Raw genomic sequence first — 144,179 nt, 5'->3', positions numbered from 1 at the left:
ACTGCATCAAACTTCTCCAACAGTGTTGAGTTCTGAATCTTTTTTGTTTTTATTCATGTTATTATTTTATATGTGCTCTGATAATATACACAAAAGAAAACATTACAGTAACATACAGTAAACATTACAATACAAATGACAATTTGTTGATGAAAACTAGTAGTGGAATTAAAAAGGGCTTTTGAGGCAATTGAGTTTCTCCTGAAATTTGTTGCCTGAATAGTTGTCATTATTCCTCAGCTTTTTCAATAGGTGGCTCTCAGAGCCAGTCTGTATATTACCAATGATGGCATTTCTTTAACATTAGGTGCCATCAGTCTCCATTACTTTTTTAAAATGTCAGTTAACATCCATTCATTTTAGGTGTACAATATAATGATTCAATAATTCTATACACTATTCAGTGCCCATTACAATAAGTGTATTCTTAATCCCTTTACCTATTTCACTCTTCCTCCACCTCTCCATTGGTAACCACCAGTTTGTTCTTTATGTTTAAGTCTGTTTATCTCTTTTTTCTTTGCTCATTTGATTTGTTTCTTTGCTCATTTGATTTGTTTCTTAAATTCTACATGTAATTGAAATCATATGGCATTTATCTTTCTCTGACTTATCTTAATGAGCATTATACTTCTAGATCCATCCATGTTGTTGCAAATGGCAAGATTTCATTCTTTTTATGACTGAATAATATTCCAGTATGTGTGTGTGCATCTGTGTGTGTTTATTACAACTTCTTTATCCATTCATTTATGGAGGGGCACTGGGTTGCTTCCATTATCTGGCTTTTATGCTGCAATAACCATAGAGGTGCATATTTCTTCTTGAATTACAGTTTTCATATTCTTTGGGTAAATACCCAGTAGTGGAATTACTGGATCATATGGTAATTTTATTTTTAATTTTTTTGAGGAATGTTCATATTGTGGTCTGTTGGCCTTCTATGTGTCTTCTTTGGAGAAATGTCTTCTGCCCATTTTTAATCAGATTACTAGGTTTTTGGTGTTCAGTTGTATTAAGTACTTTATATATTTTAGAAGCTAATCTCATCATATATGTCATTTCCAAATATCTCCTTCCATTCAATAAGTTGTCTTTTTTGTTTTGTTGACTCTCTTTTGCTGTGCAGAAGCTTTTTATTTTGGTGTAGTCCCAATAGTTTAATTTGGTTTTGTTTCTCTTGCCTTAGGAAACATTTCTAGAAAAATGTTGCTATTACTGTCAGAAAATTTACTGTCAGAAAAATTACTGTCTATGCTCTCTTCTAGGTTTTTTATGGTTTTAGGTCTCACATTTAAGTCTTTAATCATTTTGAGTTTATTTTTGCATAGGATGTAAGAAAGCGCCTCAGTTTTAAACTTTTGCATGCAAAAGTTTTTCCTGCACCATTTGTTGAAGAAACTCTTTCCCATTGTTTTCCTCATTTCATTTGTCAAAGATAAATTGACCATATAAGTATGGGTTTATTTCTGGGCTCTCTTCGGCTCCATAGATTCTTGTGTCTATTTGTGTGCCAGTACCATACGATCTTGATTACTACAGCTTTGCAGTGTATATTGAAATCTGGGATTGTGATACCCCCTGTCTTGTTCTTTTACAAGATGGCTTTTGTTACTTGGGGTCTTTTGTGGTTCCATACAAATTTTAGAATTACTTGTTCTAGTTCTGTGAAAAAATGCTGTTGGTAATTTGATAGCATTTGCATTAATTCTATAGATTGGGTAGTATGGATATTTTAACAATATTTGTCCTTCCAATCCATGAATATGAACTATCTTTCCATTTGTTTGTGTCATCTTCAATTTCTTTAATCAGTGTTTTATATAGTTCTGAAATGTCTTCTAAACAAGTTGATTTAAAAAAACTTTAAACATTTTCTAGATTAAGCTCTTCATATAAAATGTGCAAAAACTCACAAAAGCCTAAATTATTAACTTAAATTGTCCATTTCCCATCACAACTGGCAAAGAACTGTACCCACATCCTCTTCCAGGTAAGAGTGGGAAGGCTAAATCTATAAATCTCAGCTACCTTGCAGGACCTGCTATAGAGCTTTCCCTCCGAAGTGTTAGACTTGAGCTCTTGTCTATCAATTCTAATTCTTTCCTAGATAATGTAATTTTAAGCATATTTTACACTGAGGCTTTCTAATAATTTCAAGGATTATCACTCAGAAACCTCTTATTTCTTGAGCGACTACTCTTTGCAAGGCAATGTGGAAGATGTTTGGAGATACAAAGATTAAATAAGCAATACATTCTAGTACAGAAGGTGAATGCATATTAATCAATGCTATGCAAGGCAGGAAGTGACCAAAGCCACAAGAAAGAAGGTGCTCAGTGTGTTATAAGGAGTTCAAAAGAATAAGACATTTTAGATAAGCTTTAAATTAGTCTACTTGGTAAAGAAATGGTTATGATTTTGAAACTGTAATTTCAACAATATGATATGGACAGAATTTGAATATGTGGAGAATAGTATTCCAGAAATAAAGGCAGTATAATAAGAAGCATGCACTTAAGAAAACACCAACTGGGAAAAAGCAATAGTGAGTTTGAACAAAGCTAAAGGAGGGAAACAGAAAATACTGCAAAGATACAGCTAGCTAGTTCTAGAACTTGGATGGGAGACTAAATCTAGACTATTCTAGATTGTTTCTATAAGCAATGAGGAGTCATTGAAAATTTTCTTTTAAAGATTTTATTTATTCACTTGAGAGAGAGACAGAGAGAGAGAATGAGCAGGGGGAGAAGCAGAGGGAGAGGAAGAAGCAGACTCCCTGCTGAGTAGGGAACATGACACGGGCCTGGATCCCAGGATCCCAGGATCCCAGGATCCCAAGACCATAACCTGAGCCTAAGGCAAACACTTAACTGACTGAGCCACCCAGGTGCCCCTCATTGACAATTTTTAAATAAAAGGTTGATGTGATCAAATCTATGCTTTTGCAAATTGGACTGGCAGGGTGTGTAAAATGGATTATAGGAGAGAACTGGCAGTGAGGACATGAGCAGAGAAGTTACTGTCATCCAAGAGCCTGAACCAGGGTGACAGGTGGGTTTTAGTGAGATAGACCTTATGGGAGTAGAGTCAAAAAGCCTTGATAACCAACTGGATATATAAGGCACAGAAGCAAGAGCTGAAGATGTTGTCAGCATTGAAAATCTAGGTGATGGAAGAAACATAAAGATAATGGGAACAGGAGAAATTATGAGAAGAAAGATGAGTTTAATCTGGACATACTAAGTTTTAGGAATCATGAAAATATTCAAATGGAGCTGTCTTAAAGGCAGTTAGAAAGCTTAGACCTAGAGCTTTGGAGAGAAGGTGAGACTGGGGATCTGAAATCATCTGCAGATTAATTATGGTTACCATTTCTTGAAATCCAAAGATGTGCTGGACACCATGCTAAGTGATTTGCAGATACTATTTAACCCTCACAACAAACATGAAGATGGACATTTTTATCCCACTGAGATGTAAAAAAGAATTGGCAGATTCTCAAGCAGTAAAAAAAAAAAAAAAAAGATCTGGGATTTTCAGTAGATTTGTCTAAATCTAAGGCAGTTCTGTGGATGTGAAAGTCTTGAATGAACCAGAGGGTAGCTGGACTTGTTCGTCTAGAATGGTGTCCAGGAGGAAGTCCCTACCTCCCTGCTGTGGAGAGGCCACAATATCCTCAACTTAATGACCCAGGCCTCTACTTCCCTTTTTTCCTTCCCATCATCTTCTTATTTCAAGTGTGGAGGAAGGAGGAACACTGCCTGGGGTGATAGTTGCAGAGTTAGGATAATAAAATTGGTTCTGCTACCTCTAAATAAGTCCTAGAAGGGGTTTATAGCCCTAATTGTTTGAAGTCTTTCTAGAATCTTTTTGGTTAATTTCTTGTCTTACATGGCCTTACATGCTCCTTTAAGTTCGGGACAACAAGAAAAGTCCCTCTCTACAATTTATTGTAAGTACTCATGAATAATACCCAGAGATTGGACCTATGGTGTGTGTTCCTGAAATCTGTTGCCATGCTTAGCTTTTTTTTTTTTTTTAAGAATTTATTTATTTATTTGACAGAGAGAGATCACAAGTAGGCAGATAGACATGCAGAGAGAGAGAGAGAGGAGAAAGCAGGCTCCCTGCCAAGCAGAGAGCCCAATGTGGGGCTCGATCCCAGGACCCTGAAATCATGACCTGAGCCAAAGGCAGAGGCTTAACCCACTGAGCCACCCAGGTGCCCCGCTATGCTTAGCTCTTAAAATGAACCATCTGAATCAAATTGCATTGCAGGTGGTAGTAGTTGATTTTAGGAGTCTGAGAATAAGCCACAGAAATCCAATTTCTTCCTGTTCCCTCAATGGATGTGGATTTAAACAAGATAAAGACAGATTTTTGAGGCAGCTAATCTTAAATCACCAACTGACGCTTAGCAAAATCATTGAAAAACCAAAGATCCCACATTAAGTGGTGTCTCGTTTGAGACAAAAGATACAAACAGAAGCTTTAAAAATTCTTCCACTTTGAGATGCAAGGATGGCTAAAAAGTCCATGTAATGAACTGTTCTGAACCTTAAACTGGAAACTAGACTCTCCCCACTACTATAGCACTAGCCCCAGCCCTAATCCCTGCTGAATGGCAGTCACAGGACAAGCCAGAACAGTTCCAACTCCCGTGCATACAGCCTGACCAAAGAGGCCGGCAAAGGCTGCCTCCTCCCCACATGCTGTGTTGGCCTCCAGAAACAAATGCCTACCCTTTACTAAGCTCTTACCTTTCAGGATCTATTTAACTGCCACAGTAACCTGTCAAGGCAGATACTATCTTATCCTCATTTTCTATGTGCATTCTCAAGTACTTCTGACTTGTGAAGAGGTTGATGTCAGTAACTCATGCCCCTGTCCTGTGTGATTGTAAACAAAACAGCAGGAATGCAATGAATTGATAAGCAGACAGGGGTCAGAGTATTCACTTTATTTATTGAGACCTAGCCACTCCAAAGTACAGAGTCCCTGAAAGTACCAGATTAAAGAAAATAATTTGGAATTGAAGCCAAAACAAATGAGGCTTCCTATACTTCTTGCCAAATCTGAACCTTGGGACAAGCCACAGGAGTGTATTGGGTCTGCAGGCACATTCTTCATACACATCTCCATCCAGCGCTGGTGGGATGGAATGGTGCCTGTCTCCAAAAGCCAATTAGTTACCAGAAGAGAGTGTTGGAAAGCACAGCAAAGAAATGGCTTCTAGAAAGCAGGCACCGTACCAGGTCTGTTTCTTTGACAAAGCCCACTGTCAGTTTCTGACAATCTGCCTAGGAGACAGGGAATCCTATTTCTTGCTTTTAAACGAAGTTTCAAATATAGTTTCCAAACATAGTTACCCACCGGAATCACTTTGAAAGGTTTAAAAAAAATCAGTGACCTGGACACACCTCAGACTGAGTAAATCACAAAATGTCTGGGGCGCAAATATTTTTTAAAGTTTTCCAGGCAATTCCAGCATGCAGCCTAGGCTGAGAAGCTCTGCTCTTTAGGCTTGGTAACCTCATCCCCTCTTCATGCAGCCTGTCATAACTAGCACTTTCTGAGTACTAAGTACTTTATGCTCAGCAATTTACATAATCCTCATTGCAACTGTATGAGGCAGGTATGATAATCATAGCATTTCACAGATGGGGAAAGTGGGGCTTGGAAAGGCTAAGTGACAGACCTGGGATTACAAATTTAGTATTCCAGAATGTCTTCTGAGCTAGATACTTAACCATCACACACTGTGCTGCTTTTTGCGGATGCCATGATCCTAGCAATATCTCCAGTCATAATATATTCCTTCTTTTTTAGGGAGGAGCAAAAATGACTGCAGAAACTGAAAGAGTTCATTCCAGTATTTCCTCATTAAAAAGAACATAAAACTTCCTTTATGTAAATTGAGGAAGAAGAGTAAGGGTTTCCAACAACTAACTTTTGTAGAGATTTGGAGAATGGTAGGGAGTAATAATAAATCAACAACTGTCAAGCAGCTAAAGTCAAAAAGCATAACTTTTTAAACAGAATCAGCCGAGTAGTTTTGAACAGCCATCCTTAGAATCTTGAGACTGAGAATAAGTAAACTAGACAGCACAGTCTATGAAGATAAGCCTTAAGCCTAAGGATTGTGAAGGAAGAGGCCGTGAGAGGTTATGGGAACATGGGAGTCCCAAGTTGCTCCTGAATATACCAATGACAATACAAGCTGCATAAAGAGAAACAAGAACAGAAGTCTAGAAGACTGAGAGGGGCAGAAAGGCTGAAGTCACTGGTGTGACTACATCAGTCCATCTTTAAGTAACTTATCAACTTTTTCCCTCCCCTCCACCCCAACACAAAAACACAGAAGTACTTTAAGCAGGCAAGTATTAACACATTACTATTACTTCATTAAGTTACTGAGACCCTAGAGTATCATGACATAGATAGTAGGTGCAGTGTTAACTAAACAAATAAATTCTTCTACGATTATTCCCATTTTATTGTGTCAACTTTTACTGTTTTTATGGCTATCTCTAAAAATTTTTGAAAGGATTATTCCCATTTTATTGTGTCAACTTTTACTGTCTTTATGGCTATCTCTAAAAATTTTTGAAATGAATCTTTTGCCAAAAAGAATTAAAAGATATTTATTCACATCACTTGATGAGATTAGGAATCATGAAATTAAGATTTTAAAACATGATTCTTAAATTGCCATAAAACTCATGTTCTGAAAATTGAGTTTTAACTTTGGGGGTGGCTTTCAAAGATTCGGTGAAAAGAGATGAACAAAACTATACTTGTCAAAATGGTCAAATATCACCAATTTCATATGGTTCCACCTGAATAGACACAAGAGATAGCTGAAAAACTAATTTTCACATCAAATGAAACAACACAGCTCTATATGTTCCAAAGAAAAAAGTGTTCACAAAAGACCACCTCAGCTGTGCTTGAAATATCAACCACAACACATAGGTAACACCAGGGCTTATGATGCCGGCTTCCCATGCTTCAGGATACTACCAGTGAGGCTGGAACTCAAAGTTGGATAGTAACTTGAGTTTCCACAGTACATATTAAAGACTGGTGTTGGACTGACAGTCACAGACAACTTGGGGTGACAAGAGGGGACGTTGTCCAAAATAAGTATCTCCCAATACAAAAATGTCATGTTGGTCAATAATTTAAAAACCCTGTGCCCAAACGCTTTGTATGTTTACTTAGCTTTTCTACCTTCCACAAAATGTGCTGAAAGGCAACAAAACGTGAGAAGTGAGGAAGAGGTAGAAAAGTGAGTAAGCAGCAACTGCATAGGCAGTTATCAGCTGCAGAGTAATACTGGCTCTGCTGTAAGTCAGAAGCAGACTTGATTATTTCTGTGCTATAGAACACAAACACTAATAGCCATTATATGACTTTTTAAAAAATCTAGCCACATTAAATAGGACACATAGGATCATAAAACTACTCTAAAAACATGTTTTTAAAACTCTGAAACATAATGGATAAAGAAGCTCTTATTTTCTAATGAGGGCAAGGAGTTCCCATATTTTTTGGAAGATAAAACAGAGATACCAGAAAAAGGCATTTTCCAAAGAAACAGAGATCCTCATTCAGAATCCTGTACTTCTTTATCCTGAAATATTGAGATTTAAATCAACTCAGACATGATACACAATTGAGTTTCTTCTCATTTTTTTTATTTTTTAAAAAAGACAGATTTAGGATACTGTAAGAAATTACTAAGTTACATTTTTTAAAATCTGTCAAGTGCTACAGTAATGGAATAAGTAAATAAGATTTTTTTTAAGTTCAATGTTTATAGACATATTTATAAAAAAATGACTGAATTAGGAGATGTTAAATAATGTTAATACACACCAGGAAGGGATTTAGGCAAGGAAAGGCACATCATTTCACCACAAGAAATAAAGACCATAGTTGGAAGTTAATGACCAGCCAAAGCTTTAGGTCTTGTGGTAGTTTTCCTAGCTCCGGAGGGTCATTATGGTGGAACCTTCTTCATGGTACTGAGCTGGAATAAATAGAAAGGAGTTGGAAAATATTACTCCGTGACCCCAAAGTCATGTTAGAAAGAAAGCACTCTTAATAAGCCTGATGTGTGAGGAGGCAAGGAGCAAAAATCCAAAATGGTTTGGTTGTACTGAAAATCCTACTGACATTAAGGAAGCTTAAAAAAAAAAAAAAAAAAATACAAAAAAAGGTAAAGTAAAATAAAGTTAATCCTCTTGTCTGGCTGAATTGGAATTCTTGTAGTTATGAAATTAAAATTTCCAGTAAACACTGTATTTTTCACTTCCTTTCTTGCAGACAGACACAGTTTAGTTAAACAGCTGCCGTACTTCACCTTGAATAAAGCTGTATGCCCGTATTTGGGGATAAGGATCTTAGATAATCTCATTTTATATAGCTTAAAATCTTTGAAAATAGCATTAATGCTCTGGCTGACAGGCTATCTACAATGGCAAAGTGACCCTAAGTTCTGACAACGATGAGAGTTTTCTCAGAGACACTGAAGAGTTTCCAGTTCAACAGATATTTACTGAGAAATCTAAAAGACTTCAGTAGATGTGTTTGGGTCAATTTCCCACTATCAGTTTTCTTTCACAAATGTGTGGCAAGTGTCTACCCATTTCTTGCTGTCTGGACTCTGAACCTAGATTAGTTTGTTTAAAAGATGGACTCATTCAGAATAATCCATATAAATTTTAGTGGTATTAAGAAACAACTGTCTGTGTGAATAAATAGAATGGATTTTCAGGATAAAATGGTATATCCACAAAGAAAAAAAATAAATTAAAAACAATGGGGGGGGAGACAAGGAGAATATTAATATTGAAAAATAAAATGGCAATTGCAAAGCAGGCAGCTTCCCACTCATGCCACACGATATGCCTTCATTAAGGTGTACTCTTTCCGGTTGGTATGAGCAGCCCAGATGAAGAGAGCAGAAGCCATGAACTGTAAGGGAGCTGAGACGCAAGCCAGGCAGAAGGACCATCCAAATTCACCAGACACATTCTCAGGTAGCTCTAGCTTCTGGTGGAGTAGCTTAATTCCAGCAACATAACAACTCACTGAGCCCAGCGTACAGAGACCTTGGAGGAAAACAAAACATAACTAGGTAAGAGCCTCGTAAGAGCTTTTCAGGCAACATGACAGGGCAACAATACGTGAATGTTTAAGAATTATGACTCTGTCTCTATAGAAACAGGAAGAAGATAAAAGGTACGTATAATGACAAGACTCACCAGCAAGGAGATGGAGAATGCCTGTGGCAATGGTGGGGTACAAACTCCGGCAAATGCAAGCACAAAGTCCAATCACAGCCCCAAAGCACATCAAACCTAGACTAACAAAAGGTAAAAGGAACTGGCAACGCCAAAGATCTGATTTTGAAAAAGAGAAAAAAAGATATGTTACCACAATTTCAGACAGTTTTTCACAATGGCAATTTCTTTCATGTACTTATTAGACCTTTTCTCAAAAAGTGAGAAAGGAGGGACCCCTGGATGGCACTATTGGTTGAGCATACCACTCTTGGTCTCTGAGCAGGTGGTGATCTCAGGGTCCTGAGAAAGAGCCCAGTCTTGGGCTCAAAGCTCAGTGGAGAGTCTACCTAAGATTCTTTCTCCCTCTGCCCCTCCCCCAACTCATGCTATCTCCTTCCCAATCTCTCTAAAATAAATTTTTAAATCTTTTTTTAAAAAGTGAGAAGGAATACTTTAATATTGGGGATTCTTCTTTAAAGCACTTTGTTCAAAAAGATGCTACCTGATAAAAGCAAACGGACACTAACAAGTTAGCAGTTACTGAGGGCTCACTGTATCAGGCACTGATGCTTTGTGTATTAATCCTCCCAAAATCCCTATGAAGGATGTACTATTATGATCTCCATTTTATAAATGAGGGAACAGAAGCAAGAGGTATAAATAACTTGTACAGGGTAACATAGTAATCAGTAGAGCCAGCATTTGAAGCAAAACCTTCTGGTTCCACATATAAATGAATCTACATCCTTCTAGGATCTCATGGCAGGATTAAGAAGTAAATGAATGGTGGTTATAAAAGACCTGTTGAAATAATATACATAAAGCACAGAGCAGAGGATCTCAGCATTCAATAAATGGCAGCTTTAATTATCATAATTTCCCTCAACAGGAGAGGAAAGCTGATGGACTTGACATGACTTCCATTTTTACACTATTTTAATTATTAGTAATATCTTAATATCAACTCTAAACCAAATTTGACCTTCTAGGGCTCATTTTACTTTTTGGAACTACATAAAAGTCTTTTCTCCAACTTCCCTTCAAACACATTTAATAATAAACTTCTTCTTATATATCTGCAATACAAAACTGAATACCTTGAATAACACAGTTTAACTATACAGGCTGACATACATGCAAATTTTTAATAGAACAGGACTGTAAATGTATTTTCTCTTCCTTATGACTTTCTTGGTAACATTCTCTTTTCTCTAGCTTACTTTATGTAATAATATAGCATATAATATATATATATTACAAAATATGTCTCAGTTGACCATTCTATGTTATTGGTAAGACTTCTGATCAACTGGAGGCTGTTAGTAGTTATGTTCTGGAGAAGTCAAAAGTTATGTATGGATTTTCGACTATTTGAAGGGATCAGTGCTCTAACCCCTACATTATTCCAGGGTCAAGTCTACTTGCCATATTTATTCAATGCTTCCCCTCATGACATGGTCATTCTATGCACAAGCTCCAGGAAGTCTCTACAGCCTGAATATCAGGTCCAAATATGAAGGCCGTATTTTCTAGGTAGTCTGTCAAAGAACAGAATGCTCCCAATAAATACTTTCATTTGTTTTTGATATCTATATTTCTGTTACTACAGCCTAAGACTGGATTAACATTTTTGGTAGTCCTGACCCTTGACTCATATAGAGCTTGTAGTCAACTTTTTCACATATCCCTATCTGAACCCAAGTAACTGAAATGCTTATCTCAAATACAGGAATTTATTATTTAGCCCTATTTACTCTTTAAAAGGACCAACTAATAACATCTTTTGCGGAGGTCTAGATTCTGTCATCCAATGTATTCATACTTCCAATTTGGTAAGTATGTATCTAACTTTAAAATATGTTATCAACAGAACAGAGTTCACTGGGATATCACTAGAGATCTTATTCCAAACTGATGCAATGGACGGACACATCTTGTTCCAATAATGGAGATCAATGAATGGAAAATTTATTTCCTTCTTCCCCCAACTGTACTGCTGAGATCAGTGTACTCACAGGTCCGAAGTAGATCAATCCCACTATTGTGGTTTCCAGGATCAACAAATTTCTCCATGAACTGCTCATTTAGTGTGAAACTCATGCATTTTGTGACATCAAATGACTCTGCAACATGAATAACAATGACTGCTTGTTGTTTTAATTATAAACATTTAACAAAAATCCCTTTCAGTAATTATTCTCTGAAATAAAAAGTGAAATAAAAGGATGTTCCCAGAGGACAGCAACCTCTTTGGCCTTGAGTGACACACAGGATTCATGGATGCCCAATGAATGCCATTGGTTCTCAGCAGCAGGCTTAAGACACGGACACAGGAAGGGAAAGAAAAAAAAAAAAAAGTTGGAGCAGTAAAATGAATGAGAACAGATATGCAAGAAGACTAGGGAAGAAGGAGAAGATAAAGACTTAAATAAATAGGAACTTTGACTGTCTCTGCCAAATCTACCCCCCCAGATATCTTCCCATCTTAGGTAATGATAATTCCATCCTTCTAGTTCCTCAGACCAGAAACTTTAGTCATTGTTGCCTACATGCATCCCACCAGGAAATTCTAGTGGATCTACCTTCAAAACCCATCTAAAATCCAACCACTGCTTAGTGCTACCACCATGGTCTAAGTCACAGTCATCTCTCCTGAGAATTAGTGCAATAGCTTCCTGGCTTCCACTTTTGTTTACTGCCTGTTTTCAATACATCTGTCTAGGTGACCAGATCATTTCTCCTGCTCAAAACTCAATACTCCACCACACTGAGAGCAAAAACCGAAAGCCTTCATCATGCCTACAGAATCCTGCAAAGTTTGCCCTACTCCCAGAGTAATTTCTGACAGCATTCTCAACTCTCCCTCTCCCCCACCTCCATTCCAGCCCAGTGGCTTCCTTGCTGGTCTTTGACTATTTCAGGAATGTTCCCATCATGAGGCCCTTGCAGTTGTTTCTTCCAACTTTTTTAAGATTCTCCCTGAAGTTTTCCATATAGCTAACTCCTTCACCTACATAGTCTTTACTCAAGTGACATTTCTTGTTGAAGCCTATCCTGCCTATACTATTGAACATCGTAACTTATGCCTATCAATATCCCCTTCCCTACACATTCCATATCCCTTTATTTTGTTGCATTTTCTCATACAATGCAACATCTTCTAACAAACTATATAATTAACTATTGTTTCTATCATTATACTTATTTCTTCAGCTTACTGCCTACACCCCTTATTAGAATGTTAGCTCCCCAGGACCAAAGATATTTATATTCTTCCCTAATGTAATATATGGAATATGGAGGCATTTAATAAATGATTGGTAAGATTCAAACATCAAGTGCTCCTATGCTCATAAGTAGAAATGAATACTTTACAATTAATTTCAACCAGTCCCCCCCAACCTCACTCCCCCACCTACTTTCTTTTTTCCATTATATTATCATAACAATTGTCCTTTTGATGTATAATAATTGTTGTGCTGTGATCTGAATACAGTGCTTCCCACTAAGTGGTCAACAGAAGTAGTCATAAATAGAAACAAATTCTAAGTTGTTCCTTAGAGCTCTAAAGTTTCCATTTTAATATCTGGAAATTAAAACTTTTTAATGTTAAGAATGCTTGCTAAATAAATCAGACAATTTCTTATATTTTTTTTTATTTCCGTAATGCATATTTTTAACCTACAAACTCTTGTCAAGATTGTTATAAAACAGACTCAAATACGCACAGATTTGAATGTAGAGTTGGTCAAATTATATCCTCTAAGATTTACAGGGCAAATGATAATAACTACCAAAACACAGCTAACACAGGAAAAGACTATCAAGTCATATGTGTTAATTTGTTTTGGATACTAACTCTTTTACCAGTTACCAAATATTTAAAGTCTTCCAATGTGCTTTCCCAATTATTTCCTCATGACATATGTGAGATTTATAAAAAGAATTTTACTGAGTAAGTACAAAGATTCAAAATGGCTTTCTCAAGATAAGGACAGTTACTTATCCAACCGGTACTGAGTATCACAGTAATTCATAGAAGTTGGGCAAAGAAAGTGGTAGAGAGAGAAGAGACACACAGATTTATTTCTTCAGAGAGAAAAAAACCCACAAACCTGCTTATACATAATTGGGTTATCATCACATCACTTTATTATTGAGTAGGTAAAGTAGACAAAAGTTAAAATAAGAGAAATACCTGTCCTTTCTGGTGGGCTATACCAGTATGTGTTTTGAGGTATAGTGATACACCGCCTCCACAATCCCATTGTGCCATTAAATCGGAAAAGTGCATCATTATAAGTCTTTTCATCTGCCTCATCACTAGCGAAGTCGGCCCAGATGCTTTTGTTCAAATCACTGGAATTTTCTTGAACTGGACTTCGATATTCATACCAGAAGTCTGTGCCAATTGAGGCTGCCATGTAGATGGTGGAAATGAGGCTAAGCACACAAGCAATTACAAATGCTGTAGCAAAACGGTTATCCATTCTGGCATTCAGACTGCTCTGTTTAAAAGTTGGAGAAAGAAGAAAGTTAGACTTCAAGGACATACAGGAAATATTTTGAAAGGAATTATCTCAAAATCACCCTTTATCCTATTCCCCACCCCGTTACCCTTAATGTAATGTATAATCATTAAAGAATAAAAATAAGTAAAGGCAAGCATGTTCTTAATTAAATTCAAAATAAAACTCATTATCATGAAAGTACTTATTGAATGCTCACATACCCAGGATGCTACGGAGACAGAGGTCTTGTTCTCTAGTCTATCACCTGCACACTAAAACAGACAACACTGAAATGGACATACACATTACAGATACAAACAATAGACATGCTCAGAGTCAGCCGTGTACCATACATATATTTATAATTACAGACTGAATTTTTATTGCTTCAGAGCATTAAGTGTTCTGGGTTTGAGTGTGAAAGGGCACAGGAAAAGCAAGCAGAGAAAACTGGCTCCTCCCAGATTCCACTGAGGAGGAAAACCTTCTAAAAACAAGGTTAAGAGTCAGCAGCTATTTGGAAGGCAGAGTTATGTTTGTTAACCCAGACAGAAGGGTTGTTCGGGTGAGCAGAAGAGCAAAGAGAACAGTAACATATAATAATGCTAGATAGCAATCTGCTCCTAGGATCCATCGAAGCTAAGGAAAACTCCCCTACGCCGCCAAATTCTCCACTCCTATCTACTCTCCCCATTCCTTACACTTTTGAATCTTCTTATCTGCAAACTAAATGATTTCTCCTCGGCCAGAAAGAAAACTGAATTTGGCAAAATAGGAACACTCCCAAGGCGTGGACAGGGCTCAACTGCCGTAGTAAATGGCCGCAGTAAAATGACTCAAGGCGGATCAAGCTGAGTCAAATACTGCAAGTATACACCGTGACCGCACCAAACACCTTACAAAGGCGCACGAAAACAGGCTCGCAAACTGGGGTTGCTGAGTTTGGAAGACAGGAAGTGTGACACAGAAGAGATAGGGCAATTACAGGGATTAACAATAACTCCAGAAGTTGGTTTTGTATTCTTGTTTTTCTAATCCTCTTTCAACCTGGTGCTCTCAAATGACCTTTAAAGGTCCCGGCACCCTGAGTGGCTGTTTGCCAGGCCGGACAACTGGCGCTGTCACCTCGCAGGGCGCACCACCGGGCCGGGGTAGTTCGAGGCCAGCTGGGGCAAGGGCCCTGCAGTCCTGCGCCGCCCGGGCCAGGGGCCCCAGGTACCCAACCAGGCCCCTCTCCAGACCACTCAGCCGAAGGGAAAACCCCGCCGCAGCGAGGCGGCTCAGAACCTGCCGGCCCTGGCCCCGGCGCCTCCCCAGGAGGAGCCCCTCTTCAAACTGCTGGAAACGTCTAACGGCTACGCGACCCCCGCCCAGCGACGCCGACCCCGCTCACTCACCGCCCATCCTCCTGCTCCGCCAGCTTCACCCTCAAGCTCAGACCACAGCACCCTACTCTCCCCGCGCCTTCTCTGACGCACTTCCCTGCAGATCCCGCCCCCTCCATAACTCCCGCGCCTCCGCCTCCGCCTCCACCCGAGGCCGGGCCTAGGCCCGGGGCCGTGGGGGCTTGTGGGAGTTGTAGGAGGGACAGAAGGAAAGCTGCGGGAGGCGGCGGACCGCATTTCTGGCGCCGCGCGCAGTGCATTGTGGGGGGTGTAGTTCGACTCCGGAGCGAAAGGAGGTGCTGCGCCAAAGGGATTTGTGGGCTGATGGAATCCTATGTACTATGAAGGAAGGAGCAAAGGTCCTTAAAGTAAGACGACCTGTTTCTGGTCCCGGCTAGTCATTGATTGTGGCTTATATAACAGGTTTTCCAGTCCTGTGCTTTCCTGTCACACACCCTACCTCTAAACACGTCAACAACAATGTGAGTATACTTTTGAGATATCAACCTATTTATTTCCTCTCAGAACCTCACTTCCATTGAAGCAGATAGTCTTTCTGGTTTTATATTGCTTAAGTTTAGACTAAGAAGGATGTGACTGGACGGTATCCATGTAGAATGTAATGACAGTGTTTGGGTTTCATATAATTTTTGTTAGTGGCTTTTTTTTTTTTTTTTTTGGCAAGTGATACTAATTTTCTATTTATTGTGCTTAAAGTTTCATTTTAAAATCAATTTCAGTTAGTTAACCTATTAAATTATAATAATACTGAGGCTACAAGACATGTCAAAAAGCATGAATTTAAAAAATCGTTTATGTAGTATGGAAAAGACTGAATTTGGGGAACATGGCCTTGAGCAAATGAGGTCACTGACAGCCTCAGAATCCACAGATGGCCATGTGTTCACAGCAGTAACAGAATGACTCTAAGCCTTCAAGTATCACACAGAAATTCATTGATAGAAAACAGAGACATCTTTGCACACGTGTGGATGCATGAACATAGCCTAGGACCAGTAAATGATAGGTTTCTCAACAGAGACCTACAGAGACCACTAGCTCAATGGCTAGAAAAGCTCTCAAACTCTATGCCATTCCCAAATGTCTTGGAATTTAGCTCAAAGTTGATATTAAGTTTTTACCACTCTGACAGTTTGAAGGCATGGTATCTGTTTTTCTGTAGTTCTATGTCTTTTGCCTCAGTTGGCAAACGGATATTCATATCCGGTGCATAAATAAAATAAAGTAATAGCCAAATACATATTCATATATGCCTGGATTTTCATGTAGAATACCTGATCAAAGGAGAACTTTGCCAAGCACCAACTAGAGAAATTGGTGGAAATAACAGGCAAATTATTAAATTTACTAATACAATAGTTACATATTATAATATATAATAATTACACATTATTAATGTGCAGTTTGACTCCTAAATTCACTCTTGCAGCAGGAAATAATCTTTATCCATTGGCCTTCTTTAGAAATCCCCTACCTCCAGAACTACCTCTGTGATGAAGTCACATGGTAAATAAACCCAGGTAAAAGGGAAGTCTGAAAGAGGAAGAAGACAAGGACATCTTAATTCATAGTCAAGGAAGCTGAGGACAGAGTGAATAACTGACTTATCAAGCTTAAATAGGGTGCACTGACTAGTTTTGTTACATTGGACAATTTAGTTAATCTCTTTTTTTTTTTTTTTTAAAGATTTTATTTATTTATTTGACAGAGAGAAATCACAAGTAGATGGAGAGGCAGGCAGAGAGAGAGAGGGAAGCAGGCTCTCCGCTGAGCAGAGAGCCCGATGCGGGACTCGATCCCAGGACTCTGAGATCATGACCTGAGCCGAAGGCAGCGGCTTAACCCACTGAGCCACCCAGGCGCCCTAGTTAATCTCTTAAATGTCGATTTCTTTTCTCCAAAATATGAATGTTGAAAATATTCCCTATTCCAATTGACCACAGTGAGGAGTAAATGAAAAAAATGCATATAAAATGTCCAGCCCAGGCCTGTGGCATATATTAAATAATCATTACACTTTAGTATTTGCAAATATCTGTTGAATATAGATAATGTTTGGCTAGGGTCACTATAAACAGCATCTAAAAGCCTCTGATTCCCCTAGAAGCTGGAAGTAAGCCATTTATAGAGGTAGGTGTCCTGCTCTCTTCCGCAGGTTATCGAACCTCTGGACTAACTGCAGTTGACCAGGAAAGACTTGCAACAACCAGATTCCCAGGCTGGGTTCAGAGGATACTTACATCTTCTTGATTCAGGAGGTCGGTGTTTCTCGGGAAACCTGTAAAGGAGGATGCCGCTTGGCATGCATCAAGTCTGCATAATGCATAGAAAACACACAAGACATATTTCACTTACAATTTAGCATGGACTTGGCTGTGTCTGTGTGTTTGAGGTTGTGACAGTCTTGCCCACTCAGCACAGAGGGCGTGAACTGCCTCATGACACCAGTAGCACTTCTCATTTATCTCTGCATTTTGCATGTTTTCTATTTTGGGTGCTTGCTTGTTGTGTGAGCAAAATCCTTAAAAATTAATGGGTTTAGGGGCACCCGGGTGGCTCAGTGGGTTAAAGCCTCTGCCTTCGGCTCAGGTCATGATCTCAGGGTCCTGGGATCGAGCCCCACATTGGGCACTCTGGTAGGGCGCCTGCTTCCCCCTCTCTCTGCCTGCCTCTCTGCCTACTTGTGATCTGTCTCTGTCAAAAAAATAAATAAAATCTTTAAAACAAAATTAATGGAGTTAAATTCTGCTTCCTTTCCTTACTCTGCTCCTCGGGAAACAGTAGCTGGCCTGACACATTTTCACAAGTGTTAAGGATGATTTAGTGCAACCAAGTACGGATTATGAAATTTAGATTTAAAAATAAACTTGAACTAGATCTCTGGCTTAATTTGTTAATTATGGTTCTAGTTTCACCAGGAAGGTGTTAAGTCCAATAACTGAAAATCTAGATATGCAGGTATTGTAACTTGTGTTACGTGCTTATGTGATGACTCCTTGTGTGAGAATTCCCTTCAATAACAAATTCCCTTATATACTTAAATATTATTTTTAATCACACCTTTTTTAGAAACTGAAAATTATCTTAAGAAAGATATATCTACATTATGTCTTTCTCCTACAATTTTATCCTGGTTATTTCCTTATAAACTTTGGAATGCAAAAAGAAAAATAGAAATATATGCAAGCTGTGGGTTCCAATCAACAGCCTTCCTCAGGAAATGTCTCAATCTTTGAATTTCCTTGTGCCGATTCACTTTAGGACAATGGCGAAATTAAAGAAAAGGCAGATAGAAAAGTGCATCTAGAATGGCTTTCCTTTTAGCAATTCCTGTCAAATTCTGCACAGAGTAGTGAACTATAGTTGTTTAGATGTTCATGCTTCTGAAGGACAGTGAATGAACCAAATGTACGTAAGAAGTTTAAATCATCCTCTATTTTAATATCATCAACGTGAGTCTTTAGCAAGTGACTCTTTCTGAGTCCCAGTGTTCTCATTCATTAAATGGATATACTGGATGATCAGTAATATCACTTGCAACTCTAAAATTTTCTGATTCATAATTCCAGAAGAAGAATCACGTAACTCCAAAATGGGGTTGTCATAGAGCCACATGTTTAAGTTTCACTAGAAGATTCACGTATTCTATACTTCCAGTCTAGACAATGTACAAAAAGACAGAGAGAGTGGGAAATGCAGATGGATAAGGAAAACAAGGAAGTCTCTATGCTTCTGACTAGAAAAGATACAGCAACCCGGCCTTTGCTGTTCCAATGATAAACACGAATCATGGAAAATGGAAGCTGTCTAGGAATTTTGTGAAAAGAAACCATTGGAAATAACTCAAGATTCAAGCATAATTCAATCCAGATCTACAAATATTAATTGGCAGTCTGTCATATGCCAGACATTGTGCTGGATACGGGGAACACCAATGTAAATAAGCACACTTTTTGTGATGCACAACCTAAATCCAGATTAAGTCAACTGTTACAAAGAAGCCTAAAGTGTATGTGCCTAAAATAGGAACAGCACTTTTGTTTATGTCAGTGTAGGGGACCAAAGGAAATAATCTAATAAGTGAAGTGGGGGAAGACCCTGGTAACAGCAAATACATGCCATTTAGTCTGGCATGATATATTACTTTATATATACTTTATACTTTATATTACTGTCCAAATAAAAAAATCAGACTCTTAGAAGATAAACAGATTTCTTAAACTGGTCTGTTTAAATGCTTATACCCTTTATGATACTCAAGTAAGAAACGGACAAGAGAATGTTTCAAACGAATGTATGATCACTCTGACCAATAAGATCAAGGAAAAACAAATACTTTGCTTCATAATCTTTGTCACTTATTCAGGAACAAATCACGTATGCATAGAGATTTCTTTCTGCTATGCTCTTTGCTCTATAATCTGATTAATCCCTACCTAATATGTGGGGAAAAGCAGAAGTAATATGCAATAATGCCAGTTATGGTTGGCTGTACTCACACAAAACCTTTAGCTGACTTGTGAAGCACAGTCTGCAAGTAACCACTAAAGGCCGTGTGACAGATAATATATTCCCTTGAGCAGGTATTTCAGTGAACAACACCTTGCTCTTTCCCCATCTTCAACACTTAACCCAATTCTGCATGTATCTCAGGAATTGAAATGCAAAACAGGGAGGGCCCAGAAGTCTAAGTTAATTCTGAAAATTTTGTGAGAACCAGACTGGAAAACTGCTAAGAAGTTCATGTTTAGGGGCACCTGGGTGGCTCAGAGGGTTAAGCCTCTGCCTTCGGCTTGGGTCATGATCTCGGGGTCCTGGGATCGAGCCCCGCATTGGGCTCTCTGCTCAGCAAGAAGCCTGCTTCCCCCCCCCTTCTGCCTGCCTCTCTGCCTACTTGTGATGTCTCTCTCTTTGTGTCAAATAAATAAATAAAATCTTTTTTAAAAAGTTCATTTTTTATTTATATTCAATTAGCCACTATATAATACATCATTCATGTCATATATAGAGTTCAATAACTCATCAGTCACATATAACACCCAGTGCTCATCCCATCATGTACCCCCCTTAATGCCCATCACCCGATTACCCCATCCCTCCCACTAGAAGTTCAAATTTAGAGGTTATTTGAAGAAAAGCCAAAATAATAATGAAGCATAACATAAAAAGTTGGTTAAGATATATAAATTAGAGCACTGATTCTAAACTTTAGTGTAAGAATCACCTTGGAGGCTTATTAAATATAATGTGTTGGAGTCCACGCCAAATGATTCTGACTCAGTAGATCTGAGACAGGGTTCAGAAAGCTGCAATTTGGGAGTCACCCCTGGTGATTCTAATGGGGGAAATGTGGCCTAGCATCCACTAGTTCAAAACAGTGGCTTTGAGAATCCAAAAAACACTTCAGTTGGTTATTCTTATGCTAGAAACAATGCAGAGATAATGGATGGTCTCTCCCTTCAAGGGGCTCATGATCAGCTTAGGAGGTCAGACATCAAAACAATTAACCATGTGAAAATGAGGTAATAAGAACTTAATAAGCAGTATTGTAAAAATTCTTAAAGAACACAAAGGTGGAAGCAATTATTCCTGCCAGGGATGGAAAACATAATATGTAAAGTTGAATATAAAGTATATCTATGTACTTGTATGTAAAATAAGGAAGGTTAAGCATTTTTTTCTGGATAAACAATTATTAAAAGTGAGCATGTGTGTTGTCATTCAGTTATTAATATTTACATCTTACTCTTTTTTTTTTAATCTTTTTTTTTTTTTTTTAATCATCACCTTGTTCTTGCTGCCTTTTCATAGGCTTATAATATCCAGTGTTGTTTCTGAGTTTTGGTCTTGTCTACTTGTTTATTTGTTGTTAGTATCCTCATGTTTATTTCAAAAAACAAAAATTCTAAATTCTAAAATGACCGTTGCACTAAGCTTATTTAGAACGATGACTTCCCCTACTTTATCTAGTTGGCTTTTATTGTGGGTTCTGTCTTATAATAGCTTTGCACTCGGAGTTATTAAAAGCCCAGGACTATGCTATTTGTTCCGTTTTTGCCTAAAACACTTAATCTGTTTTCCGACTTGGGTCCCAGGATAGTTTTGATACATGGTAGATACTCTCGCATTGCAACATTCTACCATTAACTATCATATTCCAAAGTAACTGTATTTATGATAAAGCAAAACATTTGGTCTACAGCTGCTTCAAAGTTAGTGAAGAAGTCAGATTTATTTGAGATAGTTTACACCAAACCAACAACTTTTGAATGCTGAAAGAAAATTTAAGGCTGACAGAATAAATATAGGCCAGACGTTTTCCTCCAGAGTATGAGCGTAAACTTTTTTCCATTTTATAACACATTTTTGCGGAATTCTGGAGACATGAGAAAAATAGATATAGATACAGAGAGACATATATAGATGTAGTGTTTCAATATTCTATGTTTACCCCATCAATCCTTGTCAAGTAAATATTGTCCTACTTCAAACTATTTGACAAAATGAATTTATTCTATTAAATATGTAAGGCTTACTCAGTGGGAAAGATTTCTATCCCAGAAATGTCAAAGCATTAATTAGTTTCTCTCATCTGCAGCCTATACTTAGAGAAGGATACGCCCCCCTGAACAACACAGAGCTGGCAGGGACACAAAAGGAGGCAGAGCCAAGTCATAAATCAAATTCCAAGTGACTTTCTGGGACGGCCCCCAGATCAGGGGAGCCCTCATCCTTCCCTGCCCTACACACACTCACACATCTGAGACTGGGGTAACATTAGAACACATCAGGAAAAAGAGCAAAATCACTCTTTTCAATATATTAATTATGGGATAAATAAAAATTCAGTAGAAAGGACTTACATGCTTATCAATGGTGTTTTTAGCCACTGGCATACATTTTTCTATGCAATAGTAATATCAACCTCAAACTGGAAATTTGGCAATAAAATGAGGTGGAGGGAAAGAGAAAAGGAAAGAGCCTTGAGCTACGTTGGCCAGTAAAAATTGTAAGTGAATGGAGTCAGTTTCAGAATTTATATTTCACCATAGTTTTCCATGTAGAAAAAGGAATACATGAGAGAAAAATAGGATAGGATCCTTCTGATGTTAGCCTGTTTCTCAAGTGTTTTGAAGGAACCCCAAATCTTTCTTTTATCATCCCTGTACCAGCAACTCTTTTATAATGTCACTTACTAGAGGTCTGTCTCTCGCTAGGTCAGTAATCCCCAATGTGAAGCTCACTGATGTGTGAGCTTTTTTTAAAAAAAGTCATAGTTCAAGAGCTAAAAAATCACTGCTACGAGGTGTGAAGAAGAGAAGATCAGAGGGGACCTAGAGTCTGCTGAAGGGTAACTATTTGAAGATTAGTAGAGAGCAAGTCTCCTAGTCAAGGATTTTAAATCTAATAAAAGGAACTTCATTGGTTAAATTACAATAGCAGATAAGAGTGTAAAAATTGCAATTTTTAAACCTGTGCCTGTCAGCTACATAACTAACAAAAATGCCTACAGTTGAACCAAAGGAATACATACTTGCTAGTTATACTGGACCATGAAACCCAGAGTTTTCCTAATTAATTCAAATAAACTAGCATTTCCAAAGCACCTATGATGTGTAAGGTACTGTGTTAAAATTTTTACATGTTATAACAACAACAGCACAAGACATATTCCCAGTTTCTGGAGGACTTTTTAAACTTACTGAACAAACAGTATTAATTATGCATGATCCAAAAGAGCCAAATAAGTGTAAAGAATCCCATACCCTAATTGGAATCATTATGTTTGCTGCAGATGTGGATGTATATGATTAAGGGAATTAATAATTCACTCTTTCTGCAGTGAAAGACTATTTTCCTCGCTTTGACGTAATTAAAAGGAGGATCTTTGTCACCGTCAAAAATCTAAAAGTATCTTGTATGTGTAACAGTTAGATCAAAAAGATTGTCAGTGTCAGAAAAGCAAAGGATATGTTTAAAGTAGGTAGGGGAAAAACAGCTAATGTGTTTTTTTAATATCTGGATTTAGAGAAAAAAAACAATATCTTCAAGACAAAAGTCAAAAAGCACCCCAATCTCCAGGGCAAATGCAAATAAAGAAAACCACAACCACAACCACCAAACACCAATCAGGGTGGTGTTCCTTGTAGGCCCTTTCTGAGGATTGGTAGAAACTGCATTTTTTTCATCTCTGTTTTTATGCTTGTCCCAAGATCTTTTAAGGGGTGGGGTGGTGCAGGTGGTGGGGAAGAGGCAGCCAGTAGATAAAAGAAGCCACCTGTGATTTTGAAAATGTATACAAAAACTTCCTAGATGAAGAAATACCAGATTTGGCAGCCGATCTTTAGCAATGGACCCAGAAGCAACCTCAGTTTATTTGGATTATTTCTACGCTACCAGCAAAAATCCTGATCTTAAGGACACCCACTCCCATGTTCCTTATACATCGATCTTCCTTCCAGTCTTTTACACAGCTGTGTTCCTGACTGGAGCATTGGGGAACCTCATCCTCATGAGCGCCTTGCATTTCAAACGGGGCAGCCGAAGACTGATTGACATCTTCATCATCAACCTGGCCGTGTCTGACTTCATTTTTCTTGTCACATTGCCTCTCTGGGTGGATAAAGAAGCTTCTTTAGGACTGTGGAGGACAGGCTCCTTCCTGTGCAAAGGCAGCTCCTACATGATCTCAGTCAACATGCACTGCAGTGTCTTCTTGCTCACCTGCATGAGTGTTGACCGCTACCTGGCCATCGTGTGCCCAGCCATATCCAGGAAATTCAGAAGGAGAGACTGTGCCTATGGAGTCTGTGCCAGCGTCTGGTTTATCTCCTGCCTGTTGGGTTTGCCTACTCTTCTGTCCAGGGAACTCACCCTGATTGATGGTAAGCCATACTGTGCAGAGAAGAGGGCTACATCCACGAAACTGACTTGGGCCCTGGTGGCCTTAATTTTTACCTTCTTCGTCCCTTTGGTAAGCATTGTCACCTGCTACTGTTGCATAACAAGGAAGCTGTGTGCGCATTACCAACAGGCGGGGAAACATAACAGAAAGCTGCGGAAATCCATAAAGATCATCTTTATTGTCGTGGCAGCCTTTGTCTTCTCCTGGCTGCCCTTCAATACTTTTAAGCTCCTGGCCATTGTCTCTGGGCTGCAGCAAGAAGTCTACTTTTCATCAGCTTTTCTCCAGCTGGGCATGGAGGTGAGTGGGCCTCTGGCATTTGCCAACAGCTGCATCAACCCTTTCATTTACTATATCTTTGACAGCTACATCCGCCGGGCCATCGTGCACTGCTTGTGCCCTTGCGTGAAGAACTATGACTTTGGGAGCAGTACAGAGACATCAGATAGTCACCTCACTAAGGTTCTCTCCAATATCATTCATGCAGAGGATTTTGCCAGAAAAAGGAAGAGGTCTGTATCACTCTAAAAGTGACTGTGACATTTCAATCTCTGTTCATAGACTGGAGAGTTAATTGGTGTCAGCAACAAAGAAAGAGGAAAAGTATTGCTGATACTATTCATAGTGCTTCATAAATACAAGAAGAGTTTATTTTTAAAGAGACGACTGAAAAGTCCCTGTGTTCATGGGTATGATTGTGTCATATGCTGGTTTGGGGGTTTGAGTTTTGTGTTTTTGCTTTTATTTTTGTTTTTTTGTTTTGGCTGACTGGACTTCTTTGTTTTTAATCAAGTTCACAAGGCAAATACAACTCCTATGGTCCTTGAACTCTGACAGAAAGGTTCTGCTTGGATCAGTTCCTTTCTTCATGATTGCTTGTGTAACGTTCAGGACTTTTCCTCTCTCAAGAACCGTGATGCCTTGATCCACACCACCCTTCACACTGGGCTCCAATTGGACTACATCTGAATGATTCTGCCCACTTTCATCTAGTGAGAAAAGTGGTAACAATGCAGATAGCAAAAATTATACCTGTGCCCTGCAATTAATTGTTACTGAGTAATAAATTAAGAGTCTGGCCTTAATCTTTACAAGTTTGTATAGTGATTCTTCACTGTTTTCCAATGTTATCTTTCACCTTTTGCCATTCACAATAACTTAGGACTGGCAAAAAATTCATGGGGGAAAAAACATTCTGTATTGTGTTTATGAATCAGGACTTATTTTATCACATGCTCTTCTAGAATATCTTAACAAGGGAGCATCAGGCAAAGTTTAACCTTTGTTTTCCTTGTAAGGTATATTGGTAAAAATATATCTCATTATGATGGTATAGTAACTATTTTTCAATAGAGTTTTACTATGTTCTTTGTTTTCATTGACTTCATAAATTAGGATATGACTTTGCTTTAATGACATGTTTTTAATTACCCAGTTATTTAGTTATCAAATGAAAATGTTACTGCTAATATAATTGGAGATCATCAAATGCTTAGCTACAGCATCATGTGGATTATCATTTTGTCTTTTAATTAAAAATATTAGTGCTACACATTCCCTATGGCATCATTTGTGTAGTGTATATAATTTTTTGACTTGATTCAGTAATATAGTAAGATAGGATGCTCTGTATTCAGCTGAAGTTAAAAATCCATAATGAAGATACTACTGGTATTTCATATATATACACATTTTTCCAAGCCTGGAGACTTTCCTGAACTCTTTCACCTAAGAAACATTAGGTCTACTTGTACCTGCACTCCTTTTAAAGACTTTGAAGTTAAAAACATGTAATTAGCAGCAACCACAAAAGACTTTACTGCAGAAAACATACTATTGTAAACATCTTTTGATTCAAGAGAAAATGGGTTATGTTTTGACCTTCAGTGGTGACTCAAATGAATTACTATGTACCTCTAAATATTAGGTTTGAATATCAGAGAAAGCTTAGAATCTTTTCAGGGATCAAGTAATTCAAGTTCATCCTATGTATCTTTCACATTAAGAGAAATCTCAAATATTGGGCATATTCTTATAATCTGTTTGGAAGTTGAAAGTATAGTTTTTGGTTTTATAAATCAGTTAATTTGTTAATTTCTCTTAAACTTTTATCAAATAAAAATATTATTTCCTTATATGTGTATTCTATCTTATATTAATTTCTATCAACACATTACTATTAATAATGATATTATAGCAGCCTTTTAATACTTTTTCATAAATATAGAAAAAAAGGACTATAAATCATAAGAAAGAAGTTTTCTTGGAAAACTTTAAAACTGAATTCAAAACAATTAAATATATCTCCAAATGTTAAACAGAAACAAAATACAGAAGGTAGAAGACATCTGCTTTTTAAAAACAAATCAGCAAAAGCACTATTACCAATCAGGAAAATAAGTGTCCTTGAGAAATGCTACTTTAAAAAAATAGCTCAATCAATCAGGTAAAGTGTTAGAAAAAGAAAAAAAAATGGGTTATTAGAAATGTTGGGTCACTGAACAAATCATTTTAATCTTTCATATCTAAGGGTAGTTGGTAATATCTAAGTCTATAGAATTCTCAAGGACATTATAAGACTCATAAATATAAAGGTTTTTTTAAATCTTGAGTTAAAAATTATTATATAAAGCTAGTGGGTTTTCTAAAGTGTTGCTTTAAATTTTTCAAACTAAAAGCTTTCCTGGATGCCTCAGTTGGTTGAGTGTCTGCCTTCGGCTCAGGTCATGATCTAGGGGTCCTGGGATCAAGTCCAGGTTGGGCTTCCTGCTCAGAGGGGAGTCCTCTTCTCCCTCTGCCCCCTCTTACCCATCCCCATGTCCCCTGCTCCTGTGTGCACTCTCTCTCTCTCAAATAAATAAATAAAATCTTAAAAATAAAATTAAATAAAATTTCCAAACTGGAATATCAAGCGACAATCACTCTCATTTAACAAAGATTAAGAATCTGCCTTACTTCTGTTTCATCCCTTTAGTTTTTTCTGGGAATATATAAAATAACATTGAAGAAAAGTATATTATTGTACTTCTTAACATCTTAAGTAGATATGTTAATTTTGTATATTAGAAAATCTTGCGTATTGTATATTCATAATGTTCCAATGATGGAAGGAGAAATGGACATAATTTTACAGATAGAATAACTCTGATAGTAAAAAGTTTGAAACTTGATTAAGTTGGTGTGTCATACATGAATTCCTCTAGTAGGAAATGTAATTTACATTATAAGAGCATTAAAAGGTTTATTATAAATTATATGGCTATAATTTATAAATCATTATAAATCATATATTATAAAATACATGGTTGTAATTTATATTTTAAATTACATGTATCTCATTTTAGAGATTTTTAAACCATAATATTTCCACATTTTAATACAAATTTATTTATATGCATATATACATACAGATACATGTAGAAACATAACTTGTCAAGATTTTTATTATCTCGAATTACTCTGAGAACTACTTGGTATTAATTTCACATCATTATTAAAACAAATCATTACACATTGCCATGAATTTTTCTAGAAAGTTAATCTGACAGCCTAACAATTGTGCCTTGCCAGTTATATCTAAAGTTAGAAAAACAAAACAAACCTTAAGAGTAAATATATAAGGAAATCACTGCAGAGTAATCTTATTTATTGTCATTTGTCTAAGTGGTCCAAATCCAGGACTTTAACAACAAATATAAAAGCACAGTCATCTCCCAAGCATTTCTCAAGCAATTTTTCTTGAACTTACCACAGAAAAGCTCTCCAAGAAAGTCTGCATGAGATGTCATCAAATAACTTATAATTAATTTTAAAATCAACGTACGGAAGGCGCACACAGTCACAAGCACGCATTTACTCCATTTGGGCCATAGTGAGAAACCAACCAACCTGATGCTTCTGGAAGTCCCATGATTTGTGCACTGTAACAAGTCAAAATCACCTCTGAGTGAGACTAACGCTAGTGAGAGTAACAGTCTTAAAGGAAATCTATGTGCGTGACTGAAGGTGGAATATTACTAGGGGTCACAGTTAGTTTTTAAATAGATGCAGAAATGTACAGGATGGTGGTGAGCTGAGTGAAAGAACTCTTCTATGATTCATCTCGACTCCTTCAATCATTCTCTATACCCCCTGGCAATCTCAAAAGTGAGAAATGACTTGTCAGCCGTGCGTGCCACAATGAACAGTAAGCATCAGTTTTCCTGCAGAGTTCATTCAGAGAAGTTAAGCCATATTAAAATAATAACAAATTTTCCTGCAAAAGAGCCACTGGTATAGCCAGGGAGCGAGATGATGGCATTCAGTACCAGACAGAAGTGCCAGGAAAAAAAACTGGAGGATAATTCCAACCATCCGAATATCCGTAAACAGTTACTTGATTTTGCCTTCCACAGAGATTGGTATGGATAGGACTGTCTGTTGCAAATGCTGCGTCTTGTTTTAGATTCTTTCCTTTGAGTCAACATTCTTTGTTTTTATCAAGTCTATGAGTAAACAGTTATGACTAGCCTTTACGTAAGTGTACAGGGAAAAACTGTAGTACTGGTTACCTGATTGTACACTGCAGATACAAAAATCCACCCGAGAATGAGCTAACTTATCGCTTCTTGTCTTTGTCATCTGCTTAGTAGAGTTACATTTCTGAAGTATAAAAATGGGAATTGCATCCTAAGACTGCATCATGCAACACTGAAAAGAAAACAAACAAATCTACTTTTAAATATCCAATGTGTCAAATTGTTATTGAAGTGAAGGCTTTTATGACGAATTAATTCACAGTAAATCATAAACTCACATGAAATGTCTATTTACTAATCTCAAAGTGGGGGGAAGTATTCTGTTAGTTGACTGATCTTATTAAATTAAAAAGTTCTTGGTTTAAGTATGTGAGTAACAACTTTATAATATCCAAAGGTAACTTTTAAATTATGGTGGAACTTTTTTAAGTTGACTATATGTGATTAAGTTAAATTATAGTTAACTTGGGCAAGTCGCTGATTTAGAGAATTTATGATACAATGTTCATAATATTTTTATAATGCTCTACAGACCTAGTAAAAGATATCAATTTGACATCATTCAGAGACTTTCTTATTTGTTACTTGATATACTAAGCTAGTTTCCTATCACTGCCATGTTAATAAGAGTTAGGCTTCATATACGAGTACTTCGTATGTCAACGCTGATGGGACAAGACATTTTTATCTGCTGGCTCCTATGAGTTCTGATTGGAAAGATTTCACTTCCGTATTACCATTAGTTCAAAATGAAATATAAACGGTTCTCCCTGCTAGAATACTTTATGATCTATACTGTATAAATTCACTCTTCCATTTGCTCTTAATTATATACAAGACAGAAGACATAAATATTCTTGTGGTATTCTTAGATCAAATAAAATGTTACGCATCAAACAATATGTGACTAAAGACTATTTTTAATTTTTAAAAAATTTCCTGTGGGAGAGTCTTCAACAAGCAACTTTGCTCTTTTCCTTTTCGGAGAAAATCATTTAAGAAATTTGTATTACAAAACTTTTACAAATCTCTAAATTTACAAATTCTAGAATAGCATACCATTTACTTTATATAAATTTAAGACAGTGTAAACTATTTAGAGCTATGGTATGATGTGTAAAAAATTAAGCAGAATTGAAAGGTCAATTCTGCACGTTTGACCTCACCCACCGGGTCATTTATTGCTCATCACATCGTAGGTCAGTGGTTTAAATTTATGCCTTTTATGTCATAGACTTGTGGAGTTCCTTGAAAATAGTCAATAACTCAAAAATTACACTGTTCTTGCAGTGTCTATTGTACACAATGTACTATGATAGCCCAAAATTTGTTGTTATAACTGAGGGATTCATAAATATGCCTAGAGCTGTCACTTATAATACTCCTCGCTCTTTCTCTCTCTCTCTCATACACACACACACACACACACACACACACACGCAAATACACAAACACATGCTGTACAAATGCAGTTGATAAGTACCTATTGAATCTTGTTGCTAATATTTTCTAAAGTACTTGACAGAATGCAAGAAAGAAGAAAATAAAGAGAAGAAAACATATAGTAAATAGGAAATATAAAGAAAAATGGCATATGTAAATATATCAATAATCACAATGAAATTATAAGTGGATTATAATTCCCTGTTAAAAGGTGCAATAAATAGCCTGTTCCCACAGTCATATACTATATACATACATAACTAATAGACTGTAGGATTTAAAGAGGTAACAGTAGAACTTGTCTCTTCATGAAATTTATAATCCCCACAGTTACCTGTGTTTTTGAACCAAGGAATGAAGTACTGACACCCAAGAGGAGCTTGTTAGACCAGGAAAAAAAAAAGAAGGTGAAGTCAAATTGCTTTCTTTGATCTTTTCCAGTGTTTAGGGAAAGGCCCATGAACAGTCTTATATAAGTTACTTCATGTAATTGCCATTTTGTATATGGTTGTTTCTTAAAGAGTGTCACATTTCCTTAAAGAAATGTTCATATTGGTATCCCCAAATAAAAATGCCTTTGTTGTTTTTAAAGACTCTCAGGTATAAATGATTATTTTAAACACGGGAATGCATATTATTATGTTTAAATTTATTTTCAAATGACAAACTAAAATAAGATATGCAAAGTAGATAACTATACAAATCTTGCCCAAAGACATTGATTTAATGAGATGCCCTCTCACTTACCCTTCCTTTTAGACCAAAAACAAAACTGACAACTCAAGTGGAGAAGTGGCAACTGAGAAATGAAACTTGACCCATGGTTTCATGTTTAAAGCAAAAGGAAAAAAGAAAAAAGAAAAAACGAAAAACAGATTCAGGCCAGTTAAAGGTAGATGGAGGTGGCTACTCCATTTTAATGAAAAAGATGTCATACAGTGCACCTGACTCATGTGCATTAATAAAAATGTTTAAAATTAGAAAATTAGTAAAGAATTGGAAAAAAGTAAATGCAAAACTGTATAACTTATACAGTGTTTAGGATTATAAACAACAGCAATTTCAATTCTATAATTCAAATATAGAAAAAAAAATACTACCAATAAACTTATGAAAATATTTAGCATGATAATCAAAGACAGCCAAATTAGAATAATAAAATACAATTTTTACCTAGTCAATTGGCAAAGACTTAAATGTTAAGTACTGAGTTGACCAGGTTTGGAGATGTGAGGTATGGGCAAGATTCCCTGGACTGTCGACGGAGTATAAGTTGACTAAGCTAGAGAAAATTTAGAAACATGCATAAAAAGCAATTCTGCTTCTAGGATTTTCATGTAATCATGGAATATAATTGTGTATGTAATTATGGCCCTGTGCAAAAATATATGTGCATGCATTTTTATTTCAGCATTGTCTGCAAAAGTAGAAAAGTAAAAATAACCTAAATGTCCACTGATTGAGAATTGACTGAATAATTAAGGTTCCTATACATCCTTATAATGGAAGACGATATAACCTTTAAAATACTCTACCATGTACTGACATGAAAAAGATCTTCATAATAAATTAAATGAAATTAAGTTAAAAAAAAGAAAGAGCAGGCTCCAAAACAGTACTTCGAGAATAATCACATGGTTGCAACTATATCATTTACATTAGAATACAGCAATTCCAGAACCCTATAGAGCAAAATGTTAGCTTCGTTCCGCACTACATAGCAAGGTAAAGGGAGATTTTTATTTGTGTTATTCTTTGTATTTTCTAAAAAGAATATGCATTAATTTTGCAGTAAGAAAATAAAGCTGAAGTGCGCCTTGGTGGCTCAGTTGGCTAAGCTACTGCCTTTGGCTCAGCTCATGATCCTGGAGTCCCAGGATCGAGTCCCATTAGGGTTCCCACCTCCACTGAGAGTCTGCTTCTTCCTCTGACCTTCTCCCCTCTCATACTCTCTCTCACTCTCTCTCTCTCAAATAAATAAACAAAATCTTTAAATAAATAAATAATAAAAATAAAGCTGAATTTAGTTCAAGTTTTTTTTTTTTTTAAGATTTTTATTTATTTATTTGCGAGAGAAAGAGAGCACAAGAAGGGGAGAGAGGCAGAAGAGAAAACAGACTCTCCACTGAGCAGGGAGCCCGATGCGGGGCTCGATCCCAGGAACCTGGGATTACGACTCTAGCCAAAGGCAGATGCCCAACCATCTAAGCCACCAGGCATCCCTAGTTCAAGTTTTTTAAATGAAGTACACAAGTAAAAATAGTAGCTAAAAGTAAATTTGTTGTAAAACACTAATTCTGCATCATAGGTCCTCCAGTTCTTCACTGTACTGTATTTCTTTTTTTTTTTTTTTAAGATTTTATTTATTTATTTGACAGAGAGAAATTACAAGTACACTGAGAGGCAGGCAGAGAAAGAGAGAAGGAAGCAGGCTCCCCCTGAGCAGAGAGCCTGACACGGGACTCGATCCCAGGACCCTGAGATCATGACCTGAGCTGAAGGCAGCAGCTTAACCCACTGCACCACCCAGGCACCCTGTACTGTATTTCTGATTTCTGAGTGAGTATAACTCCTACACTGGCCTTGAAACTTTCCCTAATAATTTAATGATTCTTTTCAATAGGGTCTTTCTGTTACCTGTACAAGTACCTGATTCCTTAAGAGTAACAATTTCAAAGTTGTAACATATTTAAAATTTTTAAATGGTGATCAAGGCTTGACCATTCCAACATTCAATCCCCGTTTCCCAGTGCCCTCCCATAGCAGAGCAGCACTGCCACCTGCCTATGGAGTCACTGGTGGTCTGTCCCCTGGCTAAGGAGAAGGGAAGAGACATTCTTCATTTGTGTATATCTATATCCTTGTTCCAAATCAGGCCCTCATGACTGTTGAACTAAGTTGACCATTCTAGGATTATCACACCTTTGGCTAACATTAACATAAAGAATTTTTACAAATATTAAATATTCCAGTTTGTAATATTACTTCTTTTGCTTCTAATATGTTGTAACTATGAGGGCCTGGAAACCTGTACCCAGTTACACTTCATTTAGGAACACGCATCTCGCCATTCTCCTTTAACTTTTTAGGTCATTCTAGTTGTATTTTGATTAGAGAAATAAGTGGTATAATAATTTTTACTTAATTCCTACTCAGTTCTTTCTCTCTGGACATTGATTTCCTATTTAAGTGGAAAACTTTTCTTTGGTGCAAATCCAATACTATTTGCAATAAAAAAAAAAAATAGTGACTCGCAGTTATAATCATACGAGAGTCAAGAATTCCTCCAGCCATTGCCAGAATACTGTAAGCCTTTTCACAAACTCCAAGCCTATATTTCATATTAGACAGTAACTAATGTATATGACTCTGCACTTTTGAGAGGAAATGAGGAAATGGGTCAAGTAATTGGAAGATAAACTCTATAGAAACTAAGAAAATGCCAGAGCAGCTAATAGTCTCCTTCTGGCACTACCTGGGAAGAGCAGAGCTAGCTTAACTCAAACACCATGGTATAAAACATTTAAATTATTAGCTTATAATAGTCATCATGATATAGCTATGACCACAAGGAGAGTGATATAGCACTGTGGCTAAAGAACACAGATCCAAATTTGCTATCTATAATCTACAAAGGTGAGCAAGTTTCTTAACATTCCTGTGTCTATTTCTCTCCATAAAATGTGGACAGTTACACTTGCCTTAGATGATGTTTACTCTAATTAATTAAAGTGAGAATGTAAGGAATTTGGCACAGTATCTGGTACACATTAAGAGCTGGATGAGGGGTGCCTGGGTGGCTCAGTCGGTTAAGTGTCTGCCTTCCACTCGGGTTATGATTCCAGGATCCATCCCCATAGGCTCCCTGCTCATCAGGGACTCTGCTTCTCCCTCTGCACCAACCTCCCCCCCCACTCATGCTTTCTTTCTCTCTTGCTCTCTCTCAAATAAATAAAACCTGAAGAAAAAAAAAAAAGAGCTTGATGAATGACCATTGAGAAACAGCACCATTTTGTAGATGAAGGAAATTGGATTCAAAGAAATCAGATTTCACATCATTCTTAATGAACTGGACCAAAAACAAAACTTTGATTTCAATGAAACCCAGGGCTACTTATGTGATTCCAAAACTTATGCATTTTCCACTTCATATTTTTTTCCCCCTCTGATTCCCAGATTCTTTAATGGATTCTGTTAACACCACAACCTTCCCTTGTTTTAGTTTATTTTTTCTATCTTTAATTACTCTTCAAATTCAAGCTCTATTTCTTATTTTTTTCTAATGTGAATATCTCAAATCACTAAACCCTTTACCTATTTATGGCTAACATAATAAAGATACTGTTCAAGGGAAGAGGAAGTCCACTTTATTGAAAATACAATCTCAAAAGAATATTTTCTTGCAACACATTTCCCTGAATGTGATCCCCTCATTGTGATTCATCAGAAATGACATCTTCTGGGGCGCCTGGGTGGCTCAGTGGGTTAAGCGTCTGCCTTTAGCTCAGACCACGATCCTAGGGTCCCAGGGTCCAGAATCAGGCTTCTTGCTCAGTGGAAAGGCTGCCTCTCCCCCAACTTGTGTTTTCTCTGTCTCTCTCTTACAAATAAATAAAATCTTAAAAAAGCAAGCAAGAAAGAAAGGAAAGAAAAGAAAATGACATCTTCTATCCCTCTCAGTGGTCACTAAAAATCTGATATAGACAATCCAACATATGCTGCATGTAAGGAGGGGACAGCTGTCTCTTTTCCTCCCTCTCACACCCAACCCCACATTAAAGGACAGTAGCATCTAAGACAGTGACCTCACAGGAAAACATTTTCTTTTTTTACAGAGCATACAAATACTAGGTAAGAATTATAGTCTCATATTCTTTCTTTTTCAAATTTTTTCTAGCCACCAATTTCTTATGATATTCCCAAAACAAGAAGAAAAGAGAAATCCAGTGTCAAACTCCCACCATAGACTATGTGTCTATGGACTATGTCCCCAGAACTAGTATCAGACACTGAAAGGTTCATCATCTTATGAAATGCTGTTTGCTATGACAAGAAGCTGCACTCGCTGCTCTACGTGCAGAAAAATAGACAAGACTTGTCCTCTAGGAACCTCATTTATACTTCTTAGAAAACATGTATAAATTTGCATAAATGACTCCTGAATATTAGTAAGGATTTCCAAGTGGAGCTTTAAAAAAGAAAGGGGTTTTTCAAATTAGGAACATTATATGCTGCCCCAAACATGTAAAATCTTGATTTAAAATTTATTTTAAATAAATAATAATTACTCTAAATAAGAAATAGTATTTTTTCATGCAGCATTTTTAAGAGGGTCAGTTAAGAATGTTCTGAGGTAAGATGACAATAAGGTCAGTAATCCAATGACCACAATCTAGGAGAAGGGAAACATAATTTCTTAAGAATGAGAGAGCATAGTATTCAAGAATTAAACCTGCTATTTATTTTATAAGTATACATGTTTTTTGAGAATAATTATCGCAGCTTGCTTTATTTTGGAAATATATTAAAATGTTAACAATAGTTGTTTTAGGTAGTAGAACCAAGGACAATTTTATTTTTATTTTTAAAAATTTTTATGCAAGCTTTACATTTTTTTCTAATGAATATGTATTTCTTTCTTAAACTGTAAAATAAAGGATGCTGAAATAAATGTCAGATGTGGTATAAAGCATGCATTAATGTTTCAGCCCAATTTTGTCTCTTCCTCTAAAGTCAAAACAGGATTTTTTTTAATATCATGTTCAATTTTAAATTTAATATCCATAACTTTGGGATTTATTAACTTTGGACAAAGCCTTAATAAAACTCAACCAGATCATATTTGTTCTCATATCAAGTGCAGAAAGTCATTGTTCAGTTCAAAGCTTCCAATTTACTTTTACATTAAATTGGCTTGCTCATTAAGTCAAAGGTGAGGCTAGTTTGTGTGTATAGATACAGTTTTTTAATCTTATTTTAAAATACCTCAACTTTTCAATTAAGTGCAAATTAGAATTGATTAGATAATAGTTGACTATGAGCTTTACCATTTAGTCCATATGATCTATTTTAAAGTATTTGCAAACAACATACTTCTCAAAAAGTGTAAATATTCCCAACTGAAAGATTTCTAAAATATAAGAAACTAATTTTTTAAATTGAGCAATCAATTAGGGAAAATGTTGACTTTTAAAGCTTTTCTCTGTCACTTCGACTTTCCTAGAAACTTTTCTAGCTTTCAGGATGCCTAAACATTGTTCACTAAGCACTCAAGGAAGGAAAACCACTGGCTTGACATCCATTTTCCATTGTAACAGTACAGCTCTTACCAAAAAAAATGCACAGGGCAGATGAGTTGTAACAAGTATCTGCAGTTCTTGGGGTACCTGGGTGGCTCTGCCCCTTCTACAGACCCATGCTCTCACTCATTCTCTCTCTCAAATAAATAAACAAAATTTTTTTAAAAAAAGTATCTACAGTTCGCATTTCAATGGTTTTTAAAAACAGAGATTAAGAACAAGACCTATGTTTCCAGAGTATTCATTTAGTACCAAGGAACTGCTGAATAGTTTGCATGTTATTGTGCTTAATCCAACCTGTGAGAAAACCTATCCAGTCCTCCTTCCTTTTCTTTTTCCACAGTGGTCAGAGCACTTTTTCAGTCTGAACCTTTCTCCCCAGCTTCTCTACCTTCTTCTCTCAATAAATCTCTTTCATACTCCATGGGGTCTGCTTCTCTGCAAACCTGAACTAACATATAAAGAAAAAATTCTGAGAGAAAATATAAATTTCTAGGGTTAAAGAAGCCTTTCGGAAAATAGTTTCTTTCAGACATGTCAAAGATGGAGCATGTTGTACATTGAAATAACAAGTGTTTTGTGCATTTTTATACTGTTAAAGTCATATGTTAAGCAGAGAACTATAAATATGTGCCTCTGAGAAGTATTTTGATTAGCTGTCTTAAGAAAAGTCCTCGATGACACCTCAGGTAATAGGTAATAATTCTCAGCTCTATAGTGATGGCTACTATTGTAGTCATCGTTAGAGTTTATCTATTTGCACTTTTCTACTCTTTTCAACCTTTCACCCACATACCTAGAAAATTAAAATGAAGAATGCCTTCAAATAATGGAGTATAAAAAACATGATGTGATGTAGTAGAAAACATAAAGGCTTTAGAATCAGCAAAATATGAGTTGGAAACCACAACAACAAACCACTAAAGAAGTCTGTGTCACCTTGAACAAGTTATTGACATTCTCTGGCTCAGTTTTCTCACCTGTAAAATGTGGGTAACGTTGTTCCTTGGCGGTTATTGAGAACTAAATGAGCAAACTTACGTAGGTGATGAGAGTAATTTTTGTTTTGTTTTTAAATTCTGTATGAATCCTGTATGCCCAAACACAGTTACATATATTTCAAAAACAAATTTTAATTTAAAATAATTTAATTGTGGAGACTTAAGGTTTATCAAGTTGCTGTTAGAGTATATATTAACTATATGTAACATTAAAGATAAGGCAGACTATATACATAAATGGATATGTTTGGATATGTATATAGCCAAAGACGCAGACCCAAAAAAACAGGGTCCTCGTTCATGGTTAATAAATTTATTACAGTGTCTGGGTGGCAAATTTTATAAATTATATTTGAGAACTACTTTGTTCAAAACATTATAATACATTTATTATTTAGGTCTAGCTAGGCCTGTAACAGAAAGCACCTCTAAAGGGATAGGATGATCAGTCCTTACTCCTGTGGCTTATGTGTTTTCTTGGAAGTCTCTAAGGTTTTTCAACTGGATTAATCAATGCAGATATGTGCATGCCTATAACTCTATCATAAATTATGTATAAAGAAGGAGAGAAGGACCTATGGATCTACCAAATCAGGTTAGCTTTTTGCTCTGAAGATAGGAGAAAATATTGGCTATGGTCAAAAAGTTCTCTCTTAGAAAGTCAAAACCTTTCTTGGCTTTGACATTTTGATGACTTAAAATACAGAAAAAAATATCCACAAAAATAGATCTGCAAATATTTTAAATGCTCCTCAGACTGAAAAATTGAAAATATCCCAAACATTTTATGCATGTCTCTATGTAGGAAAAAAATAGGAAATACGTAATAATATTCTTCCCACCTGTAATTCTGGTGCCTACAAACAACACTACCTTCTGGAATAATTAACTCTGTTTGGGGACAAGGGATGGGTGGGGAGGTAGAAGGGACAAGACGATGGGAAATAGGGGAAAGATTTGTCACTGTTACTGATTTTCCATTTATTTTAGGAAAAAAATTCTTTCCCTGTGTTTTTTTGTATCTGAGAAGACTAGCCAGTTGAGGACCTAAGAAGTTGAGAAGCCTTCTCAGGGAGTGAGAGAGCAGGCAGGCAAAGCCCTCGAGAAAAACTCAAGTTCTCCAAATTGCACATCAGCTCTGCCCTGTGGGCCCTGACCCAGTGGGAGAGGAAATGACCTGTGGCTTCTACTCCCTCTACCCCTCCACCCTTCGGTAACCCTACAAATAGTGGCCATGAATGAATTACTTCAGCCACTGAACCATCTTCATGTGAAAGCCTGGCAACTCTAGCCATTTCTCTGCTTTCTGTTAAGGTCAAAACAACATTTATGGTTTTTAACATGTTAAATGGTTACTTTCCCCCCTTGTTTTACTGTAAAACATAGAATATGAAAAACAAGAGAAAGACCCTCATGGTCTTTAGAAATAGTGCATTTGAAAATTTCAGCATAAAGATCTAGTTAAATTCAGACTTAATTCAGTTAAATGTTATGTGCCAAGTTTAAATGCAAATTTGGTTCTCTGCATTTAAACATACATAACTGTTTACTATGTTCTGTTTAATGCAGACATATCACAATGTGCATGATAGATAAAATTAAAGGCTTATTTATATAAATTTTATAGAATACAGCACAAACATTGCTGTCAAAGGAGTTGTAAAATTATCTAATTTAACCCACTCATTTTTCAAATAAGGAATTAAGTGAAGAATTTTACTCAGAATCCTAATTTTTTTTTAATTTTTTAAAAAAATCATTGAGCTAGGTGTGTCTGGGTGGCTCAATTGTTAAGCATCTGCTTTCAGATCAGGTCATGATCCCAGGGTCCTGGGTTTGAGCCCCGAGTCGGCTCTCTGATCAGCAGGGAGCCTGCTTCTTTCTCTATCTCCCTCTGCCACTCCTCCTCTTTGTTTAATCTTTCTCTCTCTCTTTCTTTAATAAGTAAATGAATTTTTTTAAAAAATATTTGAGCTAGTATACATGGGTACAATTATAAATGCTGTTAAATTAAGACAATGTTATATTTCTGTTTCAGCTGTTAAATAGCTACTGCCCTGATTCCTCTGGGTGCCCACCTATCATAGCCTTCTGTCACCTTCCTTAGGAGCTCCTGGACCCTTCAATATCAAGCAACTAAAGGATTAAAGTCACTCTGCAAGCAAGAGGCCTTTGGGCACCAGCCTAATGAGAGGAGAGTATCTTTTCAGACTGGCTGGTGCCCAAGAGAGTACAGACTGTTGACAGTTTTTTGTTTTGTTTTGTTTTGTTTTAAGATTTTATTTATTTGATAGAGACAGCAAGAGAGGTAACACAAGCATGGGGAGTGGGAGAGGGAGAAGCAGGCTCCCCGCAGAGCAGGGAACCCTATGGGGGGCTGGATCCCAGGACCCTGGGATCATGACCTGAGCTGAAGGCAGATGCCCAACCACTGAGCCACCCAGGTGCCCTGACTGTTGACAGTTGTGAGTATCACCCCTGCATGCAGAATGGTAGCAACACAAATTCCCAGCTGTATTGGACGTTTGTTGTTTGACCCAGCATCCATTCTCACACTCCACCCCCATCCCTGGCAATCATCTATCTGTTCTTTCCCACACAGCTCCTATGTTTTGGTAAAATTAGAACCCACTCTCAGCCCCTGGAAAAGCCTGGATAAACTTCAGGTTCTCGGTAACTTCCATCCTCTGGCTACAGGAAGCACAGGGCCAGCAGGCGACCGCCCCACCAGGCTATCCAGAATGCCAGGACAACACTGCTCTCTCCCTTCCCAGGCCCTGTTGAAATTTGTAACCACCTTACTAAGAGCAAGGGACCCAGTCTTGGAATAAAATTAACATTGTTGACGGTAAAGAGATAAGACAGAAAAAGCAACACAAAACAAAAGAAACTGTGTCCTTAGTGGCATGGCTGAGCTGCTAGTTCAACCAATCCTGAAGTCCTCCCTAATTTGGACTTTCCAGTCACCTGAACCTAAGCATTTCTTTTGTTGTATAAAGCCCTTCTGAATTGGGTTGTTGTTTTTTTAATCTGAAAGTTTATGGGACCTCATATGCTAATACCATGGCTTCCCACCTAAGTCTGCTAAAATTCTCCAGGACAGCCCTTTCGTTAAATTACACCACAAAGTTACAGAACAAAGCAGAATTTCTCAAAATGTGTTCTGAAGAATGGTTTAAAATAAAAAATACAAGAAAGAAGTGTTGGCTAGTGTATGGAGACAAAAGAAACTTCTTGCACTGTTGGTGGGAATGTAAATTGGTGCAGTCACTGTGGAAAACTGTATGGAGGTCCCTCAAACAATAGAACTCTATGATTTAGCAATTACACTACTAGTCATTTGCCCCCAAAATACAAAAACACTAATTCAAAGGGATACACGCACCCCTATGTTTATAAAAACATTATTTGCCATGGCAAACTATGGGAGCAGTCCAAGTATTTATCAACAGATGAATGAATAAAGACTAATATATATATATATATATATATATATATATATATATATATGTGTGTGTGTGTATACATATATATATATATCAAATATTACTTGGCCATAGAAAGGATGAGATTTTGTCATTTTCAATGACATGGTTGGAGTTAGATCATATTATTCTGAACAAAATAAGTCAGTCAGAGAAAGACAAATACCATATGATCTTACTCATATGTGAAATTTAAGAAACAAAACAAATGAGCAAAGAAAAAAAAAAGGGACAAACCAAGAAACAGCCTCTTAACTATAGAGAACAAACTGATGGTTACTAGAGGGGAGGTATGTGGGGGATGGGAGAAATAGGGGATGGAGATTAAAGAATTCATTTATCATGATGAAATAAATTAAAATAAAATATAATGATTTTTTTTAAAAGTATCCCGAAGAGCACAACTTCTAAGAGAAGTTGATAGTTACGGTCCTGGAGAGGAACAGCTCAACACACAAAGTCAAGTAGATAGACCTGGATCATCTAACCAAGAAGATTTGTGGTATACTCAAAATACAATTTAATTTTTTATTCTCATTCAATTTTTTTCAAATTTATTTAGTAGTACAATAATTCCCTGCCCATGCTTAATGACCTTAGCAGATCTATTGACTTTTCTACTTATTCTTTGGGGAAGATCTTTAAATCTCTTTAAATAGTATTAATTCAGAAAACAGAACAACTTCTGTTCTTTCCTGCCCCTCACCATTCACCTACTCACCAGCTGCTAGGGGAAAGGTGGGGAGGGGGTAAGTTTGCCAGATTTTGTAGATAAAAATATAAGATGCCTAGTTAATTTGAATTTCAGATGAATAACAAGTAATTTTTAATATAAGTATGTCCCAAATATTGGATAGGATATACTTATAATAAAAAATGTTCAACATTCATCTGCAATTCTAAATTAACTGAGCATCTTGTATTTTATCTGGCTGCCCTAGGTGAGCCCAGGAAAAAGAGGTGAGTGACTTCACGTCCCTTGGGCATAGCAGATGGTGAAGGTGACTCATATGTGCCAATTTGGAGAGTTCTTTGGACATTGCATCCGAGGAGATCTCTCTGGCATCAACTGTCAAGATTTAAGGGGTACTCCTTGTTCCCTCCTGACATCCATCCCATTTAGCACCTAGTCCACCAGCAGTGAGGTCCCACAGTGATTACCACCCTCTGCATTGTCTTATGGGAAGCAGTGAGACATCTTTGGCCCTTTGCAGCAGGAAGCTCCCAGATTGGCCACCAAAATGCTAATAAGTCAACTTTTGCATCAACCTCAGTCTGCAGTGTCCCTGACATACGGGAACACATATTTATCTCTTAACTAGTCCCACTGAAGCCACTGGGCTTGGTGTAAGAGGCAGCAACTTTCCCAACAGTTAAAAGTGGGGACCCCATAGCACAGTGACCAGCCTTTCCCAAGAAAATCTCACAAAAACCTCTCAATTCTCTGAAAGGATCCAAGAATTGTGGAATAGGTACCCAGATATTATGCTTGTAAAGTCTGCACATGGTGACTTAGCAACTCACTTGGGAATTTAGCATTTATTTTATCTTGATGCCTAGCTGAAATTTCAATTTTACATTCTGTTATATAGGTTTCTTTTCTGGGAAAATTCTCACAACTTTTAATATAGCATACATTATGAGTCTACATGAAGGGGTGGTAGGTTGCAGTAGTTCCCAAATGTATTTAATTACATAAACTTTTTTTTTCCTTTTTTTCGGGAGATTTGAACAAAATGGGTGTTCTGTGGCACAGACTTTGGAATGCATTGTTCTAGAATATTTTTTGTTTTGTGATTGAAAGCAAGTTTAAGAGGTCTGAGTCCAGATTTGAATTCTGGCTCTGCCACTTAGCGTATAAATTTAGGCTCTGTGCCTCAGTTTCTTTAATTAATTAAAGAGAATGGTATCTACCTCACTGAGTTGTTGTGGAAGTGAAATTAGTCAAAACATGGCAAATAACTTGGAACAGTGCTTGGCACAGAACACATACTCAATAAATTCAGCTTCTATTAGTAGTAACAGCATTGGTTGCGGTCAAAGTAGGAGTCGTGGGGCTGCTTACGTGATCATTATGAAATGGCAATCTTAAACGCATTGGGACACTGTGTTAGTTTGCAAATCCACCTGTTTCTACTTCTACAGATCTGAAAAGCAAATGTTTCCGTACACTGGAATATACCTAAGTGAATCAAAATGCCCCAGGAGTCCTTTAAATAATACCATAATTTTTTAATCCTCTCGTGTTTAGGAACACAAAACTTTTTTGAAACGTTGGGCTTCATTTTCACAGAGTTAGAAGATTCTATAATTAAGAACTACCCTTGCTGCTATCATTAGGTAATTTTTAGAGAAAGGAGAGAACTTCCTCTCAAAGAAAAAAGAACATCCTTAGCAACTTTGGGTAAGAATAATAACAGCAAAACACAGAGTGATCTAGTTCATAACCAAACTTCTGAAACATGCAACCATTCCTGCCATGCGATTTTTCATCACTCGCAGCTCTGCCTGAAGCCCCCGACCCCCAACTGAGAGAACCAGCTACGCACACCACTGTCGTTGCTTTTTGAGCAATGTCTCCCTTTCATGTGAAACTCAGCGAGGGTAGAGGAAAACACCAAAAACACAAGCCCCGCTAGCACACACCCCAGGACCACTCCCTGGAGACGCATGGTTGTGTCCTAACTTGCAGTAAGCAGCACACGCCAAGCCAGGGGGGACGCTGGAGACGCCGGGGAGAAGTCGCAGTCAGGATGTTTGGTTCTGAGTAGCACGGAAAGCTTGAGTAGCCATGTAGATATTGCATTCCCAGTATTGATAGACTGTATTCTTATGGGACGAACTATGCCCCTGCCCTCAAATAAAAAAGGGTGTGTTGAAGTCCTAACTGCTAGACCCTTAGAATGTGACCTTATTTGAAGACAGGGATTTCCCAGAGGTAATCAAGTTAAGATGAGGTCCTTAGAGTGGGCTCTACTCCAACAGGACTGATGCTCTTATCCAATGGGGAAAAATGGACACAGACATACACAGAGGGAACATGATGGGAAGAGAGGGAGAAGATGGCATTTACAAGCTACCAGAGATTGGAAGAGAGAACAAAGCAAATCCTTCCTTAGAGCTTTAGGGCAAGCATTGCCCTGGTGACAGCTCTCAGACTTCTGTCCCCCAGAATTATGAGAGGACACATTTCCATTGTCCTAAGCCATGCAGTTCAGAGCACAGCTGCAGCAGCTCTGGGAAACTAATAAATTATCTGAAAGTAGATCTCTCCCAATGTGCCAGTTCCTAAAAGCGGCCATCCTATCCTTCTTCCTGCCCACAATCCAGGAGCTCTCCAATGACGTTGGTAGAAATTCTACATAGGAGAAGCCCACATCATGAAGATACTAAGGAGATGAAATTAAACTGACGAGAATGCTGTTTTCTTATTCTCAATTTTTATTTCAAATGGTTAAGAAACCATCTCTTTTACTGAAGGGGTAACAGGTATATTCTTCTGAGGGAAAACATTTGTGTTAGAGGCCAACCAAGTTGCATTAAGAATACAGACACACCTGGTAATGCTGCTAGTTTGTTTCCAAACACTGATACAGTATGGATGGCAATAGAGTCAAATATATTTCTGGTTTCTCAGCGCATGTACAAGTTACATTTACACTATACTGTAGTTTATTAAGTGCACAATATGTCTAAAAAAAAACAAGGTACATAACTAGAATCAGAAAATACTTCATTACTAAAAAAAAATGTGAATCATCATCTCAACTTTCAGTGAGCCATAATCACCTATCACAAATCATGATAACCCATACAATAATAATGAAAAACTTTGAAATGTTGTGAGAATTACCAAGATGTGACACAGAGACACGAAGTGAACAAATGCTTTTGGAAAACGGCATTGAGAGAGACTTGCTTGCCACAGAGTTGTCAGAAATCTTCAATTTGTAAAAAGAAAATGCAGTATCTGTGAGGCACAATAAAATAGCACACAATGAAATGAAGTGTGCCTGTAAATTTTAATTTTACCAGATAAACCCTGGGATTCAGCCAATGATAGAAAAGCTGCAGCACTTACTGGCTCTACTTCGTTCCCTGTAACTAGCAGGGGGAAGCCTGAGCCCAGCTCAGCCCTGCCCATGCCAGCTCCTGAGCCACCCCAGTGCCCTCATTTAGGGGGCACGACTGAAACAAAGTTGGGGGAGGAGGAAGTGGGCTAATTGCCTCATGTATGCCCTGACCACTGACTATTTGCTGAAAATGTCTTCCCTACCTAAAAAAAAAAAAAGAAAAAGACAGAAATTTTTGGTGACTCAATCGCCTTAAGCTTCCTGGTAAAGCACATACTTCAAAGCATACCTTAGAAAATGTTCACAGGACTTAAAAACATTTTCCCTTTTTTCTATTGTTCTCCTTCTTCATCCTTCCTGCAAAACACCCTATGGAGGCCTTTACTCCTCAGGTCTCTAATCTGAATAGTGGCACATCAAGTCCAAAGTTTCTGGAGAGAAAGATTAGACAAATGAAAATAGGGCTATACATTTCATGGGATTGGACTCCCCCAAAAAACACTAGCTGTGGGGCTTGGCATGAGGACCTTCCCCATCTGGTTACGGAGACCTATTTCTCTGCATGAAGGGAGGAAGTTGGACTGCATGGCTTCAAATGACCCTTGCAACATGAAAATCCTATGACTTTGATTCTCTGTTCACAAGAGAGGAGGGTATGGATCCTGTAATCTTCTATCTCTGGTTAATTTTAAAAAGAACAAAAAGAAGAAGTATCACTGAAAACATGGAAACATTACTGAAGCACAGTAGAGCGGTTTTATGGTAGATGCCTATGGCAAGTGTTAGAGCGTCCGATGATCCTATAGGGAAATAGAGAAGTAAGTCTTGCAACTAGAAAAGACCAAGCCATTCCCAGGCTGTGGGCAAGCAGAGACCTTGGTCGCCTTTCTGCACTTCATGTTCCACCATTGAGTCCAAAGCCTTATTACAATCAGGGGAAGATCTCCGTCTCTCTCTCTGTCTTTTTCTCTGTCTCACTCTCAGATTATACAAACTCTTACTTCACATTGAAGATACATCTTATATTCTCTCATTTTATCAGCTGATGTTCCAGGCTCCCAGGAGGAAAAAGATGGCTTGCCAAAGTTACAATAATTCAAGGTGGCACAGTAGCCCGAGATTGGTAACAGCAGAGCTTGAATCTGTGTTCAAAGGGAAGCAGAGGGGGAGCAAGACACCGCCACACTGAAAGAGGAATCATGCCCCACCCGCAAGCATCACTGAAGGGGGCTGCCGACTTGAAGCAACCCCACAGACAAGGAGCCAAAGGAATGAATACCCTTGAAACCAACACAAGGCATTTGAAAAACATTTCAGCCCTTGCTAGTTGACGTACTTCTTGAAATAATTCCCACAATGTCCCGAATCAGGTAAAAATGTATCCTTACAGAGGAAAAAGCCAGAGGCAGAAAATTGTTGTGCCAATGAACTCTCTAAGCAATGCAGAATTTTTGGTGGGATAGATGTAAATCTAGAATGCTTCCTTACGCCCAGAATAAGCTCTTTTACCTGAGAGAACAAGGTTGTCCAAAAAAAAAAAAAAAAAAAAAGGTCTTAAATTTTGCTACTTGTCATTCTTTGTAATTAAATATCCAAGAGACTGGGTTTTGTTTGGATACACTCAGTGTGAATCCAGGGAACCAGTGACCACACTCCTGGACTTAACACTGGTGGAAGTCACTCTGGAGCCCTCTCTTAAATGCCCAGCATTTGTGTCAGAAGGCCATTGGAATCACACTTCTACAGTCTTACCCTAAAGCTATTTCAATCTGAGAATCTTATACTATGTCCTGTTTTAATCCCGTGTCCCCTCCATGTTGGATCTATTTTAGTTACATTCCAATGCCCCAAAGCATAAGCCAAATTCTCTACAATGTCTCATCAGGAGTAGCCCATAATATTGCAAATGGTTTCCACCTTTTGCTCCCATACTCACAAGAGATGTGACTAATCAACTGTTTCTAGTTCCTGGAAATTGTGAAATATGGTAGTGTCTCTGTCAACAAATTCTCTTGTTAACCAAAGGAATTATCTTCTGCATCCTTCCTCTTTTAGTCCCTCCAGGCCTTTCCAAATGGTGTTCATATATACTACAAAAGCCTTATTAGAGTCTATTGCAGTAAGTCATTACCACATAATAATTGCTCATTCCCCTGCAATTAACCTTCAGTTGGCATTGCTTATAAATTATGCTCCTCTTTCTTATCTGCTCCTGTTGATCTTGTAACATCCCTGGTAGTAAGGAGTAATCATAATTAATTAACATTTAACCTCACGGTGGCCATGCTATAAATACTCTGGTCAGCAGTTTGTTTTCTTACAGGTTTGTCATTTACAACTAAACCAGATTTCCTCCATTTCTGAGTGAAACCAGAATTTAACTGAGGCAGGGAGAACATCAGTTAGGGGATATAACATTTCCTCTCTGTCTTATGCTTTAAGATAAATGAAATCCTGCAATATCAAGTTGAGAGAAAAAAAAAACTTTCTTAATGCCAAAGACAGGTAATTTTTAAGATAATGCAAGACACTTAAAGAACTTGTCATATCCAATAAGGAATATAAAGGAAGATTCGCTTCAAGGGAATATAGATAATTATAAGATAGTTTATTCTTGGTCCATTCATTTGCTCAACAAATATTAAGCATCACCAAGCCAAATATTTGCCAGTTGTTGGCAACTGGCTTTGTTCACAGGCTCTTCCCAAACTTTAGATGTTGCCTGGAGGGTAACTACCAGGTCATTTCACCTACTACCCCTGGATCGGTCTGAAACAGGTGGGATTAAGGAGGATGGATCATAGATCTGGCCCACTTTGCCATTTCTTACCATCTTTCAGCATTTTTATTATAGATATTGATTTATTCCAATGCATAAGAATAATACTACCTAATCCAAACCCTTTGATCAGAGTGATTACAAGAACATGTATAAATAGACAAAAAGAAACATTCCAACCGAAGTCCCGTTTGTTCATCCGATTAGAACTTTATTTTATTTTTTTAAAGACAGATGTTTTGGTCAAATAGTTGACTTTTTCTATCCTGTGTATGGGGTTAAATCAATTTCTCTAATATCAGAGTTTCCTTTCACACCCACTTTATTCACTGTCCTGCTACCCAAAGTCCTTGTGTCTAATGATACCAGGCTGACACTACCCATCCTGATAACACACTGAATTCTTGCCAACAAGAAAGAATGCTCATGAGATGCAATGAATAGTTAGGGACTAAACCATTTTAAAATATTATTGGTTTACTTACTTTCTAGAGGATATACATACAGGAACAATAATAAAAGTTCAGAGGAGCCAAAATCTTTCTTCCCCCTCCCACCACATAAATTACCTCCTCCTTTACAAACAAGTGGTTATTTACAAAGCTGGTTAAAAAGTAGTTTAAACTTATGATTCATTTTGAATTTCTCAGCCACATATTTTGTTTTTCTCCAATTATTTAAGAATTATTTTATTGCACGTATCATTCCAAGTAATTCAACATTGTTGTGATTTTTTTAAAAACATAGAAAAACAAGGGAGGGGGAACATGGTACTCGTTTTGAAAATGTCATTAAAATCAAATTTATCTCAGGAAGGAAAGGAAACCAAGAATGCAGCTTAAGCAAAAAGATTTTTCTAGTATTGTACTTGTTGACTCGGAGGTGACTGATGATTAGGAAAATAAACGCACCCACCCTTTTCTGCTATTCAAAATACCTTCTTTACACATAAACATGCAGAATCTTACCTTAAAGGGGACCATCAAGGCTACTCTATCTCTGCTCTTTTATTCCTACTAAAGATCATTCCTTGGTGTTTTGAAAAAGTTAAATGAAATCCGGAAAGCCAAATAGAGACAAATAGAAGGAGGAAAAAAAAAAAAAAAAAAAAAAAGAGGTAACCAGATGTGCGCCTGTATTTCATGAAGAAGGGTTTCTGAAGGCTTTTTGTAAAACGTCTTTGGTCTAGCGAAGGTGGAGGTTGCCCAGAGCATCGCGTGCCATTCTAGAAGGGCCCTGGGGCTGACTCATTTGCTCTATCATTTCTTGCGAAAACGAGAGGTGAGAGCTATCACTGGAGAGCAAAGGGTGACTTGGTGACTGATCTCTTTACTAAAATGAGTAAAGCAATCACACGCGATGTTCAGTCTCCCCGCTCCCAGAGAAACAGAGCAGCTTTATAGAAAGGAAGTTATTTCTATCTAAGAAGACAGGTGGCAACTGAAAATAAAAATGAAGAAAAGAAGAATAAACATCTTTTTCAGATTTGTATCAGCAGTTACAAATAATGAGTGTTACTCCAGTTCTCTTCTTAACTGCATATTGCAAGTTAAAATAGAATTATCGTGTTTGTAAAGTTGTCTTTTTCAAGTTCTCTGCGTTTCTAAATGTGTCACTTCACTTTTAACTGTCCAAAGAACCCTTTAAAGTTTACTTCCTCTAAAACAGGTGCAATTTTAATAGAACGTTGGGGCAAAAGCCACACACCCACCCAAAGTGTTGAGGAAGGAGCGTGGGAGCAGTGGGAGGTAGGAAGTCATAAATGCCCTAAGAGAAGTCGTGGGACAGTCAGAGTTCCTTCCCTCCTGGGGCAAAGGGGCTGGACTTTTGATTGAGCTGAATTTCAGGGACAGACTCTAACGTCTTTTCCTGTGGATCTAGGGAGGAAACAGTAACAACAACAACAACCCTTGTGAAGCACTTAACTTGAGTGGGAGGAGGGAGAGACAGACACTTTTCTAAATACTTTATAAGCCTATCTATTTTAGTCCTTCAAACAATCTGGAGAAGTAAATATTGTTATCCCAATTTTAGAGATGAGGAAGTTGAGACACAGGGTTTAAGAAGGAGAGGAAAACTGATGAGATCAAGGCAGACTGATCCGTTTGCCATTTTGGAGTCTAGATGTTTCTAAAGCAGATCTACGTTCTATGTGACTGGACAACATTTTTGTATTACTTCAATTAATGAAGCATGTTCTCTTATATGATCTCAATTTATCTTCATTAAAGCACAGTGGCCCAGTTGGTTAAGTGACCGACTCTTGGTTTCAGCTCAGGTTGTGATCTCAGGGTTGGGAGATGGAGCCCCACTTTGGGCTTCGCACTTAGCAGGAAGTCTTCTTAAGGCTCTCTCCTTTCCTCTGCATCTCCCCCACCACCGTGCTCACTCTCTCCAAAATAAGTAAATAAATCTTAAAAACAAAACAAAAAGCACTGATAGGATGCTCTTGCTGTTAAGCCTCTTACTCAGGTAAGAAAAATGAGTCTTGGGATCACTCATCCAGGAAATGATAAAGCCTCAACTAGAACACAAATCCTGTGCCTTTAGTTCTTTAGCTTTTTCAGTTTTGCCTTCTGCCTTTCATCTCTGCTCCCACTCCTTTCCTTATGAATCATGGGAAGGCTCTGATGTCTGTAAATTCTCACATCCACCTGCGGTCAGAACTGAAGTGTTAGTCCATCAGCTCTACAGCTTTGTTCCCTGTTAAAACGTGAAAACCCTTAGGAGAAGGGGCACCTCAAATCTTTCATTTGCACTTCTGTTTAATAAACTTTACTTTTTAGAGCAGTTTTGGGTTCACAGGAAAATTGAAGGGGTGGTACAGAGGTTTCCCACACACCCTTAAATGAATGGGTTTGCCCCACACTTGCACAGCCTTCCCCATCATCATCAATTTGATGAATGTACAGTAATGCATCATTATCACCCAAAATTCATTGTTTACGCTAAGATTCACTCTTGGTGTTGCATATTTTAGGGGTTTGGATGAATGCATAATGACATGTGTCCACTATTACTTTATCACACAGAGTAGTTTCACCGCCCTAAAAACCCTTTATGTTCTGCCTATTCATCCCTACCTCCACCCTAACTCCTGGCAACCACTGATCTTTTTATTTACATTTCTAAATGTAAATAGTTTTTTCAGTTTGGGGGGTGCCTGGATGGCTCAGTGGGTTGGGCCTCTGCCTTTGGCTCGGGTCATGATCCCAGGGTCCTGGGATCGAGCCCCGCATCGGGCTCTCTGCTCAGCAGGGAGCCTGCTTCCCCCTCTCTCTCTGCCTGCCTCTCTGCCTACTTGTGATCTCTCTCTGTCAAATAAATAAATAATAATAAATCTTTAAAATCACTTTTTGATGAGGGTAGATGAACATTAGAACAACAAAAAGACAAAAAAAACATAGAAGATGAGGGCATTTCATTCCCAAGGTATATGGAGTGATGTGGGTTGGGGAACTGAATATCAAAAGAAAAACCCTAGCAACTTTTTACAATTGAGTTAAGAGACGCAACTCTCTGCCCCAGCCATCCATACATCTTGCTGAAGGCTCAGCTCATGGATTTCAAACATTTTTAACAGTGAAAACCTATGTTGAAATAAAAGCTTACATTTATGTATATATATATATATACACATGTATGTGTATATATATATATAATATTAACTAAAAATGTAATTGGTAAAATTTTATGTTAAAATGAAAATTTAGTTACTTCAGGAGACAAACCATAAGTGACTCTTAATCTCACAAAACAAACTGAGGGTTGCTGGGGGGAGGGGGTTTGGGAGAAGGGGGTGGGGTTATGGACATTGGGGAGGGTATGTGCTATGATGAGTGCTGTGAAGTGTGTAAACCTGGCGATTCACAGACCTGTACCCCTGGGGATAAAAAGTATATGTTTATTTTTTTTTAAATTATTGAAAAAAAAGAAAATTTAGTTACTTCAATGAAAGTTATAGTCTTATACACACCTCAGCATCTACGTCTGCTAACAACCTCCAATCTATTCGTTTAAAATTGCTGTTGTATGGCATTGAAAAAATCTAATTTATAATAATAAATAATATACAAATAGTTCCTTAAAAGAACTCACCTGGCTGTCTTGGACTATTTCCAATAAACTGAATCAAAACTTCTTGAGGGCACTACTTTCTTTCATTCCCTCGTATAAATATGTATCTAAAACATAAAGTTAGCATTAACACTATCTATATAAAATTATCAAAATACGACCAAGTTATGTGCTCAATTGCTTTTATCTGAGTGTTGACATATGACAAAAACATTCACCAAAAGGTATTCTTGGGTCTTGCCGGGAACACGATCACATAACCATTATGATGGTATACTTTTAGTGGTGTGCCTTCATAGGCTTAAATTTTGCATGTGTCAAGCTATAAGGCTTTCTAAATCAATCACTTATCTATTAGAGCAATCTCTGAACAGAGCCACGGTAAATGCCGGAAGAGAAGACTATTGAAGAGGACTAGTCTTGCCAGATAGTCTAAGATATTATAAAACTCTAGTAATTAAACTATTTGTGTGCCGGAATAGATAGACAATCAATGAAAGAGAAGAGTACAGAAATAGACCCAAATATATATAAGAGATATGAATATGATAAAGTTGAGCAAAAAAAAAGTGAATTTACCATTTTTGGGGGGGGGAAAGCCATATGGAAAACAACAAAAAAAGAACCTGGATCTCTCTCATCCCTTATGTCAAACTACATTTCTGGTGCAGGGATGTGCTAGACCTGCCATACACCAGCTGGCAGTAGCCAATTGTGCGCATCTTTTCCTAGTTCACTCTGTGTTCGGTTCACATTGATAGCTTATAATTGGGCATGGTGGAAGTGTTTACACTTCAGTAATTAGCAAATACTACAAATCAGGACTCTTGCTGTTGTTTTTGTGTTTTGAGACCTAATTTTCCAATCACCTCTTGGTAGGAAAAAAAAACATACATGATGTTTTTTTAAGAAGATAATATGAAGACTTCTTTTAGTAATTTTAGAGGTGATAAAGTTTTTTACAAAATCCAAAATATTTTTTAAAAGATAACCTACAAAGACTAAAAATCCTCTTCTCGGAAAAAGCTCTACAAGTAATGTTAAAATTAAAATGTCAAAATGGGGGGCGCCTGGGTGGCTCAGTTGGTTGAGCAACTGCCTTCGGCTCAGGTCACGGTCCTGGAGTCCTGGGATCAAGTCCCGCATCAGGCTCCCAGCTCCATGGGGAGTCTGCTTCTCCCTCTGACCTTCTCGCCTCTCATGTTCTCTCTCACTGTCTCTCTCAAATAAATAAATAAAATCTTAAAATAAAAAAATAAAAAAATAAAAAAAAATAAAATGTCAAAATGGGGGGAAATATGTACACATATAAAAAGAGGGCTAATTTTTCTTATACAAAGAGCTCTAACAAATTAATGGGAAGAAGCTGAGCAATTTAATATAAAGGTGAGTAAAAGACAGCAGTTGATAGTTAACAAATATAACAGGCTAATAAATCTATGAAAAACATGCTCAACCTCATCCATAAGTAAGAAATCCAAATAAAAAAAAAAAAAAACAAGAAATACGTTTTTAAATTTATAAAATGGCAAAAATCTAGTGTAGGCTGTGATGCTGGGGTGAATGTCAGGAAACCCACTCATTCATTGCCATTGTAGGACATTATTAAATTAAACAACATTATTAAGTGAAATTTGCAATTCACATTCTTTCCACCTCAGTAATTTGACAACTAGGAATTTGTTGTATAAGCTTTCATGTTTTCACAAAAATGAGCAGACCAAGATGATTGTTATGGAACTGTTTGTGTTGTAGTTATCTATTACTGCATAAGAAATTACCCCATGATTTAAAAGCTTCAAGTCATAATAAACCTCATTATCTTATACAGTTTATGTGTCTCGGGAGAGGTTCTCAGGCAAGACTGTAGGCGAGGTGTGGGTGGAGGCATCTGAAGGCCTGACTGAGGCTGGGAGATCAGGTTCCAGTGTGACTCACTCATATGACTGACAAGCCGAAGGATGTGCAATTCCTCACCCCACAGACTTCTCAGTCAGCGGAAGAATGGAGGATCCCCATGACATGGTAACTGGCTTCTACCAGACAGAGCGACCCAAGAGAGAGCAAGGCAGATGTCCCAATGCTTTTTTATGACCTAGTCCTAGAAGTTCCACATCACTGTATCCATATTTCCTTCTTCTTACATGGGTCAGCCCCATTCAGTGAGGGATGGGGATTCCCAAGGGCAAGGCCCGCACATGAGACTCACTGGAGGGCATCCTTTGAGGCTGGTTACTGCAGTCTAAAGTAACAATGACAAAAAAAAAAGAATCTCAGTATCCATTAACAAATAAGGTGCTGGTTAAAAAAATTGCTTAAACGAAATGTTATAGAGCCTTTGGAAAGAAGGAAGCAGAAGCATCCTGTATGTGCTGCCACAGAAAAAATGACCCAAATTTGGAGCATACGTTTATATGTTTATAGTAAGAATCCCTGAGTATTCTCATAAAAATAGGCATATAGGCATAATTGCATAATGATATACATAAGAGTATACAATTTCTGCAACAACTTATAAGGAGTTTTATTAGTTGGTAGAATTGAGGGTGATAGTGGTTAGGGATATGTAACTTTTTGTTTTTTGCTGTATACCTATGTGGGTAAGGTTTGAGAAAAATGTTACTATGTACATATATTACATTTATAATTTTTAAAGCTCGTTTAAAAATATGCTTCATAGATATTTATAGGACAGATAAAGAAAGGGGGATGTTATTTTAGCCAAGCTCAGACTTCCTCCTTACTCTAGCTCCTGCTCAGAGCTGCAATGAAAAACTTAAGATTTTCTGAATTGGAAGATTGAGTGCTATGAAGTCTCCCTAATCTCCAGGTCTCTAGACTCTGCAAAACTGGATTCACATGAGACGGGAGTTATCCCAAAGCAAAAAGCCACGGTGGTGGATTTCCCCCTATTCTGAGGCCACAGAGTCCTATGGAGGGTCTGGCAGCTGAAAAAGTTCAGGAATGGCAGGATTCCCAGTGGGTAGCAGTTACACAGGGTCACTCAACCAGCACGGAAAGCCTCTCGACACTGCAGTGTGAGTTAAACTCAGCTACCCTGGATTTCCAACGCATCTGCTACCAGGAGAACGGGGAATGTGAACATCGTTCCTGGAAGATCCTCGGGGACTGCAAGAGTGATCACTTACGATGAATTATCAGGCTGGGGATGTGGGCCCAGCTCAGTGTATTACAAGGTCAAGTTTGTATTACAAACTTCTGTGACAAATTCAAAAAGACCTCCGCTGGGTTGAGGAAGAGGGCAGTTGAGGACTGTCCACAGCAAGCATGAGCAAGCTAGAGTTATAGGTTTTTAAGGTCTCCTCCTAATAGTTCCTATCAAAATGCCACAAACACAATGATAATAACTATATAAAGACGCAGCTGACATTTATTGAATGCTGATGATTCATTTACTAATTATGCCCATTTTACAGATTAAAATGAGGAGAATAGGAGAAGCTAAGCAATCTTCCCAGGGATATTAGATAACTTTTTTTGGAATTTCAGTTTTAACAAATAATTCAAAGCAAATAATTAAAAAAAAAAAAAGTTGAATCAAACATTTTAAAAACTCCCAAAGCACTTCTGCCTAAGAAATCAGAAAACCACTGATCCAACATTTGAACCAGTAAGTAGAATTTACAGAAGGATAAATTTCTGTTCAGTATAAAGCATAAACATATTCATAATTAAACTGTCAATCACAGAAGGAAATTGCCTGAGATAGTAAACTTCCCATCACTGGAAATGTTCAAGGGAAATTGCAACTGCCACCTGTTAGGTGCATAGTAGAGAAGTGTGAACAGCGTATCCTGGGGTTCCTTTCACATCTAGTGTCTGATGTTGCTGTGAGAATGGAGGCTTCTATTTTGTTATCCTTCAGGTTGAACTGAGTTGAAGCTGCTGACTGCAGAAGGCGTGATTAAGCGTGTCTCCTAAGATTGTGGGGTTTTAGTAATAGTGAACAGATATAAAGTACTTAATTATGTGTTTTGCGCTGTTTTAAGTGTGTTACATATATTAACATAAGTAATCCTTTCAACCACCCTAATGAGACAAGTATTATTTACACTGAATTATCTCAGGTCCAAACCTCAATATCTTGCTACAAAATCCATGCTCTTCCACACTATGATATTGTAGTGAGATAGTCGCAATTATAGGACCCTACCGGAGAAGAAGAGTTTAGCTAAAATACTGCAGATAAATGAATAAACAGACACAGGAAGTGGTTTGTTGCATAATAGGGAGTTTCTGTCCATGTTTCTAGTTATGTCTCCAAAGCACAGGTTGATACTTTGAAAAAAATCAGTGCCAGAAAAGCCTCCGTATCATTAACATTCTTTGCTTCTGAATTGAGTACAAGTCAGCTTAATCTAAAATGTTTAATTTAATGAAGAATAAAAAAAAACATACAGAGAAAACCATAAAAATGGCATTAGCAGAGAGTAAGTTCCCTGGTCTTTTTTTTTTTTTTCTTTATTTTTTCCATAAAGAAAAAATAGGCTTTGTTTTCACAGAACTACCACCTGCATTTACAGGTCCCTTATTGAATGCAAATCATGGTGACTTACTGAAAGATACCCAGTTGTCCGGGGAAGTCTTGACTCCAAAGGAGCTTTCCTAACTCAGACAACCTGTGGCTGGGAACACTTACCCCAGCCCCACACCTCAACTTTACTCATACTTGCAATGGGGATAATGGTACCTGTCTCATAGGAATATTTCTAATATTGAATACATTAACTCATGTAATTTTAGAACAGTGCCGGCCACGGAGTAAATCCCCAGTTAGGGGAGCTATTAATATTAGCTAGTGTGAGGAGAAATAGAGCATTTAAGTGTAAATCTAAATTTGCGAAGAGGTAAATGATACTGCTAAGCAGTGTGTGAGAATCAGAAAAGAGTTACAGGTACCAAATATTCCTGGGTTCAACGTGGGGTGAGATGGATATGGTGGGGGCACTAGGGCCGACTGTCAGGGGTATGAGGCTTTTGCAGGGCCAGGGAACAAATTCTTCTGGCCATCTTTGATGTGACATACTTTCAAATGCTGTCCCCAGTCTGTGATGTGCACTTGGCCATAAAGGAACAAAACAGAAAAATAAAGAAGAGAATTAAAATGTTAAATAATACATGGGAAACAGGGCTAAATAAAAGAATTAGATATACAGAGGTAAAATGTTACTTCCTTCCCCCAATAAATATATATATTAAAATGTGTTTAATATTTTGATAGATGTTAAGTACCGATCACTGAATTGTTTTCCACTTTTCCAGCTAAATTTCTCCATTGGATGTCTCAAATTTCTTAGTTTATTTTATTTTATTTATTTGTTTGTCAGAGAGAAGGGGAGGCACACAATCTGGGAAAGCAGCAGGCAGAGAGAGGAAGAAGCAGGTTCCCCCCCGGACCCGGTTCCAGGACTGTGGGATCATGACCTGAGCCGAAGCTGGACACTTAATGGACTGAGGCACTCAGGCATCCCTCAAATTTTTTAGCTTTAAAAGTAATGATTAGGGGCGCCTGAGTGGCTCAGTGGGTTAAGCCTCTGTCTTCGGCTCGGGTCATGATCCCAGGGTGCTGGGATTGAGCCCCACATCAGGCTCTCTGCTCAGCGGGGAGCCTGCCTTCTCCTCTCTCTGCCTGCCTCTCTGCCTACTTGTGATCTCTCTCTCTGTCCAATAAATAAATAAAATCTTAAAAAGTAATGATTATTTCTTACATTGATCAGAACAAGTGAAAAGCAGTTTAATTTTGATTTTTAAATTAAATTAAAAATTTTTTTTCACACCAAAAGGGTTTTTTATTTAAGACCCCACAGACTGAAGCCCTGGAATTGGTAAGGTCACTTTTGAAGGCCACTGCTGCCCGGCCAGGTGGAAAGCTCCCAGCAGGTAGCACAGGTGTTTATGTGTAAGGCAACAAAGTCTAGCTTTCCCCACACAGGAAAACATTCAGGTACATTTATAATTCCTACCTGGAGGGGAGTAAGCATAATGTAAATAACTCAACTTTTCTTCCCGACAAGTTTCATCTACTCCTTACTTCTAAAGTGAGCCTGGCGGTGGGTATTAAGGAGGGCACATATTGCATGGAGCACTGGGTGTTGTACATAAACAATGAAACTTAGAACATTGCATCAAAAACTAATGATGTATTTTATGGTGACTAACATAGCACAATAAAAAAAATAAATAAATAAATCTAGTGAGAGTAAATAAATAAAGTGACCAATATTCATTGGTCCATTTTTCTGATCGCTTGTTTTAATGTCTTCGGGGTGATTTTAACTGATTTACTAAATACCTAATGTTCAGACAACACTTACGAGGTTACAGAACTCTTTCTCACACATTATCTCACAGTAATTTGGAGAAGTTCACATTACTCATTCTAGTTTCCAAATGAGGTAACTTAAGAGTAGAGTCTGTGTGACTTTCCCTAGATCACAGAGGGGTGACTGGTCCGTCTGCTGCTGGATAGAATGGGAATATTGTAAAAGGTTTCAGAAATGATCAGTATGCATTTAAGGGACCCCTGGTGTCTGGTTGAAAAAGGAAAATTTGGGGGAAGGACAGACAATACAGACTTATATTTGAGTCTCTGCCTATATTTTTTGTGTGTGTTGTCCTCTATTGGTCTTACTTTCATTTCATTTTTGTTTTTGTTTTGCCTCTGAAAGAAAACTAGAGGGTTATTTTTCCTCACAAGCTTCACAACCCTGCCAGGGAGAGCAACTAATTCCCACGACTTCCTGACTGTGGCCTGGGGCCCCTATTCAGAGAAACAAGAGAGAGAATGATAGCACAAGATGCCCCTCCAGCAGCAGAGACACTTTGGAAGGCTGGGTCCCAGGAAGCTTTTCCCAGAACTGTCCCATTGCTTCATCCTCATTGGGACTAAAGTCAATTGTTAAAGCCACAACCCTGTGTACTGGCTTCATGAGCACCTAGAAAATATGGCCTGGGTTAGCAAAGCTACTTCCTACTGTGAAATGCTTTAACAGTAGAAGTGGTGGTTCAAGACAAGCCTGGAGCAACATAAAGAGTTTTTTCAAGAGAGAGGGGGGCAGGGCCATTGGAGGATGTGTTATCAGGAGCCCAAGATGCCCCAAGAACCTACTGATAAGCGGTCCTTGGCCACCAAAAAAGGTGAGAAGTTGCACCTAATCTTGGAAATATGAACTTGTGGCCTGATGGCCCCTTTGGAGTCTCTTTAGTTTTAGTGTAGGATGTAAGAAAAAAAGGATGAAGAGAAGTTTCAAAGATTAGGAAAAATGGAAAGGGAGCACATACAGAGGAAAAGAAAGGTAAGTGGAGGGTAAAGGCTAGGGTAAAAGATAAAGGTAAAGAGAGGGCTTTAGCAGTGTGACACTTTGTTTTCATATGTCAACTTGGCTGTGCTACTGTGCCCAGATAGGTGGTCAAAAATTATTCTGGATGTTTCTGAGAGGGTATTTTTCAATAAGATTAACATTGAAATCAGTGAACTTTGAGTAAAGCAGATTGCCTTCCGTAATGTGGGTGGGCTTTCTCCCATCTTCTGAAGGCCCAAAGAGAACAAAATACCCACCACCCTCGAGCAAGAGGAAAATCTGCAGCCGTTGGCCTTCGTTTGGACTTGAACTGAAGCATTGGCTCTTTCCTAGGTCTCCAGTCTGTGGGATTCAGATTTTGGACTTGCCAGCCTCCATAACCACATGAGGCTATTTCTTAAAATAGATCTCTGTGTACACATATATACCTTGATGGATGGAAATATATCTATCTCTCTCTCTATCTATCTATCCATCCCATATACATCCTACTGGTTTGATTTCTCTAGAAACCCCTGACTAATACAAGTAAGTTGTAATCCTCAGACTACAAGAAAGAAAATTGAAGCTGGTGAACAAAAACCAGAGATATAACACTAAGAAGACAAACTGTGGCTCTGGCAACATACGGGTGCAGAATACAGTCTTGGCTTCTTAATTTTTTAGCATTCGTTTCCCTTTGCTAACTTTTCTTACTTCTAATTGAATTCATCCCATCCTATTTTATGTGTGATTATAAATCATCTTAATTCTTTTTTATGATACATTAGAAGTATCATAAATAAACAGATTGTCATTATTTGAAGTAATTATGTAAGGCTAGATTTTTGGTTTCCACATATAAGGAAGGGACACATGAATTATCCAAATCAAAGAAGAAATGATGAAGAGATACAGGTGATAAATCCCCAGGATTTAAAAAGATGTTCAATGAAAGCCCAAGTGTGTGTGCAAAGGAAAAATATTGTAATAACAGAAAAGAAAGTATTGAAATTAATCCAGAGGATAAAACATCAAGTCACAGCGATATGATAATGAACTAAAAACTCTACATTTAAAAAAAAAAGATGAGTTACAAAAAAGGGAAAATGAGTTTGTTTTAGGATATCCATCTAAATTTTTATGAAATTTATGTAATTAAAAATATTTTATAATGAGAGAAAATTGAAGGGTTCAAGGAAAAGACATAGGAGTAGAGAAAACAGTGTCAAACAATGAAAACATTTGCTATGTTGTCTTTGTACATACACATTTCAAATGTGTATACTCTAACATATTTTTCTGAATTGATAATAACTGATGTACAATTTCATCCTATGCCAATAAGAGGAATCTGAGGCATTTATGACTTTATGTAATATGATAGCAAGGCACTGAAAAATTATGAGGAACAAATAACAGTGAAAGAATGTCCCACCGCAGAAGTATAATAAGAATGAGAGGACTCTACCCCAACTGCCCACATAAGAACCTGGCCAGGGTGTAAACCTAACCATGTATCAACACTGAAGAAAAGCCTAAAGACTTCAGGAAGATGTGTTCTTCAGCTTCTAACTCATTTTTCCTCAACAGAAAATATTCTTCAGTCTCATCTCTTTGCTCACCTGTGCTGTATCTCATACCAGTCTGACCATGAAGTAACAATATTGTGGTGGCTTCCCACAGATTGTGTGACCATCCAGGGAGGAGGCCAGATATTTTCCCTAATACTTGGGTTGGCTTATGCCCTCCACAGAGCTTCCTCTAATTTGGTGGGAATCAAAGGGGAGCGTGAAGGGTTGTGGGTTTTTGTTCTTTAATTGGGTAACTTTCCTTTCATTTCCCCATTCTAGGGATTGTCAAGGAAACCATGTTTGAGGTTTTGCAGCCATTGGTAACAGGCCCTTCAAGTGTCACTAAAATATAATTTGAAGAAAACAAAAAGGAAAGCTATAAAAACTGGAATTTTTTTAGGTTTCTTTCTTTACAAACACTAATATGCTCAAGTTCCTCTACAACTCATGAGATGTCTCTGTGGTTGAACCAGAAAGCTATTGCCTTTAGAAAACATAACCCAGAAACTGTGGTCATCTTGGTTTTTGGTCATTAATTTCAGTGTAACTGCTAAACGCCCAAGCTAAAACCCTAAAGAGGTCACATATCTGGGGCATTGTCCAGCACCCACCCTCTGAAATAACCTTCCCCATATACCTTGCTGGGTGTGAAAGCTGTGACTATACAGTTTGAATTTTACAAACAGTGGATTTACTTACTAGCATGTATAGAAAAGATACTTGAGTGCTACACAGAAAGTTATACAAATCCTGAAGAGTTATTAGAATCTGTGAAATAACTCTTTTTTTCTACCACATCTGATCTCTTAAAGACTATTCTGAACATCACATGAATTTAATTTATCTTAACAGGGAGGGTAAAAACAGGAAGAGCTCTTTAAAAACATTGATAAAGTAATGACAACTCATGATAAAAAATTAATGTAACAGAATGGAAAGTTCTTTCTGATAAGAAACACCAACATGATGGAAAAATATGCATGAAGAAAATAATGTTTTGGGGCGCCTTGGTGGCTCAGTCATTAAGTGTGTGCCTTCAGCTCTGGTCATGACCCCAGAGTCCTGGATCAAGCCTTGTGTTGGTCTTCCCACTCAGTCGGAAGCCTGCTTCTCCCTCTCCCACTCCCCCTGCTTGTGTTCCCTCTCTCACTGTTTCTCTCTCTGTCAAATAAACAAATAAAATCTTTTCAAAAATTAAAAAAAAAAAAACCAAAATAAAAAAGAAAATGATGTCTTGAGACCCTAAAAAGCCCACATTTTTTTAAATACTTGTATTACTCTAATAAATAAATGCCTGCAGTTAAGAAAATCGAATATAGGGGCGCCTGGGTGGCTCAGTGGGTTAAAGCCTCTGCCTTCGGCTCAGGTCATGATCTCAGGGTCCTGGGATCGAGCCCCACATCGGGCTCTCTGCTCAGCGGGGAGCCTGCTTCCTCCTCCCTCTCTGCCTACCTCTCTGACTACTTGTAAACTCTATCAAATAAATAAATAAAATCTTTAAAAAAAAAAAAAAAAAAAAAAAAAAAAAAAAGAAAATCGAATATAAATAAGGCTTATAATGAAAAGCAACCATTTTCTATCCCAACTCTATCTACCCCAGTCCTGCTCTCCAAAAGCAATGACTTTTAAATCTTTTAGGTCCATCTTCTTTTACCTCCATATTTCTAAATAATAAATTTAATCTCTTACCTGTCTGAGGACATTAATACTACAGGTCTGTTGGTTTGTTGTCTCTGCTTATTTCTATCTCTCTCTTTTTCATATTTGGAGATTTTCCCAAAAGTCTGATGATCCATTCCTCTAAAGAGGCACTAAAAACTGGGTTGGGTCCTCTGGGGGTGAAGAGATGGATATGCAGAAATGGGAGCATGCAAAGGAAAGAGCTAATAATTTTGTGGTAAAATGCCAAAGCTCCCACTGGTATTTTTTTTTTCCTTTATATCTCTTCCAGAAAATAGTTTTCTAGAAAACAGCCCTTGAATATCCTGCCCAGCTGGAAGGCAAACTCTCTTCGAGAAAGAGGGTGAGCAATGGTTTTGAGTCTCCAGTCAGTAGCACACTTACCAAAAACCCATTTTCAGTCCCAGCCTGTCCCTTGCCTTTGAAAGTCTTCAATAATAGGGAGAAATGCTTACAACATAAAATTAAAGGGGAAACATCAGGATACAAAATTATATACCCAGTATGATTTACCTATATTCAAACATGCATGAAATAGCTAGAGAGAAATACACCAAAATGTTGAGTAGTTTTGACTATTTCTGAGTAGTGTATAAAATGTGATGGTTAGTTGCTTCTTGATACTTTTGTTTATTTTCCAAAATGTCCACCAAGTATAGAAATTAATTTAAATATTAGGGAAAAAATATTCAGTTCTTTAAAAAAACACATATCAAGATGTCAACAAGAAAACCCACCAAATTGCATATTGATATCAGAGTAAAAAGTTTCTCAGCTCTAGCTTAAAAGATTTACAACTAAATTTTTAATATTTCTTTACATTTAGAAAATCTGAGTAGTATGCTAAGAAATATTCTACTGATATGTCAAAGTATTGAAATGGCCATTTGAGAACTTGGAAGCCCTGTTAAGTCCTGACTCTATCTTTCTCCCCACTCCCCACTCACAATTTGTGTAGTCATTGGGTTTTCATTAGTTTTATCACCTAAAAACAGCCAACCTAGGTGAAAATCACAGACTGGGGAGTATACTCAATAGTATTGCAATAATGTTACATGATGAAAGACAGGGACTACGCTTTGTGGTGAGCACTGAATAAGGTACAGAACTATTGGATCAGTGTACTGTACACCTGAAACTAACATTGTATGTCAACTACACTTCAATAATAAAAAAAAGTCTACAGTCTAGCTTTGTAGCTTCTGAATTTTATACAAATGAAATCATACTGTATGTCTTAATCTACAGGATTGTTGTGGTTTTTTTTTTTTTCACTCCATATTATGTTTGAGGGTTTTGTGGGTAATTCTGGTATTTATATTTCTATTCTAGTGAATACCTTTATTATTACATCTTTATTTAGTATCTTAGTTCTTCATTTCTTTAGACAGTATCCATTAGTTTCCTCTAAAATCAGTGAGAAATTAGCATATTTACATTTTCTCCCCTGTAACTCCAGCCGGAAGTTAAGCCATATCGTTTGTACATTTTCTTCCTTTGATTTATCCATATAGTCTGCTTTCTGATTTCTCCACATTCATTTTTAGTCCTTAAAAGTAAAATTATACACCATTTATATGGACAAGCAAATTTTGAAGTTTTTTGATCATGTGCTACTTTGTACCCTTGAAATATCTTTGCTTATTTGTAAATGAAATATATGCATCAATGTACTCATTTATTATGGACAAATGATTAATTACACATAAGAGTAGAACTTTTGAAAGGATAAAAATGTTATCTTTCTTCACTGAATTCCCATGCACATACCCCGGAGTAGAGACGCTCTCCTGATTTAGATGAACAGCCTTCAGTCCTTTCAGGGTAATGTATCCTTTTAGGAGTCAAATTAGCACTATGAACTCTAAGAAAAATGCACGCATTTCAACGTGACGTCAGGCAAATCACAACTCAGGAACTTCCTAGGAATTCAACGTTATTGGGAATATAGACATTGCCCACTCCAGAATCTCTGTAATGAAGAGGGGAATGAAACATAAGGGAGCCATTTGTCAAGATAGTCAGAATAACCCTGCTTGATTAAACATGGAATAACGTGTGTAGTTAACCTCTCCAACAGTACCATAGTTGAATGAAGGAGAGATCCCAAGCAGTTCTCGTCTCTCCTTCCTCCCTCTCCTTTTCTGTCCTGTTTTCCCTCTCTCCTGTCCCTCCTCTTCCCCTCCCTTGTCTCACCCTCCTGGTTCACTTCGCATTTTCTCTTCCCTCCCCTCCTGCCTTTCAAAAAGGCCCCCAAACCCAGGATTAGATTTTCTTCAGCAAATGTGCTCCACCTACTGGTACCTTAAAGAGTTTCATATTTAAACACAATTTGACAAACTAGAAACCCTATCAGATATGTAGAGGGAGATGATTTTATTACCTAACTTTTTTAATACCTCAGGATATCTTGGTAATTTATGGACTAAGATCATTTCCAAAAATTTAAACTTAATACTTGATTTATCAAACATAGTCATACGGAGCATGTGTTATTTCAATATTTTCTCATGTAGAAGCTCAGCTATTGTAATGCTTTGGGTTTGGGTTTTTTTTTTTTTTTTTTTTTAATTTTTACTTCTTTGAGAGAGAGAGAAATCACAAGTAGGCAGAAGTAGGCAGAGAGAGAGGGGGAAGCTGGCTCCCTACAGCAGAGAGCCTGAAATAGGGCTCGATCCCAGAACCCCGAGATCATGACCTGAGCCAAAGGCAGAGGCTTAACCCACTGAGCCACCCAGGCGCCCCAGCTATTGTAATGTTTTAAAACTTATCACAATGATATCCAATTTGTCTCTCTCTCTCTCTCTTTTTTTTTTTTTTAAGATTTATTTATTTATTTTAGAGAGGGAGAATGTGAGCGGGGAGAGGGGCAAAAGAAGTGGGAAAGGGAGGGAATCCCAAACAGCCTCTTTGCTGAACATGGAGTTGGATGAGGGGTTCAGTCCAAGGACCCTGAGATCACAAGCTGACCTGAAATCAAGAGTTGGTTGCATAATGGACTCGGGCTCCCAGGCACCTCCCCGAACTTGTCCCTTTTGATGTCCTGCTTCTCTATTCCATTGGCTCAGGGAGATGCTTCTCACCCTCCTTCTCTGACCCCTTTTCCCAAGCTAATTTTTCTGCCCCCAGTCATTCTCTCTGACTTTCCTTTCTTTCTACACTGCATGAACATCCTTGCATGACTCACCTTCTTCCACTTGTTCAGTTATTGCCTTTACACCAATAATTGGTAAATATTTGTTTCTAGATTGAACTTCTCTCCTGAGCCTTAGACTCACATCTCTAAATACCAGCTTGCAGGCACGTCAAGCTCATCCAAACTGTTCTCTCTTTTGTTCAGGACATCAAACCTTGTCCACTTATCCACTGCAATTGAACAAGTCACCCCAAATTTAATGACCTAAAACAGCAACCATTTTATTATGTTCACAGCTTCTCTGAGTCAAAGATTATGACACAGCAGGGCCGGCTTGTCTCTGCTCCACATACAAGGGCGTTAGCTGAGAAGACTATCTTGCTGTTACAAGATATTGTATTCGCCTCACATTACCAAAACAGTGGAGGAGGAGAGGGAGGTAAAGATGAAAAGAGGTTCTTGTTCTTTGTTTCCTAGAAACATTCACATTACTTTTAAGTATCACACTCATGTTAAATAGCATATAAGATCAAGTTCATAACAAAGAATAAAAACTATTTCCTACAGAAGTTAATCTGTACTGATATAATTTAAAATGTTCTTTTGAACAGACTTAAATTTTTTAAGATTTTTTCTTGTCAGAGAGAGAGAATATGTACTGAAATTTTTAATTTTTAAATATTTCATGTATTTGTCAGAGAGAGAGAGAGCAGAAGCAGGGGGAGCAGCAGGCAGAAGGAGAAGCAGGCTCCCTGTCGAGCAGGGAGCCCGAGGAAGGACTCCTTCCCAGGACCCTGGGATCATAATCTGAGCCAAAGGCGGACACTTAACCAACTGAGCCACCCAAGCATCCCTCTACTGAAGTTCTTAAAGAAACTACAACTTTAGCTATAAGCAACTGATAAGTTAGCTTGAAATTTTGCAAATTAAACTTATTTGAAGGATGTAAAACAGCATACATGGAACATTCTGAAAGTCTCAGGCTGCCTTATTAAATCAGAAAAGGAGAGCAGCTTGACCAACCTGCATTTTTAATTTATAGATGCATTATTCCCTTGCTGTTAAACAGGCATCCAACTGGTGCAATTTTATTTATAAACTTTAGTTTGATACTTCCCTATCCATTTCATAAGCAAATGTGTCCATGACAGGGTTGATGTTGCAACTCTAAAGGAAGACAAAACCAATCTGCTTTCCCAGATGACTGTATTTGTGTCAACTCCTTGAAACCATGATGGATTAAACTGTGTCAATTTCTATATTCAAGCATGCTTTGAAGTATGAATGGAATTAATAGGTGAAGCATTTTTTTTTAATTAACATATAATGTATTAGCCCCAAGGGTACAGGTCTGTGAATCGCCAGGTTTACACTTCACAGCACTCACCATAGCACATACCTTCCCCAATGTCCATAATAATAGGTGAAGCATTCTTTAAAATGCTGATTACTGATTCATGACTTTAACTTCTAGACTCAAAACCAAGTACATTGATTGGAAGGTGAAATCTAGTTTAATTACCTTGCTCTGCTGGTCTGCTAGTGTGTATCTGGTATTAACCGACCCTTAGAAAGAGGTCTGTGAGGTTTTTTTCTCGTATCGCCTATGACTTGGTTTCGGGTAACAATACTAGATTTAGTCAACTATTTGTAAATGTCTAAACTTCATTAACTTAAAGGTGTTAATTTAGGTTTATTATGAAATTGGAATTTTACAAGTATGTTTCTTTAGGAAGGAGGATCAACTTTTTAAAATGTGGAATTTCAAATACACAGTAGTTATGTCAGGGATAATACAATACAACCCTGAAAACCATTTCTAAACAGATTTTAAGAGATGTATACTTCTCTTAAGGGGAACTTCTGTCTTCACAGACTAGAAATAAGACAGTTATATAGAAAGCCAAACAATACTAAGCTTGATCACACAATATACTGCAGAACAGTGTTGAAAGACACAAGGGTTAACAAGTCATTCACAAGAGAGCTGGCATTATAAATAAAGACCCTCCTTGGATATTCTGGAGTAACCGTAGTATACATTAAATGACTGAGTATATACAGACTGTGATGAGAGCAATGCAAAAGATGAATGTGCAGAGGGGTAGAAGAGATGGACTCCATGGAAGGTTTCTTGGAAATCTGAACTGGGCATGGAAGGATGGACAGAAGCATAAGAGATTCTAAGCAGAGGTGGCAGCAGCCTGACCACAGGCCAGATGGGAGAGGGTTAGGAAATGTTCAGCAACATGATGAGTGGTGGTCATGAGGTCTGAATGTAGAAGGAAGGGCAGAAAAGCAAGGGCAGAGTAAATTGGTAGATTGCTTTGAATGTTGGGTTGAGTTTAGCATCTTTTCTGTAGAAGGGGGGATTCTTAGAATACTTGAGGATGGCAGTGATAATGGGAATTAGGGAAGTTCTTCTGAAGGGAGAGAATGGAGTCAAAGTGACCAGAAACAGGTAGGACATTGAAGAAGTCCAAGTAAGAGGGAATGTGGGACCAAGGTAGAGTGGTGGCAACGGACAGAAGATTGGGAAAACAAGAAACAATGCAAAGGTATACTCAGCAGGATCTGACTAGGGCCATGAAAGAGGGAAAGAATCAGATTTACTTTGTGGTTCTGGGATCTATTTCCCTTCCCTTTGAGTCTGGAGCTGGTCTTAGTGATTCACTGGGAACCAATGCAGTTTGGAGGAAGTGATACTACATAACCTCTCTGGGACTACATCAGAAGGCAACCATGACACTGCTGCCTTGTTTGCTGGAATACATGTTCTGAGCCACCTGAAAGCACCGTGGTCCACAGTCCTGAGTCCCGAGCTGAACCTAGCTTCGAGTTGTCCTAGCCTGGGCACAGAGGTGTCAGATGATTCCTGGCTTGATGAACTGTAACAGGAAAAGCCACATAGAAGGATAAACCATAAAGGAACAGATTATTCGGCCTTCTAATATGGCACTCTTTAGCATACAGAAGTTTTTATCTCATTAAACACTCAGCTGTTTGGGTGGGTAAGCTGAATACAGTGATGGATATAAAGCAGTGGTTAGAAATTTTCTTCAAAACATTTACATGCTATCCCCCAAATCCCCACCCCTATGACCACTAATATGCATGTATAAGACATGGGCAGTTAGGTGTTCAGGACATTAGGAGGTACACCCTAGGCGTCTAGTAGACTCAGAATAAACATCAGTATGAATTTAAAAGAGAAATTCATTCTGAGTAAGAGTAGAATGATCTTTTCTCTAATAGTTACTCAATTCTTTTCTTGTTCCCCATAGTTCTCATCTGTAAGAGAAATACATAGTTACTAAAAGTATGAAAAACTGATACTCTGAAATTTTGAAATTTCATCTCAGTCCAATGCCCAGGCCTGACAGCCCTAAATACAATTAAATACACTAGCAGAACTATAAACCAAGAGACTTTTTATTGTAAAAACTGAGGTTTATTTGAACATTTGTTCCTATATACCTGTATTTTTCTCATTTAATCAGCTTTATTGAAGTATAAATGACATATACAATAAAATTCCATGATTTTAAGTGCCAAGGTCAAAGAGTTTTGATATATGTAAACAATCTGGTAATCACTGCCACAATCAATATAGAGAATATTTCCATCCCCTCAAAATATTCTTTCATTTCCTTCCACAATCAATTCCCAGTCCTAGCCCTAGCAACCACAGACTCGCTTTCTCTTATTTGAATTTTGGCTTTTCTAGGTTTTCACATAGCATAGTCATATAGGAAGTCCTCTTTTGTGTTTGGCTTCTTTCACTTGGCATAATGCCATTTTGCTATTTGCCCAAGTACTTGTTCCTTTTCACTAATGAGTAGTATTTTCACATACTAATATAACATCACCTGTTTATCCAGTCATCTGTTAATGGGCATTTCTGTTGTTTCTAAGTTTTAGCTACTGTCAGTAAAGCTGCTATGGAAATCTGAGTGCAAAACTTGTATTTTTTTGTGGGTAAAATGCCTAGAAATGAGGAATGATGGTTTTAGTCCTAAAAAATATTTATTTTCTCTTTATCAAGTATCCTTTAAAAAATGAAAAATACAAACATTTCTTAGCCATATTTCATATAAAATTTACCAGCAGATCTGTGGTAAGACAGTTGAAGAGTTCATACATTTTCTAGCCCTAAAGAGTCACACACAATCACATATATTTAACATATTCCAAGATAAGGCTTAATAATAAGGAGGAAGATACTAATCCTTACAAACTTCAATATATTATATCAATTAAAATACACTCAAAATAATAAAATAAAGAAATGCACTCACACTATTATGTGAACAAAGAAGCCACACTAAGGATTCTGTTGTGATTTTTCTCTTAAGGGTAAAGAGCTGTAGAATCTCCAATTTAATGAGAGAACAAATTTTAATTAGTCCACCTTCCAAAGAAATACATTTATAAAATGCCTACATGCTTCTCACAGTAGTTATGTTGACTTTAATTAACAAAGGAAAATATCTCATTTGCCAAGTGAGAAATATTTCCTAACCCCTGGATTGTTCTTAGTCTAAACTTCCATATAGAAAAGTCTGGAATAGGAAATTTTAAATATCAGACTCCAAGGTTATAAACTTTCACATTCAAAAGTGCAGAGAATCCAACATTAAGAAATTATAGTTCTTCAAAAATCAGAAGCACATCTTGGAAGCCCCTTATTTAAGCAACAGGGATGTCAGTTCAGAGTTAACAACTACAGGGAATCGTTGAATTGTTAACACAGGCAGAGATTAAGAAAGCTTCAAGTGTTCCTAAATATCATTATAAAATGAACATTTTACAATATTATGATCTCTAGAGAAAGACATATGAAGATCATGATCAATGAAACTGCAGTCACAACAAAATAAAAAATTTACCTTCCTTTCAAGCTGATTTCTAAAACATATTAAGCCTTAACCTCACTGAATTAATGAAATTAAAATTTATCCAACAGATTTTTGTGGCAGAAACTAGAACTTTAACAAATACAGGAAACGAAAATAGCATGAGAAGTTTCCTGACACAAACTATAATTAGATTCCCTTAGCTCAACACTGGGAAACTCAATTCCATATTTTGTAAACTAGTCATATGAAATGATTCTAAAAGTATAAATGAGTTTTATATCAACCAATTGACGCTGACAAGCTGCCACATCACCACCTGTCACCCGCAGCTTCCAACAGAAACTTGTAGTACTTGAAATACACGTCAGCATCTGCCAAGGAAGCAGGCTGCAGAGTGGAGACTGGAGCTCCAAGACACGGTTACGAACCGCCACACAGTGGCAAGGCCGCCAGCCCGGGGAACGGGGCGCACAGTCTGTGTCCTCCCCAAGCCCCGGGAAGGCCGCTCGTGTGCATCAGCGCACCCAGTCTCTCGGATGGCGCAGAACTTCCAGAATTTCTGCTTCTTTGGAGTTCTCTGGGGGTGAATGCATGTATTCCCACCTACAAAGGTCCAAAACAAAAGCAAAACATGTAATAATAAAAACTGTAATGAACAATACACATGCCTCTACTCAAAACAGATGAAAAATGAAATTCTAAGAGTAAAAAATGTCTTATACCTCCTTGTCTCCAATGCACCTTGTCTCCAATGCCTTTTACCCACTAGCCTTTTTAAAAATACGTGCTGCTATAACAAATAGCATGGAGGACAAGGGGAGATGGAGAGGAGAAGGGAGTTGAGGAAATTGGAAGGGGAGGTGAACCATATGGACTCTGAAAAACAATCTGAGGGTTCTGAAGGGGCGGGGGTGGGAAGTTGGGGGAACCAGGTCGTGGGTATTAGAGAGGGCAAGGATTGCATGGAGCACTGGGTGTGGTGCAAAAACAACGAAAACTGTTACGCTGAAAAGAAATAAAAAATTAAAAAAAAAAAACCTTAAAAAAATAAGTAAAAAAATAAAAATAGGTGCTGCTAAAGAAACTAAGTATTTTAATAATTCCTGACCATTCTTTGGCTAACATTAATATCCTGGAGCCAAAATATACTTTTACTATAAACTAGGGTGTCATAAAACATAGAACCTCCAATGATCCATGGGCAAACTTTATTTTTAGCATAATACTTATGCATTTATTTTAATGTGTTACCGTCTATTTGTGGCAATAATAATCAGTTTGCCTTTTTAAATAAATTCTCAGAAAAAATAAGAAGAGTATAAAATTTAAGTAAATAATACTTCAGGTAATATACAAATATAGTCAAAATGGTTAAGCTATAGTGTGAAGTCTGGCAGACAATGGTTTAGACCAGGCGTCAGCAAACTTTTCCTATAAAGGGTCACATAATAGATAACTTTAATTTAGGCTTTGTGGGGCCACACAGTCTCTTGCATATTCTTTGTTGTTTGTTTTTAATAATCCTTTAAAATACAAAATTCATTCTTAGCTCAAGGATTGCACAAGGACACATCACAAGTGAACCTGGAGGTATCCTACAGCTTAAAGTCTGCACACCCTTGGTACAGGTTATAAGAAACCAAAAGTGACCTGTCATGGTAACGATTCAAATGAGCAAGGGATAGATTTATAATCCACCCACACGTGCAGCTTAGAATGTACCTTAAAATTAGGGGCCTGATTAGTAGTAATCAGAAGACTACTGGAAGCCTCCAAGACTTATCTCTACTTTTTATTCACATCTTGTCTCCAGGGTGGCAGAACACCTAGCAGTGATGTGTATGAACTTTCAGCGAAGGACATGAGACCCCAAGAACAGAGGTTATACAAGGACAGAGCCAATGCCTTTCAGAAGGCAGGCACAACCACAGAAGTCACTAATTTCACCAGCTAGATCTGGACCGTAGAGTGAGGCAAGACACTCTTCCAGTGCCATCTAAAGTCCATTCATATTTGGGCATTTACACTTACAGGAAAAAGAAGATACTAGCTCTTACAAAACAAGCACATAATTTTTCTTTTTTTTATGATCTTTTCTATTTCAGTCTGGACACACATCATTTTCACTTTCTTATAGCCAAAAAGTCAACCTAACTGCACCAACATAAATATATCTGTTTAAAACTCCCCCCAAAGGGGCGCCTGAGTGGCTCAGTCAGTTAAGCATCTGACTCTTGATCTCAGCTCAGGTCTTGATTTCAGGGTTGTGAGTTCAAGGCCTCTGTTGGGCTCCACGCTGGGCTAGAAGCCTACTAAAAAACTCCCCGCAGCCACAGATCCAATTAACCTTTATGGAAGGTCACCACAGCAACATACAGAGCAAAAAGAGAATGCCAAGCACCGGCAATAATCCCTCATCTTTCAAACAAGCTTGATACTTCATACTGGACAGTAAGACTTTTTCTCACAAATGTTAACAATTTCTAACAAAATTAAGCTGAAAAACCTGATATGCTCAAATAAATTTCCTTTGCCCATAAATCTTCCTAGAAAATCACCAAGTAGGCAAGGATGTCACCATCCACTCTATCTTCTCACTCCCTCTATCCTTTTCCAGCTGTTACCTGCAAAACCATGTCAATCATCCTGTCATTCATTCTTTAACAATAACAAAAAAAAATAAAATAAAATTACTTTCCTTATTATTTGACTGTGACTTTATTATAAAATCAGTGAAGTCAAAACCAATGAAATCTTAGGTAAGACATCTGCTGTGTTCATGTTCATGTTTTGTAGGGGTTAGTAGACCGAGTGGAGGGATAATTATGATGGGTTACTCTTACCGAGCAGTTAGAGGTAAAGACATCAAGATGCTTTCAATCCTGGATCCTGGAGTGAAGAGGCCAAACTTTGTACCCCGATCATATAGCAGGTTAAATTCTACATACCTGACATAAAGACAACATTAAAGGCAAGTTGAATAAAATCTTTCTTAAGATTAGCCCATAATGAATACTCCAAAGGAGAGTGGGGGGGGGGGGGCCTTCCTGCCCACTGCCCCCACCCCCAATCAGCTGGAACAGGCACAGGGAACACCAGTCTACAGCCAGTTGAGTCTTCTCCATCTGGACATGCATAAATAAAAGGGTATTCTACCCAACAAACAATAGGATATAGATTCGGCCCCAACACAGGGCAGTTAGCAAAACAAGAAGGTTATATTGTCCAATAAATAAACAGAATGGACACAAAGCTGAGAATTTTAAGGCACAAAAACAATTAAGAAAAAGAAATGGCACCCTTTATCAGGATAGAACAGTTCTTTCTGTCCTTCCCCTGTAGTCTGAGATGTCTCAGAAAACTTCATTTCACCACCTGTAATTTCCACATGCTAAGATAAAAACTTTCGTTATTGAAAGGCAACTAAGCTAATGGCCATCTATTAATAATTACTAATATATTCTAGATATTTCCTTTTCTTAAAGTAGTTAATAGCACTGATAAGCGGTCATACAATTCAGTCTTCCTGCAGCTTAGTGGCAATCATGATAATAAGCAGTGGCTGAGCTGCAGTGCTCAGTTTTATTCTGCTAAGAAAAATATCCTTAGCATCAACTAAAACTTGGTTCAAATGTATTTGTTTTCCATTAACTGCCCTGGCGTCAGATCTAAATAAACTCTGTCTAGCTTAAAAATCTCTGCCTTTAACATGATGGGATCTTCTGTAAAAGGTCATTTAAACTTCAAAGATAATTTTTACTACTCAAATGAAATTAGAATGACCCATAAAGCTGAAAACTCAATGAACAGTCCCCCTTTAGACCATTTCCCAGCACATTCAGAAACTATTCTCTCGGTCTAAACTTCCCTCACATAGTCTTGTTTACCCACTGATTCATCTTTCATCACACCTGGAGGAAGATATCCTCTAGAATTGCACACCACTTGAATGTTTAGAAAACACCCTTCTGTGTGCAAACTTGCCAAAATCCCTGAGAAAATTTAAATAAATTATATCCATGGATCCCTTTCTAGTCCTCTGTATTAACTCATCACAGATTGAATTCTGGGTATTAGTAACTATTTAATACCTTCTTATACCTGTTCAAAAGATAATATAAAGCAAAACTTCTCAATTTTTTCCTGAGACCATAGAAAAGAATTTCGGCCCTCAGCCACGTTTTTTACCCCTGATATTGCCTTTCTAAAACATATTTAAGGGATGGCTGTGATTCTCCAGTTTGTATGGATGTCTCTTTCAAAGGCCCTTGAATGGAACTCCCTGAATACATTTTCTGTAAGGATCCCTGTACCGCTCTCCTTTTCTGAGTGAAGAATGCCTCTCTGACTCCTACCTGGTTTTACTCAGATCTGATCTTCCTGTTCCTTCTCATACATTTATCCTCTCCGAGGTGCCTGCAAACCATGAACCTTAGTCATTCCCTTCAATTTAACAGATAGCTAAATTTTGTCCTGTTTCCCTTTCCCAAAATATAACAAAGTGACAATAAGTTAAAGATCTTTAGTTTCTGGGGTGCCTGACTGGCTTACTCGGTAGAGCATGTGATTCTCGATCTAGTGGTTGTGAGTTTGAGCCCTATGTTGGGTGTAGAGAGTACTAACATGCATACTATATACATACATACAATACATAAATACATACAATCCATCAATCCATCACTCAATCAGGGAATCTCCTATTTGGGGTGGAAGGAAGTGCAGCCAAGTGGAACCTGTGAAGGGTACAGGTAGGTAACGGTGCCGTGTGTAAGAAGGTGAAGACAACGCTGACAACAGTAGTGAAGAGCTGCGGTTATCTGAAGTCCCAGAGGTTAATGCCATCTTAAGGCCCAGAGAGAAGGGTGGTAGAAGGAGGTTCTCTGTGACAAACAGTCATAAAAACCAAAACCAATACAAAAAACAAACACCAAAGAGAACACAAAACAGGATTCTGCTGTCTAGGAAGTTTTAAGGTTTCACCTAATTCATATTCACAAAACCTGTCAGCTTTGCATATAAAATCCTACACAACACTAGGAACACTGCCCTTTCTAGAGTTTTATTTTTAATATAAATTTTCACTGGATATTTTTTTACTTTATTGACATATAACTGTTATATTAGTTTCAGGTGTATACCACAATGATTCAACAATTCTGTATATCACTTCATGCTCATCTCTGAAAGTGGACTCGTAATCCCCTTCAGCCTATTTCACCCATCCCCCATACCTCCCCACCGGTAACCACTAGTTTGTTCTCTGTATTTGAGCCTAGGTTTGTTTGTTCGTTTGTTTGTTTCTGGCTCAGTAGGCAGAGCATGAGACTCCTGAACCAGGGGTTGTGAGTTTGAGCCCCACTTCAGGTTTAGAGAGTAGTAACATACATACACACACACAGTAAGGGAAACTCCTATTTTGGGCAGAAGGAAGTGTCTAACATATTGGCTGGCACACAGTACGGACTTCTTAAATAGTGAATATTGTCATTAAGTATAAATAATTTCTGAAGTGATCATGTCCATTATAATGATGTCCATGAAATCTTAAAGATGGATGGGAAAGTGTGGGATTCCAAATTTATAAAGCAGCAGAAACATTAAATGATGCCCCTATCCTGGCATAAGGCTGGAAGGCACTACTAGAAGACTAAAAGAAATCAGCCCAATTAAATCAGCAAGTACCACGACATGGCTGCTATGAGTCTCTAATGTACAGACAGATGAAATAAATTTTGCTTTTTTTAAAGCTTTTCATTTATTTGAGAGAGAGAGCATGGGGGTGGGGGGATCGGGGAAGAAGCAGAGGGAGTGGGAGAAGCAGACTCCCCAGTGAGCCGGGAGCCCAATGCAGGGCTTGATGCCAGGATCTGGAGATCATGACCGAGCCTAAGACACATGCTTACCCACCTAGGCGCCCCAACTTTGCTCTTTTTACAATACTATTTTGCACAATTTTTAACATTCATTTAATATTCATCTAGTTATACAAAGCAGCTCAGGATAGTATTAACACAACTCTAAGAAAGTATCTGCCCAAGACAACACACCACCCACGATTACTCCAACTGCTCCACTTCCCCCGCCAGTTATGCAATGAGATGATCTAGTCTCCTGCTGCTCACTCACCGTCCTCTCCGGAGCTGCTGCCACAGCTTCTCCTGGGGCGTGAATGAGTCATCATGGTGCTTTTTCACAAGAGGAATGTAAGAAGGAACAACCGCCTGGGCGCAGCTCTGTACAAAACGAAACACTTCCTCCTTGGATGGAGAGTCAAGGTCATCAAAAAAGATGCCCCCAATGCCCCTTCTCTCCCCACGATGGACAATAAAGAAGTAATCATCACACCTGGAAAACACAGCAAGGCCATACCAAGGATCAAAGGGGAAAAAAAAAAGACAGAATCAATGTGAGCATTTCAGCTTAGAGTGCTACCCTTGACTAAGGCCAACACAGTGCCCTTACTTTCTGTCCAACTATGAAAATAAAACCGCGGCTTTAGACAGATTTCCTGCAATCAGCATCCATGTAGAAAATGCTTATGATTTTATCTGCAAAGCAAGTAAGGAATTTAACACCTGTCTATCAAAAGGATATGGAACTCTAAAAACTTTAGTGAAAAAGAAACAAAGAGCCCAGTATTAACAGTGTATTTCTTCAAACAAGGGATATGGCTGCCCTTGGCAACACTGGTGCTTTTGCAAGAGGCAAGACGGGGATCCTCTACCAAGAACACCAACCAGGTCTGTGGTTCAGCTCTTCAGCAGTTCTTTATTCACCAAGAAACGGTATTGTAAATAATCTCTAAGGTCCCTTTCAGCAATAACATGGGAAGGCTCTAGAAGTGAGGGAAGGGCTGGTGGAAGGACATGTTCAGAGAACACCTACAGACATATGAAAGGTTCCCTGTGAACCACCACATCAAACTAGCCATCTGGTCCTGAGTCTTCCTCCTCTCCATGCCTACAAGAGCAGGCTTCTGAAATGCTAGATTTGTAAGAATAGTTTACATTGTAGAAATAGCTTGTTAGAGGATCTCTAGAAGAATAGGGTATGTAAAGAGAAAAATTTGCACAAGCAAAAATAAAAGTTATTCAAAAGGTTCTATTCAGGGCGCCTGGGTGGCTCAGTGGGTTAAGCCGCTGCCTTCGGCTCAGGTCATGATCTCAGGGTCCTGGGATCGAGTCCCGCATCGGGCTCTCTGCTCAGCAGGGAGCCTACTTCCTCCTCTCTCTCTCTGCCTGCTTCTCCATCTACTTGTGATCTCTCTCTGTCAAATAAATAAATAAAATCTTTAAAAAAAAAAAAAAAAGGTTCTATTCAAAATTGCCTTAATAAAAAATACAGCCTTAATAGCTTAAAATTAAAAAAAAAAAAAAAAAAAAAAAGGCAGCAGCTGCAAATCCCTAGAGCTGATGCACTGGCCTAATTCACCTTGACTGTGACTTATTTTCCTTCACATGCGTATTTTATTAACACAGTTGAAGGACATCCTGAGCAAGGTTGTGAAGTTAGCTTTAACCAAATCACAGTTTCAAAAGCTCCATGAAACTAAAAAATTAAGAAATGTGCTAAATACTTATACTGGAAACTTCTCTTTAATTAGTCTGGTTCCTAGAGATCACAGTAACTAATGTCCCTCAGATGGAGTCATCTCAATAATAGCAGTAAGAGAAAATAAACAAAAAAAGACAATGTTACCCATACCAGTCCTCTTCCTGGAAGAATCCTGATTCGTGAGAGAAAAAAAAAAAACCTTCCTCACACATCCAAGCTTTCATGTCTATATAGTTTTCAGTGGTAATATCAATCAGGAGAATGGGTCTTTCCTGAGGATCTTAAAGCTGAATTCCAAATCTTACATAAATTATCAAGACTCCACAGTTATTAGCTCTAAAAGCAAAGCAAAACCACCCTCCCCCCATAAAAAAACACCAAAACCGGGGCGCCTGGGTGGCTCAGTGGGTTAAAGCCTCTGCCTTCGGCTCAGGTCATGATCCCGGGGTCCTGGGATCAAGCCCCGCATCGGGCTCTCTGTTCAGCAGGGAGCCTGCTTCCTCCTCTCTCTCTCTCTGCCTGCCTCTCTAACTACTTGTGATCTCTCTCTGTCAAATAAATAAAATTAAAAAAAAAAAAAAAAAAAACACCAAAACCTCTACTGTCCCTCCTTTTTTAAGAATGCCAATTAGCTCTAAGCAGAGCTGGGTACTTTACTCTTATTCCAAACAACTATGCCTAGACTCCATTTCACATCTACTAAATATCCTGGATCTCCTCACAACTCATTTGTTTCCCTCTCCTTTATCATTCTTTAACAGAGTTTCCAATCCCACTCTTCTCCTTGTCCAAAGCATCTGGTATATTTGCATATTTCCCTAATAGTTCTCCAACCCTTCCCATGTCCTAATATTCCCATGGCAACAACAGTTCTCATCTGGGATGAGAAGTTAATATCCCACAAGGGGATTAAAAAGTTTCTAATTCTGAGGTATAGATCATGTTGAAATTTATATCCTAAATCATTTGGGGTCAAAAAAGATGCTGCTACCCAATTTTTATTATAGATATCCAAGTATTTCTAACTACATAATTTTCATAAAACCATTTCAAACTGGTAACCTATTTCCAGTGGGCAAAAAAACCCAGATGAACCTTCTGGGGCACCTGTGTGCCTCAGTGGGTTTAGGCCTCTGCCTTCAGCTCAGGTCCTGATCTCAGGGTCCTGGGATCGAGCCCTGCATTGGTCTTTCTGCTCAGTGGGGAGCCTGCTTCCCCCCCTCTTTCTCTGCCTGCCTCTCTGCCTACTTGTGAGCTGTCAAATAAATAAATAAAATCTTAAAAAAAAAAAAAAAGATGAACCAATGAAATATATTTGAGACGTCATGACAATATTTTTACCCACCATTTCTTAAATTTAGGGTAGAGATCGGGACCATGCTTGTCACAAGCCTCCTTTAGAGTTCTGTGAAAATGGATAGCATCCTCTTGGTTCAAGTATGTTGGAGTAAGGTCACATCCACCACCAAACCACCACTGCTTGTTACCTACAAAATCAAGACATGAGATTCTCATGCAGGCTTTGAACTCTGAGATACAGCACACTTCTCACTGTATTTGCAAACCAAATTGATCAGCTTAGTTTGTTAACATGAAATGGGTGACAATCAAAAAATATTTAACTAAATTTAGCTCTAGATAGCCAGTAAAGCCTAGGCAGGAAAGAAAAGGTAAAAGCAGAAAGAAAAAGAAGTAGGAAATTAAAAAGTGAGAGAGTAGAACCAGGAAGAAAAGGACATGCATGGCAGTAAATGATGGAACATCACCGAAGTGGACTCCAGCTATGTATCAAATTTCGTGAGGCGTGTAAGATGCCTCTGCTAGGGCACAATTTAAAAAACAAAGGCAAGACAAGCAAATCTCTGGCCCAAGCATTGACAGTTTATAAAACTGCCCGGGAGATTCTGATGTACCCTGTAATAAAAACCACTGTCCCCCTCTCCTTAGCCCAGAAAGGGTAAAAGCACTTGCAGAGGGCCACACCCTACCACCTGAGACTATTTCACGTGCTTAGTTGGGTCTGTAAGTTGTCAGTACCAGTTACCAACTTGTAATTTTAAGATTTTTTTTTTTTTTTGACAGACAGAGATGACAAGTAGGCAGAGAGGCAGGCAGAGAGAGAGAGAGGAGAAAGCAGGCTCCCTGCTGAGCAGAAAGCCCGATGCGGGGCTCAATCCCAGGACCCTGGGATCATGACCTGAGCCGAAGGCAGAGGCTTTAACTCACTGAGCCACCCAGGCGCCCCCCAACTTGTAATTTTAAAAGTCTGAACCACACCAAATGTCTTCAAGACGCAAGTTAAATACACGGACTTCAAACGCCATCACCTGCAGAGATTCCCATGGCCCCAGAGAGGTCCTGCACAGATGCTCTGCCGGGTGGGAACACCTGGCCCAGCTAACTGCAGACAGGGGCTGGAACTACACGTCCATAAAGAGGCACAATTAATTCCACTCTATCTTAAGCCCACTGACAATGTGCCAGTGACCAATGAAGCAATTACTTTGGAAGATGTTTTCCAAGAGCAAGTTCTCCATTTCAATGTAACCCTGTACATAGGTTTTCCTGTGGATTTCCTAAGGATTCCCTTTCCTGTGCAAAGAACCCTGAGTGCACTCTGAGTCTGTGATTCACTAAATCATTCGCTCTGTGTGGAGGAAATACGGGGACATCAGAGCCCAGTCAATACTGTTTTCTCCTTTCACCTCTAGAGCATAATCCATTGCTCCTGCCAAGGCTTCCTCTTCCTCCTGAAAAACCTAGTTAAGATTTATAAAATCTTTCTCATTTAGATGATACGCTCTAGCTTGTTTTAAGATACATATTCTGCACAACAGTATTTTGCACAGCTCCAGGGATGCTTACCATCAGCTTCTTCTATTTCAAAGTATCTGTAGTTGAAATGGATAGTAGGAGCATGAGGATTCTTGGGGTGGATCACAGAGCTCACACCCATAGCAGAAAATGGCAATTTACCTGGAAAGTAAAACACAGAGTGAGTGTCAATCAGCCGGCTTGATTAACTTCAAGATAGTTTCAGGATCGATTGTCAAAAGCCGCTTTTTGTCTCTTAAATTTTTTTTTAAAAAGGGAATGTGAACATGCTTCTCTGGCATATGCACCCAAATGGATTTTTACAGCAGCACTATTTATTTTACAAATAACACTTGTGGGGGCAAGATTTGCAAGGGCTGTGACAGGCTGTGGATACTGTCAGATTTACCATCTTTAGTCTTCAGAATTTTTCCTCGGCTTCTCATTTGTTTTGCTGCTTCCTCAGAAAGATTCCCATGAACAACAGAAATGCTCACCCCAGCCTTTTCAAAAACATGCCCATCTTGAAGTACACAGCTGATGCCACCACCACCTGTTTACAGAAACAGAAAATGAGAGAGTATAAGGGTCGATGCAATATCCAAAAGAACCCTCATGTGAAGGTGTGGGGTTAGGAGTAATTTTCTCCCTATTTTTATTTTCCAAATCTTCTACATTATCAGTATATTTGTAATTTTTAAGTACAGTAACATTAGATAATCAGCTTAGCTTGATGACATTGCTACTGATAGTAGGCAAATACTGTATTTCCCCCACATCACTAAACTGAGGATTTCTTCCACATCTAAAATAAATCACACGAATATTTTCCCTTCAACTACTGTTCAGAATGGCATCCACTCATTATGACATATGAGAGAAGGCTGAGGTTAAAAACGGGTACGGGTATGTCTGAGGAATATTCTATTATTATGAGTTTAAGAGCTCCATATCATTTCAATTGTTTTTTCTGTGTGTTGTTTACCATTTAATTTTGTTTACAGGCAATTAAAAAAAAAAGTAGATAGTCAAACTCTTCAGGGATTTGGAAGCTTAAACTAAGTAAGACACATATTAATATTTACGTATCTGAGCCTTATTATTCATAGTTTGTATTTAAGACACTAGAGTTACCACCAAAGCAACTGTTTCTCAGAAGTACCTATTTGTCTTGTTTTATCCTAGGAATTTTTAGAGCTGGATGGGAAGTAAGATGATCCAGTGCAAACCCTGCCCTCACCCCCCACCCACCTCCCCGCACATTTCAAATGAAAAGGAGGCCCAGAAAGATAAGACAACTTATCCACGATTACACAGCTGGCAAGGCTTTCTTGCCACAATTTGTCTATGTATCAGACAATATTTTAAGCACTCCATTCTTCACCCTCATGTATTATTTCTAATCTCATTTCACAGATGAGGAAACAGAGGCACACAAAATATTAAGTAACTTCTGAAGGTCACACTAGCTATTCTAGTACTTGAGGTTGTGGTCCGGCTCAATGGTCTTCACTTGAAAACATGACAAGATGGAAAACACTTCAAAGACCATATTTAACTTCATTTTGTATAGATGTGGTGGTATCAAAGCTCAAAATCTGCTGATGAGAGCTGCTACAGTAGGCCTAGCTAAGAAGTCAGGAATTCTTCACGTTTATGACCAACATGTGGAGTTTCACTCCATAGTCAACAGTGGGTTAAGCCTCTGCTTTCGGCTCAGGTCATGATCCCAGGGTCCTGGAATAGAGTCCTGAGTCGGGCTCTCTGCTCATCAGGGAGCCTGCTTTCTCCTCTCTCTCTCTCTCTGCCTGCCTCTCTTCCTACTTGTGATCTCTCTCTGTCAAATAAATAAATAAAATCTTAAAAAAAAAAAAAAAGAAGATGGTCATGAATACATGATTCTATAAAAACAGGGTTTTTCATTATTGAAGTATTAGTGACATATTATATTAGTTTCAGGTGTACAATGCAATGATTCATTATTTGTATACATTGCAAAATAAGTCTAGTTACCACCATCACAGTTACAAAATTCTTTTTACAATGAGAATTTTCAAGATCTATTCTCTTAGCAACCTTAAAGCATGCAATACAACATTTTTTACTATACTCATCATACTGTACATTACATTCTCATGACATCTTTATTTTGTAACTGGGAGTTTGTACCTCTTGATCCCCTTCACTCATTTTGCCCATTCCTCTCACCCGCTCCTTCTGACAATCACCGATCTGAAGAAATTTTTTTTGTTTGTTTTTTCTAAGAAAGAAGGTCAAAGGGAGAAGCAGACTCCCCGTGGAACCGAGAGCGCAACGCGGTACTCGATCCCTGGACTCCAGGACCATGACCCGACCTGAAGGCAGTTGCTTAACCAATTGAGCCACCCAGGTGACCCAAGAAATGGGTTTTAATAATGAAGGATTTGCCACTGAAAAGAAAGATTTTCCTTTCTTTGCCCAGTATTTCTTGTGCAACTTGACAAAAAGACACACTAACACAATTATACCTGCTGGAGGAATCTCACCAGATATTTAGCAAATAGGAGGCAAGTTCATCTTTCCATCTCTACAGGAAGAGAAAGGATAAATGCACCCAAAGAAACAGATAAAATGTGGGTAAGATTGATGCTCAGCTACAACTCTGGACATCCAAGCTTGCTGGCTAAATATAACCGCAGGACTTCTAGAAAAATGCCATTATAAAAATCTCATAGATTTTGAAGTGTACAGTTTTAGAGTGATCAAAGATCTGCATCCAGACGTCTGATGACCCTTTTAGTATCCATTTTTCTAAAGGTGTCCCTTCTAACCTAGCAGCCGCTCTTGTAGGTACCTCTTTCCTACTCTATTCTCATTTTCTGCCCAGCAACCTAAAGTCGACCTCTAATTCCCATCTCCACCTCCCCCTAGGGACCTCCTCACCTTCCTTCCTCTCCCACCGGTCCACGGAGAAGCGCGCGCCCCCGTCTACCTGTGCCAGCGCCTGGCACACCTGGGCCTGGGTCTCCAGGATCAGCAACTCCATCTTGGTCTTCATGTCGCTCGGCCTCCCCCGCAGCTCGCGCAGATCGGTCACCGGTGGGGCCATGAAGCAGCTGCAGCGGCGGGTCAGCTCATCGTCGTCCTCCTCCGGCCTCCCGGACGAAGGGCTCCGCGCCCCCGTGCTCTTGGGCACCATCTCCACCCGTTCTACGAGCCCGAAGGCGGCGGCGGCCAGCCCTGCCAGCCCCGCCAGCCCCGCCAGCGCCGTGGTCAACCCAGTCCCCAGCCGGGGGCCTCCTCCCGCCGTCGACTTGTGCCCCAAACCCCGGCACTGCTCGGTGCCAGGCGCACCCGGGGGCCGGCAGATGCGTGCGGCCGCACAGCGCCCGGGCCAAGCGCACAGTCCTCTGCGACCGGCCCGCGACGCTCGCCAGCAGGAGCCCGCGCTCAGCCTGCCCAAGTGCAACGCCATGCTCCCGCGCTGTCACCCCTGGCGATGCTTACGTCCCCGAGACCGGCCCCTGAGCTCCCTGGGGGGTCCCAAGACGGCGAACTGCTCCGGGAGGGAGAGTCTTTGGTGAAGAAGAGCTACTACCGGGTCGGCTCCCGGGCGGCCTGGGGAGGCGGGAGGCGGGAGGCGGGGGATGCCGGGAGCTGTAGTCCGGTTCCTATCGCCGCCTGCAGGGGCGCGCCAGGGAGATAAAGAATCCCTCCTCCCCAGAAGGGCGCGTCCCAAAACTGAGGAACTGGGTGCGGGGGAAGCGAAAGGGCAGGTGGAAGAGAAGGCAGAGATAAGAGAGGCTTTCTAGTCACGTACAACTTCGGGTGGGCTGTCCAATCAACCACAGGGTTAAGACAAAGTAGGGCTGAACGCTGAGGACTAACGGGGCAGGAAAATGGCTGGAGACCCCCGACCCATATTACATTTTCAAACACGGTTGCAAATCATGGTTCAGAATCTACAGAAAGCCCCCTGGAGCCTGGTTCTAGTCCAGGAGACCCTGGAGAGCTTCCAGGATTGGCTGGGGGCGGAGCGTGGGAGGCTCCTTGCTCACCAGCAGTTTCTGAGCAGAGTAGGCAAGGGCGAGGTAGTACAGCGCACTTAAGGCAAGTCCCACTAAAAGACTTCCTGGGATCAATTCATATCACAGTTCATCATTAAAATCTTCCCAGGTCTTGCTCCTACACTGCCCACTTGATTATTTTAGAAATAGGAAAAGCAAAGTGATTGTTTTACTAAACCAGCCTAAAACTAATATGACCTGGTGTGTTGGGGGACCAAGGAATATGAGATTTAAAAATACTTAAAATCTGGGATGCCTGGGTGGCTGTCAGTTAAGTATTTAACTCCAGCTCAGGTCATCATCCCAGGGTCTTCCCATAGAGTTCCCCCTCTGCCTACTGCTCCCCCTCCTTGTGTGAGCGTCCCCTTTCTCTGACAAATAAATAAATCAGATATTTTTTTAAAATAAAAAAATAAAAATACTTAAAGTTTTACAATTGTGGGGGGCTGCCAGGTATAGTTCACCTGTAGGGCTTTCAACAACTCCTGTAGATTTGGCCTGGCAAACATTCACACTGCTTCCCCCTTACCACCCCCCTCCACACACACACATGCTCTCTTTTCAAAAAGGAGGAAAGAAGCTAACATAGATTTGACAGATCTTTTTTGTTGTTGTTATTCCTATAACCACACCACAGTTCTATGTTGTCTGGACATTAAAGTTTTAGAATGGCTATCATGGAAATTATTTTAATTTCTAATGGTAGATTATTTAAGCCTCTGGTGGTGGTCTCTACAGATATTTCCTTAGTGGCTAGATGCAGCGATGGGACTTCCACAGCTTTTGGGTTAGACCAGCTGATCAAGCCAACCAGAACTGCATCTGGCAACTCTCACAATGGGACACAGTGTTAGCTGGGTAGGCACACTTGACTCGGTAGTGGATTCAATGAAAGGTAAAGGCTTGAATTGAGAAGTGAGTAAACTACTTTGTGGGGAGAAAACCAATGGCTTTTAGCTATAGTGTAACTTGCTGCCAGACTGAGTTGCGAGAGGAAAGGGAAGATAAGAAACACCACTTCAGAAAGGGTTGTTTGCTTCTCTTAGATGCCTGTGATAGGTAGGGTTTGGCTGGGCCTGGGGTTAGTAATTGAACCTCATTAATGGAAAGAACCTCTCTAACCCGTCTTTCTATAAGAACCCCCTTTCATTATCGCTCTGATTCTGAGACTACTCACAAAGCTAGGAAAAGATAAGCAGGCACAGGCCATTTTGAACATACGCCCAGTCAGATAGTCTGGTCTTGAGCCAATTGTGTACTAGTTTGCAGGTTTCCATCCCTCCCCGTCCTTAACCTCTCTGTGAAGAGGGCTGCCCTCCTTTCGAATCTGATATCCAGAGCCCTCCCTACGCTGACCTAATTACACTATGCTTAAGAAAGGCCTTTACAACTATCAACCTTAAAAATAAAGTAGTCAGAAAAATAAATAAAATAGTCAGTTATTTAATCAACAAAGATGAGTTTATCTGGGACTAGCAGAGGAGTTACAACTCCGGACATGCAGACTCCAGCACACCAGAGGCAAGAACAAAGAACAGGAGGAACAAGGAACAAAGGAGAGGGACTTGCTTTTATAGAGGAAAGGAGGGAGTTGGGAAGGGTTGTTTTGGAAGAAAGTTCATAGGAGGAGAAGGAGAGTTCCAAGTTGTGGTGCCTTCTAATTGGCTGGGTTGTTGCTGGGTGAGGAGCAAATCTTCCTTCTCCCAGCAGGCTTACATAAAGGAAGCTGTGGTGAATACTGAGTGAGCACCATCCCTTCATTGCTCCTGGCCCTGTTTTGAACTGGGTTTCCTTTATCCATTTTCACATAGACTGGTTAGTGTGCGTTTAAATCATCTTCTTGTGGATACAAATTGTCTCCAAAGGATTTGAGCCCTGTTTTTCAGTGTGGAATTGGAAAAAAAAAAAAAAAATCCCCTATTCAAACAATTTCAAGCTTCAGAAAGGTAGTGGGAGCAATAATAAGTTCACAATACCTTATAAAGCGTAAGGGATATGGTAAGGGCTCTCATCCTTTTTTGAGCTTAGTTGCCTATACTGCCTTATGTTCTAAATGACCCTACCAAACAAAAAGATTCTGAATAACCTTACACAAACTCATGAATTTTTGGAACTCCACATGTTTCTCAGAATCCTTATGAATTTTTCCTCTCCCTTATTCCCCAAACCACAACTGATTTTAGGCCTGCCCTTTTCTAGAGAGAGTCAGAAGGGACTCTGATTTCATCCCCCTGACAGCTTTACTGCCTTTTAACAACACACACACACACACACACACACACACACACACACTCATGAGTCCTACTAGCTTTACTAAACTATATCATTTTCACCAATTCCCCAATTTTGAGATCCGAACTTAGGAAATGCATGATCAAAGTGATTCAGTTTTGCTACTCCCAGATAGATAATTTGACTCAGGCTAATTATTAACAAAGTATTGCCAAACATATATATTTACTGTGGTGCCCTTTTGCCAATCTATTAAAAACTCTAACAGGGATGTTGGTGGGTAGTCGTAGTGAAATTAGCAAAGAAATGGACTTTTTGATATTTTTATTCTATTTTTTTACAATTTATTTTTTAAGTGTTTAGGTCTTCAGAAACAAGTATTTACATACTTTATTAAAACAATTGGTTCTTAAAGTTAAATGTAGGTTAAATATCCAATGCAATGTGGTGTTGTTACCTTGCTTTTTTTTAACTGAAGTAATTTTAAAATTACTTTCTCAGAGAGGTATGAATACCACCCAAATATTCCAGAAAAGTTTTATGAAAGGAAAGGGTCATGGTGCATGTCACTTAATCCTTCAGCTTTTGCATTTAGTCCCTCCATATTTTTTTCTCTACACTAATATGCATATGTCTACCATTTGTGGTGGAGATTATAAAAGTGACATAAAAAAGTTTACAGAGCAGTAGGATAGATGGAGTCTGGGTCCTGATATATCCTTGAGCTGATGTCATAGCCCTGGGCTGGAGTTCTTGTTATATGAAAAAAAAATAAAATAAGATGCTGTTTGTCAGGATGGAATCACATTAGAACATGATGACCTTCCACTATAAATGGGGGGAATGATAAGTGTAGGATATCATTTCTAGAAAAAAAGGGAAATATGATAAGTAGACAGTACCATTGATGCCCACTATGGAGAGAAATTTTTGAAGATATTTCTGGGGGTATTGAGCTTGTGAATCTAAGATAAACAAAAATATAGAATTCAGAAAGAACTAACAAGTTTAGGTGTATAGGAGGTAATAGTTTTAATCTAGACAATTATTAAAAGTTATTTCTACCAGGGTACCTGGGTGGATTAGTTGGTTTGGCCATCAACCCTTGATTTTGGCTCAGGTCATGGTTTCAGGGTCCTGGGATTCAGCCCCACATCAGGCAACATGCTCAGGGTGGAGTCTGCTTGGGGAGTGTCTCTCTCTCTCTCTCTCTCCTCCTCTGTGCCCCCCTCAAATAAATAAATAAATCCTTTAAAAAATGTTATTTCTACCAGTTCAGCCAAAGTCTCCAGCTGTTCCATTTGCTACGTACAAGAGCTTCCTGATTACCCCACCCCTTCACTATATAGTGCTCTCAACAACCATTCTGAGGTTTAAGAATGTCATAAGCTAACTGAGAGGAAGAGTTGTCTGGGAAGATGTTGGGAAAAAGTCTATGCAGGTATCCTTTATATTTTGGCAATCAAGGAACAATGGGCATGAGGCAATGAGACATCCAACAACTATAAGACATTCAACATTGCTCACATGCATCTGCATCCGTGGTGATTTCATGGCCCTTGCAAATGGTGGTATTTGCTCAAAAGATGCAAAGTTACTTTCACTCATGACATGGCGAGTTCATCTCATCCCGTGAACTAGAATGCTCTCTTGGAAAATACACATCTAAGACTTTTCAGCTTAATCCCATGCCAACATCTTTTTAAATTTATGAGTCCAGAATCAATTCCCTAATTTCTCTGTACCTATTTACAGCAACATTTTCTTCTATGTCTAACTGTTGATCTAGGACAAGGACCTGCTTCTAGAAATGATGAAGTCAAATGAAAGCAGAGGGAAAGGGGTGCCTGAGTGGCTCAGTCAGTTAAGTGTCTGCCTTCAGCTCAGATCATGATCCCAGGGTCCTGGGATCAAGTCCAGCATCTGGCTCCTTGCTCAGTGGGGAGCCTACTTTTCCCTCTGCCTACTGCTCCCTCTGCTTGCAGCACCCCCTTCTAGTTCGTTCTCTCTTTCTCTGTCTCTAATAAATAAATAAAATCTAAAAATAAAATAATAAAAATAAAAATCAATCTAAAGAAGAAGGAGAAGGAGGAGGAGGAGAAAAAGAAGAAGAAGAAAGCAGAGGGAGAAAAGGGGGAAGTAGTCTTTCACTGCAAGACATGCTGAGATGTTGGTAGATTACAAATGGAAATGCAGGTCCAGAGAAGGGAGGACTGGAAAGGTAAAGATTTGTGAGATACCCACAGCTCTGGAATGATGAAAAATTCATGGGAGAACTTTCAAAATAAAAGGATAAAGTGCTCCAAGTCAGAACACATGGAAAGAGTCACATTTAGGGATGAGGGAAATGAGAAGTCGTAGGGCCTTTGGTGCCATGTCTCTCAGCATCATGGAAGGGAGAAGTCTTCAAGGAGGAGAGTGTAGGCAGAGAGCAGAAAGCTGCCCTCTCTGCTCAGAGAACACAAGTGGTGAGTGCCAGATACTGGATGTTACAAAGTCATCAACTGCCTCAGAGACAGAGCTTCAGAAACCCAAAGAGATGGCTGCTAAATTGAAAGAATGCATAGAACAATAGTAATTCAGGGTGGACAGTTATTAGACTGATCTTTTGTTTGAGGTGGAAAATTAGAGCAGGCTTTATGTTTGTTTTTTGCTGAAAGGAGTGAGGCAACAGAGTGAAACTAAAAATGCAAGAATTTGGACCACTAGGAGACCCCAGGGCCAGAATCCAGGTTTGCTTTCTCTGCTCCTTTTCCTAGATTGAACCATTCTGCCTCCATTGAGATAGCACGGGGGAATGGGAATGAGGACTGGGGCAAAGGATTAAACCCTCTTGGTCCTAACATTTGTACCTTCAAGGGACCTGGCTTCTTGGTTCAAATGTCTGCCCCCCCCCCCCCACCGCCACTCCCACCCTAACTTGCACCCAGGCAGCCTTAATGTTCTGGCCTCAACTATAATTGAAAGGTTATGAGAACTTTGTAGGGTAACTACTCTTGGTCAGACTAAGTGCTGGATCATTCATTTTTCTCTGTAGACATTTATTTAGCACTTTCATGTGCGATGTTCAAAAGCATCCCATAAGGTAGATAGAAACACTGTTACTGCCCCTATGTGACGGATCAGGAAACTGAAGCGTGGCTCTTGCTTCTTATGCCTTCTTATGTTACTCTGGGGTGCTTCATCTGACCCAGAAGTATTTTCAACTAAAACGATGAAACCAGTATTTTCTAAAACATCTGTATCTTACTGCCCCTCCTCCCACTTCAAAAAAAAAAAAAAATCACCATGCAAGCAGAAGCCAAACAAATCAATCTTAATAATCAATGTGGAAAAAAAAATAATGATCGTTCTGTAGTCTTTAAAACTTTTTGTCAAAACATTAAAAACTCAATTACTATGCAGGGCACCTGGGTAGCTCAGTTGGTTGAGCATCTGTCTTAGGCTCAGGTCATGATCTCAGGGTCCTGAGATTGAGCCCTGCCTCAGGCTCCCTGTTTGGTGGGGAGCCTGCTTCACCCTCCGCCTCTTCCGCTGTCTGCCACGTCCCCCCGGCTTGTGCTCATGCTCTCCGTCTGTCAAATAAATGGATAAAATCTCAAAACAAAACAAAAAAGCCTCAGTTATTGTAGATTATAAATGAAAAATATAAAAATGAATATTTATTTAGTGCACTGCAATTTAAAGACTTAGAAACATTGAGAATTAGAGTGTCTTATTTTTTCTGTGCTTATCAAGAATAGTTTGAAAAGTGCTGGCCTTCCCTTCTTACTCTGTAACTTCAGACATAGCAGGAGCATCTTTTCTATACCTGGGTGAACTGTCATGCTCTAAGTTCACATTATCTTCCAACATTTTGTTCTTTGTACTTTCAATGTCATGGAATATCCCAAGAGTGGCTTTAATTGTTTATTTATTTAAGTGATTTCTACACCCAGCATGAGGCTTGAACTCCTGATTTCAGGATCAAGAGCCACACGCTCCTGGGACTGAGCCAGCCAGGCTCCCAGTCCTGCCAAGAGTTCCCTTTTTTTTTTCCCCCAAGAGTTCCTTTAATGTGAAGTTGTTGCTGTTTTATTAGCATCAATTCTGGCTTGTCATAACTACTTTATTCGTTTATATTAATAAGTTTGCCTTCACCAAGTTCCCATGATTCTTAATTTTCTGTCTCAATTCAGTTGGGCCGTGGTGCCCACATATTGGGTCAAACCTTGAACTACAGCATCAGCTTTTCCCTGGGTCTTCAGCCTGTGGGCTCACTCTGCAGATTTTGGACTTGCTAGCTTCCATGAGCCAGTTCCTTAAAATAAATCTCTCTCTCTCTCTACACACACACACACACACACACCTCTGTTTCTCTGCAGAACCCTAAGAGTTTCTGTGGCTGAATATGTCTTAAAATGTGGCAAAATTCCCATGCTCCACTCTTTCTTCTATAATTCCAAGTACATTCAATAGGACTTCACTTCTAGTGTTACTGAAAGTTTCTTCACTTTTTTTTCTTTACTACACTTTCATCTTTACTTTTTGTTTTGTTTTGTTTCTTTACTACACTTCCATCTTTGTTGGCCAATTATCTCTTTCCTTTATCCATTTTTGTGAAACATCATGTGGACTGATCACTGAGAGACAAGGAAGCAACATAGCTCCACTCTTTGCTTCTGGGCATAAACTGAATACCACGAGTGCAATGACCAACGACCGATGGACTTTGAAAGAAATAATATGATTGGTCAGTGAACCCTACACACACCTGTTACTTGTGTTGTTATTTGTGGACTGAAGAGCTAGCGCAAAGTTTGTAATTTGTGCAATTATCCACAGTTATATAATATGGTAACTGAAATTTGAACAGTGTTGTTGGGGGAACTGGTAATGTTTGACTAAGCCATGGTAGCGAACTGTAATTTGTGCACACTGAAACCCTGCAGTGCGAGGACTGCCTGTATTTACTTTGAAACCAGGTGTCTAGATCTATAATTTAGAAGTCTCTACCATGAAGGACCCAAGAGCTAAGCAAACAAGGTTCTCAGCTCGCAGCATCTCTGTAAAAATTCTCTCATTTTATTAACTGGCATTCTTGAAATACTTGAGACTTATTTTCTTAACTATTTTCTGTAAATAACTGGCTGCTTAGAGATTCCCATAAGAAATGTCCAAATAGAGGCAGTGGTTTGTGGTAGAGACAACTGCTAAGAATTCATGTTCCCTTTCTCCTTTTAATGATGGTCCTCCAGGTTTCGTGGGTCGGGCAGCTGCCTGAGTACCACATTCCCATCCTCCCTTAAAGCTTGTGACCAAATTCTGGCCAGTGGGGTTGTTAAGTAAAGCAGTTGTCTGCCACTTCTGGGTTTGACCTTAACAGGAACGGGTGTGCTCTTCCCCGGCCTCTTCTCTGCTGGCTGGGATACAGATGCAAGGGCAGGAAGTGGAGTCGACATTTTGAACGGAGAAATGGAATGTGTGCGTTGAGCGTGTGTCAGAGTTCACGATATGGACCACTATCTCTGGGCAGTTATCTCAGAGAGAATAAAAGTCGATCTTCTTTTAGCCATTACATTTTAGGGTCTTTTGGTTACAGACACTTAACTCTAACCTAGAAAATACATGGATGGCTTCCTGTTTGGGAATAAGCAATAGCCTAACATAGTAAATGGGATTTTTACAAGTCATACTAAATAGAGGATTCTCCTCCCTTCCAATTTATTTTAAAGAGGACAAGAGAAAAGTGGAAGGGCCTAAGTCTAATCCTCTTCCAACCTAATAAACTGAGTAGGACCTACTGAGGACAATTAATGATACAATGAAGATACTAAATAGGATGAGAAAATCTGCCCCTTGCACAGAGTGCATATGGTGTTTCTCACTTAGCACATACTGTGCACTAAGGGTATGAGCCTTCATTCCCAACAAACAGACTTGTTGGATTGGAGGCTTCCAATATTTAAATTAAATTCTCAGGAGCTGTTGTGATCTGTTGAGAGAGGAGACAATTATCTGGCAATATTTATAGAATACTTTTGTGACAAAAATCAATTTTAGGTAGTATTCATAAGTTAAGACATTGACACGGAAATGATTTATCCTAATATAGCCCTTAAAATTTGTACATCATGAAATTTGGCTCTTTTGTACAAAATGAGAAAAGATGATTTAACATCAACAAATATGTAATGCTCATGTGTATACACTAGAGGGCACTCGTCCACTATTTTCTGTTTGAACAAAATTTACAGTTACGGTTTTTAAACCAGTGCACAGAAGAATCACCGTAGGATCTTGTTTAAAATGTATAACTTTGGGCTGTGAATTGGCCAATGAATCTGCATTTTTAGTGAGAGACTATATGGAAGCATGGTAAAGAGGATGGCTTGTGGAGCCTGATTGCCAGGATTTGAAACCCGATTTTGCTGCTGTGAAAGTGAATAATTATTTAACCTCTGCGCTGTTTCTCATCCATCAGATGAAGTTAGAAGTAGCACTTAAATAAAGAGAGAAAGAAAGACAGAAATAACGTACCTTTTAGGGTTATTATAATGTAGGATTAAATGAGTGAACTAAGAACATACAGCCTAGTGCCTGGCAGTAAATATTCATTCTATTATTACAAGCATTCTTTTTTCCCTTTTTTTTTTTTTTAATTTTTTAATTTTTTAAAAAGATTTTATTTATTTATTTGACAGAGAGAGAGAGAAACAGTGAGAGAGGGAACACAAGCGGGGGAAGCAGGAGAGGGAGAAGCAGGCTTCCCACAGAGCAGGGAACCCGATGTGGGGCTCAGTCCCACGACGCTGGGATCATGACCTGAGCTGAAGGCACATGCTTAACAACTGAGCCACCCAGGCAAGCTTTTTTGCTTTTTTTTTAAAAAAAAATATTTTATTTATTTATTTGACAGAGAGAGACACAGCAAGAGTGGGAACACAAGCAGTGGGAGAGGGAGAAGCAGGCTTCCTGCTGAACAGGAAGCGCAATGCGGGACTCATCCCAGGACCCTGAGATCATGACTTGAGCCTAAGGCAGACACTTAAAGACTGAGCCACCCAGGCGCCCCTACGAGCATTATTTTTAATAAAGACATTCATTGATTTTGTTGTGGGAAGATTTGAGGAACACATGACTACTCTTGAAAGATATATATTCTCCTGACACTCTGCAACCAGGCTAATAAGCCTTCAGGTCCTGACCTTTTGCTGAGTGGTAATGGAATGGCAGGAACCAAAGGTACAGGATAAACGGAGCCAAGTAAGACTGGTCTTCACATGTTCTTTAAAGAACTTGTACTTTATTCAGAAGTCAGTGGAAATCCTCTGAAGGCACTGAGGCCGAAAGTGGCAGGAGTAGATTCACATTTGCCTCGGATCCGCTCTGCAAGCAGAGTAGGAGCTGGAATGTGAGGGGTGAGGCTGGAGGCACGTGGACAGAGGACCTCAGGCAGTTGTAAGGGTGTACAGGCTCCTTTCCATCCTAAGGAAGAGACTTCAGAAAGCATTAGGATTATTCGCTTTAGTGACTCTAATAACAACAATTTGAACCTTATACATCCTTTCTTCTTAGGAACTCAAAATAGAGTCAAGTTTGTAATAAAACACTCTCTCCTCTCCACCTCTGATTTCCATCCACTAGATGGTGTATACAGGACCCAGTCAGCATGCTCCCTAGGTTTTGAGCCAGCAGATCCTCCAAATAGGACTCATGTGAGCTCTGCAGTCCCCAGGGAAAAACTGGACTGCTCTCCACGGCACCAGAAGCTGCGAAGGGAAATAATTTTGCATCTCACTCCGCGATCCTCTAGATGGTGGGGTAGATTTCCAGGAACCATGGCAACTTTGAAGTGACTGACGGAAGAGAAACAAACTTCTGCTCTATCACCACCCAGCCAGAATGGGAGGAGCTGCCAGGCAAGCAGAAGGGAGGGAGGATGAGAGAGCTAAGGTCACAGTCTCCCACCTGGGCTCTGCCTGGAAATCACCAACACTGTTTGGCTACCAGCTACCGTCAAATTAGCAGTGCCAGGGAAAAATAGCTACCTGAGTTTTGTCTTTAATACCTAAGGAGTGACTGGATGATTTCACGAGAAAAGAATTTATCCCTGGGGGCTGCCAGCTTGTGGACTCAGCCAAGCTTTATATCTAGTCTCTAAGTCTCTTAAAAATATACTTGGTTTTAAGTCTCTGAAAACATGTAAAATATGAATGGGTAAAATGGCTCTTCCCCCTGTTAGAGTTGTTAAGATTGAAGAATCCTAGAGTATTATCTTAGACTGCCTAAGGTAGAACCTAATCCAATGGTTTAAAATTTGTTTTAGTATCAGATCCCTTGAAATGAAATCCTATTTAAAAAAAAAAAAAAAGGTGTGGACAGAAAGCAAACCTGTTTCTATTGAAGGAGGTTTCTGGTTGGCAATGCTGTCCACTTCCTATCATATGATTTAATGCTTTGAATCCCTAGGACCTAGAGAAGCAGAGATAATGATTAAATCAAGTCTTCCACTTTACAGAGGAGCAAAGTGAGTCCCAGAGAAGCACTAATTATTTGAATAGAGTGCAAAGGCCATGAGGGGAGGCACAGAAAGAAAACTGAAGGTACCAAACAAATTCATGGTAGAGAATGGAGTCTGGGTACTGTTTTCTTTGGAGTTGGATCAGTGAGTCAAGAAGAAAGGCAAATGGGAATAGGTGGGGGTGAGATGAAGGTTTAACTTCGATCCAGAGAAGGATTTACAAGAGGAAGGGATACAAACTTTGGAACTTTGATGTCCCCCTGGAATTTATTTAATGTAGCAAAGTTGGTTCTCTGTCTAGAGAGAATCAAAGCAAGCTTTGAATTATAGTCCTGCATTCAAGTGGAGACCTCCAGCCCTCCCAGCCGCTAGTCACCGTCATCCTTGGCATTATCAAACATCCATTAAAAGTCAAGACCAGCTAACCACAGAGGCGCGTTTCCCGCCGGACACTGTGAAGGTCAGTGGTTTAGACAGAAAACAAGATGGCAATTTCCTGATAATTCATGGGAGAAACATGACCCAGTTCCAATCTGTGGAGGCTGCGTTTAGGCAATAGGCTTAAGCAATGGAAACCAAAACAAGGCAAAAGGACCCACAGTGACCCCTGAGGGGAATACAAACAGGGCTCAGGGAGTGACCCACCTCAAAATAGTCATAGACCCTAACCAACCAATGGCAACAAGGCACAGTTCTTAAGATCACAAAAAAGGGGAAAATTCCATATACCTCAGACTCCTTTACTCTACCCTGTAAATGCAGCCTCTCCCCACCGCCTTGTGGTAGACAGTCTCTCCTTCGCTGTCCTGCCTGCCACTCCCTTGCAGTGTTGTATTCAATAAACTTCTCTTTTGTTCAACCTTTCACCATCCCCAGCACACCTCCCCGCCATTGGAGCACTCCACACAATCTTTCTTACTTTCTTTTCTAGGTTAAAAATCAAACTCAAAATTTACCTGGTCCAGGGAATGTGTGTGTGCCCACCTGATTCAGTTAATTATTAGGCTTAGCAACTTCTATTCTTAATTTGCCTCACTGAACCTCTGTTCTTCACCTATAAAGTAACAGATAATAAGAAAGATTTCTCAGTGTTTTTATATGAATAAAAGGAAATAAGATATGTTAGCTATATAACACAGTGCCTGACAGCAATTATTTGAAAATGGCTAGTTTCTTCTCTGGCATGGATCTCTGATAGACCAAATTAATAAAAATTTGAAAGAGGTTAAATTTTTCTTTAATATCTTTCCATCTTTTCTTTTAGAATCTACTCTAATTCTGGACTCTCTTATTTTTTATTTCTTCCCATCTCCTCTACCTTTCTTTTAATTCTGGAATAACTATGATAGACTTTCATTAATGTGGAAGTTAACTCATTTGTTAAGAATCAAAGTGGAGAATGAATCAGACACCAATATCCAGTACAATAGTTTGCTTTTAGTAACAAAATTTTCAAGTTTCCCCCTCAGACATTCACACAGAGATGTTTGTTTCTCGTGACTGTTTTACCTCTAGATGGTTAAAGAACATCTTTTATCTGTAGATAATAAATTCTATACCATTGACCAAGGGTATCTCTGCAGATCAGCATTTGGTCAATCCAGACCAGCTGAAATTAACACATGTTATTCAAATGGAAATGTTAGAACTGGAAAGTGCAATATCTGAAATGAAGAAGTTCAATGGATGGGCTGAACAACCGACTGCCGATTTAGAAAAAAATTTATTGGGGCACCTGGGTGGCTTGGTGGGTTGAGCCTCTGCCTTCAGTTCAGGTCATGATCTCAGGGTCTTGGGATTGAGCCCCATATCAGGCTCTCTGCTCAGCAGGAGGCTACTTCCCCCTTTCTCTCTGCCTGCCTCTCTGCCTACTTGTGATCTCTCTCTGTCAAATAAATTTTAAAAATCTTTAAAAAAAATTTATTAACTTGAAGACAAAATTAACTGTATAATTAACTGCATAATTCAAATTCAATAGAAACTGAACAATGAAAAAAAATGACTGATATAAAGCTGGACAGAACCTCAGTGAGGCTCAATTTGTGAGACAATATCAAGAAGTTACATATCTTTGTAGTCAGAGAGAGAGAAGGGGGGAGGGAGAAAGGAGGAAAGGGGTAGAAAAAAATATTTGAGGATATAATGGTCCAAATTTCCCAAATTTGGTCAAAAGTATCAGTTCACAAATATAAGAAGCTCAGTAAATATCAAGTAGGATAAATACAAGGCAAACCACACCTTGGAATATTATAGTCAAACTAATGAGCACCAAATAAAGAGAAAGTCTCCAAAGACAAAAGACATATTTCATACAAAAAGAGAAACATATAAAAATGGCTGACTTCTAATGGAGACTATAAGACAATGAAATTGCATACTAAAGTTCCTAAAGGAAAAAAATCTATCAACCCACAAGTCTATATCCAATGAAAATCTTCCTTAAAAATGAGGGTAAAATAAAAACATTTTCAGATAAATAAAAGCTGAAAGAATTAATCACTATTAGACTATCAAAGACTACTTTCATTTCTTAATTTTAAAAACAGACTGCTTAAAGCAAAAATAACATTGAACTATCATCGGTTTTTAACATATGTATGTATAAAACTTATGACAACAATAGCACAAAGGATGAGAGGGGAAGTATATGGGATTCTGCTGTTGTAGTGTTCTTAATTTTACACGAAGTGAAGTGTTGTGATATTAATTCCAACTAGATTGTGATGATTTAAGGATGAATAATGTGATCTCTAGAATACCACTTAAAAAAATAAAAAGGTGGGGCACCTGGGTGGCTCAGTGGGTTAAAGCCTCTGCCTTCAGATCAGGTCATGGTCCCAGGGTCCTGGGATGGAGCCCCACATTGGGCTCTCTGCTCAGGGGGGAGCCTGCTTCCCCCTCTCTCTCTGCCTGCCTCTCTGCCTACTTGTGATCTCTGTCTGTCAAATAAATAAATAAATAATCTTCAAAATAAATAAATAAATAAATAAATAATAAAAAGGTACAGCAACGATAAAGAAATTAAGATAGGATACTTAATATTTTTATTAATCAAGAGAAGGGAACAAAGGAGGAAAAGAGAAATAAAAACAGACGAGAAAAATAGAAAACAAACTGCAAGATGGATGTACCTGCTTATCTTGAATAGAAGAGAAATGTCCCTTTCTGTGGACACTCTAATCATTGTGAAAGAATTTTTTCACATTATACCTTGCACCATAGTTTCATGTTTATAATTTTTTCCCTCTTACTAGACAACAAACTCTTTGAGGATGAGAACCATGGCCAAAGGGAAGAAAAGATGAAAACCATGCAGACCTTTAAGTTCACTGAAGATTCAGTTTAACTGTCTTCTATGTGACTAGCTTGCTTCCATGTGAACTTAAAAAAAGAAAAACTGAGTAGTAAAGGGTAGGTTTGAGCAATCTTTACACATACTTGTCATACTTTCAAATAAACTTTTTGCCCACTGGCCAGTTGGCTTAATCATTTCTACGTGGTGCCAACTGATCAAGAGATCACAAATACCTCTAAACTAGATGGTGAAGAGGTTTCTTGTTGATTAGGGCCAACTCCAGCTAATTGGTGGTGCGGCCAAATCACACTGAGCAGTGAAGAATGTCACAATTACATTAGTGTCAGCCATGGGTACAGGTGGGAGCAGTAACAGCACACCTGGTATATAGGTATATAACACTGATTTGGGGTGTCATAATGTTCATGTTTAGTATGACTATAAGCCTGGATTTTCCAGAATGATCTCATAAATACACCCTAAATTATCAGATAGTGTGTTCAAGTTTGAGGTTTGGAGTATATGATCCTCATATTTATGACAATATTATTTGTATGAATTAACATAGAGTTTCCTAAAACACTCTGTAAAGCCCATTAATTCTTATTCTTCCCATTGCCACTCTGCAAATGATGTGATGAACTTGCTAATTTTGGTTCAAGAGTATTCTTCCGATCCATAAGCATGGAAGGTTTTTCCATGTTTTTGTGACTTCTTCAATTTGTTTTGTAAGTGTTCTGTAATTTCTAGGGTAGAGATATTTCATTTCTTTAGTTAGGATTATTCCAAGTATCTTATGGTTTTGGTGCTACTGTAAATGGAATCAATTCCCTCATTTACCTTTCTACAGTTACACTGGTAGTGTATAGGAAAGCAACCAATTCCTGTGTATTGATTTTGTATCCTGCCACATCACTGAATTGCTGTATGAGTTCTAGTAATTTAGGGGTGGAGTCTTTGGGTTTTCCACATAGAGTATCATGTCATCTGCAAAGAAAGAGAGTTTGACTTCTTCATTGCCAGTCTAAATACCTTTAATTTCTTTCTTTTGTCTGATTGCTATTGCTAGGAATTCTAGTACTATGTTGAACAACAGTACAACAGAACAACAGCGAGAGGGCATCTTTGTTGTGTTCCTGATCTTAAGAGAAAGGCTCTCAGCTTTTCCCCATTGAGAGTGTTATTCACTGTGAGCTTTTCATAGCTGTTTTTTATGAAATTGAGGAATGTTCCCTCTATTCCTATGCTCTGAAGAGTTTTAATCAGGAAAGGATGCTGTATTTTGTCAAGTGCTTTTTCTGCATCGATTGACAGGATCACATGGTTCTTCTTTCTCCTCTTATTAATGTGTTCTATCACATTGATTGATATGTGAATGTTGAACACCTTTGCATCCCAGAGATAAATCCCACCTGGTTGTGATGGATAATCCTTTTAATGCACTGTTGGATCCTGTCAGCTAGCATCTTGTTGAGAATTTTGGCATCCATTTTCATCAGGGATATTGGTCTGAAATTCTCCTTTTTGATGGGGTCTTTGCCTGGTTTGGGGATCAAGGTAGTGCTGGACTCATAGAATGGGTCTGGAAGAAACAGAGGGAACTCTGTTTCTGTTTTTTGAAATAGCTTCAGGAGAATACATATTATGTCTTCTTTGAATGTTTGGTAGAATTCCCCAGGGTATCCATCAGGTCTTAGACTCTTGTTTTTTTGGGAGGTTTTGGATCACTGCTTCAATCTCATTACTGGTTATTGGTCTATTCAGGTTGTCACCTTCTTCCTGTTTCAGTCTTAGCAGTTTATAGGTTCCCAGGAATGCATCCATTTCTTCCAGGTTGCTTAATTTATTGGCATATAGTTGTTGATAATTATTTCTGGTGATTGTTTCTATTTCCTTGGTATTAGTTGTGATATCTCCCCTTTCATTCATAATTTTATTAATTTAGGTCCTTTCTTTTTTCCTTTGCATTAGTCTGGCCAGTGGTTTATCAATCTTACTACTTCTTTCAAAGAACCAGCTTCTAGTTTCGTGGATCAGCTCTACTGTATTTCTGGTTTCTAATTCATTGATCTCTGCTGTAATTTTAATTATTTCTCTTCTCGTGCCTTGCTTATGGTTCATTTGTTGCTTTTTCTCCAGTTCTTTAAGGTGTAAAGTTGGTCAATTCAGGATTTTTCTATTTTTTTGAGTGAGGCTTAGATGGCTATGTATTTTCCCCCTTAGGACCACCTTTACCGTATCCCATAGGTTTTAGACTGATGTGTTTTCATTCTCATTGGTTTCCATGAATTAAATTCCTCTTTGATTTCCTGGTTGACCAAACATTCTTAAGCAGGATGGTCTTTAGCTTCCAAGTGTTTGAATTTCTTCCAAATTTTTTCTTGTGATTAAGTTCCAGTTTCAAAGCATTGTGGTCTGAGAATATGCAGAGAATAATCTCAATCTTTTGGTATCAGTTGGGCCTTGATTTGTGACCCAGTATGTGGTCTATTCTGGAGAAAATTCCATGTGTGCTCGAGAAGAATGAGTATTCTGTTGTTTTAGAGTGGAATGCTCTGTATGTATCTATGAGGTCCATGTGGTCCAGTGTGTCATTCAAAGCTCTTATTTCTTTGTTGATTTTCTACTTAGATGATCTGTCTATTGCTGAGAGTAGAGTGTTGAGGTACCATACTATTAATGTATTATTATCTATATGTCTCTTTATTTCGTTAAGAGTTGGCTTATGTAGTTGGTTGCTCCCATGTTGGGAAATAGATATTTATAATTGTTAGATCCTCTTGTTGGATATACCCTTTAAGAATGATATAGTGTCTTTTTGTATCACTAACTACAGTATTTAGGTTAAAATCTAGTTTGTCTGATATGAGAATTGCTACCCTAGCTTTCTTTTGAGATCTGCTGGCATGAAAAATAGTTCTCCATCCCTTCACTTTCAGTCTGATGTATCTTTAGGTTCAAAATTATCTCCTATAGACAGCTTATGGTTGAGTCCTGCCTTTTTATCAGAAGAATAAACATTATAAAAATGTCTATACTGCCCAGAAGAATGTATACTTTCAATGCCATCCTGATCAAAACACCAATGACATTTTTCAAAATGCTAGAACAAATAATCCTAAAATTTTTATGAAACCAGAAAAGACCCTGAGTCACCATGGAAATGTTGAAACAGAAAAACAAAGCTGGAGGCATCACTTTGCCTGATTTGAAGCTATATTACAAAGTTGTGATCACTAAGACAGCATGGTACTGGCACAAAAACAGACACATAGATCAATGAAACAGAATAGATCAGATATGGACCCTCAATTTTATGGTCAACTAATCTTCGACAAAGCAGGAAAAAATATCCAATGGGAAAAAGACAATCTCTTCAATAAATGGTTCAATAAATAATGAACCATTCTCTTTCACCATACACAAAGATAAACTCTAAATGAATGAAAGACCTCAATGTGAGACAGGAATCCATCAAAATCCTAGAGAAGAACATAGGAAGTAACCTCTTCAACATCAGCCACAATAGCTTCTTTAAAGACAGGTCTCCAAAGGCAAGGGAAACAAATGCGAAAATGAACTTTTGGGACTTCATCAAGATATAAAGTTTCTGCCCAGCAAAGGAAACAGTCAAAAAAACAAACAGGTGGGGCACCTGGGTGGTTCAGTGGGTTAAAGCCTCTGCCTTCGACTCAGGTCATGATCCCAGGGTCCTGGGATGGAGCCCCACATTGGGGAGCCTGTTTCCTCCTCTTTCTCTGCCTGCCTCTCCACCTACTTGTGATCTCTGTCTGTAAAATAAATAAAATCTTTAAAAACAAAAACAAAACAAACAAACAAAAAAAACAGGCATCCCACAGAATGGGAGAAGAAAGTTACAAATGATACTACAGAGAAAGGGCTGATATCCAAGATCTATAAAGAACTCCTCAAACTCAATGTTCAAAAACCAGACAATCACATTTAAAAAAAAAAAAAAAAAATGGGCAGAAGACATGAACAGGCACTTCTCCAAAGAAGACATGACAAATGGCCAACAGACACATGAAAAATCTTCATCATCTTTAGCCAACAGGGAAATTTGTATCAAAACCACATTGAGATACTGCCTTACACCAGTTAGAATGACAAAAATTGACAAGGCAAGAAGCAACAAATGTTAGAGAGGTTATGGAGAAAGGGGAATCCTCTTACACTTTTGGTGGGAATGCAAGTTGGTACAGCCACTTTGGAAAACGTTGTGGAGGTTACTCTAAAAGTTAAAAATAGAGTTACCCTAGGACCCAACAATTGCATGGCTGGGTATTTACCCCAAAGTTACAGATTTAGTGAAAATAAGGGGCACATGCACCCCAATGTTCATAGCAACAATGTCTACAATAGCCAAACTGTGGAAAGAACTGAGATGCCCTTCAACAGATGAACAAATAAAGATGATGTCTTCCATATATAAAATAGAATATTATTTGGCCATCAGAAAGGATGAATACCCAACTTTTGCATCAGCATGAATGGAACTAGAGGAGATTATGCTAAGTGAAGTAAGTCAAGCAGAGAAAGTCAATTATCATATGGTTTCACTTATTTGTAGAACATAAGGAATAGCATGGAGGACATTAGGAGGAAGGAAAAAATGAAGGAGGAAAACATCAGAGAGGGAGAGGAACCATGAGAGACTAGGGACCCCAGGAAACAAACTGAGGGTTTTGGAAGGGTGAGGGGATGGGTTAGCCCAGTGACGGGTATTAAGGAAGGCACATATTGCTTAGACCACTGGGTGTTATACACAAATAATGAATCATGGAATACTACATCAAAAACTAATGATGTAATGTATGGTGACTAATATAACATTAAAAAACAAAAGAGTATATGAATTCACTTCATTCTTACTATTGTTCTTATGAAGGCTCCCAGAGCAGTAATTTGGAAATAAATACATAAATGAATAGACATAAATAAAATGTTTTTATATCTAAGATTTGATTATCTAGGTACAGGTATACTGACTGCACTTTCAGCATTTATGAGTGGACATTCTTTTTTAATCCCTTAATTTTCACATCACATATGAAAAGACAAAAGAAGTGAATTTGCCGTTAACTACACACAATTTTTTGAAATGGGGTGATTTTCCCTAAAGCTTATTAAAAGGAAGAGCTAAGCTTCAAGTTATAACCAAATGTTTTACAGTAAGAGGAAATTAGAATACCCAAGAAATGAGCACTTATTCTAGTTCTCTTTTAGTCAGTGTGTAGTCTCATTACATATTTTAAAATTCTACCACAGAAGTAACCAGTAACTCTATCAATTTTCTTCAGCCAACTTTGGTCAGAAGAGCATCAAGGAGTCATTTGGCTAACATTTTATAAGGAAAGTTTACATCAAATATTTCTCCTTGAAATTTAATTTATTTTTAGGAGTCTATTCATGGGCATTTTCAAATGATACTTAAAATTGTATAAACAGGGTGCCTGGGTGGCTCAGTGGGTTAAGCCGCTGCCTTCGGCTCCGGTCATGATCTCAGGGTCCTGGGATCGAGTCCCGCATCGGGCTCTCTGCTCATCAGGGAGTCTGCTTCCTCCTCTCTCTCTCTCTCTGCCTGCCTTTCTGCCTACTTGTGATCTCTCTCTGTCAAATAAATAAATAAAATATTTTTTTTTAAAAATCGTATAAACAAATGATTCAATGTTAAAATCTGAAATCATCCAAATCCTCTCCCCTCCAAAAGTATAAAAAAGATAGATGAAAATAAGAAAAACAACTCATTTTCACCAACAGAAGAAAGATTATTGAATGCAGTGTGGATTTGAGCTTTTTCTTTCTTTTTTTTTTAAAGATTTATTTATTTATTTTAGAGAAAGAAAGTGGGAAGGAACAGGAGTGGGAAAGAAAATCCTCAAACAGACTCTCTGCTGAGCATTGGGCTCCATCCCAGGATCTGAGATCATGACCTGAGCTGAAACCAAGAGTCAGACGCTTAACTGACTGAGTCACCCAGGTGCCCTAGTTTTTGTTTTTGTTTTTTTTGTTTGTTTGTTTCGCTTTTATACCAACACCACAATTCTCATACTTTTTGAAATCCTTTTGAAGTTGGAGTCAATAGCACAGATTATAACTTACTTGTGTTCTTTATATATAACCAACCTATTGAAATATAATTCATGTACCACAGAATTCACTCATTTAAAGGTAAATTTATACACAGAGTGGTACAATCATTTTAACAATCAATTTTAGAATGTTTCATTATCCTAAAAAGAAGCTTTGTACCCATTACAATAACTCCTCATTCTCCTCAACCCCCTCAGACCTAGGCAACCACTAATCTAATTTCTGTTTTTAAAGATTTTCCTATTCTGACCAGTCCCTATAAATGGAATCATAAAATATGTGGTCCTTCGTGAGTGGCTTTTTTCATTCAGCATAAAATTTTCCAGATTCACCATGTTGTAGTATGTCTAGTACTTCATTGTTTTTTATTGCTGAATAATATTCCCTTGTGTAGCTGTACAACATTTTATCTATTCATCATTGATGGCTATTTGTGTTGTTTTCACTGTTGGACCATTATAAATAATGCTACTTCAAACACTCATGTACAGGGTTTGTTTTTGCTTTCGTTTTTGTTTTTAAAGATTTTATTTATTTGATAGACAGAGATCACAAGGAGGCAGAGAGGCAGGCAGAGAGAGAGGGGGAAGCAGGCTCCCCGTGGAACTGAGAGCCCAATGTGGGGCTTGATCCCAGGATTCTGGGATCATGACCTGAGCTGAAGGCAGAGGCTTAACCCCTGAGCCACCCAGCTGCCCCAATGTACAGGGTTTTTTAAGGACATAAATTTTCATTTCTCTTAGGTATATATCTAGGAGTAGAATTGCTGACCCATATGGTAACACTGGTTTAACCTTCTGAGGAACAGCCAGCCTGCTTTGTAAAGCCCAAACAGTGAATAAGCATTTTTATTTCCTCACATCTTTGTGGACACTTTTTAAATTACATATATCCTAATGGGGTGATGCAATACCTCATTGTATTGATTTTTTTTTTTCGTTTCCTGTTTTGTACAGACTTATTAGCATGAAATCAGTCTAAGATTTCACCTATTTTCAGTAAGACCTTACCTAGATGACACATATTCTAAATGACCAATGAATTCTTTAAAATTATATTAACATTGATTAAATGTTCGTAAAAACATCTAAGAATCTGACACACTTGCTGGGAACTGACTTAAAAACCAGTAGCCTACAATAGGGACCACAATAAGTTGAAAGACAGCTGCTGGGGGATATGTTTTAAAATCCATAATGAACTTTCAATTTCTGGTAATGGCAGACAGAATAATTTTAACCAGTTGCCCCCAGAAAATCTCGACAAACTTTTTCAAAAAATCTACCTGTAGGTATTGCAAAGCCAATATGGCAGTGAAGATCATTAGGGCTAAGATTAAGGAAAGGAAGGAAAAGGTTTAGGGTGGAACAATACAGGAGAGCCTACCAGTTTGGTTACTTTTGTCCTAAAAGTATATACCAACTATGGAAGAGATGAATAAAAAGTTGAGCAGAGTTTTTAATACCTTCATCTGGATGGAGGACAAAAACTGGATAATGGGGCTAATCAAGGAATGTGGGTGGGGAGTAGGGAGGTCCTAGTAAATACCCCAAAGGCTAAACCATAAGAGTATAGAGATTAAGATTAAGCCTACTCCTATGAAATCTTAATCCCAGATACTATATCAAAGTGAACTTGCATTGCTAGTAGTTCTAGACACTCCTCAGACAAATATAAATCCATTTAAGAAGAATTCAAAAGCCCCATGAGTCCTCTGCAGGATTAAAGAAAAAAAAATCTAGGCATATCAAAGTAAATTGATGAAAATAGAAGAGAAATTCTTTTTTTTTTATGAATTTTTTATTTTTTATAAACATATAATATATTTTTATCCTCAGGGGTACAGGTCTGTGAATTGCCAGGTTTACACACTTCACAGCACTCACCAAAGCACATACCCTCCCCAATGTCCATAACCCCACCCCCTTCTCCCAACCCCCCTCCCCCCAGCAACCCTCAGTTTGTTTTGTGAGATTAAGAGTCACTTATGGTTTGTCTCCCTCCCAATCCCATCTTGTTTCATTTATTCTTCTCCTACCCCCTTAAGCCCCCATGTTGCATCACCACTTCCTCATATCAGGGAGATCATATGAGGAAGAGAAATTCTTTAAAAAGAATAAGAATTATTGAGATTATCTTCAGAAAGGCAATAATTCAGCTGGAAGCTGCCTTAGTCATATAAATAATGACAACCCAAACACACTGGAATGATTTACAGAGTTTTGAAAAATAAATATTGCCAATCTAAAATTCTTTTTCCAGCAAAATACCCTTCAAATATGAAGGAGAATGCATTACTTTCTATTGCTATATAACAAATTACCAAAAATTTAATGGCTTAAAACAAAGCCATTTATTGTATCCCAGCTTCTATAGGTCAGAAGTCTGGGTATAGCTTAACTAATAGAACATTAAATGAAACAATAATAATATTGAAATCAATCCAAAAGAATGCAGGAAAGAGAAAAGAAATGGGCATGACATATAAAAACTGAACACTAATACAGTATATTTAAACTCAAATATATTGGTACTCACATTAAATATAAATGCCCCCGGAAATAAATAATTTTCACACCAGATTTTTTTTTTTTTTAAATTTTAAGTAAGCTCCACACCAAATGTGAAGCCTTAACTTACAACCCCAAGGTAAAGAGTCACACGCTCTATAAATTAAGCCAACCAGCGGCTCCTCAGACTGGATTTTAAAAACAAAACACAGCAACTATAGACTGCCAATAGTAGGTAGATCTTAATTATAAATATATAGAGAAGTTAAAAGATGGGGGCACCTGGGTAGTATAGTGGGTTAAGTGTCTGCTTTCAAATCAGGTCATGATTTCAGGGTCTTGGGATTCACCTGAGACCTGAGATCTTTGCTCAGTGGGGAGTCTGTTTCTTCCTCTCACTCTCCCTCTGTGCTATTTCTCTCTCAAATAAATATATAAAATCTTTTTAAAAAGTTAAAAAATGGACAAAATCATAACATACAAACACTTATATAACTAAATTGGTATCAAACAAAATAATATTAAGGCAAAAATATGACTAGAGTTAAAAAGGGAATCTTCATAATGATGAAACAGTTTACAATGAAGATGTAGCAGTATGCACTTAAAATATATAATCACATTTTATAAAACAAAAATAGACCCTCAAGTGAAAATAATGTTTCTATAGAGAGGGAGTTGTTGATATTTCTCCTGGTTACTGATAGAACAAACATCAAACTTTGTAAAGTTAAAGAATATTTAAACAATACAACTAATAAAATGATTTAATTCACACATACAAAACATGTAATTTAACAATAGAAAAGCAAATGAACAAAAGTTGGTCTTACCTTGGGTCATAAAAGCAAGTCTCCATAAGCTTTCAAATGATTGGCATTGTACAGAATATGCAGCCCAAACGCAACTGGGCTGGAAATTAATAACAAACAATGACAACTTTCCAAATATGACAAAAGAATAAAAAATAGGAATAAATCTCTAATTATTTAGTCCAAAATTTAAAACCTTTCCACAAAATATTCCAGGCCCAGTAGACTTCAGCAGTAAATATTATCAAATAGTTAAGAAACAGCAACACGGATCTCACACAAATTCATTCATACAATATTTCAAAAAGTGGAAATATTTCTTAACTTCTCTAAGGCAGCATAACCCTGATACCAAAACCCTGCAAGGATGTCATGAGAAAGGAAAATTTCCAGAAAACTTACACTAATTAACACAGAGGCAAAAATTCTGAACAAAATATTAACAAAGTCAAAAAGTACATAGGAAAAATAATCCGCCCCAGGGATGTCTGGGTAGCTCAGTAAGTTAAGTGTCTGACTTTGGTTCAGGTCATGATCCCCAAGTTTTGGGATCAGTTCCCACAGGTCCCTGCTCATCAGGGCACCTGCTTCTCTCTCACCCTCTACCCCTCCCCTCAACTAGTGCAATTTCTTTCTCTCTCTGACTCAAATAAATAAATAAATAAAATCTTAAAAAAAGAAAAGAAAAGATAATCCATCCTGAATAAGTTACATTTAGCTGAGAATGTGAGGTTCTTTTAAATTCAAAGATTAAACAGCATAATTTACCACAGTAACAGAATAAAGGAGAAAAATCATAGATCATCTAAACAGGTGATGATGAAGGCATTTGATGAACTTTAACATTTATTCCTGACTCAAAAACAAAGAAACAAACAAACCTCTTTGGTACTGTTACACTGAGAAATTGTTTGGCACTTTCTTATAAAACTAGACATAAAGGCTCCAGATGATCCAGCGATTGCACTCATGGAAATTTATCCCAGAGAAATGAGAACATACATTCACACAAAAATCTATACATGCATGTTCATAGCAAACTTATTCATGATAATCAAAAATTGAAACAATCCAGGGGTCCTTCAATGTGAACAAAATGTGATGTATCTGTACTGTGGAATATTACTCAGCAACAAAAAGGAATGAATTACTATATTTATATACAAAACAATTTGGATGAATCTCCAAGAAATTATGCTGAGTGAAAAAGCCAATCCCATTCATTACTGTATGACTTATTGGATTTATATAAAATTTTTAAAAATAAAAATTTTAGAAATAGGGAAAAAAATCAGTGCTTACTAGATGTTAGGGATAGTAAGTAAGAAGAGGATGGAAGGGAAAAACCTTTGCTTATAAAAGGCAACAGGAGGAATTTTTGTAGTGATGCAACTGTTCTGTATTTTGAGTTTGGCGGTAGATATAGGAACTACACATGAGGTAAAACTGAACAAAACTAAATACACATTAGTACAAGTAAAACTAGGGAAATCTGAATAAGATTGGTGGATTGTAATATAAAGTCCTGATTATAATATTATACTATAGCTCTGCAACATGTTCTCATTGAAAGGAACTGGGTAAAGAATACATAGAATCTTTCTATGTTATTTCTTACACCTTTGTATTAATCTACAAATTATCTCATCAAAACTCCAATGAGATACCACCTCACACCAGTCAGAATGGCTGAAATTAACACACAAGAAACAACAGATGTTGGAAAAGATATGGAGAAAGGGGAACCCTCTTATGCTGTTGGTGGGAATGCAAACTGGTATAGCCATTCTGGAAAATAGTATGGAGGTTCCTCAAAAAGTTAAAAATAGAACTACCCTATAATTCAGCAATTGTACTATTTGGTATTTACCCAAAGGATAAAAAAATACAGATGTGAAGAGGAACATGCACGCTAATGTTTATTGTAGCATTATCAACAGCCAAACTATGGAAACAGCCCAACTGTTCATCGACTGATGAATGGATAAAGAAGATGGGAGATATACTCATGTGTGGAATTTAGGAAACAAAACAAGTGAACATATGGGAAGGGGGAAAAAGAAAAGGCAGAAGCAAACCATTAGAGCCTCTTAATGATAAAAAACAAACTGAAGACTGATGGAGGAAAGTGGGTGGAGGGTGGGCTAAATGGGTGATGGGTATTAAGACGGGCACTTGTTATGATGAGCACTGGGTGTTGAATGTCAGTGATGAATCACTAAATTCTACTCCTGAAACCAATATGATACCATGTTAACTGACTAGAATTAAAAAAAAAAATGGGGAAAAAAATCTACAAATTATCTCAAAATAAAAAGAATGATCACAAAATAACTCCTAATAAACTGGTAATAGTTGAGAATTTTCAAATCTAATCAAAAGTATTTCTTAAAAAATACAACAAATATACTTTTTGAGGAAATATTGAAACTTTTTTTAAGATCAAGAACAGAATAAATACCTGCTGTCCTCACTTTTATTCACCACTGTGTTAGAGGTTCTAGCTTTGGAATAAAGCAAAACATGAAATAAAAGTTGTAAGGACAGGAAAAGAAAACTGTCATTATTCACAGATCATATGGTTGTATAAGTAGATTCCCAAAAAACTACAGGTAAATTTTGATATTAATAAATATATTAATGAAGCTACTGGAAAAATCGATGTACCAAAACTATATATATAATACACAAAAATAAATTGTATACATTAGTAAAAAAAGGAAAAAATATAAAACACATTGTTTACAATAAAATAAGATTAAATGCTGAAGAATAAATCTAACAAAAGTTTTGTAAGTCCTCTGCATTGAAAACTATAAGCATTATTAAGAAAAATTAAGGAAGATGAAATAAATGACAAAAATGTCATCAATGAGTTTTTCAAAATCATGAAGTATTATGAAGTATTATTAAGTATTATGAAGACATCAACTTCTTGAATTGATCTATGGAGGAAGTACTATACCAATCAAGATCCCAGAAAGTTTTTGTTATTATTGTTGATGAAACTGACAAGGTGATTATATAGTTTATATTGAAATATAAAGAAGGAGAGCTAAATCACTGTTAAAGAACACCATGGGAAACTTTGCCCTACTGAGAATTATTTACAGGAATTATTAAATTATGTCTAAAATATTAAAAAGCAATATAAGCTAAGGGAGGACAGTACTTTCACAAAAACAGACAAAAAGCCCACTGACACAAAATAAAAAATGCAGAAACAGTTACTGCTTGGTTGGACACACAATTATGACAAAAGTAGAGCTGCAGAAAAGTGGGTGAAAGATTATCTTTTCCATAAATAGTGCTGGGTCCATGCATTAATCTTGTATAACTGTCATAACAGATAACCACAGACTTATCTTAAAACAACAGAACTTTATTAACTTACAGTTCTTTCTGTCAGAAATCCAACACAAGTCACAATGAGATAAATCAAAGTACTGGCAGGGCTGTGTTACTCTCTAGAAACTCTAAGAGAAAATCCATTCCCTTGCCATGCTGATTCTAGAAGCTTCCGGGGTTCCCAACTCACTGTTCCACATTGACTCTTGGCCCCCTTGCTCCATTTTCAAAGCCAGCAATGTTGCATTTCTCTGATTATTCTTCCGTACTCACATCTCTCTCTGACCACAGCCTGGAAAGGTTTTCCTGTTTTAGGGACCCATTTGATTAAATGTGGTCCGATCAGAAAACCCAGGATAGTCTCCCCATCTTGAAGTCATATCTGCAAAGTTCCTTTTGCCATGAAGATCTCTGTGATTAGGACATGGACATCTTTGCAAGGCCATCATTCTGCCTACCACAGTCAACTAAGCATTCCAATGTAAAAAAAAAAAAGAGAGAAACTTCCTATTCCTCTTACCATACACAAAATTGATTCCAGATAGACTGTAACTCCAAAAACAAATAGAAGTTTGGAGGAAAATATAGAAGATTCTTATCTTCATGATAATAGGGTGGTAAAGAATTTCATAATTAAGACACAAAAACATTTGACATAGGATTGAGAAGTTGGTCTACATTAAAATTAAGAACTTCTTTTCATTAAAAAGTCCTATTTAAAAAAGTGAAATGCAAGCAACTGAGTGGGAGAAGATATGAGGAACACACACCACCAATGAAGGGCTGTGTCATTTTGGGTTCCCCCAAAAGCCATGCCTGAAAAGGGAACACAGGTACAAGAGTGTGTGTTACACTTCACAAAAATACAAGTCAACAGCATCCCCCCTCAACTGAAAAAAAGGTGTGAAATGTAATATTTAACATTTATGAAATGTTTTTGATGGCTAACCTCTGGACTAAGGATTTTGTATATATTAACTCAGTGAAGGCTTAAAACATGCTCAAGAGGTAGATGCCTTTATAGTTGCCATTGAGGAGGAAGCTGAATTACAGAATAATGTCCTAAAGCTACTAAATATTGTTCCTGATAGTGGAGATTTTGTCTTTTTTTATGCTACGTTCTCAGTGCCTAGAAAAGTGCCTCTTAACAGAATCAGTGGCAAAAACAGGATTCGAACCCATGCTGCCTCTAGTAAAGACTGCATTCTTCACCAGAGCACAAGACAACTCATAATGTTTCTCATCAATTTCAAATGTCCTACTCCAGCTGAGGCTATGAGAATAAAGACAATAAAGGTACAGGAAAGTGAAAATTAATTTAAAAATTTCATTCTTTAATGTAGATGCCTTAGAGAAAAGGCAGATGAGAGAAAACAAAGGCCTGAAGAATGTTGTAAAATACTTCTCTTCCCCACTGGGTTTAAGGTTGTATTTCTGTCATTGCCAGTCACGTTAGCCCTTACCAATGAACTGCACGGATTTTAAAAACTTAACTTCCATAACCATTGTCTCAACATCCCAGCCTAATCCTTCACGACACTCTCTCTGCTAAAAGACATGTTGGGGTCATCGGAAGCCAAAATCATGTTCTGAAAAACAAATGTTCCTCTAAGAAATAGACAGCTGGGGCTTTCACATTAAATACAGAGCATATTCCCCCCAGCAGTGTGGGACCCTAACAGTTCAGGGATGCTGATCAAGAAACATGTTGTCCAAACTACAGATCTCCCTTTAGAAGTTTTTATTGCTGGTGTTGATGGTGGGGTGTTGGTGGTGTTGGTGACAGTATGTGTGTGTGTGTGTGTGTGTGTGTGTGTGTGTAAATTCATGCAAGGGTGCACTCTCCTTTTAAGAGAAGTGATTACAGTGTAATTTCATATAAGTCCCCAAAGTCTCTTCTAAGATATCACAATTTCCCTTCCACTGGAAGATGGCCAGGTTGTTTTATGGTGGGTAAGGGGAATTATCTCAAAGTATTACTCATATTTTTTCACTGAAACATGCACTTAAGGATCACTAATCAAAATTTGTCAGTCAAAGCTACCGATGTGGTTATTACCATGATTGTACATACAAATTTTTGGCACTAGTTATTATGTCTCTAGGGAAAATGAGTAGTTTAAAATATTAATGTATTTCTATTACTTATGCATTTTATTTTCTATGAAGTATATTTATGTATATATCCATTACCATATCAAACCACAATACTATTAACTGAGCCTACTGAAAACAGATGATTTATATTTTCATTACTGTAAGTTTCTTTATAGTGACTTACTCAGTAAATAAAACTTATTTATTTTGAAAACTAAAATTTCATGTACCCTTACTTGAATTATATGTAATAAAGTTGCAGCCTGAAGGGAAAAGTTTAGAGAAAAAATAGCATATCTGGAGGGCTATAGAAAAAATTATAAATATATGATATGCAGGATTATTTATTATTTCTCAAATATTATATCAACCCCCTAAAAAAAATCATCACCATGACCAGTGTCAAGGAGCTTACTGCCTATTTTCAAATAGACTTCAGGTCTGATGTTCAAATCCTAATTCATTTTTAATTAATTTTTGTATATGGTGTCAAATAGTGGCCCAGCTTTATTCTTTTTCATGTGGCTGTACAGTTTTCCCAACACTATTTATTGAAGAGAATGTCCTTTTCCCATTGTATATTCTTGGCTCCTTTGTTGTAAGTTAATTGACCATACATGTATTTCTGGGCTCTGGGTTTGTAAGTCTTTTACTATTCTTACATCAATAAATCAGAAAAAGAAAGCATTTATTTTTAATACAATGGCATGAACAGCACATTAGAAAAAGCATGGATTTTGGGAGTCAAACAAAAATGAATTCAAACCCAGACTCTGCCACTAATTAGTGGTGTTACTATAGGTGTTACTATACCTCTCTTAGACTTTGTTTTTCACTTTTGTAAGAAGGAATAAAACATGGCAGGACTGTTGCGAAAAATTTTTATCCATCAATTTCATCAACATTTAAGCATTTATAAATACTATAATAACAACACAAAAATTTAAATAAATAAAACTCTCCTGCATCCAGCTATGGTTTGTTCATCAATATCTCGAAAATGTGGCACCAGAACTCAGCCCAAATATGATATAACATCAGCTAAAAAACTCCTCAAGTCCTTGATTATCTCTATTACCACGCAGCACTGACCAGCTAGCTATTTCTGGGAGGTGCTGGGTAAGTGTGTGTTGCGTCGGTGGAGCCTGAGAATATGAATCAGTACATAGTAAGAGCAGACTGGTTATCTTCTCTGATCTACTTCCTAGAACTGCTTATTGAAAACTGAACAGCAGCCTTGAGGCTTCAAAAAAGGCTCATTTATAGTATCCTTCACTGCGGTAAAAAGGTCTGGTTGGAACCCAATGAGGCAAAAGAAATCACCCACACCAACTCCTATCAGTGGATCTGGAGGCTAATCAAAGATGGACTGATCAAGGGCACCTGGGTGGCTCAGTGGGTTAAAGCCTCTGCCTTCGGCTCAGGTCATGATCCCAAGGTTCTGGGATTGAGCCCCGCATCGGGCTCTCTGCTTCTCAGGGAGCCTGCTTCCTCCTCTTTCTCTGCCTGCCTCTCTGTCTGCTTATGATCTCTGTCTGTCAAATAAATAAAATCTTAAAAAAAAAAAAAAAAGATGGACTGATCATTCAGAAAACATTCACTGACCATTCCCACACTCAGTGCTGAATAAACACCTTGCCCTGCTATAAAGGCAGGTATAACAGGCACAAGTATGCAAAGGGCACTGCCAAATGCCTGAGAAGTAACCTGCATGAGAAGTCAGAGCTGGCTGCTCAGGAGATGCAGTGAATATAAGAAGACTGACAACTGCGTGTATCACAGCCTATACTTGAAGGTGAAGGAGAATGTGTTTAAAAACAAGCTGATTTTTATGAAACACATTCATAAGCTGGAGGCCAACAAGGGCAGCAAGAAGATGCTGACCAAGCTGAGACACACAGGTCTAAGGTCAAGGAAGTACATAAGTGCTGGGAGGAATAGCTCCAGGTCAAGGAAGAGAACAGGACAGAGACCAAGAACTAAGGCTCCCCTCTTTTGTCTGTACATACTGGCCTCCAGAATTGTATAGCTCCATCATTATTCAATAAAATAAGCCTTTATTTGCCTGGGTGGGGTGGATGAATTACATTTGTTTTTCTGCCAACTATGTGGTCATAGCGAGCATTTGACCAATTGAAAATCTAGGTCTTTTTTCATATGAACTGCTGTTCAATAAGCTCTCCCTGTTTATGGATGATTGAATTACTGAACGGAAATACAGGATTTTTTGCTAATCTTCAGTTACATTTTATCATATTAACTTCAGCCAATTTGATTTTACCTGTTGAGTTCTGTTGGCCCTTAATCTATCATTATGCATGCTAATTATGCCTTCCAGACTTAAGGTGTATAAATTTGATTAAAGTGTAAAACTCTATTCATTCAATGCAACAAGCCCCTGCCCCAGAAGAACAGCAAGGATATCCAGCTAAGACCAAGTTTACCAATCATAGAGAACTGCAAAACCCCAGGGCTAAGGGAAAATAATATATAGATTTCATGGGGATTTTTCCCCCTACAATTCTTTAGTTTTTCAATTTTCATTTTTTTCTCTTTCCTTTTCCAATCAATTTCTTATCTTATCAACTCTCTTAAAAATCATTTTTAATTTTTCATTTTTTACAGTTATATTCTATCTTTTCATTATATTTAATTTTATTTTTGTGTATATACAAGTTTTTCTTTCTTTACAATTTTGAGATCTAGTTTTCTAATGAAGAAACCAAAATACACACAGGATTCAGTGTATTGCTCTATTCTGTTCACCTGCTAGATTATATTCTTTCTTCTTTAATTTTCACCTTTTTTTTTTCCTTTGGTTCAGGTCTCTTCCGATTTGTTTAGTGTATATTTCTTCTAGGGTCATTGTTGTCATTCCAGTATTTTTTTCTCTTGTTCATCTATTCTTCTCTGGACAGAATGACAAGACAGAAAAACTCATCATAACAAAAGAGAACAAGAGGCAGTACTGACTGCCAGGCACCTAATCAGTATGGATGTAAGTAAGATGTCAGAACTAGATTTCAGAATAACAATTATAAAGATACTAGCTGGGCTTGAAAAAAGCATAGGAAACACTAGGAAAGTACTTTCTGGAGAAATAAAAGAACTAAAATCCAGTCAAGTCAAAATTTAAAAAGATTATTAATGAGGTACAATAAAAAATAGAGGTTCTAATTGCTAGAATAAATGAAGCACAAGACAGAGTTAGTGATATAGATGACAAAATGATGGAGAATAAGGAAACTGAGAAAAAGAGAGATAAACACTACTGGATCATGAAGGGAGAATTCAAGAGACAAATGATACATAAAGTGAAAAAATATTAGAATAATTAGGATCCCAGAAGAAGTGAAAAGAGAGACGGGGAGGGGCAGAAGGTATGTTGGAGCATATTATAGCAGAGAACTTCCTTAATCTGGGGAAGGAAACAGACATTTAAACCCAGAAGGAACAGAGAATTCCCCTCAAAAATCAATAAAAATAGTTCAACACAAGACATATAATAGTGAAACTTGTAAATCTCAGAGACAAAAACAAAATCCTGAAGGGAGCTCAAGACAAGAGGTCTGTAAACTACAAGGTTAGAATAATAAGACTGGCAGCAGACCTAACCACAGAGAGTTGGCAGGCCAGAAAGGATTGACATGATATATTCAGTGTGCTAAGTGAGAAAAATATGCAACCAAGAATATTTTATCCAGAAAGTCTGTCAATCAAAATAGGAGAGATAAACTCTTTTTTTTATTTATTTATTTTTAATTAATTTATTTCAGCATAACAGTATTCATTGTTTTTTCACCACACCCAGTGCTCCATGCAATCCGTGCCCTCTATAATACCCACCACTGGGTACCCCGACCTCCCACCCCCCACCACTTCAAACCCCTCAGATTGTTTTTCAGAGTCCACAGTCTCTCATGATTCACCTCCCCTTCCAATTTACCCCAACTCCCTTCTCCTTTCTAACTCCCCATGTCCTCCATGCTTTTTGTTATGCTCCACAAATAAGTGAAACCATATGATAATTGACTCTCTCTGCTTGACTTATTTCACTCAGTATAATCTCTTCCAGTCCCATCCATGTTGCTACAAAAGTTGGGTATTCGTCCTTTCTGATGGAGGCATAATACTCCATAGTGTATATGGACCACATCTTCCTTATCCATTTGTCCGTTAAAGGGCATCTTGGTTCTTTCCACAGTTTGGCAACCGTGGCCATTGCTGCTATAAACATTGGGGTACAGATGGCCCTTCTTTTCACTACATCTGTATCGTTGGGGTAAATACCCAGTAGTGCAATGGCAGGGTCATAGGGAAGTTATATTTTTAATTTCTTGAGGAATCTCCACACTGTTCTCCAAAGAGGCTGCACCAAATTGCATTCCTACCAACAGTGGAAGAGGGTTTCCCTTTCTCCACATCCTCTCCAACACATGTTGTTTCCTGTTTGGCTAGTTTGGGCCATTCTAACTGGTGTAAGGTGATATCTCAATGTAGTTTTAATTTGAATCTCCCTGATGGCTAGTGACGATGAACATTTTTTCAGGTGTCTGATAGCCATTTGTATGTCTTTATTGGAGAAGTGTCTGTCCATATCTTCTGCCCATTATTTGATATGATTGTCTGAGATGGATGAGGTAGAAACCAGAGATACAGTAGAATGTATCAATGAATCTAGAAGCTGGTTTTTTGAAAGAATCAATAAGATTGATAAACCATTGGCCACACTAATCCAAAAGAAAAGAGAGAAAGCTCAAATACATAAAATTATGAATGAAAAGGGAGAGATCACAACGAACACCAAGGAAGTAGAAACAATCATCAGAAGTTATTATCAACAGTTATATGCCAATAAGCTTAGCAACCTAGATGAAATGGATGCATTCCTGGAAAACTATAAACTCCCAAAATTGAACCAGGAAGAAATTGACAACCTGAATAGACCAATATCTAGTAACAAGATTGAAGCGGTGATCAAAAACCTCCCAAAAAACAAGAGCCCAGGACCTGATGGATTCCCTGGGGAATTCTACCAAACTTTCAAAGGAGAAATAACACCTATTCTCCTGAAGCTGCTTCAAAAAATTGAAGCAGAAGGAAAACTTCCTGACTCTTTCTATGAAACCAGCATTACTCTGATCCCCAAACCAGGCAAAGACCCTACCAAAAAGGAGAATTTCAGACCAATATCACTGATGAATATGGATGCTAAGATTCTCAACAAGATCCTAGCAAACAGGATCCAACAGCACATTAAAAAGATTATCCACCATGACCCGGTGGGATTCATCCCTGGGCTCCAAGGATGGTTCAACATTCGCAAATCAATCAATGTGATAGAACAAATTAATAAGAGAAGAGAAAAGAACCACATGGTCCTCTCAATTGATGCAGAAAAAGCATTTGACAAAATCCAGCATCCGTTCCTGATTAAAATGCGTCAAAGTATCGGTATAGAGGGAACATTCCTGAACTTCATCAAATCTATCTATGAAAGACCCACAGCAAATATCATCCTCAATGGGAAAAAGCTTGCAGCCTTCCCGTTGAGATCAGGAACACGACAAGGATGCCCACTCTCACCACTCTTGTTCAACATAGTATTAGAAGTCCTAGCAACAGCAATCAGACAACAAAGAGAAATAAAATGTATCCAAATTGGCAATGAAGAAGTCAAACTCTCTCTCTTTGCAGATGACATGATTCTTTATATGGAAAACCCAAAAGACTCCACCCCCAAACTACTAGAACTCATACAACAATTCAGCAACGTGGCAGGATACAAAGTCAATGTACAGAAATTAGTGGCTTTCTTTTACACTAACAATGAAAATACAGAAAGGGAAATTAGAGAATCGATTCCATTTACTATAGCACCAAGAACCATAAGACACCTGGGAATAAACCTAACCAAAGAGGTAAAGGATCTGTACTCAAGAACTACAGAACACTCATGAAAGAAATTGAAGAAGACACAAAAAGACGGAAGACCATTCCATGCTCTTGGATAGGAAGAATAAACATTGTTAAAATGTCTATACTGCCTAGAGCAATCTATACTTTTAATGCTATTCTGATCAAAATTCCACTGGTATTCTTCAAAGAGCTGGAGCAAATAATCCTAAAATTTGTATGGAATCAGAAGAGACTCCGAATCACTAAGGAAATGTTGAAAAACAAAAATACAACTGGGGGCATCACGTTACCTGATTTCAAGCTTTACTACAAAGCTGTGATCACCAAGACAGCATGGTACTGGCATAAAAACAGACACATAGACCAGTGGAACAGAGTAGAGAGCCCAGATATGGACCCTCAACTCTATGGGCAAATAATCTTCGACAAAACAGGAAAAAATATACAGTGGAAAAAAGATAGTCTCTTCAATAAATGGTGCTGGGAAAACTGGGCAGCTATATGTAGAAGAATGAAACTCGACCATTCTCTTACACCATACACAAAGATAAACTCAAAATGGATAAAAGACCTCAATGTGAAACAGGAATCCATCTGAATCCTAGAGGAGAACACAGGCAGTCATCTCTTCGATCAGCCACAGCAACTTCTTTCAAGATATGTCTCCAAAGGCAAAGGAAACAAAAGTGAAGATGAACTTTTGGGATTTCATCAAAATCAAAAGCTTCTGCACAGCCAAGGAAACAGTCAAGAAAACAAAAAGGCAACCCACGGAATGGGAGAAGATATTTGCAAATGACAGTACAGGCAAAAGATTGATATCCAGGATCTATAATGAACTCCTCAAACTCAACACACACAAAACAGGAGAGATAAACTCTTCCAGGAAAAACAAACTAAAAGAATTTGTGATCACTGAACCAGCCCTGCAAGAAATATTAAAGGGGATATTTAAAGCAAAGTGAGAGCCCAAAAGTGACACTGACCAGGAAGGAACAAATACAATATACAGAAACAGAGATTTTACAGGTAATACAATGGCAATTAATTAATATCTTTCAATAGTTACTCTGAACGTAAATGGGCCAAATGTCCCAATCCAAAAACACAGGGTATCAGATTGGATAAAAAAGCAAGACCCACTGATATGCTCTCTGCAAGAGATGTGTTTTAGATGCCAAAACACCTCCAGATTGGAAGTGAGTGGGTGGAAAATGATTTGTCATGCTAATGGACCTCAAAAGAAAGCTGGGGAAGCAATCCTTATATGAGACAAATTAGATTTTTTTAAGTTTATTTATTTGACCGATAGAGATCACAAGCAGGCAGAGATGCAGGCAGAGAAAGAGGGGGAAGCAGGCTCTCCATTGAGCAGAGAGCCCGATGTAGGGCTCGATCCCAAGACCCTGGGATCATGACCTGAGCCAAAGGCAGAGGCTTTAACCCACTGAGCCACCCAGGCACCCCGAGACAAATTAGATTTTAAACCAAAGACTGTAATAAGAGATGAGGAAGGGCACTATATGATAATTAAAGGGTCTATCCAACAAGAAGATCTAACAATTGTAAATATTTATGTTCCTAACATGGGAGCAATTATATAAACCAATTAATAAAAATATTTAAAGAAACCCATCGATAATAATACTTTAATAGTAGGAGATTTTAACACTCTCCTCACTGCAATGAACAGATCATCTAAGCAGAAGATCAACAAGGAAACAAGGGCTTTAATGACACACTGGACCAGAGGGACTTCATAGATATATTCAGAATATTCTGTCCTAAAGCAACAGAATACACATTCTTAGGGAGTGCACATGGAATAATCTTCAGAACTGATCACAAATCAGGTCTCAACCAGTACCAAAGGATGGATATCATTCCTTGAATATTTCCAGACCATAGTGCTTTGAAATTGCAAGTCAATCACACGAGGAAATTTAGAAAAATCTCACATACATGGAGGCTAATGAGCATCCTACTAAAGAAAGAATGGGTCAACTAGAAAATTAAGGAAGATTTTAAAAATTCAGGGAAACACAGGCACCTGGGTGGCTCAGTCATTAAGTGTCTGTCTTTGGCTCAGGGCATGATCCCAGGATCCTGGGATCGAGCCCTACATCAGGCTCCTTGCTTAGCAGGAAGCCCGCTTTCCCTCTCCCACTCCCCTGCTTGTGTTCCTGCTTTCATTGTCCCTCTCTTGCTGTCAAAGAAATAAAATCTTTTAAAAAAATTCAGGGAAACAATTAAATGAAAATACAACTGTTGAAATCTTTGGGATGCAGCAAAGGCAGTCCTAAGAGGGAATTATATAGCACTACAAGTCTTCCTCAAGAAACATGAAAGTCCTCAAATACACAACCTAACCTTACTCCTAAAGAAGCTGGAGAAAGAATGGCAAATAAGGTCTAAATCAGAAGAAGAGAATTAATAAAGATTTGAGTGGAAATCAATGAAGTAGAAACCAAAATAATAGTACAACAGATAAATGAAACTAGGAGTTGTTTTTTCAAAAGAATTAATAAGATCCATAAACCCCTGGCCAGACTTATGTAAAACAAAAGAGAATAGACCCAAATAAATAAAATTATGAATGAGAGAGGAGAGATCACAACCAACACCACAGAAATACAAATAACTTATAAATACAAATAACTATAAGAACATATTATGAGTAACTATTATGAGTAACTATATTATTAGGCAATCTAGAAAAAGTGGATGCATTCCCAGAGATGTATAAATTACCAAAACTGAAACAGGAAGAAATAGAAAACCTGAACCGACACATAACCAACAAGAAAATTAAAGCAGTAACCAAAACTCTCCCAACAAACTAGAGTTCAGGGTAAGATGGCTTCCCAGGGGAATTTTACCTAACATCTAAAGAAGAATACATATTCCTCTGAAGATGTTTCAAAAAACAGAAATGGAAGGAAAATTTCCAAACTCTTTCCATGCGACCAATATTACTTTAATCCCAAAACCAGACACAGACCCCACTAAAAAGGAGAATTACAGACCAATATCCCTGATGAACATGAATGTCAAAATTCTCACCAAGATCCTAGCCAATATGATCTAACAGTACATTAAAAAGATTATTCACCATGACCAAGTGAGATTTATTCCAGGACTGCAAGGTTGGTTCCTCCACAAATCAATCAGTGTGATACACTCCATAATAAAAGAAAGAACAAGAACCATATGATCCTCTCAATAGATGCAGAAAAAGCATTTGACAAAGGACAGCATCCTTTCTTGATTAAAACTCTTCACAGCATAGGGATAGAGGGAAAATATCTTAACATCACAAAAGTAATATATGAAAAGCCCACAGTGACTATCATTCTCAATGCAGAAAAACTGAGAGCTTTTCCCCTAAGGTCAGGAATACGTCAGGGCTATCTACTATCACCACTGTTGTTCAACATAGTACTAGAAGTTCTAGTCTCACCTATCAGACAACAGAAAGAAATAAAAGGCATCCTAATGGGCAAAGAAGAAGTCAAACTCTCACTCTTCACATATGACATGATACCCTATGTGGAAAACCCAAAAAATTCCACCCCAAGGTTATTAGAATTCATACAGGAATTTGGCAATGTGGCAGCATATAAAATCAATGCACAGAAATCAGTTGCATTTCTATACACTAACAATGAGACTTCCTATGAGAAATTCCACATATGAGTGAGATCACGTGATAATTGTCTTTCTCTGATTGACTTATTTCTCAGTGCCTGAAACTATTAAATATCATCCTTTCTTTTGAGGATATGACATAGAAATCCCTGTTTTCTCCCTCTCCCATGATTTTTGGGAACTTTTGAAATCTGCTTTTCCAAAATGCAAAGTACTCATTTTGCTCTGTCAATTGTCCCTTTCTTAAAAAGCAACAACTTTAAACTTTTAGGTTCCTTTTTGCTTTCTAACTGTTCAGTCAGTATAATTCACTGACTGCTTTCTATGCCAAGGCACTCTATTAAGTGCTCTGGGAGATACAAAGGTGACTGAGAAGGCCCTGTCTTTATGAGGTTTATAAACTAATAGGGGAAATAGGGAAACACATGCACAAAGAACAAAATAAAGAGCATAATAAGTGCTCCGCTAAAAACATTTTTATTTATTTTTAAAGATAAAAATTTATTGATTGGAATTAAGTCCAGAAGAGAGATCCTTGCTACTTCCTTAATCATTAGTAAGACAGTAAGGTGAAATAACACCGTACAGACAGAAAGTTTGGATCAGGTTGAAAAAAGTTTAAGAGGAGCTGTATAAGTAATAAAAAAAAAAAAATTGCCTTTGTATTTTCAGCACATTCTAGAGGAGAAGGTACATTGGACCAAGCTGATCATATTCCATAATTCAAAAGTCATTTCATAAGATTACCAAAATTTAATAGTGGTATTATGGATCAAATTTGATTTAAAAGTACATAAGAACTATGGCATTACTATGGGCTTTCACTTTCTACATTACATATTGCTGAAATTTTGGAACACTTTGTAATAATTATATACTACATTCATAATTAAAAAACAAACAATATATTCATAAATATGTATGTGAAGTTTCCATCAGAGAAAAGCATTGTGTCAATTCTCTAGAAAGGTTTTATTGGGTTCTTTTTCAAAATGAAAATAGATAGATTATAAAAGTTTGAAAAAATATGAAAAATAGGAAAAAAAGAAAAAAATCACCTATAAAATTCCCATACTCGTACAACTAATTGTTACTAACATTGCTGAAGGGGTCATATTAGCAGTTACTAGTCCAGATTCTATGGTCACTTTTCCCCACTTGCTCACACAGGACCCTAATCTGAAAAGTTCCCCCAAATTCTTTTGGGAGTTCAGGTAATGTTTTATGCAGACTCCAAGCACAACCAGTTAACCATCTAGTCAGCTCTCATTTCTTTCCTCTTCCCCAGCTCTAACCTTGGTAGTGCCTGCTGCTTTCACAGACAGCAGCCATGGAGGGTTTGCAAGCACTGACAGGCCAAAGCAGCACAGCTGTGTGGAGAAGTCACATGAAGGCTCCCTTCTCTCCCAGTAGAGGGCTCCCTGGCAGGGCCATTTGTGTTCCATGTCTTGGCACTCCTGCTCTTCAAAACGTGGACCACCAGCATTTGGTAGGTTTATCAGAATTGCAGAATCTCAGGTATCTTATGGTTCTTGGTGCTATAGTAAATGGAATCGATTCTCTAATTTCCTTTTCTGTATTTTCATTGTTTGTATATAAGAAAGCAACTGATTTCTGTACATTGATTTTGTATCCTGCTACATTGCTGAATTGCTGTATGAGTTCTAGTAGTTTGCGGGTGGAGTCTTTTAGGTTTTCCATATAAAGTATCATGTCATCTGTGAAGAGAGAGAGTTTGACTTCTTCACTGCCAATTCAAATACCTATTATTTCTCTTTGTTGTCTGATTGCTGTTGCTAGAACTTCTAATAACTATGCTGAACAAGAGTGGTGAGAGTGGGCATCTTTGTCGTGTTCCTGATCTCAAAGGGAAGGCTGAGAGGTCAAGGATCTGTAGTCAAGGAACTACAGGACATTCATGAAAGAAATTGAAGAAGACAGAAAAAGATGGAAGACCATTCCATGCTAATGGATTGGAAAAATAAACATTGTTAAAATGTCTATACTGCCTAGAGCAATCTATACTTTCAATACTATTCTGATCAAAATACCACCGGCATTTTTCAAAGAGCTGGAGCAATCAATCCTTAAATTTGTATGGAATCAAAAGAGAACCCGAATTGATTAGGAAATATTGAAAAAGAAAAACAAAACTGGGGGCATCACATTGCCTGATTTCAAGCTTTACTACAAAGCTGTGATCACCAAGACAGCATGTGTCTGGCACAAAAACAGACACATAGACCAGTGGAACAGAGTAGAGAGCCCAGATATGGACCCTCAACTCTATGGTCAAATAATCTTTGACAAAGTAGGACAAAATATACAGTGGAAAAAGTCTCTTCAAAAAATGGTGCTCGAGGGGTGCCTGGGTGGCTCAGTGGGTTAAGCCGCTGCCTTCAGCTCAGGTCATGATCTCAGGGTCCTGAGATCGAGGCCCGCATTGGGCTCTCTGCTCAGCAGGGAGCCTGCTTCCTCCTCTCTCTCTGCCTGCCTCTCTGCCTGCTTGTGATCTCTCTCTGTCAAATAAATAAATAAAATCTTAAAAAAAAAATGGTGCTCAAAAACTGGACAGCTTTGTGTAGAAGAATGAAACTCAACCATTCCCTTATACCATACACAAAGATAAACTCAAAATGGATAAAAGACCTCAAAATGAGGCAGGAATCTATCAGAATTCTAGAGGAGAACATAGGCAGTAACCTCTTTGACACTGGCCACAGTAATTTCTTTCAAGACATGTCTCTGTGGGGCACCTGGGTGGCTCAGTGGGCTAAGCCTCTGCCTTCGGCTCAGAGTCCTGGGATCAAGCCCCATGTCAGGCTCTCTGCCCGGCGGAGAGTCTGCATCCCCCTCTCTCTCTGCCTGCTGCTCTGCCTACTTGTGATCACTCTATCTCTGTCAAATAAACAAATAAAATCTTAAAAAAAAAAAAAAAAAAAGACATGTCTCCAAAGGCAAAGGAAACAAAAGGAAAAATGAATTTTGGGGACTTTATCAAGAGCAAAAGCTTCTGCATGACAAAGGAAACAGTCAACAAAGCAAAGAGGCAACCCACAGAATGGAAGATATTCGCAAATGACAGTACAGACAAAGGGCTGCTATCCAGGATCTATAAAGAACTCCTCAAACTCAACACACACAAAACAGATAATCATGTCAAAAAATGGGCAGAAGACATGAACAGACACTTCTCCAATGAAGACATACAAAGGGCTAACAGATGCATGAAAAAATGTTCATCATCACTAGCCATCAGGGAGATTCAAATAAAAACCACATTGAGATACCACCTCACATCAGTTAGAATGTCCAAAATCAATGAGACAGTAAATAACAAGTGTTGGAGAGTTTGTGGAAAAAGGGGAACCCTCTTACACTGTTGGTGGGAATGCAAGTTGATGCAGCCACTTTGGAAAACAGTGTGGAGATTCCTTAAGAAATTAAAAATAGAGCTTCCCTATGATCTTGCCATTATACTACTGGGTATTTACCCCAAAGATACAGATGTAGTGAAAAGAAGGGCCATCTGTACCCCAATGTTTATAGCAGCAATGGCCACAGAAGTAGCCACACTGTGGAAAGAACCAAGATGCCCTTCAACGGACGAATGGATAAAGAAGATGTGGTCCATATATACTATGGAGTATTATGCCTCCATCAAAAAGGATGAATACCCAACTTTTGTAGCAATATGGACAGGACTGGAAGAGATTATGCTGAGTGAAATAACTCAAGCAGAGAGAGTCAGTTATCGTATGGTTTTGCTTATTTGTGGAGCATAAGGAATAACACAGAGGACATGGGGAGATGGAGAGAAGTGAGTTGGGGGAAATTGGAGGGGGAGATGAACCATGAGAGACTGTGGACTCTGAGAAACAATCTGAGGGTTGTGGAGGGGAGGGGCGTGGGGGTTTGGGTGAGCCTGGTGGTGGGTATTATGCAGGGCATGTGTTGCATGGAGCACTGGGTGTGGTGCATAAACAATGAATTCTGAACACTGAAAAGAAATTTAAAAAAATTTTTTTTTTAAAAAAAGAAATGCAGACTCTCAGATCCCTACATCAGAATCTGCATTTTAACAAGAATCCCAGGTGATTCGTATTTAAATAACAGTTTGAGAGGCAACTACTTAAATCCCCTCCCTTGGATTTGAGAGGCAACTACTTAAATCCCCTCCCTTGGATTAAAACCTGAATTCCCTGGGAGGCAAGGACAATATTGGGTCAAGTAACAAAGCTGACAACTAATAGGACTTTTGATAATGATGCCATCCCTTTGATGACCTTATCTTTGTGACTGGGCCCAACTGGGAATGCTTGGTACTTTCTCTTAGGAAGAGCTCTCATCTCTCCCTTAGGAGATGCCCTCCCTCCTCACTGCCTCGGAGATACAAACTTTTGGTGAGCTGTCACTTCTATTTCAGTTCAGCTAACCATGGCTGAGGCTCAAACTAAGAATCCACCAGACTATAGGAAATTTTACACTGCTGCACATGTAAATTATATGTATTTCACATATATTTATATATATTTATATTTCATATATATTTTACATACATCCATAACTGTAAAAATACACTTATTAAAAATAAATGAAAAATATATTTTTATTTAGTCAATGTTGATGTAGTACCTATTACTTACAAAATACTCCACGGTGGTCTATGGGAATACCAAAGTAAGTAAAACAATTCTCTGCCCTCAAAGGAAGCAAATGGGACAAGTAGGGATCTTTCCAGGACAGTTGGAGGAAAGAGCCAAAGATTCCCAAACAAAGCAGTCTTACTGCAGTTTGGAGAAGCCACTATTAAATCTTGTCCGTATAGTCTCTGCATGCCTATTCTCCAGGTGGAATGGCCTGCTTCCATTTCCATTCTTCTACATTCTTACCCATCCTCCAAGACCAAGTTCAAATGCAAACTTAGGAGTAAAGTCTACCCCAATCCTCTTAGCTAAATATGCTTTTGACACTTTAGAACTCCCTACATATCCTGCCTTGAGACAAATTAGGTATGTTGAGGCCTTATGGGTGGGGGATGAATCATTTGCAGGCAAAGAATGTATTGTAGTCAGTCTTCTTGGATTCCCCCTAGAGTCTAGCTTGATGTGCCATAAATAGTTTTTGAAGAAAGAAACAACACTATTAATGTTTCCCTATTCAGGAAATGTATCAGCTTTCTCAAATCATTGTCAGAGTGAACATGAGGGAGAATGCTGAACACTGCTAGGGTAGTTAGGAGGATTAGGCACCTCCCCGCTCAATGCCGCAACCCCGCAACCCCACCACCACCATTTTTTTTTTTTTTATCAGACTGGTTCTTTCACACAGAAACAATAGCCTCATTAGTGATTAATGGTTGTTATTTCCAGCTGAATGGAATTTCATCAAGTTGTCAGCTGGATAGAAGTGGGCTGGCTGTATGGCCTGTTAGTATTTAAGAAGACTCCTACCTTAATGGATAGCACTTTCTATGCCTGGTTTTCCCTAAAGCTGAGATGGCATCCCAGGCTCAGAAACCTCTCTGCGAAGAGTGTAGGATTGCTGTTAATTTTGTAGCATCTTATCAGCTGAATGTCAGTGATGCTTATTTTACTATGGTTAGTATGCGTTCTTGAGGCATCGTGAGGGAGGTTTCGCTCTGGTTTGGGTGATGACATATCTTCTATATCCTTAGTAATGGTGGTTATGGCTGTGTTTGTGGTTTGATACTAGATGACACCGTAACTTAGTAGCTAGGGTTTTGCTGTGCCATGACCCAATGATTCAGAGCTGCAATTGCAAACTATGGGAGATAATAGGAAGAATCCCAGTTCTTTCCTATGGTTTCCCAATGCAGTATGGGCCTCAACTATGTGGGAAGACTGAATAAACAGTTTTTCACCCATACAGTACTTTAGAGTTAATGTAGATTATTAAGATTGATGAAGTAGATGGATATTTAAAATGTCAATTTATACTGAACTTCTGCCAGGAGTCCGCATGATTACTGGAAATAAGTATGTCAGGTTCACAAGTCAGACCCCTAAAAAGGCCATAATGGCCTAAGATTAGGCACCAGCATATTAAAACCTGGGTACCTTCTCTTTGAGACAGCCTGGGCCTTCTGGAATTCAAAAAACAAACTAAGGAAAGAACAACGAAGGCCCCTTTCGGACAACCACAGAAATAATGAAGTGAGCTTCTGTAAAATTTCGTCTTGAAATTCAGCTTCTCTGACCTCTGTTCTGTTCCCATTCTCACCCCCTGTTCCAGACCTGTTACTATGATGAAGATTCTGATGCGCCTGTTTATGTACCCTTTTTCCAAGACCAAGCAGTGGTGAAGCAAGAACATGCAAAGCAGTTCATAAAATATCTAAAAAACCGTCAAAGTAGAGTCTGCCTTCCGGTGACTAAGGTGACTATGTACCTTTGGTAGGATGATCTCCACATGGCCTTTGCCGCTGGGTCTAGAGCACTTAATGATTAGTTACCACCTAACTTCTAAGGTTACTTGTTTTCTCTGTTTCTTTCTTTGCTTTCTTTTCTTTCTAAGATTATTTATTTGAGAGAGGGGGAGAGGGAGAATGATTAGGGGAAAAAACAGAGGAGAAGGGAGAGAGAATCTGGAGCAAATTCTGTGCTGTGCATGGAACCTGACATGAGGCTCAATCCCAGGACCCTGAGATCAGGATCTGAGCTGAAACCAGGACTTAGATGCTTAACTGACTGAGCCACGTAGGCGTTCCTGGTTACTTATTTTCTTACATGGAATTATAGCCACTGACTTTAAGGGCAAGAATGTATCTTTGTAAACTCTTCATATTATTGTGAGTAAATCATAACCACTAAACGCTGTTTGATTTTTGTTTTGTTTTGTTTGGGTTTTCTTTTCTTTTTAAATTTTTGTTTATTTCAGTAATCTCTACATCCAGTGTGGGGTTCGAACTCATGACCCCAAGAGCAAGAGTGGCATGGTCTTCAGACTGAGCCAGGCGGGCGCCTCTTCTTTTCTCTTGTTTTGTTTTTAATGTGTGTGTGGTTTTTTTTGTTTTTTTTTTTTTAAGATTTTACCTATTTATTTGACAGAGCGAGAAAGAGAGAGCAAGCACAAGCAGACAGAGCAGCAGGCAGAGAGGGAAGCAGGCTCCCCGCTGAGCAGAGAGCCGGATGTGGGGCTCGATCCTAGAACTTCCGAGATCATGACCTGAGCTGAAGGCAGAGGCTTTAACCCACTGAGCTGCCCAGGCGCCCCTTGTTTTGTTTTTTTAATGGGCCAGCAGCACTAGCATCACCTGGGAACTTAATAGAAATTCAAATTCATGGGCCCAGTGGGACAAACTGATTCAGATTCTCTAGGCAGTGGAGCCCAAGGAATAGTGGCTTAACAACTTCCCAGGTGATTCTAATGCTCTGCATAGTTCGAGAAGCTCTCCCCTAATGGCCTCTTCCTAAATGTGTTAGCATCTTATAGTATATCTTTAGTCTAATTCAGATACATGTTCAGGTATTTAATATGGCTAAGTCTTCAAAAGAGTAAAACAAATTCTTTTTCATTAGGACATACACTCCAAAGAAACAGTCTAAACTTCATTTGGGGTTATTACATGTAGAAACATCCCTATTTACCTGATGGGTTCTTTTAGTTCCAGCTTTGTAAAGAGAACTAAATGTCTGCTAGTAACAGAACAGAACCACCATCACAGAATTCCAAAGCTAATGTAACAGTGTGTGTAAGTATGCTGATGGTAACCACGTTTTGCAACACATTAAAATCACCTGGTGAGCTTTTGAAAGTCTTGATTCTGAGTTTGTACTCCATATCCATTAAGCCTGAATTATTCATGTCTGAAAGCCAGACATGCGTATTTAAGATGCCCTGCTGAATCCATTGTGCCAGAAAGCTTGGAAACTATTAGCCTGTGTAAACCTAGTCATAATCCAACCCAGGATGTAGGGTGTAACAAGGCTGAGGTAGAAAAGTGACTCCCTGTTCTCAACAGAGGCCTGACGCAGAGTACTGGGGAACCGACCGGGAAGCTATCGTGATTGCTCTGGAGGTGGAAAGGAACTTATACAAGCACCTGCAAGAGCTGAAGAATTCGGCTTCTAAGAATCGTGAAATTGATGTAAGTAGTTAATTGGTTCTGAAAGCAGGGTTATCTTTCACTTCCAATTGTGACCTACTTCTAAGACATAGGTCTGAAACAGTGGATCCCCCAATATGTTTATTTCTCCCCGAGGAAGTAATGAACTTATTTCTGGAAGTTGGTTGGGGGGAGCGTAAGTGTGCTGGAGAAATGCCACTGAACTCAAGATCGAGAAGACTTTCCAGGAATAATACGCTCAGATAATTACACAAAACAACTTCTGCTGCTGGCTTAAAAATCTCCTAGATTAAAAGGGCTTAAATTTTAATGAATACCAGAATCACCTGGAGGGTTAGTGAAATAAACTGCTGGGCCCTATCCCCAGAATTCAATTCAATTGGTTTTATGTGGTATCCAAAAAATTGCATTTCTAACAAGTTCCCAGGTGATGATGTTACTGGCCAGGGGCCACATCTTGAGAACCACTATCCTTGAGTGTCCTTGAAAAACTGAATATTAATGGTGACTTCTTGTCCTATAAACTTTTCTGAAGTCTTCTTGATTAATGATGAACACTCCACCTTGTAGTGGTAATTTTCTTACCAATCCCCTACCTTCTCTGGGTCAGTGAAGAAAAAAATGTCCTAAAATGAAAGTTATTGACCCTAGATGATACTGGATTCACTGAAGAGTTCTGAAGAGATACCTATGACCTAAGCCTTACTCCAGACCACTTAAATCTAAAACTTAGGGAATGGGGTCTGGGTGCCTACTCAAAACCCCCATATGATTCAAATAAACAGGGTGGGAAAGCCATTACACCAGGAGCTCATTACTTAATTACCTACCTTTTCACACTTTTTCTACAACTTCCTCTTTTTGAGAACCACTGCCATGATTAGCTTGTCACTGTTGGAGAATTACCTGTTCACAAAGCATTCTTGAATAACTTTTATAATTATTACTAACTTATATAAAAATTTATACCTATTAATATTGCATATTACATTAAAATTTTGATGAGATATCCTAACACTCATATTCATTAAAAGTGGTTATTTGTTTTCACCTGGAGTTCTTGAATGTCTTAGATCAGTGCTCTTTGAATTTCAAGGTGCATACGAATAGCTTAGCTCTGTCTTAAAATCTGGTTTCATAGGTCTGGGTGAGACTTGAGAATCTGCATTTCTGACAAGCTCCCAGGACCGCTGGTCCATGTACCCACTATAAGTTGGTAGCAGGATCTTGGGTCATCTCCCATTGCAGATAAGGTCTTTAATGAGTCCTCCCCTATCTTTTTTTTTTTTTTTTTTTTTTTTTTTTTTGTATTGTAGCTCTTAGAATTCGTGAAAATTTTCTTGAATAAACAGAGAAGGAACATAAGATATCTGCAATACCAGCTTAGCTATCAGGAGGAATTAGAAAGGCTGTCTGGGAGGGAAAGCACACCTGAACGGTTTTTGGAAACATGGGGCCAAGAGGCTTCAACATCTGAAGGCCGCCCATCAAGTCATCCATAGCAGTAGTAGCTCCCGAAGGCAGCTACTTAAGAATCTTGATCTGTTTGACAGAAGACTGCTTTCCTTTTAATCTAGTATCCCAGTCTTCACTGTTATGCATGGAAATAAATTTGGTTTTGCATTACAATTTTGTGTTAAAGAGATTGCTATTGGAGTACAAGAGGGTTATTTCCATCATTGAGAGTTTGGTAAAAGTTTCTCAGGGACAGGGGGTGCATTAGACTTGAAGGAAAATAAAACAAAACAAAAACAATTAAAAATTTAAAAAAAAAATCCTTCCCTTATTGTCCCAAGGACAACCAGATGCCCAGTCAGGATTTGATAAATTCAACCAGTCCAAGTGGATGCAGTAAAAATTAAGTAATTTCCTTAGGTCTTATTAAAGCTCCCCTCCCCCTTAGCTTATATACATATTTTAAGTTTACAAAATAGTAGGGTTTTCTTCTAATTAAATATAAAGCCAAACTTGAAAATAAGAGCTCTTGGGTTAGAAAAGGTGGCTCCTCCCTAAAAGTGGACAGTGGACAGGCAGCTGCAATCCAAATGTCCTTTCACAGCTGGAGGTAGACTTAGGGAATAGGAGGTTGGTACACAGGAAATTAAGGCGCTGAAGACAGTATGGGGATATCCTTACTCACACCATTATGGGCCCAACACATACTAGGGTAATTGCTTTAGGAGCATATAATGAGCGTGTAAAATTGGGTCAGAGCCAAAGACCTCATGTAATTAGTAAAACCTGGGAAGAAAGGTGGCTCTATAGGATTGTGTACTTGCTCCAAAACTTACTATATTCATGGCCTTGAATATTTTTTTACCTCACTCATTGACTCAGTTTCGTTGTCTGTAAAGTGGAGTTAATTTTATTTAGTTCATGGTTAGTGAGATTAAACTGTAAAATATCCAGAAAAGTGCCTACTCTGATTATGTATTCCATAAATTTGTAAAATAGTGCCAATTCTTAAACTTGAGGAAAGCCATGACATGATAGAAGCAATTACAATGAACAATCAGTAAGACTGAAACAGAATCTTAAAACATTTAATCTTAGACAAAAAGGAGTCTGAAGCAAGAAAAAGTGGTCATAAGAACCAATTAGATACCATGAGGTAAAAAGAAATAAAGTTAACAAATAGACTTATATTCAAACATACCCAAACAAGTGATTTAAAAGTAAGCTAAGAAATTTTCAGTCAAAAGGATAAAGAAATTTAAGATGTTAAGACATGCAGTTCTAACAAAAGCTATAATTAGAGCTCTAGGAGGAAAGAGAATTTAAAGTGGTGGGGCAGGGGAGATCTATGGTAATGAAATTTTAGAGCATCAAGGATAAAAAGTCTCCCACAAAAGGATATCGCTTAGAATGAAAACTGACATATTAATCACAGCTTTCTCATCAATATTAGATGAAAAGAAAAAATTGGAGAAATCCTCAAAATACTGATGAGGAAAATAAAAGTTCAGGCTGAAATAGACCTATTCAGATATTAAAATATTGAGTTTACAGAAGCTTCTAACTTAAAGTAGACCTTCACTGTGAGTGATATTGTTTTAATGGCAAAAAAGAAAGGCATACAGGTCCAATATAATCTGGCCAATAATTAATTTTATATAGTACTTTATGCTTTAGTAATTTCAGTGAGGAAGGGAATGTTCCCTGGCAATAATGAACCACATAATAGATTTTGTTACCTACCTTTTCACACTTTTTCTACAACTTCCTCTTTTTGATAACCACTGCCATGATTAGCTTGTAACTGTTGGAGAATTACCTGTTCACAAAGCATTCTTGAATAAATTACTACTTTTAGAATTATTACTAACTTATATAAAAATTTATACCTATTAATATTGCATATTCACATTAAAATCAGGACTAAGACAAGATTGCTTTAACCTCAATGCTACTTTGTATATTGCTGGAAGTTCTCAACCAGGGTTCCTTAATCTCCACACTGTTGACATTTTGAGCCAAATGACTTTTTGTTGTGGGGAGATGTCCTACACATTGTGAGATGTCTTGCAGTATCGCTGGCCTTGACTTACCAGATAGTTGAGACAATCAAAACTGTTTCCAGGGACGCCTGGGTGGCTCAGTTGGTTAAGCAGCTGCCTTCGGCTCAGGTCATGATCCCGGCGTCCTGGGATCGAGTCCCACATCGGGCTCCTTGCTCCGCAGGGAGCCTGCTTCTCCCTCTGACTCTGCCTTCCACTCTGTCTGCCTGTGCTTGCTCTCGCTCGCTCTCTCTCTGACAAATAAATAAATAAAATCTTTAAAAAAAAAAAAAAAAAAAAAAAAAAAAAAAAAACTGTTTCCAGACATGGCCAAATGTCTTCTGAGCAAGCAAGTTACTGTGCTTGAGAACCACTATTCCAGATAATGCAATAGAAAAACTAAAGGAAAAGAAGCTACATATGTGTAAAAAGACTTATTTAATATGATATGATTATAACTAGAACTGAAAAACTGTTATAACTTATAAGAAAGTTTAATAATGTTGCTGGGTAGAGGATAAATATCTACAACACAACCTTTCCTATATATAATCGGTAAACAGAGAAAATATTAAAAATATATTTTGTGTTTATAATATCCACAAATACTTAAAATATCTAGTAATAATCCAAACAAATGCAATTTGAAATCTATATGAAACAAAAATGCTTCCTGTAAGAGATAAAATAATGAATTTGAATAATAGAAAGAGAAGAGAAGTTCAAGTTTGTGATGCCTCCCAAATCAATGTATAGAGATTAAAGGAATTGGAGTCATAATCCAATAGGATTTTGAGGGCTTGGACAATTTAGTACTAAAGAAAAATCTTCATCATGGGGAAAGCCATGGAAACATACATAAAACTTGTTAACATCGTTGCAAAATACAAACCAAGACCACAAGAAGATACCATTCACTACATACTCATCAGAGGGACTAAAATTAAAATAGCTGCCACCATCATACCCTGGCAAGGTGAAAAACATTTGAAGCTCTTGCACATTGTTGGTGAGAATATAAAGTGGTGCAACCACTTTGGGAAAAGGTAGGGCATTTTCTTTTAAAACTAAGCCTATATCTATCTACCCGTGAATTTTTGGAGAATACAATTTAGCCATAGGAAATATTATTGACTAAAATTGTATAGAGAAAGCTATAGAGAAAAGAGAGTAGGAAGAAGTTACAAGTCATCTCACCTGATGCTCATCATAGGAATCAATAGATATTATCTAACTAAAGAAGGTTCTAAGGGTATTATATAAAAGTCTATTTATAAATGGAGTTTTGAGTGGCACAGTCAGTTGTCACCTGATTCTTGACTTTGGCTCAGATCGTGGTCTTGGGGTCATGGGGTTGGCGCTGTGTCCAGCTCTGTGCTCAGCATGGAGTTTGCTTGGGACTCTCTCTGCCCCTCCCCACTGTGCGGGCTCTCTCTCTCTCTCTCTCTCTCTCTCTAAAATAAAAGAAGTGAATCTTTTAAGGATAGTCTAATTATAAAGGCAGGTACTAGAATAAAAATAAAGAACTATGATTTTTAAAATGATAGCCTCCACATTGGAAATGTATATAAATATAATATTCACATGTGCAATTTATTTTGTATCCCTTAAATTAGCCCTCCTTTTAGTCCTAGTTCTAATGTTCACCCCGTCATTCTGATGAAGTTTCGCCTGATCACCTTTTGGTTGAATGAGTTTTTGTTCTTTGGGAGATGCTTCAGTAAGACCTAATGTGGACAATATTCCTTGAGTCCTTGAAGCTACAGAAATTTTTGTGTGTAGCTTTGACACTGAAAGGCAGCTTGAAGGGATTTCAAATTGTTGGCTCCAACTTTCTTTCCTTAAGTTTCTGATAGGTATTGTTCCATTTGTTAGCACTGATTGTAGCTGTACCAGCTTAGCTCTCTTTCACTTAAAAGGGATACAATGTTTTTGCCCAGATGCTCAAAGTTTGCTACTAGTGTTAGTAGTACCCTAGTTACCCTCTAATGTTTGTATGATCGGTGTTAGTACAAGGTCTTGGTGTTGGTCATTCTGGGACAGTTCTCTCATATCTTGAATGTGACTTTAAATATACAAATTCAAATCTTATTTCAGAACATTTTATAATGTATGTTACTCTATTCTTTTGGTTTTCCTCCAGTGCAACAACTCAAATGAATTTTATTTTGAATAGTTTTGCCTATCTTTTATAACTTTCTCTTCACTTTCTCTTTTAAAAAACCTTTTTCCTTATATATGTCTGTGTATATTCTCTATTTTGTGTTACACTTTCTATAGTATCTATATCCTCTTTGCTCCTTCTACTTCAGTCTTTTACAAAATGATTTTGTCTGTGTCTTCTATTTCTTTTTATTTAAAGATTTTATATATTTATTTGAAAGAAAGAGACAGAAATAGTGAGAGAGAGCATGAGCAGGGAGAAGAGGGAGAAACGGACTCCCTGATGAGTAAGGAGCCTGATGTGGGCTCCATCCCAAGGCCCCAGGATCATGACCTGAGCCGAAGGCAAATGCCCAACCAACTGAATCACCCAGGCACCCCTGTGTCTTCTATATCTTTCCTAAATTTTGCTAATTGATCATTTCACATACTTCATTGACCATCACCTTCCCTTTGTTGGCCCTGTCTTCCCTGAGTTCTTGTAATTTTTTTATTGTTTTCTTTCCTTCGATTATGATTTATCTCCCTTTATTCATGTTGAGATGTTATGTTAGAATATTCCTCTGCTTTAGAGCAATATTTTTCTAATGAGTGTTTGTTGTCTACAGGAAAGTTTTGTATCTATTTTCAGTTCTATTTTGCTCTTTTGTTTTCCTAGAGTAGATTTCTCTGGATCTAGTTCTAGTTGCACAATTACTTTGCTAATCCAATTTGAATGATTTGGATTTTCTCACTTAGAAGGAAGGTTTTTTGAAGTGAGGGAAAAAGTAACTTTCCCAGTTTCTCAATTAAAGAGCTCCCTCCCCTATTACAATGATAAATGCCACTTTGGAAACCACACCTCACTTAGATTTCAGATCTTAACTTGATTCAGAAAGGTCCCTATCATCGGTTCCAAGCTTCTGTGGTATCTTCACTGCCTCTGGTGAAGAAGCTACCTTCACTGGACGATCCTGCTTCTGATTGCCATTTTGTAACTCCCCTTTCTTTTAGAAGTGCTATTTTATAGAATCTGCCACTTCTGTGTGAGTCCTCATCCAAACACATTCTAACCCTTCTGTCTTCTCCTGTCCCATCACACCTGTCCTCTTTGATCACAGCAGTCGTCACTGATGAGGGGTCCCATCCTTTTGGGAGAGAATATTTACTGTTGGTTTCTAACATCTGGCACTCCTAGAATTCTTCTGCACACCCTGTTCTCAGAAACACTCACAGCACTGTGTGGCTTCCTGAACCAAGCCTGCTGACTTCAGATGATAAAACCAGTTACTATTCAGGATACATCAAGGGAGACAGTGGAGCACAAAGAATCCAGTACTAATACATATCATAAAGCACACACACACTAAAATGTTTATGTCCCAACTGAGCAGTACTTCTTGAGTGCAAAGTCATATGTTTTGCCTGCTAAAGTAGGTTCAGGAATAGGACTGGGCTGGCAGAAGGCTCTTCCAGACCTATCAGGTACATAAATGGAAAAAGGCAATGTTCTATAAAGAATCATGACAACCGGGGCGCCTGGGTGGCTCAGTGGGTTAAGCTGCTGCCTTCGGCTCAGGTCATGATCTCAGGGTCCTGGGATAGAGTCCCGCATCAGGCTCTCTGCTCAGCAGGGAGCCTGCTTCCCTCTCTTTCTCTCTCTGCCTGCCTCTCTGCCTACTTGTGATCTCTGTCTGTCAAATAAATAAATAAAATCTTAAAAAAAAAAAAAAGAATCATGACAACCAGCTATGTTGGAGGAAGGCAGCTAGTTTTGTGACTACATAAAAGAGAGGTAACTGCATTAGAAAAAATTCAAAATCACTTAGCCTAGATTACTACTCTGCCCTTCTCACCTACAGGAAACTTGAAAATAGAGGCTCCAGAAATTCCCAAGTCAAACAACAAGGAGAAATATGAAATAAAAAAGAGGGTGGGGAGAGAGTGTTGGCATGGCATCTCTTAGATGCTATTAGAAAAAAAGGAGAAATGAAACATAATTGATTAACATATGAAGAATACTTTGACATGGAACAGCTGAAAACCAATGAAAAACCCTTTAGTTTTAGCTATTCTAGCGGGGAAGTACATCCACTTATTGTAGTTTATCATTATTGACGTATAATTGACATGCGATGTAATATGAGTTTCAGGTGTAAAACATACTGATTCAACAGTTCTTTGCATTACTCCGTGTTCACCAAGATAAGTGTAATTACCATCTGTCACCATACAACATTATCACAGTATTATTGTCTATATTTCCCATGCTGTAGCCCCCAACTCTGATTTTTTTGTTCCACAACTGAAAGTTTATACCTCTCCATCTCCTCCATAATATTGAAGTTTAAACTTGCATTTTCCTGAGGAGTCTGAAAAGCAAATGCTTAAAACTGTTGAAAAGAATATCATAGGATGACTTTATTCTCTTCTTTAGTTCTCTGTAGAGAGAGAACTGAGCCTGATTAAGTATCGCAAATGCAATCTATTAGAAGCGCAAAACACAGACACTGAAGACTCTGCAGTATTCTCCCTGTTAGCACTAAAGATAGGATCACAGGTTCACCTAATGAAGGTTCACTAAGCTCACAGATACTACTGATACTATTATCATCATATTTACCTTAAGCCTGAAAGATGCAAGGGCAATTATGCCTTTACAAACAATTTTCTGGTGCCTCTTTTTAATTCCCAGCAAGGTGGTATTACTAGCAGAAAATAAACTTCTTTAAAAATACTGTGGATAGTTTCTTAAATATAAGAAAAAAAGACTGCTGGGTTTTGTATCTCTTCAGTCATATTAAATCAGATCACTTAAACAAGTACTTACTGAGCATCTTCTATTTGTCATGAACTTAACTTAGATGTTGGGAATACAAAATTGAGTAGGCCTTGTCACTGAGACATGCCCAATCTAGTAGAGAATGCACATATAATGTAAATCACTAGAATTTACATGAATAAAGGCCTGTATGAGGCAGAGAAGAACATAGAGAAAAGAACAACCAAGTGCTAGGGAAGAGGGGATGTGATACAAAAGCTTCTGATCATTTGGACTTGGATGGAGGACTCAGAGTTGAATAGAATGGGAAAGAGAAACAAGAGTATTTCCAGGTAAGCCAATGGTATAAGGTCAAATCATGAAGTGCCTGTTGTACTTGTTAATATGCTTGGGTTTTGTTCTTTAGGGGATGAGGAAGCAATGAGGAATTTAGACAAAGATGTAATATGATTAGATTTGCAATTTAGAACAATGACCTATAGAACAGTCACTGATGGTGTTGCTCTTTTTTTGTTTTAAGATTTATTTGTTTATTTGAGAGAGAGAGAGAGAGAGAGGCAAGAGGAGCCGAGGGGGAGGGGGAGAGAGAGAGAGAGAGAGAGAGAGAATCTCAAGCAGATTCTGCCCTGAGTATAAAACCTGATGCATGGCTTGATCCTGGTGCCCTGGGGTCACTATCTGAGCTGAAACCAAGAGTTGGCCATTTAAATGACTGAGCCACCCAGGTGCCCCTGATGATGTTTTTGACACTGCTGTCTGTGGCTATCACGTGGTAAAACAAATAATTATGTTGGCATTTTTGAGAGCTGGGATTTCCTGTATGGAATAAAGGAGAAATAAATGTAGGATCAGTGAGGTTAAGTAAAAGTCCTATAGATACTTAATTATGAATATCAGAATATCAGAGCTCATGATGTAGATACTTAAAAAAAAAAAAAAAAAAGTCCTAGGTGTCCAGTGAAAAAACTTGGAAACAAGCAGCAATGATCATGCTTACACCCTCATTTTGGTCTCTAAAGACCATTTGTCACTAAAATGAACAAAGTCTCCTTTGAGAAATGGCTGCTTACAGTTTGAGTCGGGAAATTTATTAAATAATCCAGAAACATTACCATATTAGAAGCAAGGTTGTCAAAAAGAACTCAGAACCTACTTGAAGAGGATTCCTTTCAGTAAGGATAGACAAGGATAGCCACTTTCATGAGAAAAGTAACTGCAATGGGCTGAAACATACCAAATACGCTTAAATCTATGAGTAAAATATTAAATAAAAAATAATAAGTACTTAATAATAATAAGTAATTATTAAATAATCATAATATGTTAAACAAAAAAAAGTGGTTTAAAAAAATGGTCACCTTTGGAAGATAGTAGAAAGCTAATTCAAACTCCAACCTTGAAAACTGGTAAGGGAAAAAATCAAGGATTTAACCTGTCTTTCCTATGGGAAGTACCTAGATTACCCAAAGTAGTTAATAAGGGAAATTTCTCTTTCTACAAGATAATACAGTGTGCATAACATATTTTTGCCAAACCTTAAAAATAAGTAAACAATGATCACCAATGGCTGCTATTAACAGAAAAAAAAAAAAAAAAAAAGCCAATCAGGCATTTTGTACCTTCTGATAAATTACATGCCACTACTCAAGAAGTAATTTTGAAAAGAAAAAAAAGGGGATTAAATTATGTCATAACAAGCCTCAAAATTTAACTACCCTCTGTGGGAAATACAGAAGTAAAGAATCTATTGAACAACACAACCGAGATGCACTCAACAAAATCCAGAATGTGGGAAACTACAGGACAAAAGTCTCAGGTTCTTCAACAAATAAATAACATGAAAAAAAAAAAAAAAAAGAGGGAAGAGAAGTGTGGCCTTTGTTTGATCCTGATTGAAACAAATTTTTAAAATGTGAAATTTGAACACTAGTAGAATATTTGATGATATTATGAAATTATCAATTATTTTTCAGTGTGATCATTATATTATGGTTGTGTATGGTTATTATATTATATATTATAATATGAAATTATCAATTATTTTTCAGTGTGATCATTATATTATGGTTGTGTATGGTTATTATAAAATAAGAATCATCATCTTTTGGAGACAGATGGAAATATTCATGAATGAAATGATAAGATAAGATTAGAAAGCAGGGGGGCACCTGGGTGGCTCAGTGGGTTAAAGCCTCTGCCTTCGGCTCAGGTCATGATCCCAGGGTCCTGGGATCGAACCCCACATCGGGCTCTCTGCTCTGCAGGGAGCCTGCTTCCTCCTCTCTCTCTCTGCCTGCCTCTCTGCCTACTTGTGATCTCTGTCAAATAAATAAAATCTTAAAAAAAAAAAAAAGATTAGAAAGCAGGGAAGAAAATGGGATAAAAATGTAACTAGCTTGGTTATTACTGAAACCGGGCAATGGGGTCCTTGGGAGTTCATCACACCATTCTGCATATGCTCAATAATAACTTTTTTAAAAAATCACTTATTTTAAAGGACAATTTTATTTCCCTAACATCTGGATGATGGGAAGGTCAATTTACTATAACCTACAAACACTGATGTTGGCCCTCTGCATTTTTTGACAAGGTCTCCATGTTTTTGTCTCACAGCTCATTTTAACGGTCATCACCACAATGTTCATCCCACTGTGCTGACAGAGGTGTCAAGAGTCTGGAGAATTTGTAATAGGCCCTCTTCAAGTTGCTACAGTTGATCACTGGACACAAAGACGTCTGGTGTCTTGTTTCCTTTAAGTAAAGCACAGTGTGGATTGCCACCAGCAAATGGATTATTGGAGTATTTAACTACTGGAGTAGTTCTTTTCTGCATAATTTTTCTAAAAGAAAAACAGGTCTCTAGAGAAGGCCTAAAAAGCAGCCCAAACACAGATGTCCCTGATGTCTCCAGAGCCTCTCACGTACCAGCCGTGTCAGCTGGCTTCCTGTGTCACTTTGCTGGGCGGCTGTTTTCCCTGTTTGGCTCTAACCAGCTCCATCTCATGCCTGAATACTCATGCGTAGCCGACTTTACTATTTGGGGTATAATGAAATGGAATTACAGCAAAGCACAAAGAAGTGACCAAATTATAGTAGAATAACCGCTGTCTCACTGCCCTTGAGCCTCTCAGCCCTCTTGCCATCTCTAGGTGGGGCCAGGCCTCTCTATTCCAGGATTTCTCCAACATTTGAGTATTTGGATCTCCATCCGTCACTCAGGAAGAAACTAAAAATTGTTGTTTCTTTAATATGCAAATTAATAAACTCTTCTTTGTCCGAACTGGACCTAGAAGACCAAAATCTGTTCACATATTTTCCTAAATAGATAAGCAACTGTCTCTCTAAAAGGAATTCTGCCTCCCTCCTAGGCTAAGAAGCTCAAATTCTTGCTTACCTCCCAGGATAGCATACATTTAAAATAACTTCTTTTTTCTTTTCCTTATGCAATATTTCTGCTTAAACCTGAGTAGGCACTATGACTTGTTTTCCACATTGATGTAGTAAAATGAGATTGTGCCGACTCTGCACATACAGAACAGATGGGTGTGAGCCAGCACACCCACAAGAAACATCCCCAGAAAAGATGTTGTTTTTTACTAGTTGCTTTGTGTTATAAGGTGCTTATTGACATAAAATATTGTCAGGAAGACAAAAAATAAACTTCCTGTGCTGAGACTGATTTTTAGTATTTGTTATAGTAAGTTAATCTACTGTGAAACAAAGTATAAACATAGATGGAAAATCCACTTAAATGTGCTACTTACAAAGAAGCATAAAATGATGGTAGAAGCGTGACATGTTTTAAAAGCCATTGTGGAGGCAACAGTGTAATAACAGCAGCCAACGTACTCCTGAGTATATGATTCACACATCCAAGTGTTTCATAATAATGCATTTAATTTACTTTAATTCATCCTAAGTGCTTTTTACATTTAATCCAGGGAACAACTACCTGGTGGAGGTTCTGTTATTAGTCTCAACCACAGTGAGGAAACCAAGAAGGTCAAGTAACTCACCCAATGCCATCTGGCTCCAGAGCCTCCACTCTTCACCATCATCCCCTAACTTTCTCACTGGAAATCCATCAGGTATGAAGATCCTCGATTATCTGAATTAGAAATAAGAGCAGGTAATCTCTTGGTCCCTTGTTCTTTTACCCAGTCTTTTACCCAGTCTCTGTATGTCTGCTTCTTTCTTTCTCTCTTTGCACTGTCTCCACTTTGTTGATTCATGGTCAGCTGAGTCCTCTCAACTTGATGTGTCCATCACTGAAGAACCAGTGAAAACTGACCAATGGCTTTGAATTCCAACTGCAAAGTACTAGGAGAAAGACTTCATTTAGGCTGAGAAGTCAGGGATCCCTTGCCCTTGGGGACAAACAGCTGCAGCTATGGAGGAAAGACAAGGTTACATATCATAAAAATGGTTGCCCAGG

General features: G+C 38.1%; 3 protein-coding genes and 1 pseudogene across 7 annotated transcripts; 2 read left to right on the top strand and 2 right to left on the bottom strand.

The window, feature by feature from the left end:
* Window positions 1–7,681: 7,681 nt before the first annotated feature.
* Window positions 7,682–15,361, bottom strand: CLDND1 (claudin domain containing 1). Of its 4 annotated transcripts, none has more exons than XM_059164387.1 (6): window positions 15,205–15,361; window positions 14,029–14,079; window positions 13,495–13,804; window positions 11,312–11,419; window positions 9,276–9,413; window positions 7,682–9,122 (listed from the first exon to the last, which is right to left on the bottom strand). In XM_059164387.1, the coding sequence occupies exons 3-6, from the start codon at window positions 13,784–13,786 to the stop codon at window positions 8,902–8,904; spliced, it is 759 nt and encodes a 252-aa protein (XP_059020370.1). In that variant the 5' UTR covers window positions 13,787–13,804; window positions 14,029–14,079; window positions 15,205–15,361; the 3' UTR covers window positions 7,682–8,901. The 4 variants fall into 4 exon arrangements, with proteins under 4 accessions (XP_059020370.1, XP_059020373.1, XP_059020372.1 ...); XM_059164390.1 differs by having other exon boundaries at window positions 14,029–14,094; window positions 15,205–15,319; XM_059164389.1 differs by having other exon boundaries at window positions 14,029–14,072; window positions 15,205–15,245.
* A 102-nt stretch (window positions 15,362–15,463) lies between these two features.
* On the top strand, window positions 15,464–26,253 carry GPR15 (G protein-coupled receptor 15). 2 transcript variants are annotated; one of them, XM_059164386.1, is made up of 2 exons: window positions 15,464–15,674; window positions 23,676–26,253. In XM_059164386.1, exon 2 carries the CDS (start codon window positions 23,726–23,728, stop codon window positions 24,644–24,646), a length of 921 nt encoding a protein of 306 aa, XP_059020369.1. In that variant the 5' UTR covers window positions 15,464–15,674; window positions 23,676–23,725; the 3' UTR covers window positions 24,647–26,253. The 2 variants fall into 2 exon arrangements, with proteins under 2 accessions (XP_059020369.1, XP_059020368.1); XM_059164385.1 differs by having other exon boundaries at window positions 23,527–26,253.
* A 42,644-nt stretch (window positions 26,254–68,897) lies between these two features.
* Window positions 68,898–84,326, bottom strand: CPOX (coproporphyrinogen oxidase). Its single transcript, XM_059164384.1, has 7 exons — window positions 83,633–84,326; window positions 81,120–81,263; window positions 80,762–80,872; window positions 79,242–79,383; window positions 76,469–76,687; window positions 73,186–73,290; window positions 68,898–70,945 (listed from the first exon to the last, which is right to left on the bottom strand). Exons 1-7 carry the CDS (start codon window positions 84,162–84,164, stop codon window positions 70,858–70,860), a joined length of 1,341 nt encoding a protein of 446 aa, XP_059020367.1. The 5' UTR covers window positions 84,165–84,326; the 3' UTR covers window positions 68,898–70,857.
* Window positions 84,327–84,588: 262 nt separating this feature from the next.
* On the top strand, window positions 84,589–132,825 carry LOC131825638 (large ribosomal subunit protein eL19-like; annotated as a pseudogene).
* The last annotated feature ends 11,354 nt before the right edge of the window (window positions 132,826–144,179 follow it).

The sequence above is a fragment of the Mustela lutreola genome, chromosome 2, assembly GCF_030435805.1.
Source record: "Mustela lutreola isolate mMusLut2 chromosome 2, mMusLut2.pri, whole genome shotgun sequence".
NCBI classification, from domain to species: Eukaryota; Metazoa; Chordata; class Mammalia; order Carnivora; family Mustelidae; genus Mustela; species Mustela lutreola.
This window is presented reverse-complemented; position numbering and strand designations above follow the sequence as displayed.

Bases quoted from the DNA above. Each gene is read 5' to 3' on its own strand.
- GPR15 (XM_059164385.1), top strand. From the start codon at position 23,564: ATGGACCCAGAAGCAACCTCAGTTTATTTGGATTATTTCTACGCTACC.
- CLDND1 (XM_059164389.1), bottom strand. The intron at 9,414-11,311 runs GTGAGTACACTG...TTTCAAAATCAG, and splicing joins GATTGATCTACTTCGGACCT to ATCTTTGGCGTTGCCAGTTC. The intron at 9,123-9,275 runs GTGAGTCTTGTC...TTTTCCTCCAAG, and splicing joins CATTCTCCATCTCCTTGCTG to GTCTCTGTACGCTGGGCTCA.
- CPOX (XM_059164384.1), bottom strand. From the start codon at position 84,164: ATGGCGTTGCACTTGGGCAGGCTGAGCGCGGGCTCCTGCTGGCGAGCG. The intron at 81,264-83,632 runs GTGAGGAGGTCC...TTCTGTAAACAG, and splicing joins CCGGTGGGAGAGGAAGGAAG to GTGGTGGTGGCATCAGCTGT. The intron at 70,946-73,185 runs GTAAGAGTAACC...GGACCTTTGTAG, and splicing joins TCTTTACCTCTAACTGCTCG to GTGGGAATACATGCATTCAC.